The sequence below is a fragment of the Gymnodraco acuticeps genome, unplaced genomic scaffold (genome assembly GCF_902827175.1).
Source record: "Gymnodraco acuticeps unplaced genomic scaffold, fGymAcu1.1, whole genome shotgun sequence".
Lineage (NCBI taxonomy): Eukaryota > Metazoa > Chordata > Actinopteri > Perciformes > Bathydraconidae > Gymnodraco > Gymnodraco acuticeps.
This window is the reverse complement of record NW_022990295.1, coordinates 3,351,914-3,496,092: the sequence shown is the minus strand read 5'-3', so window position 1 is coordinate 3,496,092 and position 144,179 is coordinate 3,351,914. Positions and strand designations below refer to the sequence as shown.

The following is a 144,179-nucleotide window of genomic DNA, read 5'->3' as shown; positions in this document are numbered from 1 at the left end:
AGGTTTTCCACTCCGATTGTAATAGCAAGAGCAGGGGGGTAGCTATTCTCCTGCACAGAGATGTGCAGCTTGAAGAGTCAAAATCCATAAGGGACAAAAATGGTCGTTACATAATTATTCAAGGTAAACTGTTCAATAAGCCAGTAGTGACATGTCATCAGCATGTGACTGCAACTTGTTCCTGTTCGCGGACGACTCAGCCCTGCTGGTCTCTGACAGGAGCAGATTGCAGGTTGAAAAAACCCTCAGCTCCGAGCTCGGCAGAATCTGCACCTGGCTCGCCGATAATAAATTATCATTACACCTGGGTAAAACAGAGTCCATTCTCTTCGGTTCGAAACATAATCTCAGCAAATCCGACGACTTCTCAGTTGCAGTGGGCGACATTATTGTCACAAGTAAGAAGGAAATTACATACCTAGGATCTATTCTTGAGGCAAACCTCTCCTGTGACAAAATGGCATCCAATGTAATAAAAAAAGTCAATCAAAGAACTAGATTCCTATACCGGATCTCCTCTGGTAAACAAAAACACCCTGAAAACTCTGGCAGGAGCACTCATTCAAGGGTACTATGACTATGCTTGCACGTCATGGTACCATAGCACCTCCAAGGCGCTAAAAATAAAACTTCAAACATCGCAAAATAAACTGGTCAGACTACTGCTTGACCTTTCATCTAGAACCCACCTCACCTCTGCCCACTTTGACAACCTAGGATGGCTTAGAGTAGACGACAGAGTACAGCTACTTGCAATGGGCCTGGTCTACAAGATCCACTACACCTCTATGGTACCCATGTACATGTCAAAATTCTTCCCAAAGGTCAAGGAATACCATGATCATAACACCAGAGGGAGCTCCACAAATCATGTGAAACCCAGATTTGGCACAAAAAAGGGGGAATACACGTTTCGCAATTATGCCACATCAAGGTGGAACGCTCTTCCCACAACTGTAAAGGAAAGTAAACTATACTTACCTTCAAAACCTCTCTTAAAGAGCACCTTCGGGGGAGAGCATTGCAAAACTGGCCCCGGTAATGGTACAAATCTCAACCTGTCGTTCAATGGACAGCTTCCCCCCCCATCTATGTATATACTCGCATTTTAGACTCTGTTACTAACTGTATATCTGTAGACTTGGTATGTCTTAAATGTCCGGTTAGGATGTATTAGAACAAAATCTAAAATGAAAATTGTAAACAAGCAATCTGTATGTAAAAAACCACCTGTATGTAAATTGTAAATAAGCCATCTGTATGTAAAATATGTCTTATATGTCTTAAATGATATGATGAATTGGAAATGGGGGATCCTGATGTAAACAAGACGAAAGTCTTTCTCTGGTCTGCATCCCCTTAACAATTGTATGTTTTGAGCTGTACTGTACTGTACCCAATATACAAGCTGTTAATAAACTTTTCAATCAATCAATCAATGCTTGCGAATGTGTATGCCCCAAATTGGGATGACGTTGATTTCTTCAGGAATCTTTTCTCACTGTTGCCAGGGGGGGACCTAAATTGTGTCCTAGACTCTGTGCTAGATCGTTCTGGCAGTAAGGTCACCACACCTAATAAATCTGCAAGCTGCATAAATACATTCATTCAAGCCACGGAGTGATTGACCCCTGGAGATTTAAATACCCGACTTCCAAACAGTTCTCTTTTTTCTCCCCAGTACACCAAACCTACTCTAGAATTGATTGTTTTTTAATAGACCAAAAATGATTGCCCATAACTACACAGGTGGAATACAACAGTATAGTCATATCAGACCATTGCCCAGTACTTTTGAAGCTCCGTTTTCCGAAAAATACACTCCGTCAACGCGTATGGCGCCTTAATCCTAGGCTGCTTGGGGAAAAAAAACTTTGTTGACTTTATAAACACACAAATTGATTTCTTTCTCGAAACCAATGAGTCCCCAGAGATAAGTTATTTTACACTATGGGAAACCATGAAAGCATATGTAAGGGGGCAAGTGATATCTTACAACGCTGGTGAAAATAAAAGGAAATTCAAACGAGCTACAGAATTGATTGATAGGATTAAAGTGATTGACAGATTACATTCAGTATCGCCTTCGGAGAATCTTTACAAGGAGAGAATTTTGCTTCAGACAGAATTAGATTCTCTGTCCAATGGGGACGCTGTAGATCTTCACTTAAAATCACGCTTTAATTTCTACGAACATGGGGAGCGTGCCAGCAAGCTTTTGTGCCATCAACTTAAACAGTCAGCAACAGCAGGTTTTATATCTGCAATAAAAGATGAGGAAGGTAATGCCCAGTTCCAGTCTTTCTATGAGAATCTGTACACCTCGGGGGCAAGTAGCAAGGAATTAGTAGATGACTTCTTCAGTAAAATTGAAATGCCCTCCTTGGATGAATCAGACAAAACTGGACTGGAGAGAAATATAACTTTAACAGAGATTGACAACGCAATTTAAAAAAAAATGAAGCCTGGAAAAGCACCAGGCCCTGATGGTTATCCAAGTGAATTTTTTAAGAAGTTTGCCCCTAAACTACTGCCGCTATTAGTAAAGGTATTCGAGGAGGTCCTGGTTAGGAAGGCTCTTCCCCCAACTATGACGCAGGCCTCTATCTCACTATTACTCAAAAAGAATAAAGATCCGTTGTTGTGTGAATCATATCGCCCGATTAGTCTTTTATGTTGCGACTATAACATTCTAACCAAGGTCCTAGCAGGGAGGCTTGAGAAAATTATGCCTAAATTGATACATCCAGATCAGACTGGTTTCATTGTGGGTAGACAACTTTCAAGCAACCTCCGCCGTGTGTTCAATGTTATCAACCAGCCCAACAATGTCGAACCTGAACTTATTATATCCTTGGATGCACAGAAGGCGTTTGATAGGATTGAATACAATTACCTGTTCACTGCGCTCGAGAAGTTCGGCTTCGGCCCTACTTTTTGTTGGCTGATCAAGATCCTTTATACAGCGCATAAAGCTTCAATTCGAACTAATGGGATAATGTTTCATTATTTCCCACTTTTCCGTGGGACACGACAGGGTTGTCCACTGAGCCCCCAGATATTCGATATTGCTATAGAGACCCTGTCAATACTGTTAAGAGACCGCTAGTCTAACTGGAGTGCAAAGGGGGGGAGAATTGCATAAGTTGTCGCTCTATGCGGATGATCTTCTTTTTCTTTCTGATCCCCATGCCACTATACCTATTGCCTTGGAACTTATCGCCGAGTTTGACCGGGTGTCAAGCTATAAACTGAACCTGAGTAAAAGTGTTCTATTCCCCATAAATGATAAAGCACGTCAAATGTCATATCAGAATTTCCCTTTCACTGTGTGTGAGAACAGTTTTACATACCTAGGTGTCTGTGTCACTTACAAATACAAAGATCTGATGGACAATCATTTTAAAATAGTGCTTGATAAGGCTAAACTGGACATGGAGAGATGGTCGACTCTCCCCCCTGTCACTAGCTGGCAGGGTTAATTCTGTTAAAATGACGATCATGCCCAGGTTCTTATTTCTGTTTCAGGCAATCCCAATCTTCATCCCTAAATCCTTCTTTAGGGAATTAAATAAATGCACTTCGACTTTCATTTGGAATAAAACTGTTCCTCGAATTAGGAAAGAGTATTTGGAAAGGCCAAAGGGGGAGGGTGGTTTGTGCTTACCCAATTATTTGTATTATTATTGGGCTGCCAACATCCACAAGCTGATGTTTTGGGTTGATGTGACGGACGAATCCCCAGTTTGGTCTGTAATGGAGCAGCATTCAAGTAATCCAGTGTCACTTTGCTCTTTAATTTGCACTCCACTACCCTTGAGTAAAAACTACTGGACGAATAACCCAGTCATCCAAGGCTCTCTAAAGATATGGACTCAGTTTAGAATTAATTTCAAACACAAACAGGCACTTGTTGCTTCCCCAATTCTGGCAAATGTAAATTGTTCTCCATCTCTCACTGATCCATCTTTTCGGTTATGGCATGGGAGAGGGATTAGGTGTGTTAAAGATCTTTTTAAAAATGGACACTTTATTTCTTTTGAGCAGTTAAAGAAGGATTTCAATATCCCACAGTCATGTTTCTTCAGATATTTGCAGATACGTAGTTATGCCAGGACCCACTTCTCTCTAGCAGCCCCACAGAGTACCTGGATTGATGACTGTTTAAATATGGATCCCTGTGACAGGGGTCTGGTGTCTGTATTATATGACAATATTCAGAGGGTTGCCGCTCCGTCGCTTAATCACTTAATGAGGCAATGGGAGGAAGAGCTGGGAATAACTATATCAGATACTATTTGGCAGGCAGCAATTCGGTTTGTCTACTCATCCTCAATGTGCATTAGACATGGGCTGCTACAATTTAAGGTTTTGCATAGGTTACATCTATCTGCAAGTAAACTGGCCAGATTTTACCCAGGTCTAGACCCAACCTGCATCAGGTGCAGTCGGGACCCGGCCAGCCTAAGTCACATGTTTTGGCTCTGTCCAAAACTGGCCCCTTTTTGGACTGGTATATTTAAAACCTTTTCGTACATGTGTAACACGGCGGTGGATGCTAACCCATTGACGGCATTATTTGGCGTGGTCACACAGGACACACGAATAACAACTAATCAGGCTGAGGCTGTGGCATTCTCTACCCTACTTGCTAGGCGTCTGATACTCTTTAGTTAGAAGAAGGCTGCACCGCCGTCTCACAAGCGTTGGGTAGAGGAAGTAATGTCCATCTGAAACTTGAGCAGCTAAAGCACACTACCCGGGGCTCTATCGCAAAGTACTATAAGGTCTGGCAACCATTTCTGTCCTACTTTGAGAACGAATTCTCTAACATTGAAATAACGTAGCCAACGTAGCCCCCCCCCCCCCCACATTCTTTTTTATTCATTTATGTTTTCATTTTTACTTTTGGTTATTTAACCATGTCGTTTTTAATTTCATAATATATGTGTACGTTTACTTTCTATACATATTTTTAGGGATGCACGATATTGGTTTTTTGAAACCGATACCGATAACTTCCTGCTTCTCAAGACCGATACCGATAACTGATAATAATATAATATATATATATATTAAATGTACCTGGTGGTAAAAAAAAGACTAGTAGTGAGCAAATGACATGAGCATTACTACTATGAACAAAACAAAGCCAAGAACAGTTTTGATTCTTCAAAGTGACCATATTTATTTTCCCAAATAAAGTTCTTGCCTTTTTCAAAAGCCTCGTCGATAGGTAAAAGCCCTGGTGCCTTTGCAGCTGGCTTTGGATTCACCGCTAGTTTAGCAGCGCAGGCGTCTTCGTACGCTTTTAACACACCATCGTAGCGATGGCGATGTTTCAGGTGACTAAACAGGTTTGAAGTATTATACCTCGTTGCCTTTTTCCCTCCTCGTGGAACTTCTGCATTGCATTTGTTAATACAAATAGCAAGCGAACTATCTAACTTTGAATAGTCCCATACTACCGACGACATGTTGTTTACTGTCCTGGCTTCACGGCCGCGCACCATTTACGTCACAGCCAGGCATGAGTTAGGGAACGCTGGATTTGTGCAAAACTCCCCTCTTCCTAAACCACTAATACCACAGTACTGGCAAAACGGGAGGAGCCGAGTAAAAAACAAGCGCCCCTCATCCCAATCCACCCACACCGCAGTATTTTTTCTTTTTTTTTACCCAAAAAATATATTGTATATTATCGGGGCTATTAATACTTATATCGGGTTTATTGGGATGACGTCATAATTTCTAATATCGGACCGATAATTATCGTGCACCACTACATATTTTGTATCTCCTCTGAATGTCAATTGATATTTTGTATACTTTCTGTGTGTGCTGTATTTTTGAATGCTGAGTGCTGCTGTTTGTTATATGTGGAAAATCAATAAAAATATTTGAATAAATAGTGAACGTGGTGCTTTGAGCTGGACAACAGCATACTAACAATTAAAATGCTGTGTTCTGACGTTTGGCAGATATATTATTTATTTGCCTTTTTCCTCCTTGTAGCATGCTAACATTAGCTAATTAGCGTTAAGTATAGCTCTGGCTGTTCGGACTGTCATGTAGCAGATTTCATCGCCATTCATACAATAGTAATCATAGTAATAGTAAAACATTTCACTGAAAACAAAACTGTCAACTTCATGTTGGCCCTTGGCATGCATGGCCGCACAATAGGGACCTACAAAAAAGCAAACTAAGAAAAAGAGAATGTCACCCTTAAGTAGACTTCCTTCAAAGCAGGGAATGGCAACAAGAAGAGACAATGAACTCTGATATATGGGGCGAAGCCTGCGAGCTAGTTCAGGCAGTCAACTCGAGCACCATGATACATTAACACGTGATGCACCTCGTCCCTCTTACAACCAACCAAACACATTCTCCTAAACATGCCGCTCCATTTAAGCTGCCAGATCTGCTGCCTCTGCCTCGCTAATGCTGCTACTGCTGCGTTCACATTACTGCTGGTCGCCGGCCCCCCAACCACCCCAGCATCCACCTGTAGGCTCGGGGGATAGTTATCTAATCATCACAACTGAAATGTTCTATGTAAATCTTTGGAGTGATGAGGCCAGAGCCTTGACGCTAAACTCAAACGATATACTGCTTCTAATGAACATATCAAGACACACGTAAGTTGCCTGATTGAATTAACATTTCTGAGATATTAAGCCATCACTTAATATGTTGCTTAACCAGTTTACTTCTGACTTCTCCTTCAAAAGAAACATAGATCTACTGCATGCTAACAGCTATTATTTTTAACTCCAGTTGAAAAGCCTGCTAACCAAAGCTGCACTATAATATCATTATACAACAATGGATCAAATTATTGTGTACAATTAAAGGTGTCTCTCATAGTTATGGAAACACTGCTGATAATCTCCAGACTTTTATGTGCCCTCACAGTAAACTAGTGAGTATACCCTTTCAGTTGACCAATTGTTTATCATCCGTTTACAGCTGCAATTTCCATAAGTATCAGAGTTGTTGACAGCAGAGAAGACACACATTGCACATATTACATTTTAAGACAAACTTTGGAGTTAAATTATGTTTCCCTTCCTTGTAAGCCTGCCAAGACCCACTTGTGGTCAGGACTCGAGCTTATTTCACAGTGGTCATGATCTGGACTCTCATCTTTATAAAAGTAAAGCCCTGGTAACGAAAGGAGGGTTCATATCACGTTTACTAGCAAGTGCTGCAGTTAAAGCCTGATTGAAAAGAAAGGTAACTTAAGAAACAAAGTTTGCAATTTAAAAACTGCTGATTTAAAAACATTTCTGGACTCTCAGGTCTTCTGGGACAGGTCTACTTTCTGTCCCCAGAGTAGGAACTAAACATGGAGAAGCAGCGTTCAGTTATTATGCTCCAAACATCTGGAACAAACTACCAGAAACCTGCAGGTCCGCTGCAACTCTGACTACTTTTAAATCCAGGCAGAAGACTTTCCTTTGTGTCGCTGCTTTTAATTGAACTATTAATATCTTACACTGCACTGTAACTTATTCATGTATTTTATACCTGTGTTATTTTATATTAGCTTGTTTTATGTTTATTTGATCATCTTTGCTTTTTATTGATGTTTTTAAAATGCCATTTTATAATGTGTTTCTGCTGCACTATTTCTTAATGCTCTGAATGTCTTTCATTTTTGTAAAGCACTTTGAATTGACTTGTGTTGAAAGGTGCAGTATAAATAAACTTGCCTTGTCTTGATTTGTTTAAGATAGAAAGGTGTGGCCTATACTTGTCCAGTGTATAAATACATTGCTGGATTGCTTTGAAGTTATTGGGTAACATGATTGAAGCTATTGAATCTCATTAGACTTTTCAAAAAAGACTATAATCCAATGAAAAGAGGTGCGCCCTACTTGTCCAGTGTGGTTTACAATGCAATGAGTTTGAGTCATTGGGTCGTAGGCTATAAATACAAAAATGCAGTTTTTTTTAGATTCAGATAATTATTTGATTATATAAATATACATCTTTCTTATGAGACATATTTATCCAGTTTATTATTAAGATACAACCGTTAAAACCACAAGATTATAACCAGATTAGAAGTGGACTGGGGTCTATGTGAGTTTTAGGTTTTGTTTCTTAAGAAATTAAACTTTCCTCCTTGGAGCTAAAGAGTGCTCACAGATTCCTTGTCTCTCTGTAACCAACGTCAACTCAGAAGACAAAAGACACAACACTAAAGAGATGCTTAACCAGTTTAGGTCTGCCTGATTTGAGGACAAAATGTCTCCACCATTTATTTTCCTGTACACAAATAGTATATTAAAATGAAAATTAAGAGATAATTAAATGATAGTCTGAATTCATACAAAAATACCAAACTGAATATTTTAACAAATGAAAGCTTTAGCGCAAGTTCAATAAGGAAGACCTAACACGAGTCACTTACACGTCACTCTATGGCTCCCTTCCCCCGTCATTAAATACGAGGGCGTCACCCCTCAGCAGCCAATCGCTGCACATGCTAAATTCCTTAAATGCCTGCTCTTCCTCCCTGTCAGTTGTCATTGCAGATGATCACACGCAACCCGCCTCCACCCCTCTCGCCTCCCGTCTCCTTCAGGACAAAGCTAAACCTTCCTTCTTCAGACCGGTCCCACCTACTTATCACCACCACCAGTGTCTAGACCCCGGGGATTTCATCGGAGCGGTTCTTTCCCTCCTGAATGATTATCCTGCAAACCGGGGCCTAATCGCCAAACACCATTACATTCTCCTGTTGTATTATCATGGCAATCATTTCATTCATATGACGTGTAAACAATAAATATGTAATTCTTACATCACGTCTCTCCGGTTTTGAACTAATGGATGGTCTTACATTAGTGAGCTGGGTGATTGTGATATCATTTGACCTGCCCTTATTGTCATGTCCTGAAGTGATTCAACCCTTGGGCTTGGAGAGCATTGTTGAGGACTGTTGACAATGTGCTGCTGTTGTATGTTTTTGCTTCTAAATAAGTGTCTAGGCTGCCTTACCAACTGTAACAGATGGATACTTTAGAAAATGTCTTAAAAAAACTATAGGATGATCCCGTGATCCCTGTTTTTTATTTTTAGGGAGAGGTCTTATTGTGGACGTGGTCAGATTTAATATTTATTTTAAGTGTGTTGCTTATTTTAATGGGCAGGTTTTGTTATGAGATACCTATAGGAGACTTGGGTGGAACGCCTACCTGACTTATCCTGTATTTTGTTGGTGTATAATGAGAAAAGCCAATGTGATAAAACTGAGTGGCATATACATGTGAAACCACAGGTTAATGTCCCAACTATTCAGCTCCCCTCATTGATCAAATCAATGACTGGATGTGTCAGAACTTTCTTTAATCCGAAAAATACAAAACTGAGGTAATTGTTTTTGTAGACAAGTCAGAGCTGAGCTTCATTAGGTAATGTTCAAAACAACAGAAGAAGCCAGACATCTAGGTGTAGTCATGGACTCTGACTTGCATTTAAATAGTTGCATTAAAACTATTACTAAATCGGCATACTATCACCATAAGAATATATGGATTAAAAGACTAATGTCACAGCAGGATTTGTAAAACTTGTCCATGCTTTTATCTTCAGTATGACTCGACTACTGTAACGATGTCTTTACAGGTCTCACTAAAAAATCTATTAAAAAGCTGCAGCTAATTCAGAACGCTGCTGCTCGAGTCCTCACTAACACTAAGAAAGTGGATCACATCACTCCAATTTGGAGGTCTTTACACTATAAAGACCCCTGTCTGTCAAAGAATCAATTAAAAGATATGCTGCTGGTTTATAAAGCATTGAATGGTTTAGGGCCAAAATACATTTCTGATCTGCTGCTAAATTATGAACCATCCAGAACTCTCAGGTCTTCTGGGACTGGTCAACTTTCTGTCCCCAGAGTCAGAACATGGAGAAGCAGCATTCAGTTATTATGCCATTTTAAAATGTGTTTCTATTTTAATGTCTTTAATTCTTTGTAAAGCACTTTGACTTGCCTTGTGTTGAAAGGTGCAATATAAATAAACTTGCATTGCCTCATCATCTAAGTAACATCTTACAGCCCGACTTAACTGTGGCAAGAAAAAATAATGCTAATTAATTAAAAAAAGGTTAATAAACCAGTGAACTATTTTAGTCCTTTCTCCTGGACATGACAAAGAATGGAAAGATGCACAGGCGACACACTGAACAAGTATGTTTATAGAAGACCGATTTATTAAACAAAACATTTTGTATGAGATGACAAAAGTGCTGTTTAGCCAGTGAAAGTGCTGTCAATTGTACTTTCCTCATTCATTTGGCAAAGTACACATATTCATCCTGTTCCTTCATGATTTCTCAGATGAGGATTGCAGTTATCCATCCAATGGTTGCTCCGACGCCAGCCACACCTGCAGAGGCAGCTGCTGGCAGACCGGCTGCACCTACAGCAAGGATCAAAGGTTTAATATCAACTATGCAGAAACTGAGAACCATTACCATATTATCATTAGTTTAACCAAAAGATTAAAATGCAAAACATTAAAGTGATGATCTTTACCTGCTGCTTGCAAAACAGCCACTGTAGTTCCGGCTGCCACTGCTCCCCCGTTAGCCACTGCAGCAGTTGACATCATGCCGGCAGCAATGGAGCCTGCGGCGATCCCGGCGGAGGTGAACCCTACAGCGGCCAGAACAAGAGGAGCAGCGGCGATAGCTCCAGCTGCAGAGGAAACGTTGTTAATGCCAATTTGTTTGGCCACTCCAAAATGAATAGTGAGTCAGAAATAGTAATCATTCCCAAATTGGGCTCAATAAAGAGTATCTAATCTAAAGTGTGTTTACAATCGATGAAAAAGTCTTACCTGCTCCAGCACCAGCTAAAGTGAAAGTTACTGAAACACAAGATGAATATCGAAATCAACATTAACATCGGGCTTAATCAATACCTTTGCTAAAGTAACTATCATTATTATCTTTTGTAGTTAAAAATAGAATGTACGAAGTAAAAACTAAAATGAAATGTAAAGTGATACTCACACAGCCCCATGACTTGATATGTGTGGTGTATAAGAGTTGATGACCGGGTTTATATAGCCTGCCTAGCTTTCATTTCCTGAAAAATAAAACTCTGCTGTATCTAGGCTTAGGTTTCTCTTCTTGAAACCTAAGCCTTGTACAGCAGAGGGCGTCACACATTCCTTGTCGTTAATGAATCAAATAAAATGTATTCTGACAGTAGAGCACCAGGAGGAAAACAAAAGAAAGGCACTGTTGAGGAATTCTAACCCAGTTTAGGTCTGCCTGCTTTTGGGAAACACATTCACTGTTTATTTACATACCAAGAGTTTAATGCAATCAAAAAGGGAATCTAATTACATTTTATATTTAAGTCGAGGCACACCAAATACACCATTCTTTATGTGACCATCGCCTGATTTTTATTATGAACGACAATAAGCAATAACGACAATAATTCACTTTGATGTGATACTGTCCTCTCACCAGTGGAGGGCGCTGTACCAGCAGCAGCAAAGCTTCCTCAGTTGAAAATCCCGTTATGTTGTGTTTTTTGTGGAAAATACGTTGTTTATTATTACCAGAGGTGGGAAGTAACTAAGTAGGCTACATGTAATCAAGTACTGTACTGAAGTACAACTTTGAGATACTTGTACTTTATTTGAATATTTCCATTTTATGCTACTTTGTACTATACTCAACAACGATTCAGAGGTCAATTGTGTACTTTTACTCCAATACATTACATTGTAGTGCCGAGAGATAGGGAGTCGGAGGCGGTGCAATGGAGGTACAAAGCTTGCTTTAATGAGCAGCAGAAATGTAGATGTTGTTGGGTCGCAGCCCGGGACGACAAGAGAGTGAAGTCAGGAGGGCACACAACATATATAGTAAATACATAACATGTCCGTGTGGGAACAATAGCCCCAACTGTAGTTCCATGTATGAATTATGTCCCAGTGTATTAAAGGGATAGTGGAAATGGAACCTCAAATAGTTTCGTTTTAACTTATATACAAGCATAATTACGTACCAAAACAATCATACCTGATTAAAAAATATATAATAATTGCCTTACGCATGTTAGAAGCACTTTATTGCAGCTTCCCCGAAGTTTTTTAGAAACGAAATGTTCGACTCAGCCAAACCGGAAGTGACAAAAACTTAGGAAGACGATACGATAACAAACCAGGCGTCTATGCAGAATGAACGTGGAAGGGCAAATATACCAGACAAAGAAGAAGGATTGTACGAGGTATCCAGTGATGATAGCGAGTCAGAAACATCCTCTCGGCTTTCCTACGAAAATGTCGTTTTAGGAACTGAATCTGAATCCGGTTCAGTAAGCGACGATGGTGACAATATTGAGCCAGACGATGGACCATTACGTCCTTATTTGTTCGAGCCCGAGCCCGAGGTGATGGTTCACGGCATGGGCAATGGCGAGGATGACCAGGACCAGGCGCCAGATGATGCACCCCTACGCACAAATAATCTTGACTGGTAGGTCCCTAAGCATAGCTCACGCATCTTAAGATCACCTGTAGCCTTTACAAATATTAATCATTGTTAACCAGTTAAGCCCGAAGGTCCCCCCAGTGGACCCCTCCCACAGTTTTTTTTCTCTCACATGTCTCAGGGCTTCTTAACATTTATGAAACTATTAATGTTTCATACCCTTTTAAAGGTAAGAAACTCCGCTAACTGACAATAAGAACAATTGTTAGCTAGAAAAAACACAAGAGTAATACCAAGCCTTTGAATTAGCATTGAGCGAAACAATGCTAACTAATGCTAACACTTTTTTTACACACAACACACGGTAGAAATGCCCTTATTACTATCTTAACTGCACAAACAAGATATACGATTTAAAGCTGACACTCCACAGATTCCACACATGTAATGTCATCACTGTAAGACCTCGAATTCCTGGAGCTATCAGCCAGAAAAGAGAAAGTAAACAACATCCGGTTCCAAAAATATTACAATAATTACGTCTTACCTTTTTTGATTTGTGATCAAAAGTTGTGTTCAACGGAATAAAAACGCATCTCAAGGTTAATCCAATGTCGTTGTGTCACGTAGAATTATTACGATACGCCATTCTCTGCATTTGCTGTCGCACTACAGCCATACAAAACACATCTATTCACCATAATAAAGGTCGGCTATTCACATGCAAATGCTATTGAATGTCCGCCATTGTTTGTGCCCGTCTTCCTATGCTCTCGTCATCACCCGAAGATTCCCAACGATTCCCGAAGTATTTCGTTTCATTGAGAGGGCGCAGTAAAATTGAAAATAAAATGAAACTAGGCGCATGAAATAAAAAAAATAGTTTATTATGCTTATTTTTAATAAAAATACATAAGTTAAACCCCAAATTCGCGGATTTCCACTATCCCTTTAATAGGTGGTCACCACACAAGCCCCCCCAGAATTCAAACATGGCAAAAAAAAAATCCTCGCGTCCGTGGAGGAAGCACCACAGGGGCCGAGGAGGGTGGGGCCGCAGGTGAGGACCGGGCCATGGAACGGGCCACGAAAGGGGGCCGCAGGAGAGGGCAGGGGGCCTAACGAGGGCGAGGGCACCCACACCGGGGGCCGCAGTAGGTGTCGCGGAGAACCCGGCAGGAAAGAGCGCAACCCGGCCGCAGGCAGACGCACAACGGCGGTGGGCACGAAGCCCTCGGCAGGCGTCGAGGTATCCCCGGAAGAGAGGAGCAGTCCCCCCGGGAGGAAGGAGCGCAACCCGGCCGCAGGCAGACGTGCAACGGCGGCGGGCACGAGGTCCTCGGCAGGCGTCGAGGCATCCCCGGGAAGCAGGAGAGCAACCCGGCCGCAAGCAGACGTGCCGCGGCGGCGGGCATGAAGTCCTCAGCAGATGTCGAGGCATCCCCGGGAAGCAGGAGAGGCCAGACAGGGTCCCGGAGCGCGCCACCCATGGGCCGATGGAGCATGGGCGACGTCCGGAACTGTCGAGGCGAGAGGGGGTCCAGGAGTGCGCCACCCAGGCGCCGATGAACGTGAGTGGCGTCTGGATATCCCCGGAAGGCAGGAGAGGCCAGACAGGCTCCGGAGCGCGCCACCCACGGGCCGATGGCAGCATGGGCGACGTCCAAAACCGTCGAGGCGAGTCGGGGTCCAGGAGTGCACCACCCAGGCGTCGATGAAAACGTGAGTGGCGTCTGGAACCGCCGTGGAGGTGGTGAAAAATGTGAGAGTGTCCACATGAGGTCAACCGGCTGGTCGAACCTCCTCTCCGGCACCAGAAAAAAAACTCAAAAAGGATCGATAGCCGTTAGCAGCTAGCTAGCAGCCAACGGTAGCTGCTAGCCGTAGCCGTTAGCTAACGTGGTTAGCTGCTAGTCGTGGATAGCTAGCGCAGCCTGGACTTGCAGCCGCACGCCCCGGAGAAACAACCCCACGTGGAAGGAGTCTGGTTCTCTCCCCTACCCAGCAGGTCGTGCATCGTCTCCGTGTAGATGGAAGGCCCGCTGTCCTCCAGTGTCGAGACGATGCGGGAATGGCGAGTGACGTCCTCAGCCATTCCGCGGGGGGCGCACCGAGCCTCAGTCCGTGTGCCCATGGCAGGCACGGACGTCTCCAACAATCTCTGGCATAACGAGAAAAACAGCGCTTTTCGCCATGTTCGGGTCCGTCCCGGAAACTTCACGAGACGTTGTCAGGGTCACCAATGTAGTGCCGAGAGATAGGGAGTCGGAGGCGGTGCAATGGAGGTACAAAGCTTGCTTTAATGAGCAGCAGAAATGTAGATGTTGTTGGGTCGCAGCCCGGGACGACAAGAGAGTGAAGTCAGGAGGGCACACAACATATATAGTAAACACATAACATGTCCGTGTGGGAACAATAGCCCCAACTGTAGTTCCATGTATGAATTATGTCCCAGTGTATTAATAGGTGGTCACCACAACATGTCACTTGTTAGACGCTTTTATCCAAAGCGACTTACATACTCAATACTGTGGACAATTCCCACAGGAGCAGTATGGGGTGAAGTGTCTTGCCCAGGGACTAGTGTTGCACGGTGTACCGATACTTGAAAGGTACCGCGATACCCTGCCGTTAAAAACGGTACGATTCCTCCGTTTCATTAGTATCGGTACTTTAAGAATGACGGGGAAAAGTACTCCGGTGAGAAAGCGCCGTTTTAATAAGAGCCGTGTGTGTTCAGCGCTCTGCTTCCACTCTCCCTGCACTGTAGCCGTGCCTGCTCTGCAGTCCCGCCCCTCTCAAGCACGCTCTAAGTCCCTCCCCTCTCTCGTGCACGTGGCCACGCGCTAGCTGCCAGTAGGGGTGGGCGATACCACAAAATCTGGATTCGATCCGATACCAAGTATTTCAGGGCCAGTATCGCCGATACCGATATCGATACCTTTTTTAATGAAAAGCGTCTTATGTACTTTCATATAGGGGAGAGCTGCATGACATGATTTTTGAGCTGAAATCATCATAAATAGACTAAATCTGAATTCATTTTCATGAATAAAGACAGGACAGTTTTTATAGACAAATACACGTTTTACTTTTGCAAATTTAAAGTGCAAACATGAAAAATAACAATACAAAGTGGCCAAAGTAGCGAACTGTCTTCTTGCACACATCACAGTTCGCTAAGTTTTAATTGCCAGTTGTGAAATTGCTCCACACAACGCTGCTCTTTCTCTCAGCCATCATGCGCGTGTGTGTGTTGCACTCGCGAGTCGCTGGCTGCTGCTGTCCTGCCCTGCTGGCTGCTGTCAGTCAGCTTGATAATCGGCGTTCAGGCAGGGAGCCTCGAGGAGAAGAGGACAGCAGTGGAGAGAGAAGAAAAGAGCATATACTTGTGTTCGTCTGCACATAGTTTTTTGAATAAATTGACGAGTAGAGGAGACGAGAAAAAAAGTATAACAGTATCGATCCTATTGGCTCTAGTATCGATATTTTGAAACGTAACGTAATATCGGAAGTATCGATATTTTGGGATCGATCCGCCCACCCCTAGCTGCCAGAGCATGTGAGAAAACGAGAAGCATGGCTGCAAGTGGGAGTGCAACTGCCGCTGCGCCTCGGCTTGTTGACAAAAAAGACGGCAGAAGCGAAATTTGGAGGTATTTGAGCTATATCTCTGACAGTGAGGGCAAGCCTACGGACACCACGAGGCCTGTCTGTGAGACATGTTTTAGATCCCTGCAAACCAAGGGAGCCAACACATCAAACTTGGCTAAGCACCCGCCAACTGGCATCCAGAGCTGTTTAAAGAATTTAAAGACAGACAGGTTAGCGAATGTGATAGATAACATGCATGATAACATGCCCATGCCCTCAAATCTAAGTCAAACCAGTGTAATTTATTTTGTGACAAACGAGGCAATTAATGGCAATGATACATTTTTAGCTAACTTACCAATGTGGCTAACATCTGCAATATACATTTTGTCAATAATTATTTATATTACTGTACTATTAAATGTTAATAAAATATAAAAAAAATTATATTTTATAAAACAAAAAAGTTGTTTGAGATGATGCTTAATTTCATTTAATAAGAATTATTGTCATTTATTTTGTTTATTGTTCTCATTGTTTAAAAGTTTGTGTTATGGTTATGGTTCTGGTGTGAAATAAAGCACAATAATTACATTTAAGACTGTTTCCCTTTTTTTAAGAAAAGTATCGAAAAAGAATCGGAATCGCAATTCTTGACTTGGTATCGGTATCGAAACCAACATGTTGGTATCGTGACAACACTACCAGGGACACACTAGAGGCTTCTCAATACTCAAATTTCCCCTCCTCGACTCCCCTCCTTGGTTCCCCTTCTCGAGACTTAGACCCACCCACAGGAGATGCGAGCGGAGGACCGAGGAGGGGAACCGAGGAGAGAGGAGGGGAAGCAGCAGACGTTTAAAGAAATGAGAACTCCTCTCCTCTGAGCGGTCATATTAAAGCGACGTCCGTTCATTATTACGTGGCAACAGCTGCATCAGCTGTCGAGTGTTTTGTCATAGCGCTGTATCTCTGTTAGATCAGCTGAACATTGTTCCCCCACATATTTACTTTGAATTCATTGAGAGTGCGGTATAATGAGACAATAACAGGCTACAGATGCGGACACACACACACAAATATATTTATATAAATATATACAATTTAAAGTATGAGAGCACTCTCATAATAACGTAACACAATCAGAGACTGGATATATCCCCCCCCTCTCTCTGGTCGCTGAAATGGGGAATTGAAATTACGGGCCAAAAGTTGTATTTACAAGTAGGCCTATTAAAAGTAAGCAGAGGACACCAAACCAACTGAGACCCGTCTGTCCGCCGCATTTACGCACACACCTACACACTGTACCACACACACCTACACACTGTACCACACACACCTACAGCTCCTAAAGCATAAGCCGTTGTGTATTTTATTATGTGAAGCAATGGTCTTAGAAAAATATCGACTCTTTGTTTGTAGATATCTACTAAACTAAAGCAAATAAAGAGAGTAGGCCTGTTATACTGAGTGATATATATTATACACACTGCTCTGCTTTCTGCATGGACCTTACAGCTGTTCTCTCTGGAAACATCGCGACGCGATGAAAGCAGTTTCTAAAATAATATCCAGAGGATGCATGCAGAGCTGTCATTGGCTGAGATAAGTCCGGCCGTGCGTCACGCCTCCACCGTTCCCGGAAATGCATCCGTGGAGGAGCCGTGGAGGAACCATCAGTGTATCCTCGGTTATAGCTCCTCCAGAGAGCCTCCTCGACGCTCGATGCTCTGTCCTCGGTGTGCATTTAGAGAAATGAGACGTCCTTCAAAATGGCGCGCTGAAATTCATTTCCGGGTCACTACCGGAGGACCAAGGAGTCGAGCAGTCGAGGAGGGGAAATTTGAGTATTGAGAAGCCTCTAATGACATGCTGACTGCAGTAGGGTTTGAACATGTGACCCCCCCTGTTGCGAACACCAACGCTGCGCAAGTAAATTCACAAGCTACCCTGCAGTATACAAAGTGACTAGGTGCACACTTTAATGCAACAATAATTATAATCAAAAGATATAATATAAATTATTCTGAAATGGCCAATTTGCATACTGTGGTGACACGTTATTGGACATAATTTACCTTGCTTATTGTGTTGCCACACGGACCCTTTAGTGGGGAACACCTGTAGCTTTAGCTGCCATTCCTGCTAGCTCATCAGGCAGAGCAGTGCATGTGTTAACCTCTCTGAAAGTAATGGATAATAAAGATTGGAACTCCATTCTTAATACACCGCCTCCGACTCTCTTTTCACGGCACTACACTGGTGACCCTGACTTTTCCGAGAAAGTTTCCGGAAAATTAACGAACATGGCTGAGCGCGATGTTTTCATAAAGCTGCCGGAATTCTGGAAGCACGCCGCGGAGGCATGGTTCGCACACGTGGAGGCACATTTCGCCTGCCGACAGGTCCGTGACGGGGACCTAAAATACTACCATGTGGTAGCAGCGCTGGGGAGCTCCACGTCGTCCAGGTTGGTGGGATTCATCGCAGTCCCCCCACATCATGGCAAATATGAGGCAATTAAGGCCCTTCTCCTTAAGACATTTAGCTTATCTGCTAAGGAGAGGGCCCGCCAGATACTTGACATTCAAGGCCTAGGAGACAGCAAGCCATCCCAGCTAATGGAGAAAATGCTAAATCTGCTAGAGGGGGAAGATCCCCGGATTTTATTCACGGAGATTTTCCTGCGTCACTTGCCTCCCCGGGTACAGACGGCACTGGCCAACACGCCTGTCACGGAGCCCCATGCTTTGGCTGAGGAAGCGGATCGTTTTTTCCTGGCTACGCAACAGCCCGGGTCAGCGGCCCACCGGCAGTCAAGAAAGCGTGGCGGAGGCCGGACACGGCTGTGGCTATCCGGCGTGGAGACGCCGGAGAGTGCGTTTACCACGCACGTTTCGGGACAAGGGCGAAGAGATGCATCGCTCCGTGCAGCTACAAACCCCCGGGAAACGGAGGGGCCGGCGCTCAGTAGTGGCTCTGAGCGTCGGCGGCACGTGCAGGCTCCTCTTCGTCAGCGACAGCGTTTCGGGGAGCTTGTTTCTGTGTGACACGGGCGCTCAACGGAGCGTAGTTCCAGCGTCGAGTGAAGACGTCGCCCGTGGGGGGCACGGACCGCGATTGACGACGGCTAACGGCAGTCCCATTCGCACGTACGGCGTGAGGCCTATGTGTTTGTGCATCGGAGGACAGCGTTTCAGCTGGGATTTTGTGACAGCGGACATTTCTTTTCCCCTCCTCGGAGCGGATTTTTTGTGTGCTCATGGACTCTTAGTGGACGTTAAGAATAGGCGTTTGGTTGATGCCTTAACGTTTTCTTCCCTCGTGTGCACACTTGGCAGCGCAGCGTACGACGGGCTGTCAGGCTCGCTGTCAGGTGCAGACACGTTTCTCAGACTGTTGGCCGAGTTTCCAGACCTGTCGCTACCCACCTTCTCTGCGCTTACCACTAAGCATGGCGTGGAACACCACGTCACTACCGGGGGGCCTCCTGTCTACGCCAGGGCCCGGCGGTTGAACCCTTCTAAGCTGGCTGTAGCGAGGGCGGAGTTCGCAACCATGGAGCGCCTGGGCATTGTCCGCCGCTCCGACAGTCCTTGGGCTTCCCCCCTGCACGTCGTTCCCAAATCGAACGGCGGGTTCCGCCCGTGCGGGGATTACCGCCGACTCAACGACGCCACTACGCCTGACCGCTATCCGGTGCCGCACATTCAGGACTTTTCGGCGCATCTGGCCGCTACGGGGGTGTTTTCCAAGGTGGACCTGGTGCGTGGATACCACCCATCAAATGTTTAAAAAAAAATTATTCATACACATTTAGAAAAATACAATGTACAATCACAACCAATACAACACAAATTACAAAAAATACAGAAAAAACAAACGATAACAACAATCAGACAAGAGGACAAAACTATGGAAAAATAAACCCTCCCACCCCCAGATCCGGACCATCCTTGTATTATTGCTCATTCAATGCTAACAAATGGTACTTACTTTATTTTTACAGATCTGCATGGAGACGATGGCGCGATGCAGAGCGCTGTCTGTGATTGTGCACGGGAGATGTACAAATGCAGCCACGCTGCAGCATTGGCAATATTTGCCATGTGGCAGATCAGCTCCACAGATGTTGAGTGCCAGTGGAGGAAGCCTGGCACTTAAAAAGTAGTCCAGCCGGTGTCTCAACTTTACCAACAGCGAGAGCAGACATACAACCCACTGGCCAGAGACATCGCCAACTGTCAACTGGGGGGTTGTAAACGAGGCCGAAGGGGTGAAGGCTTTTGTGCAGGTGGACTGTGCAGCCATCTGCCCTGCTGGAGGTGAAGTGTCCACACAGCCAGAAGAACATGACCATCGCGGAGGCAGTCTAGTTACCATCCTTCTGTCTCCGTGAGGAGGGTGGGTCATATATTCTCAAGGAGAATCACCCATACTGGCACCAGGTCCAAGGGCAGCTGCATATCACAGACCGGAGTCTCTGCTACTTTGTTGTGTGGACCACGAAGGAGGCGATCATTATCCCCATCCCCAAAGACCCTGCATGGCATGGAAATCTCCTCCTCCTGGAAAAATTCTACACCCAGCATATGCTCCCTGTGTTGGCCAGTAGAGAGGAGGACATTTAAATAAACATACTCTTAACACCCTCGGACTCTGCGTTGTGTTTCGTATGTGTGATGGGGTGTTATGCAGGGGGGAGGAAAACAGGACACAGCAGATTGGGATTGTGGTGGAGATGCTGAGCAGTTATTTAATTGTTGCATGTAATTATTATTATACTGCGTGCTTCTTAGTTATTCCATCTTTTGCTGTAACATGGATCTGTATGTAACTCTATATTTACTTGTTATCTACCACACTTCCTTCTACATCATACACCATCATTATACATGATGGTGTATATAGGATATATATATTTGTATACATATCTGTAAATTGTATAATTTTATTTAAACGTCTTTTTGATCTCTCTGTCTATAAACACAAACTGAGTAAGATTGACAATAAAGTTGACTTTGAAAAATATATATATTCTTTATGAAAATAGTTGACTGTTGTCAAATGAATCCAAATGAAATGTTGGACTGAACTACAACTACGCCTTAAAATCTCTACGGACTGTTTTTCAGTGGGATGGCAAGTTCCTATCTTTAAACATTTATTAGTTTTTTCTCAGAACAGATTTGATTTTCTGAAGTTAATTTAACTTTGCCGACCATGTAAGGTCATTATTAAAAGGTACAATCAATTTGTTTAGGGTTGACTAAAATAATGAAAAACATTCATTTGGATAATTTACTGACAGAATAAGAAACTCAATGATGCTCTACTCACCTGTTCCCTTTTTATAAAGTGAAACAGTTGAAACGATAGATTTTAGTAAACTTAAAAACAACCTTCTCCAAAAGCTATCAAGGAATATACCGAATACTTGTTTTAGAACTTTATTACATATTTGTATATAAATAGTTTGAATGATCCATAATTGACAGAAGCTTGTGTTTACACTGACCTTACTCATATATTAATGTCTTTGTAACTTCAGTAAACCACTACCTCACTAATTTATTTCATTCATCACGGTTCAGTAAACTAAGTGATACATGAACCAGTTTAATCATTATAATAACGTAGGATTGCAACTCTTTGAAACTGTAGGTGGCTCTTAAAAGAGCCGTTGTGTTTGGGTGTGCTGGTCTCAGGTCAGTCTAAGTCCTCTCTCCACGGATGCGGCGGGCCAGCTGGATGTCCTTGGGCATGATGGTGACCCTCTTTGCTTGGTTCATCTTACTGGGGGGCAGCTACATGGATATCGGTGCAGTCCACAATCATTGTGCAGTTGAAGGCAGAATTAATTTATTATTGACTCCGAATGAAGCACAACTTCATGTCATACAATACATTTTTATTTGTAATTGTGTAAAAACATATGAGCATTGATTAGCAAGCAGGACCTGCAGGAACAGAGAATGGTGATGTATGGAGCTGGGAAGAGAGAAGAATAAAGAAAACAGATCAACTTTATTATCGGATATTAAAAATTCAATTTCAAAACAAGTTGCCGCTCCTACAGTTTTCTAGTATGTAAAGATGATTTGACATGATCTATGCAAAATATCACACTCAATACATGTGTGTCTCTGGGGGGTGCATTGTGCCTTTGATGTATATAAATAATATACCATAACCAAATACTATTACGTACAGTGGAAATCAGGTTGCCAGAGCAGGTCAGTGTGCATGTTCCTCAACGTCTCAGCAGTTACAGGTGAGGTAAAGAAAATAAAAGAGAAAAAGGTCAGTAACAACACTTAGTTTAAAGTAACAACACTTAGTTTAAAGTAACAACACTTTGAATAATTATCTCTTTTAACAATTTTCTCTCAGTAAGCACACAACGACTGTCTTTCCAACAAACAGATTGACTCACCCTCACTGTCATCACAATGAAACACGTCCAGAAGAATGTCATGCAAAGCTCCCTGCCTGCCTTCGACTCTCCCTGAACTGCTTCCTTAGCACCCGGTGGAGGGCGCAGTAGGCTACTCTTCAAATGTTTCATGAAATACTTACCATCATGACTACTCTTACTGTTTAACATTTTGGTTTACTTCATGTAATCAAATAATAACTTCATGGTAAGGCTACTAAAAATGACAAGGCTAAGTAATGTAATGCTAACTAACGTGCTCGCTACTCGTCGCTACTAGCTAGGTAGCTAACTTGACTATGTTCCATGCACAACATGTATATTACCTATGATATTACCTGATATGTCTGATCCAGCGACTCCTGGTCCTTTCATCAGACGGGAAGCGATAGAACAAGCAAGTGGTATGATCACTTTTGTGATTACAACCTGGTACAAAGCACACAGGCATCTTGTAAAAGTGAACCAACCACTTGGAGCATTATCGCCGGTGACATCACTTACGCGACCCAGAATGGGATTTGGGATTTGTAGTCTTTGTAGTCGCGTATTTTTCATAGTCTTATATATTTCAACAGTTTTACGACAAAATGTGACTTTTTTGACATGGAAATGATTGTTTAAGATTGACAAACATCATATGTGTAGTTCGTGGCACAATTCAAACGGGATCAAGATACGTTTTCTCTCTCCATTGAATTCAATGTATAATTTTTCGCTTCCGGGGTCCCATGGACCGGAAGTAGATGGGCGTGACTTCGCCTCTCTATAGAAAACTAACGGAGCTGTAAGTATCCGTGCATCTTACTCTGAGGGTGCTTCTCATGTTCTCGATCTCTAACTCACGCGAGAACAGCATAACGAGACGTGAGCTTGGACTTCAAAATAAAAGACGAAATATTGCACGCATGAAACATTACAACAATAATAATTAGTACACTTAGAAAATACACATTACAGTTAAATTATGAACATGTAAAGGCTGCACTTACACTCCCACCAAATCACACATTACTCGTGAGATTTCACACAAAAGATTGTTTGTACAAAGTAAACGCTTTACCCTTTGAAATAGACATTACCTGTAGATAACAACTTAACATGGAATCTCAGGCAACACATTAAACACCTTATTCTGGCTGGAATGAAGTCACATGTATAGACTGGTGGTAAGAGAATCTTTTTACCGGAGTAAAAGCCTCTGATTTGTAGGTTGTTCACTCTTTGAGCGCTTATAACTGTGGTTCTTGAGGTCATAGTAGATAGCTTGAGCTTGACTTGTTGTTGTTTACTTGCTTCCAAAGCCTCAGCTACTTCACTTAGCACAAATGTTGTGTCACTTTGAGAATCCAACAGAGCGTATACAAGGATTTCTTCTGCTGGTTGACATGTGGATGAAAGCCAGACTGGAATTATAGCAGCTGTTTGCGTGTTACCTTCACCAAGTATTACTCTGTTGGAAGTAGCCGCTGTGGTTCTTTCTTCTTGTTGTGTTGGTTGAGGTCTTTCTTTGTATCTTTCTTGATGTGTACGCTCTTCATGCAGACAGGTAGGATGTTGCTTCTTGCATACTTCACAGACACTCCTACTGTGGCAGCTCCTTGACTGATGGCCAGTCTCGAGACATCCAAAGCATAGCTTCTGAGCTTGAATGTACTTGATTCTGTCTGGAACAGCTTGCTCCATGAACTTCCTGCAATTATGTAAGGAATGCCATTTCTTCTTACAGAGAATACATGTTAAGACGGTGTTTTCGTCTGAACTTGTGGTCAGTGTCTTTGCTGCAAAGCTTTGTTGTCTTTGAGATTTGGTGTTTTCAGATTCACCTTGCTTCAGTGATTGCAATGATGTGACAGGGTTACAGGCAATCTTTGCTTCTCTTGTCAAAAACTTTACAAATTGTCTGAAGGAGGGAAATTGTTTACTGTCTTCTTGGACTTCAGTAACCTTCCGATTCCAGCTTGTAGTTAGCCAATCTGGTAATTTTGAAAGTATTTGCCTGTTTTCATTACAGTCATTCAAGATTTCTAATGCCTTGATATGGACCATGGCAGCCTCGCAACTACGGAGAAAGTCTGCAAAGTCTGCAAAATCTCTGAGCTCAAAGCTGTCCTTAGATCCTATCTTGGGCCACGATTGAAGCTTGTCTCTATAGGCTTTTGCTATTGTAAATGGATTCCCATATCTCTCCTCCAAAATCTCCCATGCTGCAACATAGGCAGATTTGGTTCCGAGCAGGAAATAACCATCAAGTGCTTTCTTAGCTTGTCCACTAACATATCTCCTTAAGTAGTATATATTTTCTTTGTCTTGGATGTTCTTCTGGTCAATCAGTATTTCAAATGAAAGTTTCCAGTCATTGTATTTCAATGCATCCCCACTGAATACTGAAGGTTCAGGAACTGGAATTATGTTGGCAGTTAAGGCACCAACTAGCACCTTAACAAGCTCTGCTGTACTTTCACTTGAGGAAGTAGTGACAACCTGTCGTTGAGGACTTGTGGGAGCAGGCACTGGGTTACTTACCAGATCCCTCTCTAGCACGTCTTTCCATTCTTCTTTAATGGACTCTTCTTGGTCATACACTTGCATTCTTGCTCGTGCTGCATTGAAATATTTTACTGCTTCCAAATGCTGTATTTTTCTCCGTTTGTCATCCAGAGTCTGTTGTAGAGCTACATGCTCTTCTTCTAGACGAGCTTTAATTTTAGCTTCCTCTTCCTCTCTTTCTGAACGACGTCTTAACTCTTCTGATTCTCTTTCTAAATGACGTCTTAACTCTTCTGCTTCTCTTTCTAAACAACGCCTCATGGCTGCAGTCTCTTGATCAGCTATCTTTCTTTTAGCTTCTGCTTCCAGGCGCTGAATCTCCAAATGTTCTCTTTCTTGTTCTTGTAACACTTTCAGAACAGCTTGGCTGGCAGCAGCCTCAGCAGCAGCTTCTTGTCGTTTCACAGAAGACTGGTTCGATTGCTTGGAGTTGCTTTTCGAAGAAGAAGTGTGCTTGAGTTAAAGAGATAACCTGCTTCAGGCCAATCTTTCTTTTCTCCTTCTGGAACCTTTCCATCCAGGAGACTTGAGGCTCTGATGATGACAAACTTAGAAATCTCTGCACACAGATCCATTCTTCGACGCGTGTCCTGGTCTGGAGTTGAGATTGTACGCAGATCCTCATAAACATGTCGGACATCTTCTGACAAACTTGTGACATCATGAATTATGTAATTAAGCAAATCTTCAGATAAAGACTCTTGTTTGAGATAATGGCCGCTTAGCTGTTTTCACTTGTGTTCTCCATTTCTCATAATTGTAGTTGAACTTTTGTAGGAGCGTTTTCATTTGTTCTTCTTGCATTTCTCTACCCTTTTCTGTAGGAGTTTTAGTTCTTTGACCTCTTCTTAGCTGCTGTGCTTCAGTGTTATCCACAGCTTCGTCTTGGGACTCTGCACTTTCCCTAACCTGAATTGTAGGCTCACTAGACTTAGACATTAGTAATCACTACTTTAAAGTGACTCACTTTTATAAAACAGCAAAATGCAGTTAAACTTTTTAATGAACTTTCAACACTTACTCAAATGTAAGTGTGACTTAAATGTACCCTATAAGACTTCAATAGAGGTAGAAATGCACTTAAAATAGAAACTGTGCAAAAAACAGCTTAATTGAACTTACACCTTTCAAAAATATACTCAAAAATAAGACTTCAGAATTTCAAGGAAATAACTTTCACTTATTATTCCCAAAAACACACTTTGAATTAGAAATTGGAAATAAAAACACTTATGTTCCCTTTAACTTGATGCGTTAATTAACAAGCCTTAATAAAATGACATGAGCAAATAAGTCAAAACGCTAACCACACACACTACTATAGTTGGCACTCACAGTAATAACGGTTTAGCAAACCTTTACAGAAGCCCTTTACTCAGATCACTCTTGATTTCTTACGGCCCGTCTACACTACAGGCATCGAAAAAGCTTGAAGCTGGGAGGCTTGGCGATTTCTCGCGCCCAAGGCGACCAACATCCAATCAGGAATCTCCCGCCCGCCCCCAGCATACAAAGCAAAAAAAAGCCCGGTTCTTCTAGACTATTGCCAAAATGGATGCCGGTTTTGTAGCAACGGTAGCGTTGGTTTATGCAATGTCTCGCAGGAGGCCACGTATAGTGCGTCGCTGTTGGGTACATACAATACTCAGAAAACGTCTGCAACGGGGGGAATACCACGTTCTTGTCCAAGAGCTCCGCCTGGATGGTGTACTGTTTCAGCAGTACTTCAGGATGAGCAAAGACGCGTTCGACGAGTTGCTCGGAAAAGTCGATCCACTGATTGCAAAGGCAGACACCCGTATGCGTTTGTCAATCGGACCCGCCGAGCCACTCGCCATCTGCCTACGGTACGTTTTGTGTATTTCTACTTCTTTAATATGACTCTGTATATAAAGAGAGAGAATGGATGAATGAAGTCTGTGATTTAGTTCAGATGAATGACATTAATTAAGATAGCTACACTGTAAAAAAAAAACTCGTAAAAAAACGGTCAAAGTACTGGCAGCAGCGGCTGCCAAACAAAAACCCTTAAATTAAAGTAAAATACTTTAACTGAAATAAAGTGAATAAGCCATTAATTTACGGGAATTGTCCTTAAAGATTTTACAGGAAAACACTGTAATTTTACAGATTTATACTCTCTTTTTACAGTCAATAACCTTAAATAAAAGTACATCACTCATACTTCTACAGGCAAATACTCTAATTTTATAGATGTATCCTCTCTTTTTACAGTCAATAACATTTAATAAAAGTACAGCACTAAAACTTCTACGGGCAAAAAACCTGTAAAAAAACGGTCAAATGACTGGCAGCAGCGGCTGCCAAACAAAAAACATTAAATTAAAGTAAAAATACATTAACTGAAATAAAGTGCAAAAGCAATTAGTATACAGAAATTGTCCTTAAAGATTTTAGAGGAAACTTTCCTCTCTTTTCAAAATCCATTGTCTTAAAATGTTACATTAAAATACCTTAAATAAAGTTCTGATGAGAAAAACAGTTTACATTTTTTTTATTAGATTTGTATGATCAAACACTAAAATAAATACAGAACCTAAAGTTAGAATACTGTTATCTTACAGCTTTTTTCTAACATTTTCCAATCAAACAGGTTCAACAAAATGACATCACAAAATGTTCTGTAGGAAACAATTACTCTGAAAACTTAAAATGAGTGCTGTCAAAATTATCGCGTTAACGGCGGTAATTAATTTTTTTAATTAATTGCGTTAAAATATTTAACGCATTTAACGCATGTGCAGAATGGCCCGCCCCATACGTGCCACCAGTGGCAGCGCCAGGGTATGGCTGGGGTAGGCTACACCCATACCAAGAAATGGCTTAGCCCCACCATGAAAAATGATGTTAAAGGAAGCAAAATAAAGTCTGCCAACTCGCGGAGTAAATTGCACAGACAGCAGTTAGTAAGATTGATTTCAGTAGCCACGGTTTTGAAAACTTTTGTCACGTAGTGATCGTCTTCTCAATAGAACATCTTTGATAACGGCGTGGTGTTGTTGCAGGAAGTCCCGACGGAGAATACTTTTGCTGTAGTACAGGGGTGCACATAACTGGTACGCAGGTTATGTGCGTAATCTGAAATGCGTACCGTCACTTGTGTCACAAAGCGCATTTGCTTACCGACGTACTTGTGAAGCTTTTCCAGAAGGCGGTTAGATCACCGGACGACAGAGTCGGTCTCCGTGTGCACAGACAGGGCTGCTGTTAACGTCGGTCTGTACAACGGAATTGTGCCCAAACTACGCCAACCGGCTGCGGAGGGAGACTCCCCCCCCCCTTCACTGGAGAACTGCGCTAAAACAGCTGATCACAACGTTCACACTTTGTGGTCACGAAGTACTCCACTAGCCGCCCCTGTAGGATAATGACTATTGGCTGCAAAAAACTTGAGGCCCAATCATGTTTCCTTTGTCCATTCTGCGCTACTGTAGACGTGGCAGTGCAACCTAGAGGACAAACCGATCAGAATCAGAAACGGGTTTATTGCCAGGTAGGTTCACACGTACGAGGAATTTGACTAGGTGTCGTGCACCACGACACCTGGACACACGACATACAAATAAAAAAAATTACAAAGTACACAGATAGCGAACTATATTAAGAACACTGTAATAAAAATATAGTAAGATAGAAATAAAATAAAGCAGTAACTTACATCGAAATAGAATGCAATAAATTATAGAATATAAAATATGTGCAGTAAGCAATATTTAAACATTGCATTATTTACCATCCTGTGATCTCCATTATGTAATGCATAGAGTCTGCGTTGTGGCTGAGGTAAAGTGTCAGTGGGGGGGGGGGGGCCTTGTTGAGGTGGCGAGAGGTTCTGGTCCTGATGGAGAGAGGTTCTGGTCCTGATGGAGAGAGGTGTTGGTCCTGATGGAGAGAGGTTTTGGTCCTGATGGAGAGAGGTTTTGGTCCTGATGGAGAGAGGTTTTGGTCCTGATGGAGAGAGGTTCTGGTCCTGATGGAGAGAGGTTCTGGTCCTAATGGAGAGAGGTGTTGGTCCTGATGGAGAGAGGTGTTGGTCCTGATGGAGAGAGGTTCTGGTCCTGAGGGAGAGAGGTGTTGGTCCTGATGGAGCGCAGCCTCCAGCCAGAGTGTTGTGTTGAAGGCAGAGCTGAAGTCCACAAACAGGATCCTGGCGTAGGTTCCTGCTGTGTCCAGATGCTGGAGGAGGAAGTGAAGTGATAACTATTAGTAAACCATAATGATGGATGTTATTATCAGCAGCTGCCAATAGATCCCCTACATCTTGTATGATGGACCTTTGAAGCACAAGCACGCACTATTGTGGGAACAATCAAACGCACCCTCCCAGGCACTGCGTGTTAGCGAAGTACAACTGGGATTTCGAAGAGGAAGATATGCTTGGTTAATTCTTAATAAAAAATAAAAACCAACAAATTGAGCACTTGAGTTTTCATTAGCAGCGCCTAGCTACAGCTGCGGAGCTTTGGTAAATACCGCTAACAGTTTATTTCCTTAAAATGGTACATATCGCTGAATCTATATTTTTATCTTCAGGTGATGAAATCTGCATAATGTTCCTGTACAATAAGATTCGAGCATTTTGTAATACAGTGAGGAAATTCAAGACCAGTAAATATTGATTGATTAAACAACACTAAATAAAATGTTAGTGTTTTCTTCAAACTCAAGACTCTCTGCTGCGGCTGTACCTTAAAGACAAAACAATTGTCTGATGATCTTTGTTGAACAAGGTCTGATTGTCCTGTACATGTACAATGTGGGGTATTTTTAAATACTTTACTAAACCACATTCAATATTATGTTAGACACAAGTTAGTTATTACTCACATATCAAAGTATTTTCATCTGCAAGAATAGCTGGGTGCTGCCTGGAGAGACTGATGAGAGGGACACAGGCTGGCGTTAGCAGCTTTCCACACAAAACCATCACATCTTCTCTTCCATAGTCTTCGCTGTCCACTGGTGCTCTGTCAAAAGAGTGAACATCACAGCTGTCACGTTAACCCTTTGTTACACAACATACAACCAACATGTGTCAAAAGTGACCCGAATTAGTTTTAATTGTAAATATCTTTGCAATAAATTACTTTAACCATTCAGGATCCCAGGTATTCCTCAATTAACATGTTTTGGATCAACACCAATTCTAAATTTGTATTTGTCCCTTTCTTACTTTTTGAATAAAAATCATGTTTGTATCACTACACTTCTAAGGCACAACATGGGTCAAACATTACCCGTATTCTTTTGCTATGTTATTTCATGCATGGCTGAGTGTTTCTTTACTATACATTTTCAAAAATAATTAATTTTAGCAGTGATTTGGACCAAGCATGTATGATGTAGTAATACAAAAAGTATTTTAGTTCACAGTGTGACATTAGCTAGTCATGTTAGCGTGTAATATATAGAGCAGAGCTAACTAGCAAATTAGCCGAACGTTAGCGGTTAGCTGTTTATGCTATGCTAGCTGTTGGCTACTGAACATTAACAAACTAGATTCCGCTGTAAGAAAGCTGTGAAACTTTACATTAAACTTGGCGACAACACTGTGATACCCCACTGCATGTTTATGTGTAATTCTCCCGTGTTGGAGACGAGAGGGTGGGGGGGTGGCACTGCAATAAACTGTAAACTAACGTTAGCAGCCGCATGTTAAGCCGGGTTTCCCGGGCGCAACATCTTGCAAGAAACAGCATCTCAGGGATTCTTAACATTTAACAACCTATTAATTATGCATACCAACTTAACGGGAAGAAACTCAGCTAACTAGAAGAAGAAACGTAACCTTAAATAAAAAATAAAACATTCACAAACTAAGTAAGGATTATCTAAATACATGTTTAACTCCATTACAGTTGCAGGACTCACCAGATCTCAAGTCTTCTGTTCTTTGTTGACGTCCCGATGCTCATATTTAACGTGTAGATGTAAAACGATCCCGATATGAATCCATAAACTCCTGTAGCAGACACACAGATAGCTGTAGCTCCAGCAGGAGGAGACCCGCTCAAACTGACTTGGATGTTTCAAATGTGAACGACAGGCGCGGACAGTTCTCATTGGCAGGTTTCTTCGATGATGTTTATATTAACCAATCAGGAGTGTTGTGGACTCATTCCAAACATGCCTGACTTGTCTGCCGTGTTTTGGCTGAATTCTATTTCAAGTGCCGTAGCTCTGGCTGTCGGCCAGAATCCGAAAACCATACATTATACTGTAAAACTAAGGTTTATTACTGTAAATTGACCAATGGAAAAAAAACACAGCAACAGAACACATAAATAAAACAAGGATAACTGTGACTTATTGAGTAAATAACAGTGTGTGTTTTAAACCTTGGTCCTCCCTGCAGAGATTTCTCCACTTTAGGCCATAAGGTGAACCCTGTTATCGTTTCAACCCGCTCCACAGAAGTGAAACTACACAATCTTTAGTTCATAAAAAAGAACGAGTCATGCTTATCCACCAAAAAAAATATCGTCGCTAAAATTCCTGCCAATTCTTCTAGGCACGTAATTATTGGCTGAACTAGACCCTTCGAAGCGTAATAATATCTTGGTCCAAAGTCGTGCCACGGTTCGTCACGTGATCGTGCTACACCAATTGGGTAGCTGCATATTGTCAACAGAAGTGAAAGATGGCGGCCGCCATGGTTACGCTAAACCAGACCAAATGGATTCTAAACAGTGCTGTATGCTTGTTTTATGTCATGTTTTGTCATATGTCTTAATACATCACTAAGTCCGAGGTATTTGCGTTATATACGCGGTATTTGTGAGAGGTTTTACTATCTGGGAACAGAGTTGACCATCGAATCAACATTGACTAGCAGCGTTTATCAGCCAACTCCAGCTACAAACAATTTCCCCACGGGGATTAATAAAGTATATCAAACTCATATTTATCAAACTATCATTCCTGGACTGCCATGTTCACATCGCTAGGTTCATTGGGATTATTCCATTAGACTGAGGACTTTTTGTCCGTCTGTTGTTACCCTGTACACGTTAAATGCACTCTTAAAATAAACATGACTTGATTTCTGCGTCCAAGAAGAAGGTTAACTTGTTACGTTAAGTAATTTAGATCAATAAAATGCAGTACTTCCAGGCTGAAGACTTTTCTTTTTGTTGCTGCTTTTAATTGAACTATTCATATCTTAGACTGCACTGTAACTTTTATCCATGTATTTTTTCTTTTAATGTTTCTTTTATTAGCTTTTCTTTTGAATGACTGATTTTAAATGCCATTTTCTTAATGTCTTTAATTTTTTGTAAAGCACTTTGAATTGCCTTGTGTTGAAAAGTGCTATATAAATAAACTTGCCTTGCCTTACTTATACCAATGTCCATTGATTCATTTATTTACTCATTCATCCCTCCACAAATGAAAACAACACTGATGAACCATAAAAACGAGATTTATTACAAATATAAAAGGTATGACATAGAAAACAGTAGAAGGACATGTAATGTAGTATAATTGATTGGTGTCAGGCTGGGCGGAGCGGCTGATTGGTGCTGTGATTGCCTCAGCTGGTTAAAAGAGTCCTGCTGATTATACTCTGTTCTAGTACCAAAAACAAACGTATCTATGAGTGATGTGTGAGCGCGTCGGCCAGGCACTAAAACCAAAAGAACAGAAAAGAGCTTAAGAAAGATGGAAAGAAGGCTCTTTTATTCCTATTCCTCACTGTCAGTGTCAGGGCAGTCATCGTTCTCTTCCTCTGTTTCTTTTTTATTTGCACAATTTGAGCAACGACATAAGTCTATGCAACAGAGTCCTGCAGAGAAGCATGAACATCTGCCTTTCTCACAGGCAGACTCTTTGCAGCTGCAGTGTATCACATGCAACACACTGTCAGGGGCAGGATTTCTTGTCATCCAGGTGACGTGTAAGTTCCCATCCTCTATTTCCCAACCATATCCAGCAGGTGATGGAGCATTCATTTCTCTTTTGAGACAGGACCTCATTATTGCTGCCTGGTAATTTGCCCTTTTGCAGTGCTGATGGAGGGCATCATGAGTAGGGGGAATGCTTAATTCTGGCAAGGCCGATGATGCCATACAGAAAGCCTTGTACCTAGCATCATTTACATGTTCGGCTGCTGGCTGATCATACAGGTGACATACATACCGGCAAAGAAGTGCAAATGTTGATTGCTCCAAGTCAAAGTTAGTACCTAAACTTCTGAAAGCCTTAAGGTAGTCATCTTTCTCACATGCAACAGCAAATGACTTTCTTTTGCCTTTGCCATAGAAAGCGCTTGTGGAGTCACACCCAGAGAACGTGTGAATTCCAATCAAGGCTGAACACACACTGGTTCCGAGAGCTGATGACACCATGGCAATGTCAATGATCCGTGTCCTGTTGCCAGTCCCTGTGAACACATATAAGCTGCATGGCAAATCTGCCTGCAGACTTACAGCAATGACTGCCACATCAGTGTCCGAGCTCTTGATGATGACAGCTTTGTGCTCCTGTGCAGCATGTTGGGCATGTAAAAACACCCGTGTGTCACATTCCTCATGATCACACTGCAGGTCTTCAACAACATCAACAGACTGTACACCCTCCATGACAGTTACACAGTGGCATTGATTTTGATGGGCAATGTACAAGCTGAGGTTTTTACCCACTGTTGTGAGGTCTGCATATGTCCATGCCACATAAAGGAATTCGGCCAGTGCTTCCTTATTTTTTCCGTCAGAGAGAAACTTCTTCCACTGGGTTGGAGTTTTCTGATCTGGGCTGAAGATTGTTATTAGTTGTGACCCTGCATCAGCTCTACGGGACCGTTCTAGGCTTTTGATGCTGATGGGTGGATACCGGTCAGTGACAAAATCAATGCGTGTACACTTGTGATGCAAAGCAAGTTGGAGTATGCTCTGCAGTATGGTCTCTGCAAGCTCTCCAAATGTTGCTGGTCTGGATGGCATGGCCTGCATGACTGCCATGCCATCAAAAAGAATGGCACCACCTATTGGAACTTTGTCAACCAAGCACTCTCCACCTTTGCTCTGCAATAGATCCATGAGAGCTGATTTGTTTGTTTTGGCAAGTGAACCATCAGCACTTGCTAATGGATATGACACAGTTCCCAAGGAATATGACAGAATTTCCCTCATTTCAATTTTCCTGCTCTGGCCAAGGATGAGGAGCCTGGAAAATAACTTCTTGTCAGCACGCAAAATCACTTCCTTGCCTGCTGGTCAACACTTTGGTCATCTTTCTTCTCAGCAGCTTTCTGCAATTTGCCTAAACGGAAAAAAAGGACAACTCAATGAGTTTGTTGACGTATCTCTCACACATAATTGTACCTTTCAGTTATTCAACCACAGAGAATGTGTGTGTGTGTGTGTGTGGTGTGTGGATGGGGGAGGGGGTTTGCTTACCTGCTTTTAATGTTTCAGCCTTACACAGTTGATCCCTTTGTCGCTTGCCTGCTTTGATGATCATTTTCTCCTTCATCTTGCATATAATGCACAGGGCAGGAAGGACGGGGCCAGAGCCTGCGATTGGCAGGCCTGACCTTGATCGTAGCTTCTCTGTTTGGCTTCGGTACGTGCTGCGAGACGTCGATGGGATGGGCTCGACCTCAAGGTCCTCCCTAACGTCTTGATCTCCCTCACGTGCGAGCCGTCTTTCCACCTTCGTCATGGCCTTTGTGTCGGTAAACCTTATGTAGCATGTGTGGTGGAAGCCAGCGTCCTCAGGAATATCTTCGAACTCGAAATCAAGACAGTGCTTGTGGTTTTCAGCCACCACGTTCCGAGAGTCTCCCTTCAAGCCGAGCGACCGTTGTAAGCTTGTCTTGTACGTATTCCATCTTGTATTGGTAAAACAATCAACCTTTTCGTGCTTCACAGACGTAATATGCATGTAACAATGTTTGTGTGTTGACAATTTTGACTTTGAGACTTTCTGGTGCGTTTTCCTCGTCTCCGCTACTCGATGAAACCATGGCGGCCGCCATCTTTCACTTCTGTTGACAATATGCAGCTACCCAATTGGTGTAGCACGATCACGTGATGAACCGTGGCACGACTTTGGACCAAGATATTATTACGCTTCGAAGGGAATAGTTCAGCCAATAATTACGTGCCTAGAAGAATTGGCAGGAATTTTAGCGACGAAATTTTTTTTGGTGGATAAGCATGAATCGTTCTTTTTTATGAACTAAATATTGTGTAGTTTCACTTCTGTGGAGCGGGATTTCTTTTCTAAAGGACTTTTCGAGGTTCACCTTGCGGCCTACTTTCTATGATTTTTTTTTTTAATGATATATTGTCAACTGTAGATGTTTACAATATAGTAAGTTAGGAATTTCATGAAAACATATTTATTTACTTTTGTTTCAACATTGGATATTTTGTGTTTTTGTTGGATTCAATCGAATATTGAGAAAATGATTTATGTAAAAATGTTTTACTTACATTTTACGTTTTTTTTATTTTACGCTTTTCTTACAGTTTTATGTTTACCTTAAAATTACAAAGAACATCTTAAAGTCTTATAATAGTAATACACTTTTATATTACGAGTTACATATTTAATTACAGATAAAAACATTTTATTTTACGTACATCTGCATGTATTTTCTGAAAGTGCAAAAATACTGTAAATATTATATAGTAAATTTACAGTAAAAAAAAGACGAAATAAACGTTATTTGTTGTTATTGTCAAAATACTTCAAATAATGTTTTGGGTTGTTAATTTATAGTTAATATCTGTCATTTTACAGGATTTTGCAAGTTATTTAAAAAAACATGATAATTACTATACAAATTTACAGTTATTTCCTGTAAAATTACGATCTTTTTTTACAGTGTAGGTAAACGCAGTATTGCTCCCCTGTGTGTGTGTGTGTGTGTGTGTGTGTGTGTCTGTGTCTGTGATGTGTGTGTCTGCCTGTGGTGTGTGTGTCTGTGGTGTGTGTCTGCCTGTGGTGTGTGTGTCTGTGGTATGTTGGTGTGTCTGTGGTGTGTGTGTGTCTGTGGTATGTTGGTGTGTCTGTGGTGTGTGTGTCTGTGTGTGTCTGTGGTGTGTGTGTGTCTGTGATGTGTGTGTCTGTGGTGTGTGTCTGTGTGATGTGTGTCTGTGGTGTGTGTGTCTGTGTGTGTCTGTGATGTATGTGTCTGTGGTATGTGTGTGTGATGTGTGTGTGTGTGTGTGTGTCTGTGGTGTGTGTGTGTCTGTGATGTGTGTGCCTGTGGTGTGTGTGGTGTGTGTCTGATGTGTGTGCCTGTGGTGTGTGTGTGTGTCTGATGTGTCTGTGGTGTGTGTGTGTCTGCGTGGCGTATAACTTTTTTTTTTTAAATCTTGTATATTACTTTTTTCTCAGGTACCTGGCAACCGGTGACTCGTACAGGACCATAGCATTCAGCTATCGGGTCGGGCATGCAACAGTGGCTGTCATCGTCAAGGAGGTTGCGGGTGCCATCTGGACCGCGCTGGTCGAGGAGACCATGCCGGTACCACAGACGGAGGACTGGAGAGCCATCGCTGCTGGGTTCCAGGAGCGCTGGAACTTTCCAAATTGCGTTGGTGCCATTGATGGGAAGCACGTGGTGATCCAGGCTCCGGCAAATTCTGGGTCCCTGTACTTCAACTACAAGTCCACCCACTCCTTGGTACTACTGGCTGTAGTGGATGCCCAGTACCTCTTCAGGGTAGTGGATGTCGGAGGTTTTGGAAGGAGCAGCGACGGTGGGAGCCTGCGGAATTCCGCTTTTGGAGAGGGCCTCCGAGATGGCAGTCTGCAGCTACCACCTGATACCGTCATCCCAGGAGCAGAGCGGCTGGGCCTTCTTCCCCATGTGTTTGTTGGAGATGAGGCTTTTCCGCTGCTGGACAACCTGCTTCGTCCGTTCCCTGGACGTCAGCTCACGCGTGAAAGGAGGCTGTTCAACTACCGCCTCAGCCGGGCCAGGTTGGTGGTTGAATGTGCGTTTGGCATCCTCTCATCTCAGTGGAGAATGTTCCGGCGTGTCATCACCACCAGCCCGGAGGTAACAGAGTTGTGTGAAGGCCACCTGTGTGTTGCACAACTTCCTCCGCAGGAAGACAATAGGAAGGTCATCACGCACACCTGTCGTCCCTGTCTTCGCAGAGTCGAGTGATGAAGCTCCAACCCTGCGCGATGCACCTATGATGGGCTCAAACAACGCCACACGCCGATCCATCCAACTGCGGGAGACCTTCTGCTCCTATTTGAATGAGGAGGGTGTAGTGTCATGGCAGCATAAAGTGGTGTAGGGTCACCATGGCTCCTCCAAACCAAAAGCTCTTTTAAGAGCTACCCATTTTCTTTAAAGAGCAAATATTCCAAATGAGCCATTTTAAAATCAAACATTCCTAATAAACATGTTTCTTGAATTGATATTATTATATTATGATATGACTAACAACCTTTTTCTTTCAGCCCTGTTTTTACTGATAAACCACTCATAATTTCAATAGGTTTTCACATGACCAATTACAGAAGAAAGCACATTATATATACCGACATACATGAAGCTTCTGGTATGTTGCAACTGACAAACCACATGAACAAGTGAAGACACAGTATAGCCATAACATACTTGAAATAATGTTTTATTTGGTGAATTTGAGTGAAGTGTGTGTGTGATGAGTGTAAACAAATGTAATGTGGATCAGTATGTGTGAAAAAATTATTAAATTATAAATTGTCCTGCTGGTCCACGTCAAAAATTAGCTGGTGTACCCCGAGGCGGACTCTTGCCCTCTGTGCCCTTGTCATCTGCCTCATGGTGGGCAAGAGGCTCTTGAAAATTGCAAGTCCTCGTCCTCCTCCACCACTGGTGGGGTTGGCTGGGCAATTGCTTGGTAATTGCTGACAGCAGACAGCAGACTTCGTTCAAACGGGGACATCTACCTCCCCCTCCCCCGTGTTTTGCCCCGGACCTCAGCATTCTCCTCCTGGCTGACTGCTGCTGGCTGACTGGTGGACATGCTGGCTGACTGGCGGACTGGCTGGTGGACTGGCTGGCTGACTCACTGTCTACCTGGCTCTCTTCCTCTGCCACCAGGGTGGATGGAGGCAGGGTCTGCCGGGGGACATTGCTGGACGTCTCACGGTCTATGATGAATGGGGTTAAAAACCCCATCACTGCCATGAAACGCCAGGGCTTGTACCCCCCTGCAGACCCTGCCCCGCTTCTTTTGGCCTCCTTCTCCATATTCTTTTCCTTGCGGAACCTGTCCCTCAGACTCTTCCATCTCTTCTTGCAGACATTATCTAATAAAATGAAATGAAATAATAAAGTTAATAAATAATAAAGTGAATTTCTTGAATTTACTAAATTATTCCTCCATTAATGAATGCTATTTTTATGCTACATTCCATGCTGGCTAAATATACTGTCTATGCTTGATAGCTATGAATCAAATCAAGTTTTATTTATATAGCACATTTATAAACGATTTTTGGTCGAGCCAAAGTGCTGTACATATAATAAAATTAGCCTACAGTAGAGACACTTTACAGCAAATACAACAGCACAGATTGTTCAGAATATCAGTATGAGAAAAACGACACCCTCTGCATGTATTATATGTTATATATTATGCTTATACTTGTTATATTATATATCATTTTTTATTATTAATATATATTATATGTTATGCTACATTACTAGCTGGCTAAATATACTGTCTATGCTTGATAGCTCTATATATTATGCTTATACTTATAATGTTTTTTTATTATTATATTAATATATATTATATGTTATTATGCTACATTACTAGCTGTCCATTCAATGCTAAAACGAAGTAAACTGGATATAAACTCCCCAGAAAATCTACCAGTTTCACCAACTGTCTCTGCCACCTCCCGCCATGCCTGGTTCCTCCGGTTTAGGTCCCGGTAGGTGAACAGAGTACAGTCATACAAGACTGGGACATTTGCCACGGCAATGATTAATTTGTCCTCCATTTTATGACATATGGAAAATAGTCAAGACCTGCGGGATCAGCATACACGCGGTTTGATTGGCTAGCGCTTGTACTGGCGGGAATTGCAAAAACGGGATTTGATTGGCTCACGCCAGCTTCGAGCAAGCATCGAGCCTCAAAAGTTGAACATTGTTCAACTTTTGACGCCGATAGACGCTCGCGATGCTTGCAACGCCTTGCCATGCTACCCACAATGCAGTTCGGCGAAGTTTGAAAATATCCTACGTCACCCCATTCAAATGAATGGGCGAAGCATTGAAAGCATTTTTTGACGCCTGTAGTGTAGACGGGCCGTTACGGAGCGTCCACACAGCAGCGTGCGTTGACGCTTGGAGGTGGGCGTATCTGAAGCTTGGGGATTTTTTGCGAGAAACGCGACCAACAACCAATCACATGAATCTCCCGCCCCCGACATACAAAGCAATAGCAATGTTAAAACGAAGTAAATTGGATATAAAATCCCCAAACAGGCAAAAACCTACCAGTTTCACCCACTGTCTCTGCCACCTCCCTCCATGCCTGGCTCCTCCGGTTTGTATCCCGGTAGATCAACAGAGACTGATCATACAGCACCGGGTGATTCATTACCGCTATAATGAATTTTCCATCCATTTTTTTTAATATGAGGAAATGACCTGCGTAGTCTCTCCCAGCATACACGCGGTTTGATTGGCTAGCGCTTGTACTGGCAGATTTGCATAAACGGGATTTCATTGGCTGACGCCTCCGTCGAGGCGTCAAAAGTTGAACATTGCTCAACTTTTGACGCCAGCAACGCTCCACGTCGCTTCCCAAAATGCAGTTCGGCTAAAAGTGACCCCATTCAAAGTGAATGGGCAGAAGCGTTGGAAGCTTCAACGCACGCCGCTGTGTGGACGGGCCGTTAGTGTCCAAGTTCTTTATGGCTCTGTCTTGAAGCGTTGCTCTTTTAAAAACTGCGCGCGTCGTCCACTTCTGTGTGTGCATGCGTAGTTTCTCCTCCTCCGGCGGCCATTTGAAGACAGCCTCGTGCTCAGTCCGTGATCCTCTGAAGTTGCCGCTTCGTCAATTAAGACACACTCGCGTCGATGGACAGTAGTTTTCACTGTAATAGACCTATCGCTAAGCCACGCCCCCTTTGAAAACTCGGACAAACAAAGCCGACCGTGAATGACTCTTGACAATGGCCGCGGGGGGAGTTCAAGTTAAAATAACATTAAAATAGAAGCAAGAGCTAATAAAAGCAACAGCAGATGAAAGTTAATAGTTAAAAGCAAGAGTAAAAAGGTAGCCATGTATTTCTTTATATAAAATATCTAATCTTGTTGCCTGTCGTGTGTAGTGGTGACTGTTGTGTAACCATTAGAGATGTTAAGATTCACCGATTCGCATCGGTGCACCGGCATAAACGTTCAAGATGCGAGTGCACCGGTTGAAAGAGTGCACATCGGCTACAGTTTGGGTTGAACCGGGTTGAACTCGCGATGCATCGATTGCGTAGCGTCTTTGCATCGGTAAAAAACCGATTCATTCATATAAAATCCCCTAATCTTGTCAACGCTCAGCAGAGACGATCTTTGATATTTGCTTCGCCACTACGGAGGCCGAGAGTCTCAGTTATCAACACACACGGAAGTCGAAGAGAAAGAGAAACACAGCGCACCGAAAAATACCTACAAATCAAACGTTTGGTAACACTTCGGATTGTTCAAGAAAGACGGTGTAATAGTCCTTTATGCTAGGCTATATAGTTGACCGCAGGTCATGGAGAGTAATAAGGTATCCGTAGACTTTTGTATGAGGTATCTTTATTACTTAACAGGTCTACAGCCATGATACATAGATCCGTCCTAGATGCGGGCTTGCATACACACAGTATCACTCCGCAGCCGCACCCCATCAGTAACGTCCTGATGGTATATGTGCGCGGCACAGACGGTCAACTTGAAAAATCGCTCGCAAATTGTTAACGATGCCGAGCCGATTTAAAGTACACAAGTAGTACGAGGAACTTAGCGACGCACATAAAGAGTCGACATGGGGTCTGCGGCTGAAAAGAGAAACCTCAAAGTTAGACATATGAGTTAAATCACTCAGTGGGGTGTTCTGTCAGAGAGTGGTGTTTAGTTTACAGCAGCCTGTGACGGCCAATAATAATTTAAATGTATTCCTCACTGTAAGCAGTTATGAAATACCTGTTTGTGAAAAGTTATTTGTATTATTTATTGTTCATATAGAACCCACCGCTTTCTGCTCACTGGTGAGTTAGCCTATGAATGAGTGTTAAGCACATCAGGCTGGCAGCTGTATGGGCATTGCTCTATGGTAGCTGTTATTTGCACATTGTTAATCATGAGCAATGCATCCTTACATTGTTTAACTGTGAGGTGTTATACAATTGTACTCTGGAGAGCTTTTAAAGGTAAAAAAATAAACGGCATGATGCGATGTGCAGTACCAAATATGTAAAGCACTTTTTTGTTAATGTATGATTTGCTGCATATAAGGAATAAAACAAAAATCCTCTGTCGTACCAAATTGAAGTATCATTATTTTTGCATCGTGTTGAATCGCATCGTATCGCACCGAATCGCATAATGTTGAATCAAATCGTATCGAACTGTATCGCAACAGGGGTGAATCGTATCGTATCGCATCGCCTGGTGTTTCAAATGTATCGTTAATGTATCGTATCGTGGCAACGTATCAGATGCGCATCGCATCGGCCTCAGTGATGGAGATGCACATCCCTAGTAACCATTGAAATGATAATATGATGTTGAATGTTAGCAGTGGTGGTCACTACATTAAATCTATAACTATAACTGTCCTTGTTGGTCATCATTTTCACTGTTATGCACCTGGCTGACTGTAGCGTTACCTTTTTTTTGGGTGAGGGTCTGTGTCTTTTCGGAGCAGCACACACGAGAGCCCGGATGGGATCTGATATTCCAGAGTTGGCTTCCCATCTCTGAAGTGCTTTGAGGTGAAAAGACAGTTAGCAAAAGTTAGCTAAAAACACCAGCTAACTAGCGAGGACGAAAAGTCAGACAGCAAACGTTGATGTTGATAACACTGTAGCTAGTTAGCTGGCTAACAAGTTGGCAGCTAACGTTAGCTAGCTGGGCTGGATATACGCTAGCTAGTTGGCAGTCAAAGTCAATCGTTAGCAAACTAATAGTTTGGTCTACGTTTCTAATACATACCGTCAAATATGATGTCTTTATGAATTGACCTTACCTTTGAGCAAACATAAGTGTCCTTGATAATTGTCTTCACATTCAGTTGTGTATGTGGTTGACGACACAGCATAATCCACCGCTTGCATTTGTCGAGTTTTCTTTTGGGCTTCGGAAAAGGTACGAAATATACTCCTCCATCCAGTCTTTCAGGGTACCTGGTGTCCGAAATTACAGGTACCCCACGCACAGCGTTTCACCATCAGATATTAGCTAGATAATAAACATAGAAACTGAATTCTTCACAGTGGTTTCGATCACAGACGTCTGGTTTTGGTTTGATGCGCCCCACAAACGGCTTTTCTGGTGATGTCCGAGTTTTCTGTCAGGAGGGATTTTCGCTGTGATATGATTGGACAAATTCTATTTGGGGCGTGGTTTAGCGATAGGTCTATTCCCTCGAAGCACAGGCAGACACAAGTGGCTTTCTCATTACAGGTTTATTCCTCCGAATCCACCGTGAAAACTACACAAACAAACAGTATAAATGACAAACATAGTTTCGTGTTAGACACAGAATAACATGCACAACATGTGAGATAACTAGCAAGGTAATAAACATAAAAGTAATACAAACACAACAACATACCTCGTTGGGCTGCATGCTCTGTAAACAGAGGGAAGTATTCTTCAGTTCTCTTCACAACTTATATGTATAAGAATAGAAAACTAACGGAGCTGTAAGTATCCGTGCATCTTACTCTGAGGGTGCTTCTCATGTTCTCGCTCTCTAACTCACGCGAGAACAGCATAACGAGACGTGAGCTTGGACTTCAAAATAAAAGACGAAATATTGCACGCATGAAACATTACAACAATAATAATTAGTACACTTAGAAAATACACATTACAGTTAAATTATGAACATGTAAAGGCTGCACTTACAGATGCTAATACTAATACTTTTCATCCATTGTGTATTCCTTGGATACTCTATTGAGCTTTATCTTTTCTACTGTACGATTATCTGGCTGGGGCGCTATGCGATTAGTTTTGTATCATAAAGATAAAGCAACACTTTCTCAGAATAAAGCAAAACTATGAGTTTAAAAGAAAAAAACCTGAGTCAAGCAAAATAAAATAAATGTCAAAAATAAAACTATAAGTGGCAAACAAATCATTTGTGTAATCATGTAAACAATAAGTCTTTTTTCTTTGTTTTAACATAGGTTTTTGTTTGCAGTTCTCTTTGCTTCTTTCTCAATGATCAGACTTTTGCTCTCGCTGCAGCTCTCTCTTTGCGGTCCTTCACTTTTTGTTTGAGATTCTGACACAAACGTTCCAGGTGGGCGGGACTTTCAGGGGTGCGTCCCCATTCTTTCACACACACATACGGGTTTTGGGCCGAGGGCGACACCGTACTTCCGGTATCAACAATTTCACGCGAGGTGCATACATAATATCATAGTCGATTGTCTTAATCAATATAGTCAACTCTAAAATACCACATATATGCATTGGCATGATAATATTATTGTGACAAATGGGGTATTCACCTGGTGTTTCCAGAAGATAGACGTAGATGCAGCCAAAATCGACCGAAGGCCACTTTTGAGGGTCGTAATTCCATACATTGTACATCCAACAACCCACACAGCTCTAGTTTACGCTGGTAACGACCTAGAGCACACCCCTCAAGTCCAGAGATGTAATCCGAAGACATGCAGCGATTTCTTTGGTCGTTAAATCAGAAAAAAAACCTAGTGCGCTCTGCCTGGCTACATCAGATCTGGGGGGGGGGGGGGGGGCGCTGCGCTGGCAGCTCTGGGAGGGAAAAAAACATTTTGACTGTTTGCGCTCATCCTAATTTTCGGCCTTGATGTAACAGCATTCATAATTAAGTCAAGGTAACACCCTTTTCACCCCGGTTACACTTTTAATTTGCCCTGTACGATGGGCTCTGTAAGTGATGAAAGTGGGGGGTGTTGGCTTATCAGGCGTCCGCAGCTCACAGCCAAAGTGGGTGTGGGATCGAGCGAGAGAGATAAATGCAATTTATGTAAACAAATATTTCCAAGGCACTCTTTTATAATTATTGGGATAAACAGGTTTGAAATCATTTCAATGTATACTATAGGACAGTAAACCAAAAATATCGTTTAAAACTTGAGAGATACAAAAATATGCATAAATAAACGTTAACTAGGTAAAATAAGATATGAATGAACAACAAAAATAAAATAAGTTGCATTTATTTGCTATTGGCTATGGTAGGTTATTGGTTATGTTCACATACTTATTTGATTATTAAAATGTAAACCAATCTTTTTCATATGGGTGTTTAGAGTTGTGTTTAGAGTTGTCTAGGTCAGGTCTCTAGTAATGTGTGCTCAAAGTGCACCCGATTGAAGCATTTTACTTTAAATGTTCAAACATTTCTTCCTGGGGGGGCATACCCCCGGTCCCCCCTAGAGGATGTGACGTCCACACCCCAATTCAAACATGTTCATACAATACCGAATACATTTGAAGCCTTTGATGTATATGACTTATGTCAATACGTTTCTGTTTTTGTAGTGCATTGGTCTTTTGTAGAGATTTTTCATTTATTTTTTATATATTCTATTGTGTATTCCTTGGATACTTTTATTTGTTCTACTGAACGATTTTCTGGCAGGGGGGGGCGCCAGCTAAAATCTCGCCTAGGGCAGCAAATTGGTTAGAACCGGCCCTGATGGTGTAGGAAACGGGCTCCGTGTTACAAGACGGGTCGGGAGTTTGGCGGGACCACTGCAGACTCTCTACACACACACACACACACACACACACACACACACACACACACACACACACACACACACACACACACACACACACACACACACACACACACACACACACACACACACACACACACACCGCTGCAGACTCTGCACGAAGGAGCCACGGTGCTGCAGCTCCTGATCGGAGCAGAGACACACGTTCACTAAGCGGAAAAACGATATCCTGTCACAGAGATCTGCTATTTAAAATTTTAAAGTCAGCACATATCGACCCTAAATAAAGTCTATATTAAGAACGAGAGATGTTTTGACATTATGACTTAAACAAATGACAAATGAGCGAGGGCGATGACGTCAGAGCATCGTCCTATGTGCCGGGGCTGAGCCCCGGACAGCCCCGGCCCAATTTAACCCCTGGTTAGAGGCCCTATTTTATCAGTATGTCTGGACTGCACAGCAGTTACAATGGTCAAACTACATTAGAACAGAATTGTCTCCATTTTGTCTTTAATAGTTACTAACATTAGATATTTTAATGAGATATGAACCGCAAAACAAAAAATGTCCCTGATTTTCATTTTTTAAATTAAGTCACCGAATGCAAGTAGTCGCCTTAGCTTATTTTGTTATGAGATGTGAATTACTGTTCAATTGAGTTGATGTAATAATCATTTGGTTTCTTTTACATTAAAAAAAGGTCTTATGTTTTTTTTCGGGGGAGGCCCTTTTTCCAGTTTAGAGCAATAGCCCCTCCAAATGTCTGTGCACGTCCCTGGATAGGTGTGTGGGCTGTCTTTCATTTTGACACAAAGAACAATGGGGCATATCCACCCTTATCCACAATGTAAAGTAATTCACACAGCCTCTTCCCTCTTCTCTCTGTGAGGAGCAGCAGGTTCAGCTTTCAGAACAAAGTAACAAAAAACTAAAATGGCATTCATTTTTTTAATATGTCGTGTAGTAATAGATTTATTTATTTTTCTTCTCAAGAGAGTACCAGAATGTGTATTTTATGTTAGTAGCCTATTTCAAAACTAAAACAAAAAAAAACCCTTTTTATTTACTACAAGACAAATGTGCCTTTTTATTTCATACAGTTCAATTTGGATTGAGACGGGGAAATAATCTAAACCTCACGCGTGGCGTTTCACTGTCAAGGGGAGCGTGTATGTAATTGCATTGCAAATACTGACATGAGCCCCACCACTGTATGGGTTAGCCCTACCATAGATTACCCAACAAAAATACTCTCTCGCAACTGCCGACCCGTATTGCGCATGCTCAGATCTAAGAACCAGTAGAAATGATAAAAAAGTAAAAGTCTGCTGCTTATTGTTCTACTAGGCCAAAATAGAGTCAAAGAGTATATGAGAGAGAGAGTGTGTTAATTAATATATTTGGCAGTTTGGAGTAAGTCTGTATATTTGTTTGTGTCTGTGTGTTTCATGTATAGGCTTCTCACGATAATTAATTTTGTTGGATACATTTTCCCGGAAATTATTGCGATAAACGATAATATTGTCGGCACCGTTGTATGACCATTTTAGACCACTGACATAATGATAATATATAATAATAATTCAAGTACATCCTTTCAAACTGCTAGTCACATCCTCATGTAAATGGCAATTTATCGAGTTCATTTTTATTTATCGTACGATACGTCAATTAATTGCTTATCGCGACAGGCACACAATAAAACAGTGGAAACAAACGTGTTTGACTTTCAATAGTGAATGAAACTTTGTGCCCTTTATAGTCTGTGTCCAATATTGTGTATTTGTATATATTGTATATATATCCTATATATATATAGGCTATGCTAAGGTCCCGCTGCTGACACGATAGCAGTCATTTCGTGCGCATATGTAATTAAACCCATGATATCAAAATCTCACTCCAGCCAGGTACCCAAAGTTGGCAACCCTGTACAAAGCGAGCAGTGAGTGAGCGTTCAGACACCGGCGCACACACTCAAACGGACTCGTGTGCCTGACTCTACCAACAGGCTTTCATGATTCTGCTTAGATATGCAAGTATAAGCCATGATAGCTTATTTTATTAACACGCTAATTTGATATGAAAATCAATGGAGGCTGAGTTAACTTTGTAGGAAAACCGTCCATGACTGCTCCTGAGCTGTGTTTTATTTGTTAACTTCATATTTTTCATTTCCTAAAACATTTATTTTCCTCTCATATTAACAGTGTGGATCATTGAGACAGCGTGACGTCCAGAGGTCTTATCCCGTTTTCCCAATTCCTCTGAGGGGACAGCATTAGATCCTAGGAAGGGGGGCATGAAGAAAGACCTACACCATCTTCATCCACGCTGGGCGTTGCTGTTATCACTGGCTCAGTGTCATTTCATTTGACCAAATGTCTTTACATATATATTTAATAGATGTTATTATTATTATTATCCACCTTTTTGTTTTATGTCCTTTTATTTAAAACATTGTTTGAGACTTCATCTTCTGGTTCAAATTTCAATAAATGTAATTTGTATAATCACTCTTTTGTCTTTATTCTACATGAAAATGTTAGAGATTCCATTAAAATCTGTTGATTATTCATATCTTCCTCAGGAATAGTATGTTGAATTTTTTATGCTAAATGTATATCATTTTCTCACAGGATATAGAATGAGACAACACAGTTTGTATCCATTGTGTATGAATGCTTCAGCTCTTCAGACCAACATAGTAAGATGTGAGCATGTTCCTAATTGTGTTGGTATGCAGCCTAGGTCTGGTCTGTTTAATAAAGCAAATCTGCCACTTTTATATTATAGAATTTGTTAAATTAAAGCAGTCTTTAATTGTTTGTCCTAAACATTTTGAAATGTAACATGTCTTTGAAAAAATAATAGTATACAGTTTATATCACCTTTAGCTTGAAAATACATAGATGTGTTTTTTTAATCTATAAAATAAATAGACAGACAGACACTTTATCAATCCCAAATTAGGAAATTATTTAACAGCAGCAGTGTGTTCAGGTATTAAAATATTTAAAGTTGGAATAAAGTATAAACTACACAACACAAGTCTAATGCACAGCAATCCATAAGATAAGTCCGATATGTTCATGAAACTCCCCAGGAGACACCGACACTAACGTGGCCGAGTGTACTCCGGAGTTTGCTGCATGAGTTGCACTGTATGATCTGTGTAGTGGGCTGTCATTCTGTGACTGAGTAGCCAATGGGGACGCACCCCTTAAAGTCCCGCCCACCTGGGATGTTTGTGTCAAAATCGAAAACAAAAAATGAGGGAACGTAAACGAGAAGAGCTGCAGCGAGAGCAAAAGTCTGATCATTGAGAAAGAAGAAACAAGAACTGCAAACAAAAACCTATGTTAAAACAAAGAAAAAATACTTATAGTTTACATGATTACACAAATGATTTGTTTGCAATTTATAGTTTTACTTTTGAAATGTATTTTATTTTGCTTGACTCAGTTTTTTTTTTTTTAAACTCATAGTTTTTTATTCTGAGAAAGTGTTGCTTTATCTTTATGATACAAAACTAATCCCATAGCGCGCCAACCGCCAGCTAAAATCTCACCTAGGGCAGCAAATTGTCTAGAGCCGGCCCTGCTGAGGAGTCTCAAACAGGCGTTTGTTAAATCATTTTAAGATTGGCTTTAATCAATTTGTGAAAAGTAATTCTTCCTATATGATAAATGAGAGGTAACATTCTATTTATGGTATTATTTCCACATATTTCTCTCCATTCTTCCTTCTGCCAACGGTGTCGCAGTTTCTCGTCTCTCCCGTTTTTGTGCTTAGTGCGTACGCATGGGTCAGAGTTTGCGTGGAGGACTGCACATTTTCCCATCAAATTAGTTTTTTTATAAATCGCAAACATTGCGTAGAAACTGGCGTACGCCATCTTTTGAGCGTATATCCCTTTATAAATGAGGCCCCAGACCATAGTATGTAAGCAACTATTAGATGGATGTACATTACATTTTTTACACAAACGTATGGTATGGCCTGTGAATGAGTCCTACTGACTTTGGTGATCTCATGAACCACAAGGATGACATTTTACTTCACTTTAGTGACCATTATTTATATACAATTGGCTCCCTCCTGAGACCCAGAAAGAAAAAGGTTTCAAATTTCCTTTTTTTTTAGATCACACAAGTCTTTAGGGTGGTATAAACATAATGACTAACTAAATTTCTGTTTTGTTGTGTGTCCTTTGTAGAGGACATCGGGTGTTAGTTATGCGAAGTATAGTATACAAACAACATTAGAGCACAACAACTCAATGCAACAAATATATATATTTTTAAATATTTGTATTCACATGAAAAAAGTGTAACAGTGAATTACAGCAGTTAAGGCATTTTCATTTTGAAAATGCAACAAATATTGAGCCCTCATTTGTAGTACTCCATCCTTTTTTGAAATTCAAAGCCACACCCCCACATATGTCATATGTTTGAAAAGCCCAGGATGTCCTCTGTGGAGTACACTTGGACTTAATGCTGGGGCATGTATAACCTCAAAGTAATGGACCAAAACCCAATGTGCTCCACAGAGGACAAAAATGAATGGGTGGGTCTCTGGAGGTTAAACTGGCAAACCCCGTTTAGGATCATCCACGGAATTTGTAGGCCAGCCATCCCACTGCTGCTCCAGCACCAGACATAGTTGCAGTAGTGAAAGCTGATAGTCCAGTTACACCTACAGCAAGAAAACACAAGTGACATAAATGCATGTAGCTAACCTGAAGTTAAGAGTCTTTCAACATGAACCAGTGGCACTTTTGCCATCACAGTGTATTAGTAAGATACTATTGTAACCCACCTAAATACTGTATTTTGTTGAACACTGCACTACATGCACATGATTCACCCCCCTTTTTTTAAATTGTTCAATCTCTACACATTATTAGATTAGATTAGATTCAACTTTATTGTCATTGGACAGAGTACGAAGACAACGAAATGCAGTAAGCATCTATAACCAGAAGTGCAAAACAAGCTGAGTTGTTCATGGTATAATATACATCTGGCCGATAAACTGCAGTACACTATGAACAGTATAAGGAAGTATATGCTCATTATAAACAGCAGTAGGCTATAGTATTTAAATACACTATAGATCAGGTAGCCTATAACATTGACAGTATAATACAAGACATAATTAATATGAATGTGCTACAGGCCATGAATAAATGTGAGTTTGATAAAGAAAAATGGTGTGTGTGTATGTGTGTTAATGAAATCATGCTGTTTACCTGCTGCCTGCAAAACAGCCACTGTACTTCCGGCTGCCACTGCGCCTCCATTAGCGATCGCAACCGAAGACATCATGCCGGCAGCATAGGAGCCTGCTGCGATCCCGGCTGAGGTGAACCCTATGCCGACCAGAACAACAGGAACACCTACCGCACCAACCACTGCAGAAAAACCAGCAGAGACAAGCTCAGTTTAGCACGTCACTGGGTATTAATTTTCCACATTAGAAAGTCAACAATGGTGACAGGGTACAAACATGCTCCAGCTGCTGCTCCTACTCCAATTACGACAGCCGTGACTGAAACACAATGGACAGGATCAGAATCAAACATTTAATCTGGTTTACTCAAACACATTACCTTGGTTATTTATATTATTATAGCTCTAGTAAAAGGAAACGTACAATTAAACATACTTACTCTTATTCATGTTATTCTAAACTGACGACAGTCAGTGCTGATACTGAGATCAAGGCAGTTTCCACTTCGGAAAACACAGTCAAGCCAGCCCGCACATTGTATTGCGGTGCGCGAATATCCTCTGCATTACGGTCAAGGCCTGGAAAAACTGCCTTCAAAATAAAAGCGCTTACTCGGTCAATAACAAATATACCTAAAAAACACACCAAACATATTTATATACTGGAGCTTAAATTAAGAAATATGTACTATATAATGTGATCAATAATTATTTAAAACAAACTACGTATAACCACCACATTATAACTGAGTGAATGTAAAACTTAAGGATATCGTCCATCTGTTTTTAGATAAGAATAAAACAAAAACTGTAAGACTAATATCACTCCAGGGTGATAGCAGGACACCCCAACTAGTCACTCAGAGAATATCAAGACAATCTGATGAAGAGTTTCAAAATAAAAGACCTTTGAAGTCTCATATATAAGCTAGTGTCCCGCTGTTTTTAGATAATAAGAATAAAACAAAAACTCTCCAGTATCAAAGACTAATATCACTCCAGGGTGATAGCAGGACACCCTCATCACTTCAGGGTGAAACTGTACATCAGATTGTCCTGATATTCTCTGAGTGACTAGATGGGGTGTCCTGCTATCACCCTGAAGTGGAATAAGTCTTTGATACTGGAGAGTTGTTGTTTTATTCTTATCTAAAAACAGAGGGATGATAGCTTATATGAGACTTCAGAGGTATTTTATTTTGAAACTCTACATCAGATTGTCCCGATTTTCTCTGAGTGACTAGTTGGGGTGTGCTGCTATCACCCTGGAGTGAAATAAGTCTTTGATAATTGACAGTTTTTGTTTTATTCTTATCTAAAAACAGATGGACGATAGCCCATATATGAGATTTCAAAAGTATTTTATTTTGAAACTCCTTAAGTTTTACATGCACTCAGTTATAATGTGGTAGTTATACGTAGTTTGTTTTAAATAATGATTGATCACCAGTATGAATATGTTTGGTATGTTTTTTAGGTGTATTTGTTATTGACCGAGTAAGCGCTTTTATTTTGAAGGCAGTTTTTCCAGGCCTCTACCGTAATGCATTGGATATTCGCGCACCGCAATACAATGTGCGGGCTGGCTTGACTGTCTTTTCCGAAATGGAGGCTGGTTTAACGCAGTGTGCTGACCCGGATGCTTTTCCTCAGTTTTTGGAAACGAAACCTAAATATTTGTGAAGACCAGATGTCACCAGAGAGTCCATTTGCTGTATAAAGAGAAGTTATAACCGTGGTTTACGTTTTTTTTAATTGCAAAGATACGACATGTCATTGAATAAAAGAAAATTCAACTAAATTCATTAACATTTATTTTCTTTTTTTCATCCATACCTTTTTCTTTTCTTTTTAACAATATGTATGTATTTATTTAACAAGATTCAAGTCACCCTATGTCATGCTATGTTTTGAGTATTATCATCATATTCATTGTGTTCTGAATGTCTAACTAACACATTCCAACGCTTTTCATTTCAGTGTCATTTTATTATAACATGTTGACAACCAGCTATTCTTCAATTAAATAAATAATATATTTAAATGAATGCAGCATTGACTCTTTTGAATCAAAACAGATCATATGTGAGATAAAAGTCACATATTTTGACATCATTAAAACACAGAGGTGGGAAGTAGTGGAGTACAAATACTTTGTTACTGTACTTAAGTAAATTTTTCTGGTATCAGTACTTTACTCCACTACTTATTTTTCTGACGACTTTTTACTTTTACTTCTTACATTTTTGACACAAATACCTGTCCTTTCTACTTCTTACATTTTCAAAACAGGTTTGTTACTTTAGCTTTAATCTGCGTTTGGTGGCGTGATCAGTGGCGTTTTTATATGTACAAAAGTGGTGGGGCACAAAAAACTTAGATGTCTATATATAAGCTTCTGCAGTGAGGTTCATGGCTGGTGAGGCTCTGACTCTTCAGGTTTACAAATATTATATTTTGACCTAAATCAAAATATCATATTATTTTCAAAAGCTTTTTTTGTCTGATGCTTCAATTAATTTTAAACAGACAGTTCAACAAAAGGATACCCAAAAAATGTAATTGTATCATTTAAATATTGAATTGTTCTCTCTTAGTAAGATCCCATTTTCAATAAAATTGCAGTCTTACCTTGACATGAAGATGAAGTCCATTTGCCTATCCTTCTGGACAAAAATCTCTATTACTTTTTTGTAAAAGTCCTCCTTATGTTCTTGTAGTTTCAAAAGTCTATCATAAATCTGATCTAATCAATAGATTTATGATTAGAAAATTATAAAAGTAGGGTAGACATGTGGATATGATCCGGCTGAACAAAACGTGCATTTATCTAACAGGTTTGTTTCCCACAGATCTTATTTTGAGCTATTTTCTAAGATCCTATGGAGAAATATCATTGCTTTTTTGTGGAGGGAAGCCATGCGCAGTTTATTTCCGGGTTTTAGGACGCCTCACTGCAGCTCTCTCTCCTCCTCTTCACACACCACACTTTTCGCGGCACACGTACTTACAGCCAATCAGCTCTGAATTATGTGAGATGACGTATGGTGGGGATGGCAGCACTATGCCCCTATGGTCATTATTTTTTTTGCCACACACATTAAATAGGACAATACTCTGAGCATGCGCAGTGTAGTTTTTACAGTCACCATTGACTTAAACAGGGAGAGGGAGGGGCAGGATCGGGTTTTGTCCCACATGGCTCAAAACAGCTCAATAGGCACACACTGTAGACACTAATTAGAAGAACACAGACTAAAACAGCAATGTACAGACGAATCAGATGAATAAACATGATCTTAAAATATATTTTATATATTTTTTAATTTATTTTTTGCATTTTTTTGTAATCATTACTTTTAATACTTTCTGCTGACACTAGGTGGGGCTGTGCCCCACCTGCCCCTAATGACCAGTCGCCACTGGGCGTGATCATTATTATTTAGAGTCATTGCGTGTCTATTGATTTTAACACGATCCGTGTATCCATCATTTCCTGGTCTTCTATTTGTTTGGTTTTCAAAGGCAATCCTGTCATCACTTGCTGTCTCTATCATTCTGCACACACACACACACACACACACACACACACACACACACACACACACACACACACACACACACACACACACACACACACACACACACACACACACACACACACACACACACACACACACACACACCAGAGATGGGGACTCGAGTCTGTGACTCGGACTCGAGTCGCACTTAAGTCGCACACACAAAGACTTCAGTTCAGACTTGACTTGGACTCCTGCTCAAAAGACTTCGGACTCGACTTGGACTCGTGTTTTGGGACTCGTGAACAATCATTGTGTTTTCTATTTTTGGCGTATTAAAGGTGGGGTAGGTAAGTTTGAGAAACCGGCTCGAGATCGCTAGAATTTGAAAATACACAACCGGAGAAAATCTGCCACTTCCTCACAGAGCCCCTCCTCCAACACACACGAACGCGCACATGACCAATGAGGGCACGAGAGACGTTTGTGCCCCGATTGAAGGCTGACAGGCAGGTAGGCCATCCAGTTATTTTAGCCGGGCCGGCTATCGGGGTGTTAAGAGCATTCCATCTAATATAACAAAAAGTGTATCTCGAGCCGGTTTCTCAAACTTACCTACCCCACCTTTAACATTAACATTAACATCATGGTAACACCATGGCGACCGGCGGCACACCTGCAGCTGTCCCGCTTGTAATTAGGTTCAACTATAAAAACTTCGAACAAAACGCCGGCGGCACCAACAAAAGGAGCGCACACTGCAAAGTCTGCAATATTAAAATCAAGGATTCTGGTGCAACAACTTCAAATTTCATCAGGCACTTGAAAACTCACCCGGAGAGGTCAGTCACATTAACGCATATGGACGGTTAGCAAACATGTTTAGCTCAGCATCAGCTATATAATGTTAACTTAGCTTGCTACTAGCTTTGTAACTGAATATTTGAAAAGATGAGTGAATGTTTGCTTGTCACACTTGTTTGCGTTGTGTGGCGTTGACATCCAACTCTTGACATGACATAAAAAAGGTCGGTAACGTTAATCATTACGTTCCGCTGCCACCATCTACTGGCTAACGTTAAACGTAGAAAAATACATCGTTACATACATAAATACATCAGGTTACAGGTTTATTGTTGACCACGTAACGTTAATGTTACAGGTTTATCAGGTTACCATTACACTGGGTTTGAGTGAGAGGATAGAGGAATATGTTTATTTATAGTAGACTTAAAAGATGTAATTAGAGACCCAGTGTAATTAAACAATACAGTTGCAGAGGTCAAATTTTAACATTTTTGTCCACTGGCCAAATGGCTAGCCTAGTGAATGTTGAAATGTTACCAGCCACTCAATAGATTGCCATTGTTATTTGTGGCTGGTGCGTGCAACATACAGTACCAGCCAGGGGCGGACTGGCCATTGGGAGTACCGGGAGTTTCCCCGGTGGGCCGGTGCTGTGTGTGGGCCGGAGGGCCAAAAAAAAAAAAGTTGAAATCCTACCGGCCCACATTTGTAAGTGTTCCGGCCCAGCCCAGCCCAGTGGGGTGTGGCCAGGGTTGGGTTGTAACGGAATACATGTAACGGTGTTACGTAATCAGAATACAAAAATCAAGTAACTGTATTCAGCTCGCGTTACATTTGAAAAACGAGTAATCTGATTACAGTTACTTTCGTAAACCTGAAGTGAATACATTTGGATTACTTATTGGAATTATTGGTGGAAAGATTTCCTCACAACATTTAATATTCATTACTAAAGGTACAGCCGAATCATCACAGCGCACAAAACCGCGCAGATGGACCAAAAAGGGGAGCGTTTGAAAAAAATGTGCGGGTCCGCTCAGTGAAACAATAACAACGTAACATGGAGGAACAAAAGTCTGCGTTTAAATCGTGTGTGTGTGTAGAGGTGTGTGTGGTGAAAACACATCAGCCACACCGCTCTTTAGCCTTTCTAATGATTCTGAAGGTAAACACAGGGAAGGCGGTGCGTGAAAGGCACGGCGCACTCGTCTGTTTGGCCGTCTTTTTAAAGAAATTGCGCAAGGTAAGTTGTTTTTTTCTTTTCGACATGTCAGCAGCAGCAACAATGCCTGGTAAACATGCAGTGCTAACTAAACGAGCTTGTGAGTGAGTGGGTAGTGGGTGGAGCTGTGGGCAGCGTGCAAGCAGGCGACACTTTTTTCATGAATCATAAACTCTAAATATAATTTTATTTTACACCTTTGAAAAAAAAAAACATGCCCAAAATGGAATTTATTTGGTCATCATATCAGTAGTTTAGAGAGCTCCCCCCCAAATTTCACAAACCATGTTCCCAGGGGAGCTCATGTCACCACTAGGGGAGCTATAGCCCCCCCCTGCTCCCCTCCAGTTCGCACCCTGGGCTGAGTTAACCCTCCCGCTGCCTCCTGGTGCTGCAGAGATTTCATGAAATGAAGGAGGTGTTCCTTCTATAAACCAGCTGCGGGCAGCAGATACTGAGAGTCACAGACATGAATACATAGATCAAGGCAGACTGGTGCACAGTGCACACACTCTCCTGTTTTGCCAAGCCGGTGCTTTAACAAATATAGCTCTACACCCCTGGCCGACATGTCCTTAAAATGAAGTCCGAGTTCGACATTTTAATTCATGTCCTGCCAACACTGGCAGGACAGAAGGCGACAAGCCCTTTCTAAGCCATGTCCTCACATCCCAAGCTGCATCCCCAAAAAGTTTATTATGTTGTTACAACAGGGTTCAGGGGGAGTGGCTGTACGGCTGTACCCGTAGGATAGAAAAGGGGGAAGTGATGTCTGACTCAGGTCGCGCGGCTGTGGAGAAGAACGTGTTGCCCACATTCCTTTACTGAGTTTAGGCTAGTTAGCTAGCAGGTTATTGGTTTTGGGTGCAGTCACTTTTGCCTCCACTTGCTGTTCAAATAAATGTTGAAAGAAAAAGTTAATCTGTTTACAGTTCTGTTTTATATGGGTGTTGAAGAAGAAGAAGAAGAAGAAGAAAGAAGAAGAGAAGAAGAAGAAGAGAAGAAAGAAGAAGAGAGAAGAAGAAGAAGACAGAAGAAGAGAAGAAGAAAAGAAGAAGAAGAAGAAGAAGAAGAATTGGGAGGGATGAAACCCTCTTTAATGGTCCACACATGCAGAGCACACAGCACACACAGTGAAATGTGTGCTCTGCTTTTAACCCATCCTAGCACCAGGAGTCTAGTACCAGGAGTCTAGCCCCAGGAGTCTAGCACCAGGAGTCTAGAACCAGGAGTCTAGTACCAGGAGTCTAGCCCCATGAGTCTAGTACCAGGAGTCTAGAACCAGGAGTCTAGAACCAGGAGCAGTGGGCAGTTATTGTACAGCGCCCACGGAGCAATGGGAGTGAGGGGGGGAAGGGGGTTGTCCGGTGCCTTGCTCAAGGGCACCATGGCAGGGGCAGGAGGTGAACTGGGACCTCTCCAAGTAGAAGTCCACACTCCAAATAGGTCTGGTCGGGGACTTGAACCGGCAACCCTACGGCTCACAGTCCAAGCCCCTACTGACTGCCATAGATTTAGTCCCTAATTTTGCTCTCAAAATGGACCAGATTGATGCATTTAACTTCAACATTTAAAAACAAATCTTCCCGGGGGAGCATGGTCCATGTTAAATTGTCTCACCCACATTGAGGATGCTTCCTACGCCCATGTTTTATTCCATGTGTCAAGTCAGGCAAATTGGGTCCAGATGTTATTGCATCAATGATCTGTTAACATTAAAATCACTAAATATATGCCGTAACTATTTTGCTCTAGGCAACTCAAGGGCTCAAGTAATGTGATTACTATATGAATAATGGTCCAAAATAACATTAAATGCATAGGGTTTTTTGTTAAGTAACATACTTTCGTCGCCGGCCGACCGATACATGCCGCATATTAAGTGGGCCTGTCTGTCAATTAATCCCCGGGCCACTTTTCCCCCCCAGTCCGCCCCTGGTACCAGCCACTTGCATGATTTACCAGCATTTGGCTGGTAAATGGTGTTAATGGTAGATATCTCTTTTGGAACAGGTCATGTTTTAATATCACCAGTTCAGTATATTTCAGATAATATTGCAGCAATAGTTTTTTAGTTGCAAATGGCACAGAACAAATGTTAACTTTTAAGTACTTTTAACACAGTTTCCCTGCGGGGGATTAATAAAGTATTTGTGATACTGATTTCTGATTCTGAAGTGTTTAGCTTATAAGTTGTTTGCATTTAGCTAAACTGTGATGTTTTTCCTCATATTGCATTGCAATAGCCTGTTTAAAGTGATCATATAACAAACAACTAATCAGTACTGATACTGTATGCTAATAGATATAGGAGTGATAATAATACAGTAAATGCTTTGAATGTCTTAGATATAGCTGTGCAGTATTCTTAACAGACTGGATAGCAGCAGACAATAGAAGGCTTATTACAACCAGAAGAGACATGAGACTTTTATGTTTTAGAGACTTGAGACTTGACTTGGACTCGTGACCAAAGACTTGAGACTTGATCAAGTCTCACCCCACAAAGACTTGAGACTTGACTTGGACTCGTGACCAAAGACTTGAGACTTGACTTGGACTTGCAAAAAAAGACTTGTGAACATCTCTGACACACACACACACACACACACACACACCCACACACACACACACACACACACACACACACCACACACACACACACACACACACACACACACACACACACACACACACACACACACACACACACACACACAATTTCAGTTTTTTTAAGCATTACCATACCATAATAATTGTTGTTGTTTCCAAGGAAGAGGTAGAGTCACCCTATAATCTACAATGTAGGCGTTTATTTCCTCACTTTGTTTTTCTTTGCTTGTGTTCTAAATGGTTGTTGTTCAGTGTTGAAACATTCATTATCTAACAATGACATCATTACAATTTGAAATAGAAGATCTTTAATGTTCTATTAATATAAAGTGAGATCTAGTTACCAGTAGGTTACTCTATGAAACAGCTGGTAGTTATGGGTAATAAAGTACATTTCGAAGCCCATACTTTTTTACTTTTACTTGAATAAAGAAGTTTAGTCAGTAGGCTAGGACTTCTACTTTTACCAGAGTATTTTTAAACAGGAGTATCTGTACTTCTTGAGGATGTGTGTACTTTTGCCATCTCTTTTAAAACATTGTATTTGCCTGAGAGAAGACGGCATATTTATAATGCATTTTATTGAGTCAAATAAAGGTTTTACTTAACCTTTAAGTAACTTAAGTTAACGCAGTCACACCATGGATGTATAATAAAGTCACACAGTGGGCCTGATCACATGGTAGGTTCTGCGCATGCGCGTACTGTTCCGGGCAGATTGAGAGAAGATGCCCACTGCCATCATCCCCGTGTAGTGGTTCTTATTATACATCCATGGTGTAGTGCAGGAGAGCTTCAGACCGCAGACAGCACACATACTGCTCGTTCAGCTGCATGTTAGTCTGACTCAAGAGGCTCGATGTCTGTGGCAAACGCGAAACACACTGTCCTGAATCCGGTAAGGGGATTATTGTTGTTATTATTATTATTAATATTATCTACACCAGGCAGCCCTAATGCCATCATGCACTGATCAATAGAGCCTTATGCAGACTAATATATATACACTGTGCAGCAGCTGTGTGTAAACGGCCTGCACACTGGACGTAAACTGATCGGAGATATCTGACGGCTAATGCTAACTATCACAGTGGCTCCCCTCTATTAAGCAGTATGTGCTAAATGCAGTTATCCAGCGATGTAACGCCAATTCTCCACCTCAGGTGATCCCATACACGGGGCCCATACCTGGAGGCCTGCACCCTGGGGAGATCATCATCATCCAAGGCACTGTGCCCCCAGAGGCTGACAGGTAAGGTGTAATTCAATAAGAAAAACACACAGAGAAGTGCCACCTTAATGGATATGTCTGAGATGTGTTAAATCGAAGCATGTGATTTTAAATTAATCTGGAAACATATTTTATTCAGTGGTCCTCATACTTTTTAAAACCATAGCACCAATAAGATATTTTCTTTTCATGGCACCCCAACAAACCATAAACACTGTCAAATGTAAATTGAATTCAAGTCCTAAAACAAATACAACCTTTGTATCTTCAATATTAACCTGATTCTCTATCACATCAACAAAAAAACCCACATCAATTGTGTGCAGTTTTGCATATTACACTTGGTTAAATGTTTAATGTGTGCTTGTTTTTTAGTCAGTGAAAAATAATGTAGTATAAAAGATTGTAATGAACAAATCTGGTGGCTTTTTTATTTAATTTATTGTGATAACTACAAATGATGTAAGGGTTAAGTTTAGCTGAGGACACCTGGAGGTCAGAGGTCAAGTTAGGCTATAGAAGGGCGTGTTGCTCAAAGAAACTAAAAGTCATAGTTTGGATATTTTGAAGTGGGATTTTATATGGAATGTAACTATAGTCTGTGCACAGCAGATGGCGGTCTGCACAACCCTTGTTTTGAGAAACAGACACAAGCAGATAAGAAATGTGCTGCATTACAAATGATTATCTCCTGTTGCTGTAGGGCAGGGGTGTCCAATCTAATTCAAAAAGTACAAGGGAATATGCCCCACACCATAAATGTGTGCTTTTCTTCTATGGTACTTCTTCTATTATATATATCACAGTGCTAATAATGTGTTAATAAGCCCACTTTTCAAATAAATTCAGTCAGTTAAAGTTGGAAACATTTTCTAACAGATCTTAGTTGATAAATAATAACTTATTAACATAAAAAGCTTGAAATATACCCTTCATATTTCCCCTTATTATAAGCAATCTGATCTTTTTTTTAATAAAGGAATGAGCTGGCAACAAAATAAACGAAACACTATGGAAAGCTGTGTAGGCAGTTTTTTTCTCTAAAAAGCATATTTAAGTATCAAGCATAATTTAAATACATTTGATTGATTTTTGAGGCTTGATTTAACATGTCCCTTGGCCATTTTCACCTCAATTAGACGCTTTTGGTAGCCATCTACAAGCTCCTAGCAAGCTTCTGGTTGAACCTTTGACCACTCCTCTTGACAGAATTGGTGCATTTCACTTGTTAGCAGTCGTTTTTGTTTACTGTTTTACAGAATGTCTAAGCCCCTAAAGTACATTTTTGGGTAAAAAAAGCTTGTGACAGTGGCTTTTAAACCTTACCTGCTGTTGTTGATAAGGTCCTTAACAGGTGCAGACTGCCCTACACTCTGACATGAGGTGGACTTGTAGGCCCCGGCTAATAACCCAGCCTCGCTGTGCATTCTGCAGGTTTCAGGTGGACCTGTCGAGCGGCTGCAGCACCAAGCCGCGCTCTGACGTGGCCCTACACTTCAGCCCCTGCTTCACAGGCCCGCCCTGTGTGGTGTGTAACTCCCTGCTGCGGGAGAGCTGGGGCAAAGAGGAAACGCTCCATCAGCTGCCCTACAAACGCGGAGCCCCCTTCGAGACCATCATCCTGGTGCACAAAGACGCCTTCAAGGCCAGTGAACCCACGCTAATAAGGATGGAGGCATCGATAAACCTGTGTAGTACCTAAATATTTGGGCAATTTGATTATTAGAAAAATAGGGTACTAAAATACCTGTTTTCTCCCATAGGTGGCAGTAAATGGCACTCACCTGCTGGAGTACAAGCACAAAATCCCCCTGAACAGGGTCGACACATTTTCTATTTCTGGGAATGTGAGGGTTCACGCTATTGGCTACATCCCAAACTCAGTGAGTGTATTCTGCTCTCTGTTTGCTTAATGTTGTCCTCAAAAGCTGGTCAGATGTGTGTCTTTAAAAAATACATCTGATTAATGATTTCCAAAGACTTCTAAATCGTTTCTCTTCTTTCTCACAGGCAATATTTTCCGAATCAGGTGACTTGGTGAGTTCTTCCCTCTCATGAAACCTCCATGTGCTCAGTATCTTGTGATTGCCATGAACTCTGGATGACATTTCCTAAATGATTATTTTGTTTGTGCACTGTATACTGTTCATTTTAGTATGCAGCCCTCAGACCTTTAAAGGAAAGTCCTGGTTTATTAAACTTATTTTTGAGATATGGACACCCGCCCACATTGCTACACCAAGTTCAGTGTGCTAGGAATAAATGCGAGCCCTCAGGGAGTGCGACACGTTGTACACAAATGATCCCCTTTATTTGGAAGAAGTTAAAATAAAGCGTTTTTTTGTTGTTGGTGATAATCTGACTACTTGTGTTTCTTTCCTAGATCTAAGATATTCATTTGAGTACAATTTTATTATAACAAGTAGAAAGGATGGCAAAAACTGTGAAAATAACCACAAAAGTGTAAGGAATTGGAAATATTGCCCCTTTCTCCCTAAACATAATACAGTATGATGCTCAACTGAATGTCTTTTGGTTTTGGACAGATGTTCGGACTACTAAGGCAATTGAAGAGGTCACCTGAAATGGGGGACACATATATATTCATAGTGAAAAATGCTGAGAAAATAATCTGCAGATTAATCGATAATGAGAAATAACTGCATACATTTTTTTATCAACTGTAATGTATTTTATTTCAGAGCCTCCCTTACAAAGGCAGCATCCTGAAAGGACTGAGCCCCGGGCAGCACATCACCATCAAAGGCCAGGTCAGCATGTACCCTCACAGGTAAAGTCATACAGGCAATCTGATGCATGTCTCACTAGTCACTAATATGTTCACACTACTAAGGCACATTTCAGGTACATACATACAAAATAAAGAAATAAAAAGATTTACCTTTGATCCACCGTTTCTCCCAGTTTCACAGTGAACCTCCGCAGCAGCCGGACGGAGAACATCGCTCTGCATCTGAACCCTCACATGAAGTCGGGTGCATTCATTAGGAACTCGTATCTGAGTGAGTCCTGGGGTCAGGAGGAGCGGGAGCTGCCGTACTTCCCCTTCTTGTCAGGGGAATACTTTGAGGTATGAACCAGGGTTATTATCAAAAAAAAAAGAAAGAATAAATCAGTGAAAAATATGGAAAATCTAAAACCAAATTGCCCGGTTTTAAAAATGGGATTAAATATAGGGGGACATATTTTCTTCACAGTAAAATAAAACTTTAGTTGACTACTCAATCAAAACATTTAAACATTACAGCTTTTCCTACACAAACATGTATTTCGGATGTATATTAAGCTTATGTTACAAAACTAAAAACCTAAACGCACTGATAAAATATAAATATAAAAAATGTAACAATCTAAACTATTATTACCTTGGGGGTGAACTGCCTACAACTCATACAGTTTAATTGTATTTGGCTTCTGTATTGGACGTCAGACCGGCGCCAGAACAAGTCTACAGAGAGGGCATATGATTTTCATGGGAGGGCACACAAAACCGGCATGTGCCGCGGCCAGTATCGGCGCCAGAGATTTTCTTTTGGGGGTGCTGTGGGGTAGCTTGACGTTTCATAGAGGGTGCTCAAACATGTAGGGTTTCCCATTAATGTACCGGGCGCTACAGTGGAACTTTCTACTGCAACACTCCCCACGCAAATACACAGTACACACGCATCTGTTACAATGAAGGCTCGATAATCAGCTCACGGCATATAGGTGTAAGCAGAGGCAAAGTGCTATTTTTTTTAAGTGGGGTGGACCTAACCTCCTCTAGGGGGGTCCGGGTGCATGCTCCCCGGGAAGATTATTATTATTTTAAATGTTGAAGTTAAAAGCATCAATCTAGTGCACTTTGAGAGCAACATTAAGAGATCTATGGATACATCTCTCAACACCCATATGAAACAGAACTGTAAACAGATTTACTATATTTTTTATATGGATATTTTACAAATCACTCCCCTTTTAAACTATTCTCGTTTTACTGTCATATAGTATTTCATACCTGTTTTTCATTTATTACTCTTATATTACCAGTGTTACTATCTGACATCACATACATCGTAGCATTGAAGTTCACAGTTTATTTATAATTAAACAAATTAAAATAATTTGGGGGCAGGAATGTAAAATGGGAGGGCCCTCCCACGACGCCAGGTCTGTTGGACGTTAACGTAAACAGAAGTCTATCAGTGATCATTTCTCACTATGTCTGTGTGCTCTGTAATAACGCCTGAGTGTTTGGTTTGGTCAGATTCTCATCCTCTGTCAGCCTCACCAGTTCAAGCTGGCAGTGAACGGCTCACACTTGTTTGAGTTCAGACATCGGGTGCAGGACCTGGGCAGCATCGACCAGCTGGAGATCATGGGCGACCTGGAGCTCGATGATGTGAAACTGTGGTGACTCCGACTCGGGACTCTAGAGTCTAGACTCACTCTGAAGCCAGCGTTACGGACACCATTCTGGTTATCCATGCTAAATTAGCTTAGCCACAATGACTCATACAATGTGGCTGGAAACTGCAAACCCTGGTCTGATTCAGGTCGGGAAAGTCTTGCAGCAACCACAGGTCACTGGTTTTAAGCTAGTCTAGCATTTTTAGGTGACCAAGGACCATAAAGACAGGCCCTGCCATGGAGTATTGATGGTCCATGTTTCCAGCCCTGGCTAGACGTCTGATGCATGAGAGTTAGCTGTGCTGGAGCGTCGGCCTGAGCCATGACTGTTTACAGCTACAAGTTAGGTTTGCCTTGGTTCATTTCTTATACCGTCTCTAGTGCATCTCTGCTGTGATAGTGCACTGTATATCTAAAACAGGAAATATGTGAATGTTTAAAAGCACTTGGCTTCAAATGCTAAGACAGTCAGCAAAAACAAACCATGAATAAAATGGAAGTGCTCCATTCTTCTGGAGCCAGGCCCAATACAAACGGATTTATTGCACATAATAAAAGCTTTGTAACAATTCTCATCACCTTTTTAAAAAAAAAAAACGTTAAATAGTTTTCATCAGTATTTTCTTGTTTAATTTAATAGGACATGCCTACTCAGGGCATTGTTTATTTTCTAATTCAGTCTGCTATAAAGGTTGTAATCTTCAGGACTCGTGATAGGGTCCCATGCACTGGAAATTTAAATCAATTTAACATGTCAATGGTGTAGCAGAACTCAAGCACAGAACAGTACAGGGTCCGTTATAATATAACTATTTCAATAACCAAACAAATGTCCATCGCAATCTTTATGCAAGCTGTAGAATAAAGTAGAATCTGTGTCCATCTCTCCGTCACTGCTCAACTCAGTGCTACAATGAGCAATGTTTAAAAAACTGTATATTTTATTTCCAATGTCAATGTTTTTTTGCATTGTCTGTTGTAATTGTTGTAAAATATGTATGAATAATAACCCCTATGTATCATCAATTATTTATTAATGAATAAATGTGTTACTATTACCATTTGTATCCACAAGTCTAAATGGTTTGAGTTCAAACTCCTTTTATGAATATTACTGGCCCCTAGGGAACGCAACAGGCTGTAAACACAACACTACGATTATTTTCACATTGACAGACCCTGCATCATTCGGCTGCAATCACATGCACTCACGTGACCACCGTACTTTCTTGAGCCAGGTGCACGAGATAAAGATGCAAATGCGGGAGACACTCAGACAGTGAAACCAAGCTACTTACTAATTTTAAATAAAAAAATATAGGAACTTCTATTCTTGCAGATGCATCCGATTTCAATATCTATTTGTAGAGTGTTAAGGCTTTGATATATTTGAAGGAGCTTTTCTCTCCTCTGGGTCTTTTGACAGTCTTGAGCTAAATGCTTGACTTCCTGCTCCAGCTAACATTGCTAACTTTTTCTGATAACCTTCTTATGCTAGCCAAGTAGCCAAACAAATCACTTTGACTTTAACCTGTTGCATTTAAAACTAGTTGGATGAGAGGAGACAGGAAGTTAAGTTACAGGCTGGGGAAAAAGAGCTGAAAGGGAGGTACACAGTGTTATTCAAACGGACATCCCCTTCACATAACATGTTGCCATTGGGTCAACTTTTTAAAGTTGACATGAATATTGATTATTGCTGCTTAAAGTTCCATTCGTCTGAATGTAAGGGTCTGCACTTGATGACTGACATGTCTGATAGTTATGTAAAATGTTGTTTAATGTAAAAAATAACTAGACTTTTAACTGCAGTACTTGTACTTAACCACAAGGTGGTGGAAGATAATTAAGTATTGATTAACTGACTAACTATCCAAGCACCTTCACCAACCACTGCCATTTACTGAGCTCTTGATTGAGTCCTTGTTTTAATCTTAACCTTTCTTTAAGGATGGAGACATTGAAGACTTCAGTCAGAAAAAAAGGAGACAGAAAAGTCTAAAAAAAACATTGTTTTAAAATAATAAATGTTTAGCAGTATTCATCCAACAAGCTTATGTTTTAATCTCTCTCATTGACACCTTGTGACCAGAGGCATTGGTCACAAGATTCACTTTAGAGGAATTGTTATGATCACATTCACACACATTATGCCTTCTAAACCTTAATATCAATGCATTCGCAACTGATACAAAGTTGGTGTTTTATTAATGTCCACAGAAAATATAATCATTTGTAAGATTTGTAATAACCATGGTACAGTACAACAGTCTCTTTTTGAACATAGAAAAAGCAGAATGATATGCAACATGAGGACATCAACCATTGTTGCTGAGAAAAAAGGCAAAATACACTGTCCATCAGCAACAGGCAAATAGGTTAGAGTCAGTATTACAACAAAAAAAATGTCACAAAAACGTGATGCATTGACAGATATTCATCATTTTGACCAAAAATGTCATGTACTGTTCTTTTTTTGCTCAACGTGGCTCACAGACATACGCCGCTTTGAAGAAGGAACACCCCCGTCCAGTTTCCATCTTCCCTTTTAGTAGAAAAAAGAAGCATTTTTCTGTCACAGGTCACGAGAGCCACATTAGAAAACATCTCTCCATGTTTCATCGGAGAGCTTTGGCAAGACACTGGTTTCACTTCAGTTAAATTCCACAGTTTCTAGCAGCTGAATTTAAACCACAGCCTTTCTCCGTTATCAAGTCCCGCTGAGAAGAGAAAGGAAAAATAGTGAGAGAGAGCGGGTCCAGATGTGGCACAGTAGAGTTTCATGGTTCTGAGGAGTTAGGGGGTGGAGGGGGGACGACATCCCGGTGTCAGACAGAGCTGAGCTTCACCAGTCCTCTCACAGAGTCCTCGTGCAGTGAGTCCTGGCTGGCTGGGTTGTAGAAGCCGGCCTGCATAGTGTGGCTGTGACCCATGGGGCTGCCGCAGGGAAGCATGCCAGGGGGCGAGGGCACCTCCTCGGGGGTGAGGAAGTGGTGGTGGGCCATTGGCTCCTGCAGGGTGTGGCCGTGGTTGTGTGCGTGGCTGTGTCCGTGGATTGGCAACATGTCTGAGGCCTCGTGGCAGCTGAGGCTGGGGGTGGACGTCGGAGGAGTGGGCTGGCCGAGTGGGAGCGAGGTGCACGGGCCGCCCAGGTTGAGGGAGGTGCGGCCGGGTAGAGGGCCCCCGTTTTCCGTCGAGGCCGTCAGGATGACTGGATCGCTGCTCTGCGGCTGGAGGAGAGGGGTGGCGGCGGCCTGCAAAACGAATTTGGTGCTCTGAATGCACTGATCTTGGTCACACTGAAAGGAAGCAGTGAGCAGAGCAGAGTACAGGAGGGGATGTGAAGTCAGAGAGACATGCAGGAGGTGAAAGACAGAAATAGAAAAGGAATAACAGAGCAGGCGGTGTTGGAAATTAGATGGATGAGGCAAGAAGAAATGACACACCGGAGGGACAGCAGAGGAGGGGGGAGGTGATTGGATAAGAGAGAGAGAGAGAGAAAATAAAAGTTGTAAGTAGTCTGGTTAGAATACGGAGCAATACTAAGAACCTGCAATAACTCGTGCATCTGTGCCGGTTAAAAAACAGAGGGTAAAAAACACTGGACAATGAAGTCACAGCCTCATGACCTATCGCTCTCCACTGCCTTGCTTTAGTGGAAATTGCACGTCTAAAACTGGAGCAGAGTAACTGGGTTAGGATGCGGCCAATCATCAATACCACACATTAGCCGAGGGGAGAATCGCTTCAACCCTGTAAGTCATTTATCCCTGCATGCCATACAAGCCAGACAATTAATCATTTCTTTAACGCCTCCTTTCCTCACACGCCATTCCCAAAGTCTGACTAACAAGACATGTCAAGCACAAACATCGGCCCTGGACATCTCACCTTTCTGTCTCAATCTCAGCGGCCTAAAAGAGCAGATTGCAGTTGTGATTTAAACAGAAGTTGAGCTACCTTTGACAGTAGGAGATGTTATTTTAAGTGTTATCAATCCTAGTATCAGCTGCTCTTGACTTGTCGCTTTTACAAGCTTGGCCTCCATCCCGGTTGATGATCAGGCTCATTTGAGCGAGGGTTATTGGACTGAGATGACACGGAAACCTCGCTCAAAGCCACGTTAGCACAGAGCTACATCATCAGTGTGGAAACAGCGCGTGGTCCCTTTCTTTCTACTTTCAGGCCCACTCGTGTTTGATAAACAGTCAAAGCTGGTCTGACTCAGCACTGTGCATCCCCCGCGGCAGAGACACACAGACACACACACCTCAAGGAACAATATGTACGTAGACTGCGGATGGACTAACCTTGGATAGCAGATAGCAAGTGAAGTAGCTCAGGACATGTTTTGGTATGCTTTCACACATGGTGGTGATGACACAACAAGGATAAGAGAGCTCTTTTGATCCTATACGTTAGAACTAGATTAGATGACAGAACTGTGCACAGGTTGAGATGACATGTCAAAAATATAATATGGAAGAATCACCTTTTTCCAACTTAATGTACAGGCTCTGATATCTTTATGTGTGGGAGGGGTGCCTTTGCATCTTTTTACAATTTTCTCACACAACATAATTAATAAAAATGATGATATGTTGTAGTACTTTTTTTCCAGTCAGTTTGTCCAATGTTGCAAACTTAATGAGGCGTTTGTGAAAGGATCAATTACAGTTTTATTTTATTTATGATCCCAACCTTGAAACAAATAAAGGATAACTGTCCCCAAACGGACACCATTTATGTTCCATGTTTGAACACCTCTCGAGATGGGAGATTGCGGCCGTCTGTGTTTTGCCTAACAACACATTGTGTTCTGTGACTGATGACATATTGTCCATGTGGCTGGCACTTAATTGGTGCATTTGTATTATTTCGTCTTTGGTAAACTGACAAATACCTAACGTATCAAACTCCTATGGGAACAAATAAACCAAGTTTGGTACCCGCATTCATTCAGCTGACAGCAGAGGTGAAACTGAAATTGAGGCTGTGGGTTGTCAGTCCCCAGGCAGTCACAGAGAAAGAAGAAAAGGAAGGAAGACGAGGCTAAATATAGAAATATTTACAAGGCCAAAGCAGTTTGTGTAGTATGAGTTGTGTGAGGGTGAACGCGTTACAAAAGTAACGGAGTTACAGTAATGTATTACTTTTTGCAGTAATGTAAACGCATTACTGATGACATTTGGGTAATATAATACCCGTTACAATACTCACTAACGCACGTTACAACACATTTTTAACCCGAAATTAAGTGGTGTTTTAAAAAATAAAAATGTTATTCACCAACATCGTGGGACATTACGACACCAGAGAAAATGTTTGCGGGTAGATTAGTAAGCCTGGTGTTTACGTAAGGGATCATGTGCAGCGAGGCGGTCGGCAGGTGTTATGCTATACCACATTGCCCTTCACTGGATGTATAATGAGCTGCACTAAACTACATTTTAGCATTTAAAATACCTAGCCATTCTTTTGCTGAAAGTAACTCAAAAGTAATATAAAAGTAGTGTAACTCATTACATTTCAGAGACAGTAATATTGTAATCTAACTTATTACTTTAAAAAGACAGTAATAAGTCATATGTACTGTATTACATTTTGGAAGTAACTTGCCCAACACAGTGCAGCACACATTTTCTCACAAGCTTTCAGTCAGATCTACCAATGCAGATTTAGGCAGGTTTATTTAAAATAGAAAACATTTCTGACATAATTGAAATATTACACTTGCAAAATAAACTCCTCTTTCCTAAAGCAATATTCTTGTAACTCCTAATTACCTCCTGTGACCCAAGATGCAACAGAAATGACCATTTCCTTTTAAATCAGTCGAATAATCCTTGTGTCTAAAGAATATTGTTCTATAAAAAATACATCATTTATGTTTGGTAAGGCTGGGAATCCGTATTGATATTTTCTTATAAAAAAGGGACCTACCAAAATCACCCAGAAGCATTGAAACACTCGCCCAATCACTGCATGCATTCTTCAACTTAACGCAACGTGTGATTGGCCTAATACCACCGCAGCTACAGCCCATTGAGTCTTTGGTATGTTAAAGTTAAGCGTGCTATACGCACTTCATGAACATTCACACACTTTTATTGCAGTTTGAATGATTTCACTAAATCAGCAGGCTCTCTAAAATCTACGTGATGTCACAATATAATGCCCTGAAATGAGCAGCTGGTTTTTCAAGAGCGATATTTCATAGCAATAAAGTGAGTAGCATCAATAGTCAGTCCTTATGTGTTACAAGTAGCATTTTAAAGGCTTAACAAATGGATATTACGTAAACAGCTGTATCAGGGAGCGGATAAATGGCCAGCAGCCGGCACAATAGGACAACTCTGGCTGCTCATCCGCTAGAAAAAGCAGAAGGCAGTTATTTCTGAATGTGCTAACGTAAGGGAACGTCCCTATGGTTTCCAGCCCATTACAGGTAGTCCGCACGTGGCTCAGGACCTGGAGACGGATGACAGTTGAGTATGGATGAGAACAACGAGATGACTGTGGGCACCCGTGAGAGAAGTGTTAGTAGCTGTGTGTGTATAAGCTTAAATCTAGCACGTAATGTGTGCGGCAAACCGCTGAGCTGAACAAAGGTAGACTTGTTGCTCCTCTTCAGGCACCAGAGGGAAACTGGTCAGTGAGGTCACAGCAATGTCCTCTTCACGACAATGGCTATTCTCTCTGACACCGCACGCGACAGTTTCACTGGACATGTCTGTTTACTCACTGTGGTGAGATTGTGAGTTTGTACAAAATGGTCTGATGCATTAAACACGATGTCCCTCAGATTCCTGCTCATTTTTGCAACCCAGAGCAATTGCATCACTTTCAATCAGGTTGGATGAGAATGACTATCTGTGTTTGCTTTCCCGGTCTGGATAGAGAGAGACAAAGGTGCTGCGTTTCTGATTCTGCGGCTTGTTGAGGTTTAAGTGAGGCTGTTTTTTGTAATGTAAAACATCATTTGGCCTTTAGCCTCTTTGCCTAGGCCACGTTATCAAGGCCAGGGTTGCGTTCCGATAATCCAAAAATCAGCTCCTAAATTCTAACCCTATCTCCTATTCCTTGACCTCTGAGTGAAACGTCACGGGGTTAAGGGATAGTGGATAGGAGAATTCAAAAGGACTTAGGAGAAGAGACTGCGGTGCTTAGAGAATCCGAATGCACTTTCACTATCCGACGTGTTTATGATGCGCCAGCGGACGTCATGAATGTGTGTCTGCTGCTGTGGGGTAACCATGGAAACTACAGTTTTCTATACAGCGGACTACAACATTAATGTTTAATAAGAACCACGGACTCATCTAGAGACTCTGCACCGTGCTCTGATGCTGTTGCTTTATGCTTTATGAACGTGGACAACAGAGAAACATATTCTTCATGACCAAAGTTGGAATTGAAATAAAAAAGGAAAGTGAAACGTATGCTCGTCACCCTCTCCCTCCGGTCCACATTAATACAAATGATCCCAATACGTATGACTGTATGAACTATTAAAAGATCTTAAAATCAATACAAATGTATTTATTATAAACGTTAGTCCTTAACACCTATCACTGTGTATATCACCATTCAAACATCTTTTAAAAGTTGAACAAACCCCACACAGCTCAGTGAAATGTTGACTTTATTTGATCATTTCAGTAAAAACTAACGTTCATATTTCTCTTTTTGATTATAATACTGATGAACGTTCAAAACAAAGCACTTTGGCAACTTACCACATACGTTTTAAAATGCGTAATAAGCACCGTAACTTTCATGATATCATTTCCCGGTCATAATCATTTGTGTCCGTGAACGGCCGACTGTTGTGTGACGTCAAATGCTGCGGCTGCAATGCATTGTGGGGCAGCATTTTCTCCTCTCCTTTCGGTTAGGGAGGTCCAGTGGTTCCTAAGCTAAAGAAGGTTATAAACAGGGGTGCACATAACTTTTTTGCCCTGGTTCTCAAAGGAGCACCTGGAGATGTTGCTTGGTGCTCATCCTTAAAATGAAATAAACCGTAACTTTTGAGGGGGTCTTGACTTTATTTGCCAGACACACGGCACTGAACACACATGCAGAGGTGAACACAGAACACACGTGCAGAGGTGAACACAGAACACACACACAGAGGTGAACACAGAACACACGTGCAGAGGTGAACACAAGACAACATTAGCACGACCAGTAATCCTACAAGCTGGCATCACTACCCTCCTGACTGTTCTCCTCACTGTCTTCCTCTCTGTCAGACATGGTAGCTGATGATGTAGGCCTACTTCTTCCTCTCTGGTTGAGTCTGTGATTAGCTGCTTGCATCCACAAGTCAACAGCTGGGTTTGGGTCGAAAGTCTCTGTTGTCATCTTAGACAAGTGGATGTAATCAAATAAGTATGTGAACATAACCAATAACCTACCATAGCCAATAACAAATGAATGTAACTTATTTTATTTGTGTTGTTCATTCATATCTTATTTTACCTTAACATTTATTTATTTATGCTTTTTTTTTATCTCTCCAGTTTTAAAGGATATTTTTGGTTACTGTCCTATAGTATACATTGGAATGATTTGAAACCTGTTTATCCCAATAATTATAAAGGAGTGCCTTGGAAATATGTGTTTACAAAATTGCGACCAAACCGTTTGAACTTAGACTTTACCTCACTGAGCTGTAGTATCAGCCTCTCAGTCTGACTGGAGGGGACTCTCCCTCCACATTATTGTAGAAACATCTTCTTCTTATATCCGTTAGAGCAGCTAGCACCAGATTCTAATAACAACAGCGCTGGTACCGGTGCACCCTCCCTCGCTCACTCGCATTTTGGCTGTGAGCTGCGGGCGCCAGATAAGCCAACATCCCCCATTTTCATCACTTACAGCGCCCATCGTACAGGGCAAATGAAACGTGGAACCGGGGTGAAAAGGGTGTTACATTTACTTAATTATGAATATTGTTACATCAAGGCCGAAAATTAGGATGAGCCCCAACGGTCAAAATGTTTTTTTCCCTCCCAGAACTGCCAGCGCAGCGCCTCCACAGATCTGGCGCCCTAGGCGAACATCTAGCCAGTGCTACGGGCCGGCCCTGAGTTCATATCATGGTTCATACATGTATGCAACTCGCAAATATCTTTCTCTCTCTCTCTCTCTTCTCTCTCTCATCTCTCCTCTCTCCTCTATTTTCTCTTTTCTCTTCTCCCTTCTCTCTCTCCCTCTCTCAATGTTGGTACGCAAATGCGCTTTGTTTCAAATGACCCGGTGCTCTTTTTTTGGCGGAGGTGTGCATGCGCACCAGTTATGTGCAGCCCTGGTTATAAAGGAAGTTTGAAACCTCCTTTCCTTTCATTTGGAGAATTGGAACGGCACTTATCATGGCTGCCAGTGACGTACTTCTGGGTCATTTCACTCGGTTAGGAAGGTTCCTAAGCTAAATGGACTATTGGAACGCAACCCCGCAGTCTCTTCTCCTAAGTCCTTTTGAATTCTCCTATCCACTATCCCTTAACCCCGTGACATTTCACTCAGAGATCAAGGAATAGGAGATAGGGTTAGAACTTAGGAGTTGATTTTTGGATTATCGGAACGCAACCCAGGCCTTAAACCAATAGCCAATGTTTACCAGGACGATCAGATACTTAATAAAACGAGCCGTTGTGTCCGTACTGTACTTTGAATTCCTCAAACTGACTCCTGGGCTTAGTTCACGGGCCTCAATTTGTTAGAGTTGCTTTTCTGCTGTTGGAAAATTAACAAAGACAACAGCTGGAGATCCACCAAGCAACTAAGGACTACTAAAAATGTTTCTTAGCTATTCAACTCCTCGGCACATCTGTTGCTCCTCTGTTGTATTTTCGACAAATAAAAGTAAAGGTAGCCGTCTTCTTCGATTCGGTGACCCATGTGTTTTTTCGCCAAATCAACCAGGACTGAAATCTTCAGGTTATTACTAAACTAAGATGTTAATAAGTCCGAAATCAAAGTTTCCAATCACTTTAATAAACAACTTTTCTATTCCTTAAACTTCATCCAGCAAGTGACCCGCCCACCTCTGCTCTCTAAACACAACTATGAACCTCCGACTCGTAATAACTCAGTCTTTTTACTTTTATACCGTACCTTATAGTAATATCTTAGAGATCAGAGTCAGGTCAGTGTCTTACCATGTGGCTCTGCTGAGACTGGGTGGCGCCATACATGGGGATGCCATTGGGTGGTGGTGCCAGCTGCGGCTTGCCTGATTGGATAAAGCCCCGTCTGTCAATGAGGCTAGTGAGAGAGAAACAAAGAGGGGAGAAAGGTGTGGTTAAACACAGTAGAGCACTGTCACCACTGTAACAGACTAAACAGTATGACAATGACTGACTGCAGGCTCAGGTCGACTCAGTGTTAGGTGGGAAGGTTAGGAGGAGTGCTTGTGTGTCAGTGGTACCACATGGAAAATAGCATGCAAGTGGATGTGTGTTGTACTATTGTGTGCAAGCCTCTGCAAACTCTAATAGTCCACTTACATAGACACACATAAGATGAGCACTATAGGTAATAAATCACAGAGGTCCTGCAGTGGAGCGAATAGTGTTTGTCCCGTCATTAAAGCTGCAGAACTCTGACACAGCTGGTTAGAGAAATACCTGCTGGACCCTTGCTTTGCAGATGTGTGTGTTCATGGGCCAAATGTATGTGATAATACTGGCAATTTATCAGCCGGATAAAGGTTGATGTGACACAGTGCAGTCTCTTCCTCAGCCATACACACACAGAGCCCGCTGAGGTGTTAACCAGTGCACACACACAGGGTAATCATTTAACAGGAAGTGTGTTGACAGTGAGTTCCAGTGGGACTGAGCTGGGTTCTGGTGAAAATGCTCTGCTGGAATCACAGAGACAAACTCAGGGAACCTACAGCAGCGGTTTGTGTTGCTGGTAATGAATACTGGAACATCTGCAAATGCGGCTTAGAGGAATTGAGACTCAAAACATGTGGGCTGGGTGCATTAGAAAACATGAGTCAAGGTCTCAGCAGGGAATCAAACGCAAGAGGCTTTTGTCTCTGTGCACGTTTGTGTGCACGAGAGGTGGAATTGCCTGCATACTCCGAGGCTTAGGTGAAACATTCCTTTCTTAGTGGTGGACCCAGCTGTGCAGTGGCGCCACACACACACACACACACACACACACACACACACACACACACACACACACACACACACACACACACACACACACACACACACACACACACACACACACACACACACACACACACACACACACACACACACACACACACACACACACACACACACACACACACACACACACACACACACACACACACAACTCTCCTTTGCCACCCACTGAAATCATTATTGGTGACTTATGGCCAGAGAACCGCACAGCCGGAATGTTGCCAAAAGGCTCCATCACTGCTCTTCTTATACTTCAGATATATATATATATATATATATATATATATATATATGCGTTTGTTCAAGCAGATACTGTATGCACGCTAAACTATATGTGACCTGCTCTATCGAAATCAGTCGCATTGACCCGAAGACACATTTTGAGTTGTATACACTGTTGGAAAGAGGAGATTCCTAGCTTTCTAATGATATCAGGATTGTTTTTGTACTCCAAATATTAAGCAAAAATATGTCACATTATATAATGACTGTCACCGAGTCATCATTTTGAGAAAGGCCTTCAAAGTTTCCTCTTCTCTGGAATCCATCGATCTGATTGATTATAAGCGGAGCAAATGATCAAAATACTACGGAGGGAAGATATTTTCGCTTCAAAAATGTATTTATCGTGTGATTTTGGAAATAAAAATGTCATATTCTGAAAGCCAAGACTTTGTTTATTTAAAATCAAACAAAACACCCGAACGCAAATTTAGGCAAATCCACGTTTATTTTGAAATGAGCCGTTGCGACTTCCGACTGATTTCGATAGAGCGGGTCACATATATTATGTGTTTCTCTAATTTCCCATTTGTACGTGTGCAAAGCAAAGATAAAGGCCACAAGTTCCAAAGGCCTGGAGATGTTTGTAACGTCTTGACAGGGTCACTGCGAGTGTTCTGCAAAGTGGGTACAGTGGACAGTAAAGATAAGAGCAGATAGGAGGCATCGCTGTCCAGCAGGTAAGCAGGAAGATGTGTCTAACTAGGATGATATAAAAGAAAGAGCAGTTTCTCTTGCAAGAATAAAAAAAACACAGTTTCACACATGAGTAATGAGAAATGCTGTAGTGAAAGAAGCTGGGAGGGAATGTGCGAATGTTTACTGACATTTCCAGTCACATGGACATGACAATGTAGCTGTGACAGTTGGCCTGTCTTTTTGACAAATCACATGAACAGCAGCAGTGTGAAATTGAATATATCAAGCCAACTTTGATCTTGGATTTGTTTGAAATGGGCTTGAAATCCTTTCCACTGTTGCTGTATCTTAGTGGCTATGAATAGAGAAAAAGGCTGCAGGCAGGCTCGTTTCAAAGCAGCTCGGCACATCAAAAAGGAGCCTTGACTAACAGATCTAATTTTGCCTTTGGACAAAACGCAAAATGAAAATGGGTGGCGGCGATGAGGGGTATAACAGGTGCTGTGACCTATCACACATGAAGGTAAAAAGGAATTAATGGGTTTTCTTAGAGCTGTGAATGAAAGGGCATATACGTCATCATATTGGCATCTGGGAAGGCATAGATCAACTCTTAAAAACTCATTCACACGTCTCATACCTCGGTGGCAAGGGTCCACACAGCGCTGCACAGCAGTTGGTGAATATGTTGCCATGGCTGTAGGGGTTATAGTTATCCTTCCCTCTTTTAGAAGACCATGAACCTTTTATCTGGAAGACACACAACATAGATAAATATCTCATGAGTCACTGGAAGGAATCAAATCAAGACCCTGTGTTCATAGAGATTCTGTTTGTGTATTGTGTCTAGTCTTTAAACTGTTTATGCCCATAATGGACAACTCTGTCTCTCAGTATCCTTTAGTATCTGTTTAGCAATGTTCCCCTTTGCATTCTGCTTATATAAACACAATATTTGTTAGGAAAAAGCTATGAAATGCAGCTTTAAGAATACTTTAAGAACAACAATGCTAATTCTAGGAAAAGTAATTTATACTGGACTGTAAATGGAATACATATTTCAAATGAATACCTTTAACCCAAAACCAGAAAGAAACCCGCAACAACAACAACAACATAGCAATGCTTCATGCTTCACTTGAATTGTAGGGGATGTATTTCTCTTACTCACATCTTCATTTGTGGTCTGGTTGGAGCTGATCAGGTAGGTATGGAAGCCTGAAAGGCCCACTATGGACCAGACAGAGAAGAAGCACACCACCACCTCCAGCACAGTGAAACAATTCAGTCAAGGAACGATCGTGCCACTAAATGTCAGAATGGATTAAATAAAGACTGTGGCAGACAATGTGAAAGCCCATAAACACATTCACACACATTAGACCCATATGGAGCCAACATGGACAGCTAGCATATTGACCTACAGCCTCGGGGCTGTCCCCCTCCCGCCAACAGTTCCTAGTTACCAGTTCATTTGACTGGGACTGCAGAACACTGCTCATTTTCTCTGCTCCGAATAAAGCGCACAAACTAGATGAATGCTTCTGCCTTTATGAGGAAAAAGGAAATGGCTCTTTACTACATCGTAGGATACACTCTCTCTATAAATACCCAATCACTAAAATAAATCCTAATAATTCCCTGTGGTCATATTATAAGGTCAGTATAATATAACATACTCAAAGACCAACTGTAAGTATGTAAAATGGTGCTGTAGAAATCTACTAAATCTCCTTTCTCTCCACTTTTTCTCGCTCTTAATCCTCCCCTTCTTTTTCTCTCTTCACAATCTCTTCCTCCTTAGCAAGGACAAAACATGTCATCATTCACCGAGTACAAAGGACGGTGACGATACCATCGACTGCAAGTCCGCTTTATTAAAGTCCTGTACGCAGGCTGTTATCAGCTTGGCCTCGCGCACATTTCTCTGCCAGAGGAACAGCTATCTCACTCAGCCAAAGAGAGAAGGGCAGAGAGAGAGAAAGTGGCATAGCTCTGTGCTCTCCACTTGATTTGTGGCTTAGAAGTAGTGTTGAGTATCATTTATTTTAAAATCATTTCTGATTATCAAACTTGCTTTTTAGTTCCTGTATTTAATCCTGATTCAGAATCAAAAAAGTGCAGAAAGCCCTTTGCATTCAGTCATTAACAGTCAAATAGTGTTGGTTAAAAGGAAAAGTGAATTTCCCTTTTAGCTCCGGATTGTGTGTTGGGAAGGGGTTAATACATTTGGAGTCTGGCATTAGGTGACTGCTTTCAACCTTCAGCTGTAAATCCAGGCATTACAAATCGTAGGTCAAATGATGTGAAGCCAAACTTGACTGCAATGTCAAAATAAAGCATTTGAATTGCTTGGATTTACCACAGTCCACATGACGCCGTGCTGAGACAATAAGCTGATTTGCAGGGTATTTGTAACAGCTGTAGCTTAAAACGTTTCGCACACACTTGGCACCTATCACTCGGACAGACCCGCCCTCATATCAAATCACTCTCACGACATCTCAGTGGAGGGAGAGGGGGCACGTTAGAGTCAGATGAAATCAAAGACCCACCGCGTCAATAGACAGACAGAGTGAGGATCTGCCTCGCGAGCTGTGTTACCCTGATGGAACATGACTAATCAAGTACTATAACTGCAAAAGATGGCAGGAGCGGTTCATGGGAATGCTTTGAAAAGGCACGTTATGCAAATTAATTCTGACCTACTGAATGACCTGTAAAGGCCCTCACTGGGCACTTAAGTCTAGCCACTGTGGAAAGAGAGGATATCATGGACAGACAGCAGCTAAAATCAGACAATCACACTTCACACATTCCAGCGTAAATGCCAAAAGGCCAAGTGAAAGGATATCTAGCAGGACTATCTTTGAGTGCTTTGAGAAACCCGCTTCGATGGGAGCCTGTGAAGAGAGAGAGAGACAGAGTTTACATTAGACCACTACAATGTATTTAGCCATTACACACACACACCTGCTAACACTACAGACTGTTGCAGGAATAAGTCAAAAATGCAGTCAATTAGTCAGTATGTTGTTTTATCTAAACTACAATGATAAATAACCCCTTTATTAATTTAGAAGAAAAAGACAGTCACTAGCTAGTGGCCAATGAGACTACAGAGGCTGTTGGGGACATCAAACATCACGACACCAAACACAGTAAACCTCATCTACTTAGTTGTGGTCACGTGATATAATGCGACCCACGGTGTAGTTCGTTTAGAGCGGCCCGGCAACTTTTTACTTCTGGTGTGAAGATGAAGGAGGAGGCAGGGGACAGAGCAACAATTAAGTGAAGGCCTATTATAGCATGTGGCTGTAGGATTTACCTTCACTTCAACACAACTGAACTGTCTGTAATCTTACAACAAGAACTGATTATGATATGTGCTACTTGGTCTGAGCCCCAATGGGAAAAACATATAAAAATAAACAATTGAAATTGCTGCAATGTAGTTTTAGCCAAATCTGACAGCACTAACTGAGTGAACACAGCATGGTTACAATCAAAGACGCACTAAAAGAAGATTAATCAGCAGTCCAACATTGATCCAATGACTATCATTTATGATACACAAGCGCACACACACACCAACACGATGGGGAGCCCAACAGTCCACCGCCTGCTCCCAGCTGGAAAGATGGTAACAAGCCAGAAAGCTGCAGCTTTTCACAACGCCCACTTACAACCTGCTGGCTTGTAACACACCGAGAGCAGAGCCAGGAGGAGTGTGTGTGTCTGTACCAGCACATATCCTGTACCCGTTACGCTCAGATAACTTACGCAAAATGATGTGTGTGATGACGAAGGAGAAGATGAAGATGGTGAGGAAGGAGAGCGAGAGGATGAACATGTAGAAGAAACGGTAGTTCCTCCTTCCCACGCAGTTCCCCACCCAGGGACAGTGGTGGTCAAAACGCTCTGCATGGACGGAGAGAGACACACGGACGGAGGGTAAGAAACCTTTATTTTGGATTCAAGAACACACACATGTAGTCTTTCCCTTTTTACAAAGAACTGCCAGCAGTGACATTTCTCCAGTCTGAAGACTTTGTCATGTACATGCACTCGAGTCAGAACCCTGCCAGAAACCGGTTTTATGTACAAATCTGGGTTATCCAGAAAACCTTAATACCCAATTAATAAAACCAGGTTTCTCATTAAAAAAAACAACAACATAGAAACAGGTTTACTTCAGTGCATGTAAACCATAGATGTAAACACAAACGATGAGTACGGAGCTGTGGGAAATCAGGATGTGTCCCTCTGGGTCTTGGCACAAAAATGTACACATTCTTCACATAGTTGATATAAATAGCCAGTTTGCACAAACTAATAAAAGTTACAGGGCAAACATGACTGTGTCTGGCTGAAAACTCTGCAAGGTTACGTAGGTAAAGGAGCACTTGTCTTCGGTAAGACCTACATTTAGAAATAGCAAAAATGAAGTAAAAAAGGTAAAATAAAAGTGTTGTTCAGACTGCCTTCAATAAAGATCAGGCAGACAGGGAGGGATACGTTGACCCTGATGCGCTGCCAGCCCCCTTGGTACAGACTGTGCAGCTGAACAGGCTGGTATTGTTTCGAACAGAGGAGCCTCTTCTTCTGAATGTATCCGAGTTGTTTAGGTAAATAAATGAATGTCTGGAATTTAGAAATACTTGCTGCAAAGTACCTGAAATATGTATTTGAATACAGCCTGAAGTGCATTAAGTAAATGTAATCTGAAATGCTTTCAGGTGATAATGAATGGTATTTCAATCAAAGAAACAGAGCTCCAGCACACTTATCTTTTCACTGATTGTAAAAGCGTAGAGGGCTTATTGTGAGCGCTGTTATTCAATCAGTCCACAATCCTATCTCTGACAGTGACGACTAGCTGTGCAAGGCGGTAGCTACTTAACTAATTAATTAAGACTCATTATTTGTTTAGTGAAGTGAAATGACCTGCTTTTATCTTCATGAATCAAAGCCTGGTAGAGGTGTGACTGTGAGACGCAGCCTTCAGCCCAACAGGATGAAAGGGGACAAAACTAACTCTGGTCAAATGGGATTATCACGGCCTGCAGCTATGGCGATGAATATTAAGTGACCAACCCTCCTAGGAGATGTTCTTCTGTATGTGTTTATAATAATTCATGCATTTAGTGCTCAAAGCCCTTTATATTACACATTTCATATATCAGATATGCAATACATCAATACTGTGGACAATACCCACAGAAGCAATTGAGGGGGGTCAGGGCGGGATGGAGCTGGTGATGAGCGCACTAGCCCACTACCCTGCTTATCTCCATGTGTCAATGATAGGATTTCTAAAGAATACGTCCATGATTTTCAAGAAATATAAGACTAAAACAACTCTAAAAAATGACAGACGCAGGTTTGTTGTAAGTTTCATTTTCAATCATGCTAAGAAAGACAACCAATGGATAACAGGTGTGTCAGCTGAAGGCTTATTAGCATCATCCCGTCGGTGATGGCTTCAAAGCAAAACCAAAAGCTTGCACAAGCAACTCTAAAGGTTTCATAATGATCTAATATATTCTTAATTATGGGCCAATTTTCTTTTGTTGTATTTTATTGTTTGCTTACATAGCACTATATTTCCCCAAGAGTGCCATCTTTATCTAATGTCTTTAATTAGGCAAATCAGGGGCAAAAGCAGCAGCAGACGGACCTTAAATCCCTCTAAAAATCAATCACTAAAATCCCAACCCTCTGCCCACACAACCACTAATATTTATCAACAACTGGAATTCAAAACCCTAACAGTGAGACCATGTAAGACATTAATACAGTATATACTGTGAGGAGAAACTAAGAGGAGGGCAAAGCTTAGAAGTGTGTGTCATAATTCTGCACTCTTATAAGCTTCTTCTAGCACTCCCACGGGGATAACCCTTTTAAAAAGGAAGAGCCTCCACCATATTCTTATGCTGCACTTCCACAAGGGAGGCCCTATCCATCCTGCCTGCTAACTTATGTAAGAGCTTGATAGGCCCCTGGCATGTGGCCCCTGGGGTAGACACAGAAGTAAAGGGACAAGGGACGCACTCGTACCACTTTTGCACTGCCAATGTGAGCCACATGTCCAGGTAAAGAGCAAGTTCTTTTGTTGCTACTGATTATAAAAACATGAATAGGATTTCCCTTGCTTTACAGTCTTTGGAAAGGGCCAGAAAACTTTGAGAGCTGAGTGGATAAAAGTCTTTATAAAAGAGACAATAGTCCAACTATGTGTGTCTATTTCTCCTTCTTCATTTCCCTCCCATCTGTGGTTCTCAACTTCCATAACCCAAAAAAACTATTTAAACCTCATCTCCAAGGATTTTGGATTCATTTTATCCCACCGTTCAGTATCCATGATCGGTCTGAAAAAGTCTAAAAAGACAGTTGCTGTAATTATACCGGCTTATACGTGTCACTCGTTTATTTTACTCTGTTTTAATGCAGGATGTCTTGAGTTTGAGTACGATTTAAATTAAACAGTGAGCTCTACCAGTTTCATCTTGGAATCTAACAACCCACCGCAAATGTGCACAACAACTCTTTGTTTGAAAATGACTGCCCTCCCATCTTTTTGTTCAGCTGCCAGTCTGTCTTCCTTCCTGCCAGCGTGCCTCTGCCGCCTCAGATTACCACCTCTGCATCTTGTTTCCTGTGTTTACTACTTCCTCATCATCTTATTCTCCCTGGCTTTCTGTCAGCCCCACTTCTGACAGGGGAACAGACATTCAGAGAAGGAGAACAAAACCCCTGATGAGAAAGATACAGACCTGTGTGTTTTCATACATTGCCTAGCTATGCTCTTCACGTTGTCTCCAGAGATGGGGCATGTGGTTGTGAAGAGCCGCAAACTCAGCTATTATGTAGCCGTTTTCTTTCTGTTGTTGTCTTTGTAACTATTCCCTCCCTCTCCTCAGTGTGGATGTGGATGCCTCCAAGCATGTGTACTGTATATTCCCGGTGGATTTGCATCATAAACTAACCATTTGTCTTGCCTTGTGTTCTCATCTCAGTTTTTGTTAAATCGGGTTAACCACGATATTTCCGACTTGTCTGAATTGTGTGGATTTTAAATGTATGTTTATGTGCAGGTTTGGGGGGGGGGGGGGTGAAGCAGCAGTGTATCTGTTCATCAGATCTATACGGACCCATGTTTAATACACATCAATAGGAGGTGTTTTCATTAACTGGATATAACTATGGCTTGGTGATTGTCTGCTTCTTGGCTGGTGTATGCCTGGGTTGGAATCAATGATTTAGGCAAACACCAGTCTTTCTTTACTTTTCCCCCTTTCTCTAACTAACAGTGCTGCTATTGGCCGTGGAAGAAGAAGTAGGCTACTCAAAACTTGTTTTTCTAAGTAGAGCTATCGACTTCTAATAATAAAATGTGTAATACTATATGCAAAGACCTGCAATTACATCTTCATTTAAGGGGAAGAGTGAAAGAATGACATTAGCAATAATAAGACACCATGTTCTTTAGTTACAAAGTACGTTCCTCTGAAGAAGCAGATCCCTGTAGTAAAGCCTAGTTTAGTATATTGTAATAATAGTCTGCACTTGTTCTAGTAAGTTCTCTAAACAAATGCCGTACAAATGCAGTGACGGAAAGGGTGCCAAGCATCTCAGCCAAGCATGCAAGCTCGCAGCCAGTGAATATCACTTTCACTCACCCACACAGTTGTCACAGAGGCTGCAGTGGGAGGCACGTGGTGGTCTGAAGATTTTGCAGGTGAAGCAATACTTCAGCTTGACTGTCTGGCCGTTGATTACCACCTCCTTCGTCCTGGGAGGAGGCCTGTAGCCCGTACTGCCATTAGCCACATCTTGGGAAGAGCAAAGAGGGAGAAAAACAAGAGAATCTTAGGAATAAAACAAATTACTGTACAGTGTCTCACTCTAGCCACATACTTCAGTATAGTACTCTGCATGTGACATTGATGATGCCGGTGTGTTATGAATATGCCAAGGCCATGTTGACTGTTGGCGTTAAAGACTTAATGCAATAAATATAGTAGGATAGGTGTCAGTATGAAATCCAACATGGACATCACACGAAGAAAATAACCAATCTTAGAAAATAAAGTAAAAATGACTGTAATTTAGGGTTACGTTTGAAAAACCTACTGGAAATAATTAAATGCTGAATGACTGAAAATGGATTTAAACCATAAACAATGTTATAGTTCATTCACTGCTCAGCTACACCTTCATTTCATACTGCATGGATAATGCAGCCCAAACAGTGAAGAGCAGCACACTAAAAGGCCACGAGCTACTAATGGCTAGCAATTTACATTTGTAATGTAATGCAGTCTCACTAGAATAAATGTCTGCCTACAAAACTCTAAAAAACAACAATCTAAAAAGAATTCCATGCTTGAATCACTATTTATTTAGTATAATCAAATGGTATTTGTAAAATCAGCCACTTGAGGAACGATAAAAAGGTGCAGATAAATAAAGGTCTTTATGGATTTTACTGTCGAGGTGCAGTGTGTTCAAGTTGTCTGCTTTCATTTGTCTCGAGACTCATGAATCTCAACCAGGCTTTGGTGAAACAAAATATTTACTGATCTGCATAGGGCTGTGCGATTATGGCAAAAATCATAATCACGATTATTTGGGTCAATAATTGATATCACGATTATTTTGACGATTATTCATTGACCATTTATTGAACTTTAAAACAAATAATATTTTACCAATAAACAAGATCAACAAATATGTTGGAGCGCTCTTCCAAAACCATACTAAACATATATTATTAATATGATAAATAAAAATAAATTAGACCAAAATAAATGAAATCAAACATGTTGCAGTGCACTGTCACAACCTACTGAAAACTCCTTAACATATAGCCAACATTTTGGTAAAACATATTCAACATATTCCACTCAGTTAAACGTTGAAGGCTGGCCAACCGTCATGGTCCAGAAGTAACAGGAAATAAATGTTGAACTACAATTTAAGACCAAATAAAAATGTTTAGGCCACCATGGCAAATGCTGGTAGGGCTGCTCGTGTCATCTCTTAAAGATTTTTTGCAAGAAACACCAGCCTGTTTACATGGTCTGGTTTCAGAGATGAGCGCAGGCAGGTGACGATATTGCCACCTGTACTGAAGACCCTTAGCCACGCCCCGACACATGGGGTGACGCCGGCCAATCACAAAGCTTTGATGCGTTCAAGTGCATTATTCTGGCACAGGAAGATTATGTTACAGGACATTAACGATAAAACAGAATATTGTTGTTCTATTTTTAGACACATCTCGCGATCGACTGGTTGGGCACCCCTGGGCTAGACCAGGCATTTGTCATATAGTGCAGGCAGCGCAGACCTGCTGAAATAATACCGAGACGGCATCGCGTAACGCTTGTCCAACGTGTTGACAAGTTGCTTAAAGCCCTGGTTGCTAACAGTGCTAACTGGGCACATATCTTTAGCGATGTGGAATGTAATGGCGAAGTACTTGCAAATAGTGGAAATAGCTTTACGCTTCTTTTTAACGAGTTGCTGCTCTTGTTCTGACATCTTCGCTCGCGCTGAACACTCACAACACATGTCACTCCCACGTGGCCGAGTGGGCTTTTAGGGAGGGGCGAAAGCGCACCCAGCAAAATAATCGTATTTTGTCAATTATGCTGTTTTCATAATCGTCGCAAACCATAATCGTAATCGCGATTAAAATACGATTAATTGCACAGCCCTAGATCTGCAATTATCTTTAGCTCTGATAAAAGCCACATGTCATGATAACAGTAGCACTGACAACCCACACGGCTCATTATATTTAATTGGCCCCACCATTGTAGCTCTTTTGTATGAGCAATACGAATACAGTGTCAAACGTGCTAACCGGAACCAACCCTTTGTGCCGCAGATAAAACACTACCTCTTCTTTTCTGAATCACAGTCAGCTGCTACAGAGACTTGTAGTTCAGGTAGTCTAGAATTCAACATGCAGTTAACACCACAATCCTCAGACTGTCATACAAAAAGAGAAAATGGTGGTTAAGTCCTCTGAATGGCTCTTGGTGGAGTAAGACAGCAGTGATGACAGGCTTAACGTTAAGGATGAGAGCAATGATAGTGATTCAGAAAAAAGGTAGAAGCTGCATCCTATTATTGCTCAGCCTGCTTTGAGCACTCTCACGCACCCTGACAGTAGGACAAAGTGTGTGTAGGAAGATCATTTACACAGAAGCCTGTAGCATTGCTAACAGAGTGGTATATGTTTGATAGTGGGGAGGGGGGTGTATAGGGCCTGAGAGGCTTGTGTGGGTGTTTGACATTTCTAAAGGGGAGCAGAGGAAATGCAGTTCTGCTGTATTGGATTTGTCTCTAATGTGGTCCATGCCTACAGAGCACTCTCCCTTCTTCTCTCCGGCAGTGGCTCAGTCAGTAGGGGCTTGGACTGTGAGCCGTAGGGTCGCCGATTCAAGTCCCTGAACAGACCTAAATATGGAGTGTGGATTGCTACTTGAGAGGGTTCCCAGTTCACCTCCTGGGCCCTGCCGTGGTGCCCTTGAGCAAGGCACCGGACAACCCCCACTCCCATTGCTCCCTGGGCGCTGTACAATAGCTGCACACTGCTCCTAGTACTAGACTCCTGGTACTAGGATGGGTTAAATGCAGAGGCCAAATTGCACTGTGTGACCATTAAAGAGGGGTTTCATCCCTCCAATTCTATTCTATAAACTCTCTGTATCCTCTCTGCAGGCTCCACTGAGGGAGACAACACATGAGGTGTACACATTTCAAAGCAGATTCCAACTAACAAAGTGTTAAAATACTAGGAAAAAGTTCCATTGTTTTTGGAATATCAGCTGAAATAAAGAGCCATAACATTGAACTGTAGGTTCCTTCTCAAGCAATATAGAATTAAAAAGTATTCCAACAAATATGTTAAATTAACAGTAATTGGAAGCTATATTATCCATTTGAGAGTAAAATCTACAGGAAGTCAAAAATAATTGCTGCAAAAACAAAATGCCATTGCTAGTTACATCTATATCAAATTCAGTTGGACTAATGTTACATGACCAGCCATCAACTTATAGTTAATCCTTAAATTCTTGACTCTAAATACCAGTATGTCCACACAAAATCCTGTTAATCAACTGTGGTCAAACCTTAAGTACAACTCAGCCAGTCCTTCAACATTCAGTACACTGGTTCAAGATGCCTGCACTAAAGTAGTGTGTGAGTGGGGGGTGTCAAAGTAGCTTTACTGCTGAACAAAACCATTTGTTCACTGCAATCCAAAGCTTAGCCTTACATCAGTGTCTAGTGGGAGATCTCTCAGAGAGATAGACCTAGCCAAAGAGCTTCAAGCTTCAAGAAAATAAGGCCAGGAAGTAAACTAGGAGGTGATGTAATGGATACAGACTAGGGATGGGAATTTGAAAGCAAATGTATATTCGACCCCCAAAAAAACGGTTAATCGATTAACCGAAATGTTTGCAGAATGCAGCTATTCAATACTCATTGTTTAAGAATATGAGCACGTCTACATGCTCAGGGGAGAGGCAGGTGCGGAGGTGATTCACAATCAGGCCAGCTATAGAGAAGACCCTCTCAGCTTGAAAGGAGGTTGCGAGTACAGCAAGGTATTCCTTCGCCAGGACACTGAGTTTTCTGTACCGTCTTTCATTGTTCTCTCATGTGTCGCGAGCGTTGACGGGGGGAAGCATGCTCGTGAACTGTTACGGCCCGTCCACACAGCGGCGTGCGTTGAAAGCTTCACCATTCACTTTGAATGGGGTGACGTCACTTTTCGCCTAACTGCATTGTGGGAAGCGACGCGGAGCTTTGCTGGCGTGGCTCGCTGCAAAAGTTGAGCAATGTTCAACTTTTGAAGCCTCGGCAGAAGCGTCAGCCAATCGAATCATATGCCAGTACAAGCTCTAGCCAATCAAACCGCTGCTTGTGTGTCAGGGGCGGGAGATTCATGTGATTGGTTGTTGGTCGAGTTTCAGACACGCCCGCCGGCAAGCTTCAACGCACGCCGCTGTGTGGACGGGCCGTTAGCGCCGGAACCTCGCACCGTAACGCGACCGTAACGCGACCGTAACGCGACGCAGACTGAACCGGTGGAAATTAGAGGTTAGATGAGGTTTGAGTCTTCGTGATCTGCGTGTAGGGAGGGGCAGCAGCCATATCATTAGCTAGAACTAGCTAGATCTGATGGATTTGGACATAAACGCGAGTGAAGTATAACCGGACGCGAGAGAGATCAGCACCTGCAGCTCTGCCCGCTGTGAGGGACCGGTGAACGGAGCAAAACACACCGTTAGACCGAACACACTTAGCTATGGCACTGTCGTATACATTGAATTATTCCATTTGATAATATGTAATCAACTTAGGCACCCCTCCCAAAATAAAAGATAAAAAGAAATTACAATAAAAAAATATATATTCATAACTCCTATTCGAATACCTGAATAATTTTGAATATTCGATTAATCATTCCCACCCCTAATACAGACACACTCGGTACTAAGGCTGTCACAAGAAGGGATTCTTCTGTGCTAGGTCGCTGCCAGCCAACGTTAGGTTAGGGACGCACCCCATTTTATCCCTGATAATTGTGCACTGCAAACAGCAAATCGGTGTTGAAATCAATTAAAGCTTGTTAACCTCAGCTGATATGGTCCATAGAGATGCATCATGGTGTGTTAAAGCTCTATACTGTAAACATTATAATTGGGTAAAGGTATTTGTGCAATATATATATGCCGTTAATAACTGTGCAATATATACCCGGCTGCTAAATCCTCAGGACAGGATGTGTATTTTGTAAATTGTGTAACTATTTAAAATTATAATTTTGTTATCTTTAATACTTTTTTATGCATGCTTCTTAGATAACATTAAGCTGTCTTTGGCTCTTTTCTGCTGTAACAATGTACATTTCCCCTCTGTGGGACTAATAAAAGGTATTCTGATTCATGTAAATGGGATTTATTGTTGTCGTTTCTTTTAACCATGGTATCGATCGAGAATAATGACCTTTTACTGCTATTGACTAATACTTTTCTGGTATCAGGACACCCTACTCAATACCCACTAACACCCTCATGCAAAAAGCTATACAAGGATTAAATGTCAGCTAACCTGTTTATTTCTGTTACACGTTCAGAAATAAATACTAAAAAATAAAATAACTGATATCCTGCTTGTATATGGAGGAGTGAAACTGCACATTCATAGATCGTAGAAAATATGATGATAGGTGACATACAGAATAACTGACCTCCACCCACCTGCTAAGTATGGGCTCAGAACAGTCTCATAATACACACATGCACACAGAAGGATTCAAACTTGTATTTCCGGATCCATACTTGTGTTTTTCAATGCACACACACAAATGTATTCCGTTTCATATACATGTAAATAAAATCCAAATACAGAAAAAAGTTTTACATATGTATTTTTGATCCTCACTTATTAGTTTCCCGTTTAAATCCTCTGAACCTGCAAACACAAACAGCTTTCTGTGCACGGATCGCTTTGCATTCGTGTGTGGGTTTTTTGAGACTCCCCTGACGGTCAGCCGATTCGTACTTGTAATTTTTTCTATCTATAGCCAATCAGATGTCTCCTTCATTCTAAGCCAATCACATGAGCGAGGGTAAGAGTTTCATATACGCATTTTGCGCAGTCCGGTCAGCTCGCTAAACAGAGGGCGGAGCATCAGGTGATTATGCAGAGCAGCGTGTCTCCATCAGACTCAACAGCTGATCTGATCTCTCTCTTGCGTCCGGTTATACTTCACTCGCGTTTATGTCCATATCGATCAGATCCAGCTCTCCTGATCGGCCTTTATAGAGAGCACCGATCAAACTATTAAGAGTGAATATCGGCCGATAATGACCGGCGGGGCTCCCCCCCGTTAACAGGTCACTGTCGAGCACTGGCTTCGTAGTGCACTGATCGATTAGCTAACCTGTAGCTGCTCCCTCCACACTCACAACAACTTCATACAGACATAAATAAAGCAGCTGTATTCGCCACACAGGAAACACACATTTAAAACGGTTTTGCCTGCCGTTTTTGTGTACACAAGCATTCATCAATGGTTTGGAAAGTGGCGCGGTGCCTTAATAATATAAAGGTTTGTATTTGCGTGCATTTCCTGTTGGGAAAGTGGCGCTGTACTGAGAGTGGAGGTGTCCTGACATTAGCGCCTGCAGGCAGGCTCCATGGAGCTGTCAGCTCCAGACTGCGCAAAATGCGTACATGAAGCGCTACGTCATGAACGCAAGAACTCTACCCTCGTGGGGGCGCACTCATGTGATTGGCTTAGAATTGAGGAGACATCTGATTGGCGATACATAGAAAAAATTACAAGTACGAATCGGCTGACCGTCAGGGGAGTCTCAAAAAACCCACACACGAATGCAAAGCGATCCGTGCACAGAAAGCTGTTTGTGTTTGCAGGTGCAGAGGTTTTAAATGGAAAACAAATATGTGTGGATCAAAAATACACATGTAAAACTTTTTTCTGTATTTGGATTTTATTTACATGTATATGAAACGGAACACATTTGTGTGTGCATTGAAAAACACAAGTGTGGATCCGGAAATACAAGTGTGAATCCTTCTGTGTGCATGTGTGTATTATGAGACTGTTCTGAGCCCATAGCTAAGATGTAGGACTAAAACCAGAGAGACACAAGCTAGTTCTGTTCAGACGAGCAACAATTTCAATACAGCTGACTAGACAAAAACAGTTTGAACACAATATGAGAAAGTCTAGTAAAATTTAAAAACGTATCTACTCAAATATCATACAGGATTTTAAATAGAAAGACCATCTTTTTCTAAACACCAAAAGAGTGTGGTTCAGCATCAAACAGTATCTGATGCTGGTGTTAGAGAGAGGGTTTCACAAACACTGAGATGGAACATATGGCCTTGTGAAGTCTCTTGAAAGCCACGCTAGAAAGTTAAAGGTGAGTTTTCTAAACCTAACCATTCTCAACATGATGGGCGACAAAATGTGTTTAATCTGGTAACCAAACCAGTTGTATACTTTTGTTTGCATATGGAATTTGCATATTAATGAAAACCCAAAAGCCAAGTCAAAAGCAGAGCAAGAAAAACCCCCTGCAATCATTTTATCAAAAATGTAAGATTTACACATGGCTTTTACAGTAGTGCTTTTTATTCACATGAATAAATAACAGAAAAATAATGTCCAAAACGTGCTCCAAAAAATAACGGCTTTTATTTCAGGGTGTTTTGCCGAGTGTGAATGCTGGGTTAACTGCTGCAATTAAATGGTCAATATATCACTACCTGTCGGCTCCATTTCTTTCACCTGTGCTTCTTATCTCGTAGTCTTGCTTAGTGTGGTTCTAATCTCTAAAGTGAGAGTAATATTTTAATTGTATGTAAGCCATGAAGGACAACCTTTAAACCACTCCAAATTGTATTCATGTCACTCTACTTCTAAGGATTATCTGATGGTGAAATGGATGCTAATCACTGGTCAACTTGATAAGCATCTTTTTCAAGGGATTAGTTAGTCTAACACAAGAGTATAATTCAAAATTGTATATATAAATACATCGTTCCACAATAGGTTATATCTCTTCACTGACAAATGTATGTGGATGGTAATTGTAATTTTCAGTGCATTGCCCTGCTAGTGTATAGAGTAAGGCATGAGGGGATGTGGTAAAGAACTGTGTGGGAAAAGTGGTTACAGCTCAAAATAACCACTAGTTTGTCTGCTATTGTTTTATTTATATGTAAAGTAAATCAGATCAGTTTTCTATAAATGCACCATGCTGTGTTTTGAGCAGGTAATTGACTTCATCAAGCGATAGAAAACATCCTTAACTGGATTGTATTAACTTTCAACAAGTGTTGCTTGTAGTGGATTTATCTGAACAGAACACTTTGGCTCTGGAAATACACTGAAGAGGAGTTTCCTATCTGACCTTGCTCTGAAACAACAAGCCAAGAAAAGTAACACCTGGCACGCAGTGGAGTGAATCCTTTTCAAGTTAAAGCTATTCAAACACGACTCATCGAGAAGCGTCACTCACGGAAAAAGGCTGAATGGTCAGTCTTGAACATATACTTCCGAAGATTTTTTTTAAATATACGTTTGTTGGAAGCCATTTGAATAGTGCCAGTGATTTTTCAGAGGAACATAAGATTTCTGATTGGTTTCTCTGAAAACCTGGTATTTGGAGCATCATTTAGAATTAGGGCTTCAACAAACGACTAATTTGATAATCGATTAATGAAACGATTAATCGACTATTCGGACTATTATGCCTTGCACAATTTCTCAAACGCTCTTATTTAGCCATCAACTTTAGCTTGTTTAGGCATGTGGAAACTAACAATGAAGACAATAAATATGAATACTTGATTCAAAAATACATATATTATTAAATTAACTAAACAAATTGTGAACAAAATTAACATTGCTTTTTATTTAAATTAAATAAACAATATTTCACATCAAAAGAAACAACAATATTTTAACAAATCGTATTAAATAATCTGAGGACAGAATTGTAAACAGAATAGCTGAAACTTTAACAAAATAAATAACTCAGTTACCTCTAATATTAACCCATGTTTGTATATTTATTAATTTTGTTAACTGTGTGTGTTGCTGACGTGGAAAAGTTATTCGTGGATGGGGCTACAGAGCTACTAGAAAGACAGTCGAACCCGGTGCATTTCTCCGTCTGAATGTGGAGCACTTTTGCTAAATGTTTAGACAAATTGCTCCGCCCTTACATGCTAAACACCATTGGCAACGAGCATTGTCCACCTCAAGACGGGTAACATTTAACCACACCTTGGAGCGCTTCTCTCCGCCATCCCCGCCGTGTGTCCGCCGTGTGTTGCTGCATGTAGCAGCCGCGTGTGTATAAACTGCCCCGCCCCCTCGCACACAGACGGGGGAGAGAGATCTCTCGTCTGGATTGGAAAGGTCGAAAATACACCATAGACGCATTTGTTTGTCTTTTTGCATATTAGAAACGAGTTGGCGACACTAAGACTGCGATATAATGTTTTTGTAGCAATAATACATATGACATATTTTTTAAATGTCTCCAGTACCGATCAAAAGACCGATAACGTTGGAGCTTAACGGCGCGTAAAACACATGTGATGACGTCACCAACGAATCGACGACTGAATTAGTTGGCAACTAATTTGGTCATCGATTTTAATCGATTAAGTCGATTAGTTGTTGCACCCCTATTTAGAATGTGGCCAGAACACAAAACGGCAGCATTAGTGTGGGCCGACCAAACATTTCTACGACTACTGGGGCTGTTTCTGTGAGCTTTGCCAATAACCTCAACACAGTGTTATGTACCCAACAGCCACCACTGACCTTGAGGGCAGATAAAAAGACCAAAACACAAAACAAGTGAAATTAACACATAGCTGAACTGCACACTTTGGCAGCTGTAAGGACATATTACTCACACAAAGCTTATCCAGACATTATTCATAAAATATATAACACGACACCATTTTCTTTCATGCTCCTTTGTTTGAAAAAACATGAGGGCACATGAAATTAAAATGCTCAACATCTCTCCGCTGTACGCAATCTTTGGTACCCCCACTTCAGATTTTGTCACTGCGAGCTGAACTGACAAAGGCCTTGGCAAAGACCATGAGGGATGGGTTCAATAGTCTGGATCAGTGAGGTGGGTCTGTCTGAGTGAAGGATGACAGGTGAGGGCATGGTCAGGTATTGGACGAGCCCAGAATATGTCAGCAGAGAGCACAGAAGCACAAAACAGCTGCTGCAAAGGCAAATAGACAAAGATAATTCAAAGAAAATGATGACTAAAAGGCATTACTGGTCATGTGGTAGTCTTTACTGTGACCGTATCTGATCCTGTGTACAGTGTTAGCTTTCCTGCACAGTGTCATTGAAGTGCATTAAACTAAAAGGTGTTTGTTTGGGATTAAGAAAGATGGCTTAATGCAGGCATAATGGCTAGGGCAAGAGAGTGAATAATCAGCATATTGGGTCAACCCAGGCCAATGTAATTACTCCACAACATGTTTGTTTTCATCGTCTCCAATAAAATAGATCTAGAGTGACTATTCCTGTACATCCAGCAGCTCTGTCAACCACTCTATTTGCCTCCATCTTTTTCCTGTCCATGTCACTGTAAGCCTGGGGAAAACCTAAGAGTGAGGGAATACTGATAGGAAAGATAAGAAAGAGACTCATTTTGCTCAAGGCACCCTAAAGAGTGGGAAATGACTCTTTACAGCACACATGATTGGTAGGTGTAGGAGAGCCTTCACGTTGTATAAGGTGTGGATAATAGGGATGTTAAGATTCACCGATTCGCATCGGTGGACCGGCATAAACGTTCAAGATGCGAGTGCACCGGTTGAAAGATTGTAGCGTCTTTGCATCAGTAAAAAAACTATTAATTCATATCAAATCCTCTCATCCTGTCAGCACTCAGACGATCTTTGATCTTTGCTTCGCACTACGGAGGCCGAGAGTCTCAGTTATCAACACACATGGAAGTCGAGGAGAACGAGAAACACAGCGCACCGAAAAATACCTACAAATCAAACGTTTGGCAACACTTCAGATTTTTCAAGAAAGACGGTCAACTTGAAAAATCGCTCGCAAATTGTAAACGATGCCGTGACGCTTTAAAGTACACAAGTAGTACGAGGAACTTAGCGACGCACATTAAGAGGCGACATGGGGTCTGCGGCTGAAAAGAGAAACCTGAAAGTTAGACATGAGTTCAATCACTCAGTGAGGTGTTCTGTCAGAGAGAGTGGTGTTTAGTTTACCTGTGACGGCCAATAATAGTTTGAATGTCTTCCTTACTGTAAGCAGTTATGAAATACCTGTTTGTGAAAGGTTATTAGTATTTTTTATTGTTCATATAGAACCCACTGCTTTCTGCTCACTGGTGAGTTAGCCTATGAATGAGTGTTAAGCACATCAGGCTGGCAGTTGTATGGGCATTGCACTATGGTAGCTGTTATTTGCACATTGTTAATCATGGGCAATGCATCCTTAAATTGTTTAACTGTGAGGTGTTATACAATTGTACTCTGGAGAGCTTTTTAAGGTAAACAAGGTCAAAAAGAAACAGCATGATGAGATGCGCAGTACTAGTAGAGAGAACCAAATATGTAAAGCACTTTTTTGTTAATGTATGATTTGCTTAATATAAGGAATAAAACAAAAATCCTCTGTCGTACCATATTGAAGTATCATTATTTTGCATCGTATCGCCCCGTATCACATAATGTTGAATCAAATCGTATCAAACTGTATCGCAACAGGGGGGAATCGTATCGTATCACCTGATGTTTCAAATGTATCGTTAATGTATCGTATCGTGGCAACGTATCGAGATGCGCATCGCATCGTCCTCAGTGATGGAGATGCACATCCCTAGTGGATAAACATACGACTATGTTACACAACTCAGTCCTGGATGTTTGGGGGGGTGGCAAGCAGATGTTAAATGATGAAAGCTTCACTTCAGTAAGGAAGCCCAAGATAAAAAGTGATCCATTAATGAACACAAGCCACACCTGGCACATTTACTTTGTTGAAATGAAAGCAACATTATGTACATTTGATACATTACAAAAAAAAATGGTGCCTTGTCTGTGCCTGTGCTCACACTGAGTCACTTTGGATCAGGGGAATGCTGGCAGCAGGGCTCGAGCTTAAGGACGTCCCGTCGCCGAAAAAAATAGTGTCGGGGAGGATAACAAATAATTTTGGGACGAGAGTTAAAATAAAAATACCCTGCTAACTCTACTACAAACGGCGATTAAAATGAAACCGACTGCACGTTTTATGTAGCACACAGTTATTAAACCTCCTTGTCAACATAAACACACACGCACAAAACATTTAGCAACCCGCGAGAAATACACACATGTAGCTACAGCTGTGCCGCTGGCTGTCAGCTAGCCGCCCAGCTGGCTGTGCCCGCGAATTCCTGGCCCGCAAATTTGCGGGTCTAACTATGTACTGAGTGTGTGTATTTCGCGGGTTGAGTGATGTATGATGGCATCCCGTGGAGGAATTCTGAAATGTTTTACCGTTAATCACAAAAACGCACAGCAGAACCAGACCCTGGAGCGCCGGCATCTTTATTTACTTACTCCTCTTCATCCCCTATGGGTAATAAGGCTGAGATGAGAACCCTCCATCATATTTAGTCCTTAGCAATATGCTGCGCCTCTCCCCATGTAGGGATGGGTACCGAGCCCCGGAATTATTAAAGACAGTGGTAACGTTAAGCTCCGACGTTATCGGACTTTTGATCGGTACTGGAGACATTTAAAAAATATATATCTTATGTATTATTGCTACATACACATTATATCGCAGTTTTAGTTTCGCCAACTCCGTTTCTAATACGCAATAAGACTACAACATGCGTCTATGATGTATTTTCGAGCTTTCCAATCCAGATGAGATCTCTCTCTCCCGTCTGTGTGCGAGGGGGCGGGGCCGTTTGTAAAGGTCTCCTGACTGTGTTACAGACTGTCATCCTGGTTAGTGGTTACTCTGGGTTCTGTCTTCAGGACACAGTGTTGGATTTTTTTGTTAATTGGATGGGACTTGATTGGATTCAATATTAGAGTAATTTCTCATTTGTGTGTTTATTTAAATATATTTGGCCTTTGTTTATGTGATTGAATGATTTACTCATAAAAAGGTTGATGAATTATCATCTAATGATTTGTATGATGTTTTATTTATTTTAAAGGTCACTTTGAATGATTTTAACTAATGATAATGTAGAAAAACTAACATTTTAAATTCGGGACGGTCCACATTAAATTCGGGACGGCTTAGATTGTATTTCGGGACGGGGAGGATGGTGAAAAAAGTTAGTCGAGAGCCCTGACTGGCAGGTGTTGGCGACGGCGTCTGTCGTGCCAGAACCAGAGCCAGTTGAGAGGGAAACAGACCCAGGTTCAGCGGCCTCTTCAGTCTAGTAAGTAAATCCACTGGCTTGCCATCGCTTCTGCTTTTGCACTTGCTTGATGTTTGGCTAGTTTTAATTATTCAATAGTAATGTCCGCTAAACTATTCCAGCCTTGCAGACATGCCACCTTTGTCAGTCAAAATAAGAGGATAAGCTGAGGTCCATATACAATCTATTCACAAATGTAAAAGTTGAGATGTCAAGTGGCTTAGTTTAGAGCCTCTTTCAACTGACTGCACACCTATTTCCTAATCAGCCAATTGAATAACAATGAAGTGACCTAGGGGAGACTGAGGGGAGACATGGGAGAAAGAGGGTCACGGCAGCGATTTCAGTACCAGCGTGATTTATGACTGGACTGTCATTCAAAGCAAGGTATTAATTCATTATTTATAGGGCTAACTTCTCAGCACTATGTCAAACAGACATGCGGTATATCGTCTTAGCAAGGGCAAAAGGGGCTGTCAGTCGAGTTAAAGGGACTGCACCTCTGATACTCACCAGCACTGTGCAAAACCACATATTTGCATTCTGGCTGTTATATATAAGTGTTTTAAATGTCTAGGTTTGGAGGCCAACAGGATGTAAGAATCAATACAATCGAGTGGACTGCACCATCTTTGACCATAAATTCATCTTTTTTATGTTTAGTGGCATTTTACAGAACAATGGTCAGCATTTAGGTTATACAAACGCCAAGGAAATAAGAAGCCACCCAATACGTCTTGTGATGTTGAAGACATCAACTCCTAATAACAGTAAACGTTTATGTATTCATGATTCAATCTCACATTTGCCTCCAGGCACAGAAAGCTACAACAAACCAACAAGGTGCTAAACTCCGACAAGCATGTTTGCAGCGTCCTATGGCCACAGGGAGAGGAAGCTGAAGCTAACGTGATTAGGATAGACCTCATTTTAATGGCTTGTGCTCGTCTCTCTGGTGATGGCTGTGTTTTAGAGTTTGGCATCTCAATTAAGATTCTGGCAAGCACACTGACAAAAGCAGTCCCAACAAAAGATTTCACAACAAACTATAAAACACATCATTAAAACAGGATGCAACTCAAATGATGATGCAGGTTTAATGATTTGCTTTGCCAATTAAAGGATAAGGTATAGGAACACTTTCAAGGTGGGGTAGGTAATTTCGGCGAAACCAGCTCGAGTGCGCGTGCATTTGAAAATACACAACCGGAGAAAATCTGCCACTTCCTTACAGAGCCCCTCCTCCAACACACACGAACGCGCACATGACCAATGAGGGCACGAGATACGTTTGTGCCCCGATGGAAGGCTGACAGGCAGGTAGGCCATCCAGTTACTTTACCCGGGCCGGCTAAAATGATTGGTCGTGCTTTTTACAGTATTACGGCTTCCACAGATGACATTTTTTTATGGATTTTTTGTCAAAGCACTTAAGATATTCATTGCTATCGGGATGTTAAGAGCATTCCATGGAATATAACAAAAAGTGTATCTCGAGCCGGTTTCTGAAACTTACCTACCCCACCTTCAATAACAAAAAGACAAATAAATGTGTGAGATTTGCCAATACCTGGTTAAACCTTAATATGTTTGCTATGCAACTTGGTATGAAAAATCACATTTAATTTCCCCATATTGCTCTAATAACAGCATCGCCACTAGGACTTTTGGGTGCATTCACACCTAATAGTCTGTTTTCTGGTGAGCACCAGGCGACAGTTTGTTACATTGTTTCATTTTTCAGAAGGTTCGGTTTGCATTCACACGGGCAAAACTCAAACGGACTATAAACTTTAAACACAAGTCATGTGCACGGAAATGCTGTTCAACCATTGGTCTGACATTAAGGGGGTAAAAACGCAAATCCCGGCAATTTCTACCGGAGCCTCCGCCATGGAGCATCGGCACTTTCGGCAGGTTATTCTCATGCGGCTGTTAATCTGGAGATCAACAGACACTAGCGGCCCGCGCATATGATTATATAATCAGACAACGTCCGTTAAAAAACATTATAACACATAATGAGAGACGTTCTGCAGTAAGGAGGGGCGTTTCACCGACGACAGGTGTTCTTACTTTTATGTAGCTGACGGAGAATTTTTACTTTACATGACACTGTTCAACACTTAATTCTGCTTCACTCTTTAACTAAACAACCGCGGATGTCTTGAAAAACTCTTTCGCTAAAGATTTTGAAGATATCCGCGTTCTTGTGACACGTAAATACTGCGCTTCCTATGTTTTGGTGCGGACTGCGTTCACACCAGCAATGAACCGCTCCAGAGTTCGCAAGCAAGCGTTCCGAGACCACCTATTTTAGCGGACCAGAGTCCGGTTGTTTAGTTCACTTCAGAGGTCTCGGACTGTGTTCACACCGACCCAAATGAACCGCACCAAGCGGCTAAACGCACCAGGGTTCGATTCAACCGGACTATAGAAGGCAGGTGTGAACGCACCCTAAAGAGTCTAAAAAGTGTATAATCCAAACACAATGCGTATATCTGATGGCAATAGCAACAGCGTGTCTGGCTTTTAAAGCTTCCACAAGCAGCCAATCACACACTACACCATTTTTAGAGTTGAAGTAGCCAGGGTACACTACCAGGGTAGGGTGCCAAAACAAAGCAGTGGGTCCCACTCCCAGCCCCAAGGAAAAAAAACGACTACCATTCTGCACATACCTGGGTAAATCCTGTGCTATACTTCGCCTACAGAAGCTTCAGGTTTGGGGAACATACACAAAAATATATACAGAAAAAATCAAGCACAAGTCCCCACCTTCAACCACTCCATATTGACAGCTCCTTCAGTCAGGAAATGCCTAAATGTCATTGCATCCTCTGATGTGCACATTCTTCCTGCAGCAGCTTGAGCTCTAAGCCTCCAAAATCTCTTCCCTCTGCTGGCCTCAGGGCTGGCTGGCAGCTTTGGAAAAACCAAGTGGCTGCCTTGACATTCACCAGCCATCTTGGACCATATTAGGTGGGAGGAAGGAAACAGGCAGCTCGGACCATCTCTCTCTCCGATTAATGCTTCAGAGAGCATTTTGGATTTGGCGTGTGCGGTAGCTGAATTGATGCCAGCCTGTCTAATCCTGACATATTGGGCATCAAAACGCAGTACACTGAAGAGAAATCAACCCTTGTCTCCATCTCAAGCAGAGATAAACAACAAGCTGCGCTAGCTTTCCTGAACCCACACTCTTTTCCCCAGCCCTTTTCAGGTGCAAACAGCATTTCTGCAGCATTAGGATTGGCAAGCTACTGAGAAAGATACATACAATACTATGTTCTATATGATGCAAACATGCCATCTTTGATATTGTTTACAGTAGGCTGTGCTTGAGATCACCCACTCTAACCTCATTTCCACAGAGATTTGGCAGACTAGAGCTATCCGTTTAAAATGATGACAGTAGCTATCAGCGTTTATTCCTAAAGTGAAGGGAGCACGAGAGACCTTGATGTACAGATATCATGTCCCTTGATGTTTAGTCAACAGATCAATAGGAGCAGTGTTGAACTTGAGCCTTGTAGTATTTGAAAACATCATCATGTATTTATGAGGCTAATGGTGAAATGCAAAACATCTTACATTATGCTGTGTAAAGCGCACATATTTTCTATATAGTATGTCCATTTTATTTATATGTATAGTAAGTCTTTATATTTTAAACGCACACTTTATCTTTAATTTTATCAGCACCACGTCACTATTATTTATTTATATGTACAATTTTAGCAAGTTTTTATATTGTCCTGTTCCTGTAAGCCAGTACAACGAAATGTTGTTGTAATAGTACACTCTGTGTCTTGTTGAAATGACAATAAAGTATGTCTATGTGTTTGTTAGTCTACTGGTGGCTCAAGTATTTAAGGAACCTGAAGAGCCTTCACCTCAGCCTCAAACTTGTTATAATTCAAAGAGCAACACAAATACAGAGAAAACATATGCAGACGAGGCATAGAAAATAAAGAAAGACTGAAGTGGTAAAGAGCCATTCCATTATTGCAGCACTGACATGTGAAAAAGCTACTGATGCTCACTAAGTCTGTCAGCTGCTCCCTTATTGCCAGTGTCTCCAACGTTACATAACAACTAATAGGTTGAACAATCTGAAGTGAAAAGGAAGGTTTCAGTCGAATGAGAAAGAAAATGCGGGAGTGAATCCTGACAGTTACACTACTTTAAAAAGACTGACAGAAAGAAAAAGAGCAATAAGCGACTTTAGGAATAAAACATGTCTATATACTTTTCAAAATGCAGTAACAATTACCAGTAGCCTAATTCTGATATTCCTAAGGACACAAACCACCTGAAGTATTAATGTTTGTGTGTGTATAAAACGACCACGCCATTACAAGCTCTTTCAAATGGAAAATAATGGGAACTGTAATGGCACCGACAATAAAGCAGTCTATTAGTCTACTGGCAGCCATGGGATGGCTTTGGATGTTTCAGGGAAAGGCAACAAATACTTTAGGGCATCGCAACTAAAGGCCATTCTCCAATTGAATTGTTTCTATCTGTATTTCCGTCTGAATGCATGGGTTAGTGGGTCCCTGGATTCCATTGCAAAGCTGTGTCGAGGCCCTGCAAACACACATGGCCGCCATTAAACTAGGGAGACAAATGTTACAATAAAGAACCAACTAATTCCCCTTAGTAAAATCTGATCTAGTATTTCACCACCTGTGAACACACAGATTTAGCTTCAGGCAACCAACAACAACAACAACAACAACAAGACAACAGTGTGTGTGTGTGTGTGTGTGTGTGTGTGTGTGTGTGTGTGTGTGTGTGTGTGTGTGGTGTGTGTGGTGTGTGTGTGTGTGTGTGTGTGTGTTGTGTGTGTGTGTGTGTGTGTGTGTGTGTGTGTGTGTGTGTGTGTGTGAACAATAGATCCTGGTCGAGAAACAGCCGATTGCTGTGCATGGAAACGCAGAGCACCGAAGCCAATTGGGAGGAAGTGATGGCAGAGAGGGTGGCAGAGTGTGGTATTTAGGTCAACATTGTTTATGTCTCCAGCTCTTAATTTGTTTATCCTCTGAAAAAAAGATGCTTGCCAATATAGCATGGTACGTTTGCACAGTGCCGTTTCGGCCCACTGCTCTGAGCTCTCTGTACTTTACCTTCCCTCCAAAAGCTTTTAAGTCTCCTAATGAGATTAATTAAGACAGTCCGGAGTTTGTTTAATGAGGCCCTGATGGCCTGAAGCACGGAAAGGAACATCACAGAGAAATAGAAGCTTCACTTTCCAAAATAAAGAACAACACTTTAAAGGAGGGTTTATAAAGAGGGTTTAAAAAGTTAAGCCTTTGAGTAAATTGATGATAATCCATTAAGCTACAGGGCAGCAGGGCACTTCTGAAGACTGATGAATCAAGTTACTAAACTGACATCATTTCCAGGGCCAGTTCCAGTTGAATGTGCCCTTCATTGTCTCCTTACCTCCTCTGGAAGAGGCTTTGTGTAGCGTACTATACTCTCACCAGAGTATTGCACTTGTAGCATAATCTATTATGGCTGCTAGTTGCTTGTATGCAGTGACCTCATACACATTTTGAACAGGTACATTTGTCTTCACTGCTTTCATATCGTGGTCCTGAACCTTTGCTATGATTAATTCAGTAGCAAGCACTTCAATTCAATAGCTCCAAATTTAAAATTCAAAAAGACTTCACAACTAAATTATAATACTTTAGAGACTACTCTGATGCTGAAGGCAACACATCTCCATTCTCTTCTCTCCATGTGTGTTTAGAGTAAAAAGAAAAAAAGTCTTGAATGTCCATCGGAGAACTTCTAATTCGTAATGGTTCACTAGTTACACAATCGCATTGGTAATAAATCAATCAGCTGAACGGAGGCTGCATCCAGATACTGGGTTTCTTGCATTGAGGCTTTTCACTTAAAATAGATTATTGAATTATCTTTTTATGACATAATTAATTTAAAGAGTAAGGCAGCTATGAATCCTATGAACAGAGTCAATCCTGAGGTCAGCTGACTCAGTGCTGTGATGCTGGTAATTCAGTTACACCATATCAAGCGGTTTCTAATGTACCAACACTTTTAGATCACAAATTAGATTCCGAAGTGATCCGGACAAAACCTACGAGTCAGGAAACACATCATGTGGACCCTTGAAGAAGTTGGGGGGTATAACCTAAATGCAGGGTTCTAGTCAAATCAGTGAAGATGTATTCCCATTCTCTGGATACACAGACAAACTCCATACATGAGCCTGATGCTCTGGCTGTCTTTATTGTAGGTGTAAAGGCAAACACAAACTCCTGTAGATTTGTATAACAGGAACATGCTGATGCAAAGAACTCAAACATCCACAATGGGTTTTCAGGCCCATGTTTTTTAAATATATATATATTTAAAAAAAATACATATATGTATAAAATATTTAAATGTAGAGTCTTACCTATTTGCCTCTCCAAGTCAGCTGCTTCGTCTGGGGTGGCCCTGGGCAGCACCCCTGGGTCACTGAAGCTGGTTCTGAGAAGTGTCCCCAACACAAACATAAACAGCACACCTCCTATGACTGGGATGACTGGGGTCAGCTCCAGCGCCAGGAACGGACAACTGGAAGCACAGGAAGAAGAGCAGAGGGAAAGAAAATGAGCAAATAGTTGTCATTAGACACAGGGTTCTGTCTGCACAGTAATGCTTAGCCAAGTCACACAATCCTGAAATAGCAGGGTCTCAGGAAGATTACTGGACCAAAATTAGCTGATGGTCCCAGTGGCAAGAATATCTGCTCTTCTTAACATCATATGTGTTCACAATGAGCCTGTACAAAACAGTGACCTGAACTCTACACGCCTTGAAGTTCAGGAAGTGTTAAAACCAGCGACTTGTTGCTTAATTCACGGCAAGTGGATATACAGACGGGCACACGCATAAGTCCCCCGTGTTGTAATCTGCTCTATTGAGAAAATTTAGTTTAGGCTAATCCCATTAAATGTCCAACGATGTAGGTGGTTATTACAGTAATCACATTCAGTCCCACAGAGGCGGGGCACAGGCTGCCGCAGCCCATTTCATTTGTTAGTCTCCGCCTGGTCTATTGGATCGGGCCTTTGGTCAGCAAGGAGGAGCCATTCCACACAAGAGAAGCTAAATGAACATGCGGCCGGTTACCACATGTTCTCAGGGACGGTGTGAAGGAATGCTAAATCGTACTGCGAGTTGAGCCAAGGTACACAACAGTGTTTACATAAAGGCTCTTGTTCATACACTAAATTCTTGAAATATTGAGCACATGCAGAACACAACTCTAAGTATAAATTGTTTCTGAAAAAAAAACACCTTTTCATGGCAGATAGGTGGATAGGAAAGAAAGTTGGAGCTGGTTGGTGGGATCGGTATAAACGCCAGTGGCGGCCGGCCCATAGGGGCGCCGCCCCCCCTCTTCCCACATGTTTGATTTTCATTAAACATTTTAATTAAAAATATATTTTAAAAAAAATTAATTTTTTTTATTTTCAATTTTAATGAACAAGGTCAATATTATATAGTTGGTTGGTATCAGTAAAATGTATAATCTAAAATAAAATCTCGTTTAAAATTGTGTTATGATGTCTAATGTTACTGATAAGTCACATGTTTCCTGCCTAGCCACAGCGTGTATCATTACCCTCTCTCGTCTGGGCGCTAAGAAAGGAGCCCTCACTCAGCCCCGGCGGCATCCAACACATTGCTGAATGTTGCTATCTGTAAACTATGCCGCCGAAACATAATTTCAGCCAATCAGCGTAGTCAGATCTGATGCTCAAAGGGGGGCAATTTCAGCGCCCGATGCAGTCTGTGAGTTGGTTATGGCTAGAAAGGATCCGTCTTGTGTAAAACTCTCGTGAGAGTTTGCGAGTCACGTGGCTGAATGTTTACGTTTGACAGGCAGCCTTTCAGTTACGATCGTTAACATCAGTGGGCCACAGCAAATGATGGTGAGAAGCTAAACTATCTATTAATTATGTCAATTACAGGGAGTGTGATTGTAACTGTGTGTGACTAGCTGGATGCAAACAGGTAAACGCTGTCTTGTTTCCCATGCTTGCTCTTCAAACAGCCGGGGACAGATAGTATGTGCCCGTGATAAATAAACACACACACACACACACACACACATTATTGTATATAGTTGAGTTTTGACAGCATCCATCAAACTAGAATTTTTGCCTCAATGGTCTGTTTTCTAATATTTCTGTGTTTCTGAACCACATCTGTGTCTGCATATAATGTTCGTATTTAGTCTACTGATTTTAAATGGGAATTAAATCATTTTAGTGTTCCCAAATAACCGGTGTTCTACAGTTTGTGTGGGCCTACTGTACTGTTGCACAGTTTACTGTAGAAACTATGTCCAGGTCAAGGTATTTGGAGGTTTTGGAAGATTCATAGCGAACCACACTGAAGATTATGGAGGTATTGATCAGTCTTCTCATATCTCTAACATCACCAGTAGTAATCATTTAAGGGGTCATTTCTCAAAATGTTCCCCGTGTGGTTTATTCACCATTACAATAGCCCCACCTAAAATAATTTCCACCAGCCGCCACTGATAAACGCCATTCACTAAGTGCATAAGTCTGCACTGCATGATTGACTGCCATTTCAAATCAATGCGGGGAAAAGGATGATACATATCATAAACAAACTGATGACTCTCAAAGTGACACCGATAGCTATAATAAGCGACTGCGGTGCACCATTGTGGTTACAGGGGTTTTTCCAATATATTAGGCATGGCGGCCTAAAGTGACTTAAATAAGTTCCCGTTCCTTGCCAGCAACCTGCTTATTAAACTGAAAGGGGTTAGTCCAGAAATTAGAAACAAAACTGTGTCAGGTTCACTAAAGGTAGGCTGACCTTTATGTCAGTTGTTCGACCCCATTTTCTAAATAATGTTACTGTCGTGTCACATTTAAACTTTGTACAACCCCTTCTAAAAATGTATCAAGCAGTATGAGTTTTACACCATTTACCACATCATTTCACTATCGCACTATCTAACCCGCCTCAGATGGCAACACCTTGGGAGGGCAGTTACATCCGCTGATCTATGCCAACAGCAGTTATTCCGATAAACCAAGCCAGACTATATTTAGGCTAGCCATGTTGGATTCCATCAATGATAAGGACAAGGTTGTAAAACGCACCTAGAGCATGTGCTCAGATTTGCTGATCTCTGCTAATTGGTGTTTCAGCATCATATGCTCACGCTGCCTGCCGCTACCTGAACTGCTGGAGAGGATAAAGGACAAGGTCAGCCAACATACGAGATCTAAGCAAAGACCACCAGAAGCTTCTCACTTCATAAACATGATGGGCTGGCATTACACTATATTGTTAGGTGATTTCAAGATACAGCCAGCTCTAGGATAAGTAAGACAGTTCACCTTTTTAATAAAAAATTAACAAATGGAGTCAGACGTATAGAGTACTTGTGCCGTTGAGGAGTGTTTAAGCTCTGATAAACAAACCCCCTAGAACTCATGCTATTATCCCATCTAAGTGGACTCTGGCCAGTCCTGCTGCTTCTCACATCTGGAGTGAGACTGAGCTAAGCAAACAGCGCTGGGTAGTCTGGGACATCAGCAGGGAGCTGCAGGCAGGACAAGACTGTGCGACACAAACATTTCTCCAGTCAAAAGCTGGCCTGGAGGTTTACAAGGTCATTGTGCTGGACACCGACTGTGTCAATGTACAATATAAACAACTAATGTCAGACACTTGCTAACAGGGCAACCATTTTACAGCCCTCTGTGATTTAGTGATTCTCAGTCTTCTGACCGAGGCTGGGAGGAGACACATTATCCAGAACTGTGTCCTGATTTTAAATCTGATACAGGGTACATTTAAATCTCTGTCTGAGGCCGTGCTACAGACCATCCTTCTGCTTATAATCTTACAAATCTGGCTGTCATTGTTGAGATAAAAAGCAGCTCTGCGGCTCCTGCAGATCACTATACTTTGACTGCAAACACTGTATGTCCAATTTGCACGTATTCCTTTGCTTCCAAGTCTATACCTCACGGCCGACATGATAATCAGGTAAGGATATATGTCTTACTATAACTCTTCATATCACTGTTGCAACTGAAATGTTTCAGGTAATGTATGTTAGACAAACAACACACATAAGGCTTTAGTGTTTCATAACAGATTTGTTCAAAACTGCTCAAAAAGCTAAATGAGCAACAAGCGGTGGCCGTAAACCCGGCAAAGAGCGAGTCAAACCAAAATAACAAACTGTACCTTCTTGCTTTACTTCAAAAGGAGAAACATATGTTTTCCGAACGACCACTTTACTTCGGCTGTCAGAAAGTGAACAAATAACTAGAGAATGGCAGCAGATTTCTGACCATGTAGGAGGTAGTGCTGAGAGGACAACTCTTAAGAAATGCTGAAAAGAGATGACGACTACGGGCTTGCAGGGAAATAACTCAGTTCTTTGTTTCCTGTCTGAGCTGTTAAGTGCATGACAAATAAATCCTCATCATTATATAGTAAACATCCTACACTGCTGCCAGTTGAACACACAATCCACATTGAAGTCCAGGACATTTTATGACAATGATGGACTGTTGGAGTTTCTGATTGTCAAAATATCTGAATATCATACATACATTTGAATTGAACCAATCAAAGTTTAGAGCATAAGGGTTTAGTATGCTGCCTGGCGCTGTCTTTCTGCATCTGCCACACAATATCTATTCATCCGTCCTTTCAATCTGTCCTCTATTTTGTCTGATTGGTCACACATCACAAAAATGAATTCACCAATTAGAGATGCTGATGGTAAATCACTGCCGTTGTAAAATGCTTGTGGCAATGGCAGGACTTGAGTGAGGGTGCTGCATTTGTAACAATTAATCCAATGCCAAGATTTCAAGAATTTCTAAGAAACCAATGAGGACATCAAACCCCCCACATTTATATACCCAAATAATGCAAAGGGTTATTTAGAGCTACATATCCGTGGAAGAGCGTGAATGAGCTGCATGTTCCCGCTTTCTGGAGGGAAAACTAGAACGTGAAGATTTGTGCTCTCTTCCGTGAAAACATTGTATTTCAAAACGTGTCATCTGGCAAGTGGTGATGGAGATGACAGAGAGTAGCAAAAAAACGCTGCTTCCGTCCTCAAAGCCTCGTGTCAATGTGTCGGACCTCAGGAACATAATGGAAAGGCAGTCATGTGTGACAGATTAAACACTGAAGCTATTAAAGAGGGACGACAGAGGAAAACCTCTTCTAGATATGAATCAATAGAGATGAATGGACACACTGCAGGTGTAGGGAATATCATGCCTTGTTTAAGATCCCACTAAAGACAGGAATCGATTTGGATCATTCACCGAACATGAATGGTGGTGACAACAAGCAATCCCAGCATCCCTTTTTTCTTTTAGGAGACGAGCGGATATGGACAAGGAACCGGACAGTACCAAAGGTAAGTCGTTATTTTCCTTTTAGTGACTAAATCGTATGTTTAACTGGGGCTCTAGGGGCTTTGTTGCTATGGAGACGAACGGTATCTAATGTCAGACATGATACATTTCGAAAAAGGGAATGTGGTTGCCTTGGAAACAGCTACATGACTGCTGCTGAAGCCTCCAAGAAGAGAAATTAAGACTATGAACAAGATCGACACAGCATGCTGTCAGTGTTTATAATCATTTGAAATGTCTCAAACTATTTGGTTGGAGAGGGTGGAGGCTGAATTCGAATCGTAGGATTAAACTCCGAAATGGTGGCATCGTCATGCAGAAGGTATCAGAGTTGAGGACTGGTGCAGGAGTTTTACTGAGGTCTATTGGTCATAGGTTAACAGTTCTTTGTTTTCAGGAAAGTAACTGTGGGCTACAACATGGGTTAGGAATGATATAAAGCAAGTGTAAACACATTTATAAGGCAATACTAAATCCCTGGAGCTAATTGTGAACCAAATTAGCCTTGTTAGTAAATAAAGCTGAAGATGTGAACTATGATAGTCGGTTTGGAAAAAGTCAATTTTCGGAACATTGACTGTAACGGTACGTCCACACAGCAGCTTTAAACAAATCTTCCAACGCTTCTCTGTCCATTGACTTTGAATGGGGATGACGTCACTTTGCCTCGCTTTTCGCCGAACTGCATTGTGGGGGAGCGAAGCGAAGATTTCCAGGATTTTCAGGATTCAAAAGTTGAGCAATGTTCTACTTTTGAAGCTGAGCTGGAAGCGTCAGCCAATCAAATCCCGTTTATGCAAATCTGACAGTAGAAGCGCTAGCTAATCAAACCGCGTGTAAGCAGGGAGAGCCAGACCGCAGTTCATTTCCTCATATTCCAAACGAGAAATTACGGTAGCAAATCACCCGGTTCTTTACGACCAGAACTATTAACGGGATACAAACCGGAGGAACCAGGCATGGAGGGAGGTGGCAGAGACAGTGGGTGAAACTGGTAGGTTTTCGCCTGTTTGGGGAGTTTATATATATATATATAATTGCTCGCATAAAATCCCCGGGGTTTTTTGCTTTGTATGTCGGGGGCGGGAGATTCATGTGATTGGTTGTTGGTCGCAAAAAATCCCCAAGCTTTCACGCCCAGCTCCAAGATTTTTGAAAAGCTGCTGTGTGGACGTACCGTAAGCCAAGGTCTTTGAGAGCTTACTTCATAATTAATCAATAAAAAATACCCAATTAAAAGCAGAAACACAAAGTAAGCAGATCAAATGATATAATGCACTACTACTTGGTGTTGAGTCCCATGGTTCCCATAGTTTTCAGTGTAAAATATGAATAAGAGATTTTCATTATTAAAAAAATACAGCTTGTTTTAAACATATATTATATACAAACTCATTTAGTCATTAAAATAAGGATATATTGTCTCCATTAGGATTTAATACAATTGCTTCAAAGGCTCATTAAATTGGCCAGGTCATCATGTACCCTTCAAAAAACATATTTAGTTTTCCGTTCATTCATTTTTAATGATGTCGGATGCAGATAAGAGCCTGTACTTATGTTAACACACTAGTACTTTAATGTATCTTTCAGCATGACTCTTAATGTAAGCATGAATATTTAATAATAATGCACCAGGGTTCCTTGTACAATTTACAGCATTAATTTTATTATAATCTCTTTCACGTCCAATCTAAAATGGTGTTGTAACTGAAATATCCATAGTCAAATTGGGACTTGTGAATCAGATTCAAATTGATTAAGGAAATGCGTGACGATGCCCAGCACAGCTAAGCTGAAAGTACATTTTTAACATAATATGTGATGTTTAAAAAGTAAGATCCAGGCATAATCCAATAAAAACAATATATCAAATAAATTGTTATACGTGAACATGGAGTCTCTGCTCTAAAGACTAAGAGCCATTTGCCATTTTACTTAAACCAAAGGTTAAAGATTCAACAAATACAGGTGGGCATCCCCTCAGCCAATGTCCATTCAAATGTTGTTTCACTCGGAGCAGGAAGCATTTAAATGATCAAACAGGAAATGGAGGAGGCGTGGCAAAGTCAATCAATGTTCAGCATGGACATATTTAAATAAGGCCAATATGCGTAAACCAACAAATATGACGGAGACATGTTTTATGACACAAATGTCAATCAAAGATAAAAGCTGCTAGTCCTGGCCCCCTGCTTAATGATGGTACAGTTAGCTTTCCCTTTGTGTGGAACATACTCAGCATATCTACAGATTACAAAAGGTAAACCTCAAATGGTCTTCCGAGATGTCCCTACTCATTAGCCTCACAAAGGGTGCACTAATCTCAACAATAATCCAATCCAGATTATGGTTATCACATTTTCCACTAAACCCTCTTATGATGCCAAGCAGTTTTTCAAAACTCAGCTGGGAGTTAAGCTCGGGGACTTTCATCTCCGCTTGATGCTGCCATGAAGCCCGCTGCGCTGTGTACTGTCCTTTCAGAGTCACCTGGGATAAACTGCAGCCTCCCTTTCACTTTGTTCCTCAGCCATACAGCGTGGAAGGAAATCAATATGCTGCGATTGATTTGCAGAAAACGGTCTGTCACACATAGATCAACCATCCTCCAACATACACAGCATCTGGGCCCGCAATTCTCCTCGGTACTTGTTTGAGAAGAGATATGGATTACCGAGAGATATAACTCAACAGTGCTGCAGCAGCATTCAAATACGTGAACGTGTTTAAAAAGTGCTTAACATTGAGATAAAAATGCATTTGAAGCACTTGGCTTTGTGGCCTTTCTCTCTAAAGCCTCATTACTCATCTTGGCTGCATGGATACAAGGCTTTGTCAGCTTTGCCTTTTATTACATTTTGATTGCTTTGGATGGCAAGCAAGGGCAGAACATGAACCTCCGCTCAGCTGTAGGGCAAGTCATTTGTCAATGAAACAACTGAACATGACATGCTTTTGCAAACGGTTACACATTTTGCCCAGACGACTTCATGCAATAAAGATTTCCAACCACCTTTCAAACAGCTGTCACTAGTGCATTTGAGAACCCTCTTCCAACATGTGCCATACACTCAGTTAGTCCCAGCACAGGGGGTGGATGAGCGAGCACAGGACAGCTGTGTGACAGACCAGAGGCTGCTGGGTCGAGTGAAGGCTCGGAGCTAGTCAGGGAGAGGAATCACACGACTAAAAGCAAAGCAGCTGGGCATGATTTCTGGTTTCAATGAGCCTAGGTGACAGATCTGCCATTTCATTCTACAGCAAAACAGACAGCGGCAATAACGTCTGTAGCTAAATGTCCTGGGAGGAATACATTTGCATCCAAAACATATTTGCTTCAAAATGACCTAGATCTGGCTGGCTGATTTATGTGATTAAAGAGTCAAGTATGGTTAGTCATTGTTATGGTGAAAAAGGAGTATATTAAACAAAAAATCAGAGCATTTCGTGTTTTTATGTTGTGGTTTCTTTGACTCAATGAAGTGTATCGAGTGGGACTAAATCAGGAATGGCACACTACTCTAAATTCTTATTTGACAGCTCGATTTGAGAGGAATGCTTTTCTTGTCTTGGGTAACCGCGTCTACCATGGGTGTGACTGTTAAAATGATGTGGACAAAGACTCTTTCGCAATAGTTCGCCTTGTGACTCTCCAAAAGCTGACTTATGTTGCCCCAGCATGTAGAAAACACATTTACAATTCTTCCGTGGAACTGTGCAGAACTAAAATTGGACAACAAAGAAAGAGTCACCACTTCAAAGGTTTCACCACATTAAATATGTAATAAGAGGACAGCAGAAATATGGCATGCTTTCTCGCGGGTGTTGACTTATACTATGAGTGAAGCAGAAATACAAAGGTAATACAAAAAGAGGGGTTTCTTTCCATTTAATAGAAATGACTAAAGACGACCGCTAAATAAATGAAACCTTTGCCTTACAGCATTTTGTGGAATGATCATCATGGTAGTTGTTGAACTGGCACAAATACACGTTTACCTTTATTTAGAAAGGTATGTTATTGTGTCGATTTAAACGAGCTGGTGAAATTGAGATCCTCAGTTTTTGTTAATGTTTAAATGTCTTTTAGTTGATCTTAATCATGTATTCAGGAGGTTTTTATAGAATGCACACATTCAGGTATTATCTCTGTCCTTTCAGGATAATGACTAGGACAAAAGCAGATGGGAATTAGTCAGGTGCAAAAACGGAGTGAGCAGAGAGCACCCAACACATTCAGCCATTAAAGAGGCTTGACTTATAAAACAAGTACATATTCATCAAAGCAGTAGGTACAGAGTACTGGACTAGAAATATCCATGTTAAGTAGGTCTGTCCCGAATACCATTTTTCAGGCTCCGGATATTCGAAAAATACGAATAACGAAATTGAAACCCGAATAGTACTCCAACGAACGAATATTCGGGTACAGCGCTAACGTTAAGTGGATGCTAGTTTGCAAAGTGGGAACCTGTCAGTCTTCTTTAAGAGTTAAAGTATTTGATGGCTATTATGACGGGATCTCTGCAGCAGCCAGTCTGCCAGTTTTCCTGAAATGAGTCAGGCTTTCTTCTAATCAATCCTCCAACAGCCAGAACAAGTGGGTTTCACAGCTTCTAATACATCTGTTTTAATTAAAGTATTTTTTGTAGTTGCTTTTAAAAGCTTTAGGATTGAACTGAAAACCTTTTTTTGTGGAAAGATATGAGTATTTTAAAAACCTTGATGCGAGTAAAATGTTTTTATACAATTAGTTACCAGCAGATGTTTTATTTTTGAAAATAAACGTGGATGGATGCTGAGCAATGTTGTTGTGATCTGTGCAGAGGAAGACTTTAACCCTGAATTCAGCCTTTCAGGCACCACACACTCCAAGGCAGCTTTACAAAAGGACATAAATAAGATGTGGCTAAACATGCAGATTTAAGATGTAATTTACACTGAGACAGTGTATGTGCTGCCCTGATCTCCTGACAAGACTTTAATGTTTGTGTTTTCTAATCAAATGATATGAGCAACAGGTCTTCAGGGTAACAATGACGCTTAAAAGTACTTTTCCTGTTGTGTGACAGACAGTCAAGTCAAATGTGACAAAGAAAATAAGCAAACCTTGACATTTAAGAGGCTGTTCAAGTTATAATTTCTCTCTGCTCAAATGTTCGGTTCTTGAAATCACATCAAACAACACAGCATATCAGAAGACCACACTGTTCAAACATCTGGCTGAACTTTCACAAGACATAAGGGAGACCAGGCAACATGTGCAACAACAGCACGCATGGACGTCTGCGGGGATCCAGCATCAGAATAATAAACAGGGCCAAGTCTGCCGGCCACTAACAGAGTTTATTGTGCATGTCTGAGCACCCCTCAGACAGACCAAGAAAACAATCTCAAGGAGACATGGAGATGTAGAAACGACATCTCTGTGCCCGTCTCCATCCCTGAATACTGGCCATCTGTTGACTCCTGCTGCACAGATCAGAGCGCCACCTCTAAAACCGCTATGGACCAGAGTTCATCACACCACAGCCTAATTGGAAATACCATAATAAGATGCAAAGGCAATACAACAGAGAGTACACAAACAGAGTGAGGAGCTGTACTCTACTACGCTGACAACTGGAGGGTAAGAAAAACACATCTAATCGAAATGCATTACAGTTAATGGCAACAGAAGCTAATGTGCAGGTCTGCTGACTATCGCCCTGTCTGATAAATGTCTCCTTTCAGCTGATGGGAGTATAGAGGAGTGGGTGGGGGGGAGAGGAGAGCCAGGAGGACTCGGTCAGCCTCAGGGCACGGACAGTTGAACAGGGAGGACAGGGCTAAGCTGAAAAGTGGCTTTGTGTCCCCTGTAGTCTCAATAAACAGTGCAGTGGGCCCAGCTCTGTTGACGGGACACAGTGTCGGATAGTCATCTGGGAGGGAGGAGGTATCATCAGGAAGCATCTGGCATCCTCCGTGTGGGTGCTGGGGAACATCCAGGTTCAAATAGACACTGCAGTACGTTTCCCACTATTACAATATGTCAACTGTTCAAAAGATTTAGCCTGAGATGCACTCTGTCCTGCTGTCTGCCCTTTGGTCATGGGTTATGTCTGTATCTGTGCTGAGGTGACGATGTATTGAAAGATGAAGTGGTCCAGAGGTCACTGCTGATAGACATGTAGCAGTGTGTCTGTGGAGAATGTCACACAAACATAAGGAATCTCTAAGTGTGCTTTTGACAGACTAACAATCCAAAGGACATTTAATTCACAAGGAAAAAAAGCAGAAGTTCCTCATATCGGAGGATCTGAAACCAAAGAATGCTGATTATCAACATTATTGGAATTCTTTTTCCGTCATTGAATGGATTCATTGCCAGATCTTGTTTTAGCAATAACTAATCAAGCTTGAGAAATAAAAAATCAAATCATCACGAGTGACTTAAAATGTGTGGTTATCCTCGGAGAGAAGTAAAAAATAGACTTATTTAAAAAGAATACAGGAACTAACATGTAAGGAACCGACTCCAAATGTACATTTTGAATCCTTCATTTATTCAATGGGATTATATTGAAGGTTGTTTTTTGCCAGTATGTTTTGATGTTCATATGGATGATTACTCGGATGACATTGCAAGTCTTTAGTCAGGATGATTGTGATATGAAATGTACATATCACCTCCTCCCCTCCCTGATGAGGGCACTGTGTTTTTGCACACAAACATCACAATAAGGAATGCTTTTGTTTACAAAAGTGCTTCAGTGCGTACTATTTGATTTACTCCAGGATCATTAAGTATTGGCTATCTTTACAGTCCAGATACTGAACAGCAGCCATCAACCACAGCACATATTTTGCCTGTTAAGCTTTCCCTGGCTCTGAAGCACTTTAGCCTGATAGAGACTGTCGATTGAGCAACAAATCTCATGATGGAGCAGGATTCTTATCCAGTATAGAGATAAGATGGGGTTTCTTAAGATGATTGATGACACAGAGTGATTACTCGGGATTAATGAGCAGAGACAACACTCTCTCTCTCTCTCTCTCTCATTGTGCGGCTCATGTCAGTCTCTACACGCGGCACCTCACAGTGGGCCAATCTGGGACATCCTGAGTGAGGTGGAGATAAAGGGCATGAAGAGACAGTGTGGTGAAGAACATTCTGTCAGTTGATTACAGGAAGTTTTACCAGTGAGGAAAAGACAGAGGGCTCCTCTGGGGATGGCTGGGCTGTGATTAACGGAGTGCAAACGGCACACATCGACACTGTGTGTTTACTCCATATGTCACAGGTGACTGATTTGATATCGATGAGAAACAAAAAGTGTAGAGTGACCCTCTTCTAAATTACCATGTTGTCACTATAAAGATCAAATCACCCAACAATATACTTTCATTCCTGGACATCTGAATTATCTTCAGTAAAGCAGCCCAGCAACTTCTCAAAATCTGGCTCGGAGACAAAGTTAATGCTGCCAACGGTAGTCGTAAGACAAGACTTTCTACTAACCAGACTAACTGCACGGCCAGCATGCCAAGACAACAATGATATGTTAGGGATGGGATCAAAAAATCTAATGATGAATGAATCATGATTCTTATCTTATCAGATGCTGAATTGATATACAACTTCCAAAAAGTATTTGGTAGACAGTAACCCTAACGCCAAGTCAAAGTTGTGTCAAGCATTATTTGATAATTTGTTCAGATCTAACCCAAAATACCAGTAACAGTGCTATGTTGTGTACAATGATTTCTTTGAAATTTTTGCATGAATAAATCTTACTTTTTGTCTTAGGTTTGCTTTTTTGCGTTAACATTATATCAATAAGTTGTACTTATTTAAAAATAACAACTCTATACTTCTACACACCAAACAGTCTTTATATGAGAACAGCTGAATGGAGTACATCTTTAAAAAAGCACTCCTTGGAGTTGAATCATGAATCGATTTCAGATACGATATATGTGATATTTACAAAGATTTGTCCATTTCCATATTCACATATCCAGTTAATATAGAACAGAAGAACAACAGAGAAAAACGCAATGTAAGGGCAGGTGTAAAGTGTAGGATATTAAAAAAGGAAATCCACACCACAGACTAGTACCCATCAGCAACAGCCCCTGGCTACTTTATATATGAATTCTTAAAACAGAGATGTCTCTGCCAAATCCCCAACCAATTTGTTCTGGCATCTCCCTGAGCCCTGGGGAGAACATGGGAAATAAACCCGCTCCAGAGTGATGTGAATGACATAACTGACCCAAACTTTTTCCTCTGACAGCTGAGCCTGTGAAATGAAATCCCTAATCCACAATGTCAATGTGCACATGTAAATAGCAGATGAGAGCACAGGATGTCTGAACATATTCTTCAACAATACTTACTCAAAAGTGAAGAAGAGTCCACAAGTCACTAGAATGAGTACAAGGGTGAGGTAGAACACCCCTGTCTGCTTGGCCATCATAAGCCTCCCATTGCAGTAAAACTTATTCCGACCTGGGAAAGACTCCCACTTCCTCCTCTTTGGGGTCCTTTTCTTGTATGGGGTCTCCATTGGCGTGGAGTTGCGAGTGCTTATTTGGCTATACTCGCACTCTCTCATGGACTCAGACACCCCGAGATGCATCAATTGCTGATTCAAATCTCCACAGCTGAATAAATCCTGGGGCAGATGTGCCTCTGTGGAGAAAATAAACCAGTTCAGTGTACATGCTAAGGTCACAAATTATCAGACAGAGGCCTGGGGTGAATGGGGGTGGATAAAGTGACAATTCCCACTTCCTGTTTTTAATCATAACTTGCCAACATCTATGGCAGTGTGTGGCTGACACCAAATCTGATTTTTAAGACCCATTTAACCTCAAGTGATGTGTAGAAGTGTTTAAAGTACTCAGATCCTTTGCTTAAGTAAAAGTAATATGGTCTTAAAATACTACATTACAAGTAAAAGTCCTGATTCAAAATGTCAAGTATAAGCACCAACATTTACTAAAAAATAACTCGTTTTGTAGAATGGAACTTATTATGGTTGTTATTTTTATCTTGTTTGTTTTTTTACATGCAAGTTAATTTCAGTGTTGTGGTTGGTCAATGTGGACCACTGTGAAGATCAGTAGTACAGTACTGCATTATACCATATCAGCATATCATGTGTTTTTTTTATGTATAAAGTAAGCAGTAACTAACTGTAAGTGTTACTCATACACTGTTACTGTTTAAGTACGACGCTTGAGAAAATGTACTCAGTTACTTTTCACCACCGATGTCAAGCTACACACAGTCGGTACAGCAAGTTTAGCTAATGTAACGTTAGCTTACTTAGCAATAACTTCACATGCCGCTCCCTCATAACTTAGCTTAAAGCGCCCTGTTAGCAGGCAACATGTTAGCATTTCATAGCAAATCAATCTAAAGTATTGCTATGCTAACACAGCTAGCAAGTTAATGAAATGACAGGTTAGTTAATGCTGGCACCAACTTTACAATTAAAAGCTAGCTTGTTGGCCAAACACTCCGCCGACATAACTAAACCCCCTCACTTGTTTAACTCGACTCTCCCACCTTAAGAGGGGCTAAAATAAAATGTTTAATGTGCTTTTCCACATGACACTACACACCGCGGCTTCACATCGTCTCTCTGCCCGCTGAAGCCTCAGCTGAACCGCTGCTCACCGAAGGAAAGTACCGCTGGTCGTCGTGCTGGGTGTTGTCACGTAGCTACTCCTTTCGTTATCCAGGTTTGTTGCGAGGCGAGCACAAGATGAAGAACGACATCTTTAGAAGTTTAAGGATAAAGAAGGAGTCAACGATTGAGAGCTTAGTTTTTGTTTTTTTTAAAAGGGAAAATCCAGAGAAAGACGGCTCGGCTGGGTGCTCTCAGACGAGCTCCAGCATCCTGAGCGAGTCTTTGCGCACAGCACGAAGCGACCTCACAGCCATATGTCCCGGTGTCTCACAGCGACACACGGCCAAAAATCTCCGGAAATATTCACCATTCAGCTGCGTTTTCGGAGGGAAAGTTAAAGCATTGCCCAAGAAGCGTGGAGGCAGGCCAGTCAGTCGTTCACATTGTGTCGCTCTCCCCACAGTGCTGCCTCCCTCGCACACAACAAACACCAACATGGAGCAGCGCCTCGCAGCCTGCTCCTCCCCCTTCAAGCGAGACTGTGCTCACTGCTGAGGAGGTGCAGGGACGACGGGCTCATAAAGGGGTTCCCAAACCCTGGTCCAGGACCTCCAGGCGTCCGTGAGGGGGTCCCTACTAGCAGGGGCGTGTCCAGGGAGAGGTCAGGGGGGACCTCAGGGTGAACTGTAGACAGAGCACCAGTGTGATGTACAGCACTTATTCAAGTTAACAGAGCTTTTTTATGCTTTTTAAAAGTGTAGGACTGCTTGTTTTGTTAGCTGACATTTCAGGCTGACATGCTTCCTCTTAAACAAGAGTTAATATATTCTTTATTTCATCACTGTCAATACATCTTGTGAAAAGACAACACAGATAGATCATTGAAATAGACAGTTGACTGGAAATGGCTAGATGCACACCGGGGAGGCCGTGGTCTCAGTGCCCCAATTCCTAGGCCACAAGGTCGCCTGCCTTAGTACACCTGTTTGAGTAACCTCGAACCTACAATGCCCAGCTGTCAGAGCTGTGAAAATAAAGAGATTATATACCCCAGTGGCAAACTAAGGTACTGTACTGCAGCCCTAAAAGGATTCTCCCATGGACAACTATTATAGCTGTAAAAATGTTGACAGCACACCTGAAACTGCAAACACGGTTTTTTAATATTCCTTGTGTTATGGTAGGTTATTTTATTAGTGCGGAACTGCTCTTGAAAAGGGTGTCCCCAAACACATAAAGTTGGGTCATGATTATAATACGAGGATTAGTCAGAGCTGTGAAAATAAATATAACATTTTTACAGTAAATAAATAATGTGTTTGCTACAATTATCTCTAACCACCCCCCAGATGAAAACAACAACATATATTTGAATGCAGTGTTATTTCAGACTGGAATATGAATATGAGATTTGGTAAAGGTTGGATGCCCCTTTATTGACCTGTGTATTGTTTCCTAGAACAGGAAGCACACCCTTCCCATGATTTAACATTATTCAGGGAGACAATAAAATGACTGTATACTTACAGAACAAATATTACCATTGACCGTAAATCCTTCAATAAATGTGGGCACGGTTATTCATATTAACCTTGTTTCTACTCAAAACAGATGGGTAATGATGTCCCCACATCTACACCTCCCTGATGATGCAATTTCCTGTTCAGCCTGCATTACTACAAGTGATTTCATCAGCAATCCACCGACGCACGCACGCACGCACACACACGTACCTCCTCATGTTAGCTCTGAAGTTACCCGAGCAGTTTGGCTCATTCCCTCCCACAGTTAACAATTAATATAAGCTCTTCCACTTTCATTACCGTGTAAAGTGAGAGAGCTTAACTGTTAAACATTTCATTGTACTTTTATTGCTGCAAATGCATTGGTTGTAAGAAAGTACGATCACATGAAGGGCTGTGTAGGCCAAAATTCAAACTCACCTCACACACACACTATTGAAATCCTCTCATATTCACTACTGAACACCTCACAAACACACAACTGAAAATTAACCGCACACACACACACACTATTGAAATACTTTCACATTCACTCGTGAACACCTCGCATACACAACTGAAAATTAAACCTCACACATGCAACTATAAATTAACCTCACGCACACACTCCTGAAAAACATTTTACTGAAAGGTTCTCAGTAGGGAATGTGCATGTATTTCACCTATGTGTGTGAGGGGGATTCTTGCTGTAACGGAAGTCATTGTAATGAAACGGAAGTACCAAACTGCTAGTGGTCTCTCTGCTAGCTCCGTTAGCCCCGTTAGCTTCATTAGCCCCAGGCTGCTACAAGGGCTCAGGCTCAGCTGATACAGAGAACACAACTTGAACTCGGACGTGTTTGTTGTGTTGATGCCTGGTGGAGTATTCTTCATTGAAATATCTTATGGCTCTGCGGTTCAAACTGACCGTCCATGAATGCAGTTTCTTCGGTAAATGAAATTCAAGCACTTACTGGCGAGACGAAGCTACATCTGTGCTAACGATGCTATTGTTAAGTATACAAGTTAAAACATAATAGAGAAGTGTAAAACATTAAGAAGGATTATACTGTAGAACAAAAGCAACCTGATCTCACCAGAATGCGTGACTCCACCACGACTCCTTAATACGGGATTAGTTTTGTATCATAAAGATAAAGCAACACTTTCTCAGAATAAAGCAAAACTATGAGTTTAAAAGAAAAAAAAACTGAGTCAAGCAAAATAAAAATAAATTCAAAAATAAAACTATAAGTTGCAAACAAATCATTTGTGTAATCATGTAAACTATAAGTCTCTTTTCTTTGTTTTAACATAGGTTTTTGTTTGCAGTTCTTGTTTCTTGTTTCTCAATGATCAGACTTTTGCTCTCGCTGCAGCTCTTCTCATTTGCGCTCCCTCATTTTTTGTTTTCGATTTTGACAAAAACATCCCAGGTGGGCGGGACTTTCAGGGGTGCGTATGTGATGACTTCCAAAGAGAAAAGCAAGAACACTCGGAATAAAGTTTTTATTTATTTTATTTTTTTTTCCGATATCATATCACATTAACATCATATCCCAACATGCATTGCGGCTAAAACATCCAATCAACGAGCTTCAAGCTGAGGATCTTGGGTTATCTGTTCAGTGGGTTTGTGGTGTGTATCGCTCAAAATGTCCCTTATAGGCCTATGTCTGTTTCCGGTGACTTTATTTACGGCTAAAAAGCATGCTAAAAAGCCCAAGATTATAGAATTAAACGAATAAATAAAAACAAGGATAATTGTGTGTTATTGTTGAGTAAATAACAGTGTGTTATTTAGAAAAGAATAACAAATTAGAAGGAAAAAAAGATTTCAGTATTTTGAGGCTCTAAGCCCCATTTATTTTCCTCACAGACGGGAAAAAAAGTCAGACATTATACGATTTTAAAATAAAAACAAATAAATAAAAAGATAAAACACTGGCATGTAATTTACGTTAGAATACATAGAATGGTTTTGAATAATAGATGAGAGTAAAATCTACGTCACTTTACAGCCCCGCCCACTTTTGGGGAAACCAACGCTGTCGTTTGAACGGCGATCAAGCCTGAAGCCACAGAGATATTCTGTTACTGTCCTTTCTTCTTAGAGGAAGTACAGAAATACGTAACTCTGCACATAAATGTAGTTGATTTTGTCTTTTTAATTGTTTAAAGTAAAGTATATACTGGTAGTTAAGAGTTTGAATAGTCTGGTTGCGGAGGAGGCACACAGGTAAGAGCACTAACTAGCTACTATCACATGTAACTAAGCTTGCCTTGAATTTATTAAAAGTATAATTAAGTAACAGCAAAAAATCAATAATTAAAATCATGCAAACATTTGAATCTATGCTGGATCCACTGTTGAATTTACCACACATTATATATTTTAGAAACCTGAACGCATTTTTAGATTTGTATGCAAGTATTATCCAAAAAACTCAATAACTTAGATTATTATTGAAAGTTTTGCTGAATAGTTTCACTTACCTTAAGCAACGTAAAACGTGCAGACCGGGAGCAACAGGAGTAGGTTAGCCTTATTTGGATCAGGCTGGAGTACATCGGTTACTCCTATATTTACTTACTGTTAACTAACTAATGCTAACATAACTATTGGCTAGAAGTACACAGCTTAGTCAACCATATTTAAGTGGCCATTGTCCTCTCAGCCTGAAATATCAATCTGTCACGGAGGTGATCTCTGGGCTCATAGATCTCGGCCTCCGTTACGGGTTGTTTAGGTTTTTGTTGTTGAAAAGTGTTCCCTTTCCCCATGTCTGTCATTGATTGTGTGCACCTGGTGCCCTGTGTTGTCTCCTCCCCCCTCATCTGTGTCCTGTTGGGTTGATTGGGTTGGGCATTTAGGCTCTGGGGTTTTGCTGTTTGGGAGGTAGTGTGTGTGGGATCCTGGCGGCTGCAGGCTGTGCCCACGTGAACAGCAGCAGCAGGATTGAGGCTGTGTGTAATGTGTTCATGCTGCAATAAATGCCCACACCGGGTTATATTTGGGACGTGCTGCCTCTGCCTCCTTGCTTGGTCTGGGCCGCTCAATTGTCAGCTTCACAATTGGTGTCAGAAGTGGGATTGACCAAGTGAGGAGGTGAGAGTGATGGAGGAACTGCGGGAGATGATGAGGTCACTCCTGCAGCTTCAGGCAGCCGGTAAGCAGCAGTTCGCACAGGAAGAGGAACGGAGACTCCGGAGGCAAGACGGCAGATTGGCTGGAGGCTCGACGGGCGCTGACTCTGCCGCTGAGGCATCAGAGATCCTGGCGGAGAACCGGAGATTGGTGCAAGAGCAGAAAGAGGAGCAGCTCCGGTTACAGAGGGAAGAAGAGAGGAAGGCAGAAGCATCGAGAACGGTTGGAAAGATGGCGGCGCACACTCAGAAGAATAACAAGCCAAGGAAACCTGGAGGAAAGGAGTCGTCGCAGCCTTTGATCATTGCCAAAACTCCGGAGTTCGTCCGGGATATGATGGGTTCCGGCGCCGGTGCGGGCAGAGGGGAGTTCCACGTTTGCCGGCGCCTCCGACGCGGGGAGTACCAAGGGCGGGACTTTCTGGACAGGATGTCGGAGAAAGTGAATGAGGACATCGAGTGTCTCGATGAAGTGGAGCTGAGCAAATGGGTGGCCGGTGATGGAGCAGCGGGGCGCGGGAGGAAGCGGAAAATACTGAGGCGCAAGATGCGGATGGCAAAGATAGCCGAGAAGGTCTGTCAGGAGAGAGAGCGCATCAGAGAGCAGAACCAGCAGGAGCGCATGGAGAGGAAGAATCAGATCCCGAAGAGAAAGAAAGGGAAGCTTCCTTCTGACTACACGCCCCCCCCCTGAGGAAACCAAGCTGCACAAGGGGAAGCAGAAACCTTGTAGGGAAGCCAAGATTTCCAAGACACTGTGCTTCCAGGGGAGAGGGGTAAGGAAATGTCACGGAGGTGATCTCTGGGCTCATAGATCTCGGCCTCCGTTACGGGTTGTTTAGGTTTTTGTTGTTGAAAATTGTTCCCTTTCCCCATGTCTGTCGTTGATTGTGTGCACCTGGTGCCCTGTGTTGTCTCCTCCCCCCTCACCTGTGTCCTGTTGGGTTGGGCATTTAGGCTCTGGGGTTTTGCTGTTTGGGAGGTAGTGTGTGTGAGATCCTGGCGGCTGCAGGCTGTGCCCATGTGAACAGCAGCAGCAGGATTGAGGCTGTGTGTATTGTGTTCATGCTGCAATAAATGCCCACACCGGGTTATATTTGGGACGTGCTGCCTCTGCCTCCTTGCTTGGTCTGGGCCGCTCAATTGTCAGCTTCACACAATCAATAAATGGTAAAACAAAAAAGGAAAGGTTCTGGCTCAATTTCGGTTTAGTTAGCTTGTTAGCTTATTGCCGCTGTGTATGTTGCTAGCGGGTTGCTAGGCCACCTCACGAGCTGCACCAGGTGATATCAGTGTTTCTCAAACGTTTTCATACCAAGGACCACTTAACCAATACAAAAACACTCGCGGCCCACCTAACTCCACAAATATCCAAAAACACATCGTTTTTCTAGAACAGATTACAAATCGCCTGAAAATGGTACAAACAGGTGGCAACCTGTGTGAAACTTAAGCTCGCTCCATTGCGGAGATATTCCCGCGAGAGTGCGTAAAACTTAAAGGTAGGGTAGGTCATTTTGGAGAAACCAGCTCGAGTGCGCTAGAATTTGAAAAAATCTGCCACTTCCTTACAGAGCCCCTCCTCCAAAACACGAGCGTGTGTGTGTTGAGGACACGAGATACGTTTGTGCACAGATGGAAGGCTGACAGGCAGGTAGGCCATCCAGTTATTTTAGCCGGGCCGGCTAAAATGATTGGTCGTGCTTTTTACAGATGACATTTTTTGATGGATTTTTTGTCAAAGCACTTAAGATATTCATTGCTATCAGGATGTTAAGAGCATTCCATGGAATATAACAAAAAGTGTATCTCGAGCCGGTTTCTCAAACTTAGCTCCCACCTTTAAATTTATTTATTTATTTCAAATGTGAAATGTTACCAATATATTCACGGACCACTATGGGGCGCTCACGGACCACCAGTGGTCCGCGGACCACACTTTGAGAAGCACTGAAAGGTAGCAGCCTTGACAGGCCACTAGATGTTGCTGTTGCGCAGCAAATTGTTGTTTTTTTGTCCATTGTGGGACACCATGGCCCTTTCTCATTTCATCAAATCCCCCTCCTCGACTCCTTGGTCCTCCGGTAGTGACCCGGAAATTAATTTTAGCGCGCCATGTTGAAGGACATCTCATTTCTCTAAATGCACTTCGAGGACCGAGCATCGAGCATCGAGGAGGCTCTCTGGAGGAGCTCTAACCGAGGATACACTGATGGGTCCTCCACGGCTCCTTCGCGAATGCATTTCCGGGAACAGAGATGTTTCAAAGAGTCGTGACGCACGGCCGGACTTATCTCAGCCAATGACAGCTCTGCATCCCCTGGATATTATTTTAGAAACTGCTCTCATCGCAACGCGATGTTTCCAGAGAGAACAGCTGTGAGGTCCGTGCAGAAAGCAGAGCAGTGTGTAAAATATATATGTATCACTCAGTATAACAGGCCTACTCTCTTTATTTGCTTTAGTTTAGTAGATATCTACAAACAAAGAGTCGATATTTTTCTAAAACCATTTAGTGCTTCACATAATAAAATACACAATGGCTAGTGTGTGTGTGTGTGTGTGTGTGTGTGTGTGTGTGTGTGTGTGTGTGTGTGTGTGTGTGTGGTGTGTGTGTGTGTGTGTGTGTGTGTGTGGTGTGTGTGTGTGTGTGTGTGGTGTGTGTGTGTGTGTGTGGCGGACAGACAAGTCTCAGTTGGTTTGGTGTCCTCTGCTTACTTTACTTACTTGTAAATAAAACTTTTGGCCCGTAATTTATTTCCCTAATTGTAGCGACCAGAGAGGGGGGGGATATATCCAGTCTCTGATAGTGTTACGTTATTATGAGAGTGCTCTGTTTGATTCTGAAATTGTATATATACATTGTAGTGCCAGGAAAAGGGAGTAGGAGGCGGTGTATTAAGAACAGAGTTCCAATCTTTATTAGCCATTAATAACAGAGAGGTTATCGCATGAACTGGTCAGACTACTGCTTGACCTTTCATCTAGAACCCACCTCACCTCTGCCCACTTTGACAACCTAGGATGGCTTAGAGTAGACGACAGAGTACAGCTACTTGCAATGGGCCTGGTCTACAAGATCCACTACACCTCTATGGTACCCATGTACATGTCAAAATTCTTCCCAAAGGTCAAGGAATACCATGATCATAACACCAGAGGGAGCTCCACAAATCATGTGAAACCCAGATTTGGCACAAAAAAGGGGGAATACACGTTTCGCAATTATGCCACATCAAGGTGGAACGCTCTTCCCACAACTGTAAAGGAAAGTAAAACTATACTTAGCTTCAAAACCTCTCTCAAAGAGCACCTTCGGGGGAGAGCATTGCAAAACTGGCCCCGGTAATGGTACAAATCTCAACCTGTCGTTCAATGGACAGCTTCCCCCCCCCCCCCCCCCCCATCTATGTATATACTCGCATTTTAGACTCTGTTACTAACTGTATATCTGTAGACTTGGTATGTCTTAAATGTCTGGTTAGGATGTATTAGAACGAAATCTAAAATGAAAATTGTAAATAAGCAATCTGTATGTAAAAAACCACCTGTATGTAAATTGTAAATAAGCCATCTGTATGTCAAATATGTCTTATATACCTATGTACCTTATGTACCTTGCTTATCTTTCTTACAGTGCAGACGCTTTTCGGCTTGCTCTTGCCTCTGCTTACTTTTTATGCTGATTTTCCTATTCTTATTCTCTGAAAACTTCGAGCAGCGGCTCCTGGACATTAACTTATCACTGGGACAGTTCATCTTCGTAAATAGACGGAGGGTTTCAGCCATATTTCAACATTTTTACGACGACGTCAGTCTTACAATAGCGTGGCCTAGCAACAGCTAAAGCCTGGTAGGCTACTGCTATTTAGCTAGTTGGTAGCAAAATGCCTCCGTTCTCTACAGATGACTTCCAGAAACGTATACAGAAGATGGCTGTGTTGGAAATGAAAATGCAACGGTTGGAAGTTAACGTGGAAATGAATGGACTATGTCGTGGGAATGACACGACTTTACCAGTGTTGCAAAATAATGGAGAAGGGTATGCTAGCTCACAGCTAGTTAGCAGCTACAAGGATTCCAAGGAACAGGAGGGCTGTGTACCGGGTAATAAATCTACAAGTGGTAGTCCTCCCTGGAACTCTCTGGGTGCAAAGCCTAAGAGTAAATAATTTCCATGGGATTTGGGAGGACGGATAACAGGCAGAGCCCAGAGCTCCGAAATCTGTGATGCGACCGGCTGGCCTGCATTGTTATCACTCAGGAAGAGCGCCTCTTCAACCCCTATTCATACTAGGAAACAGCAGTGGACAGCTGCTAAAGGGAGAATTACAAACAATCCTCCTAAACCACCAAGTGTGCCAATCCAGAACAGATACGCTCCGCTGACCGAGAACCGGAGATCTGATGACCTGGATAACCTGTCCTCTTCACGCAGCAGGGTAAGGACCAATAGCTACTCTAAAAGTAAAAGGCTAGAGGGAAAGCTAACGACTGGGCCTGAAACTCTAATTGTGGGTGACTCTGCTGTAAGAGATGTAAAAGGTCTGTGTAATAAGAACAACACCAAAGTACTCTGTTTTCCCAAGGATGTGGTCTCTGACTTGACTGAGAAGATCCTGCATATTGGGGCTGAACATCCGACTGTGAAGAATGTGGTACTGCACATTGGAACAAATGATGTTGTGAAACAACAGTCAGAAGTGCTGAAAGAAGACTTTAAATGTTTGTTGGAAACTGCCAGCTCTCTAAATGCAGAGGTGTTCATCAGTGGCCCTCTACCGCCAGTCAGAAGAGGAGTGGAGAGATTCAGCAGATTGTTTGCACTGAACACCTGGCTTTCAACGGCCTGTACTGACCATTCTGTTCATTTTATTGACAATTTTAACTTTTTCTAGGATCGCAGACATCTTTTCAAGGCAAATGGAGTTTGCCTGAACAAGTCAGGAGTGAAATTGTTTATCTCTAACATATTCAACTGCCTGCGTCATCAATCTGTTCCCTCTGCCAAGGACAAGCGGCAAGAGGAATCAAAACAGGAGAAAGACACAACACATCACGCAGAAAACCCTGAAGAATTATCACTGGCACCCGCCTGAGGAATGTTCTGATTATGGGAGACCTATGAGACAAATGGAGGAGTCTCCACTGCCCGTCACCCCCCCCCCCCCCCTGTCAACGCCTTTGAGGATACTCCGTTCACCCTTTCACCCTCGCCCACCCTCCTGGAGATCGATGAACACACAAAGGAGATACAGAGGGTTGGCACCGATTCCTTCCTGGAGTTCAAAGACCAAACGAAGGCGATACGCAGGGCTGGCACCATGTCCTTTACCCCCCGCTCCTCAACGACGCCCACCAAAATCACCGCGGAGACGCGCACCATCTCCCCCGTCCTCATCACCGCGCCTACGTCAACCACCTCCCCCCCCCTGGCAGCATGTCCTCTACCCCCGCACCATCTCGCCCGTCTCCATCACCGTGCCTACGTCGACCACCTCCCCTCCCTTCGAGGGGGCATCTGCAGTCTCCGAAGCCTGATAAGGATGTGTGTGTACAAAACACAACAAACTCTTACTGATATGTGATGGGTCCAGGCTCAAGGGCGTATGGCACTCTCAACTCTTTCCAGGACATGTCGGGGCCCTGCCTGCCAGTAGCTTTGCCGATATCTGTGTTGATAGGTAATAGATTAAGAGCGGTGAATCATAGAAACAGGAAGCGCTCAAACGTTTGTGTGAGTGTATCTAATTTAGCAGTGATTCCATGTCAGCCACAGCTTGTTACAAAAAACATGACTGATAGTGTGTTTAACAAACTTAAACTAGCTTTATTAAATGTCAGGTCTTTGGCAGGAAAAACATTTTTAATCAATGATTTTATCACTGAGCACAATCTCGATTTTATGTTTTTAACAGAAACTTGGATTGAACAAAATAACAGTGCAGCTGTTTTTATCGAATCAACCCCTCCCAACTTTAGTTTTATGAGTCAGGAAAGAATGCATAAGAAAGGGGGTGGAGTTGCTATTCTGTTCAATGATTCCATTCAATGCAGGAAGACATCTTATGGAAACTTTGATTCTTTTGAATATGTGGCCCTTCGGCTGAAATGCTCCTCTCGAGCTCTGTTCCTAAATATCTATAGACCACCCAAATACTGTGCAAGCTTTTTTGATGACTTTACTGAACTGCTGTCTATAGTGTGTATTGACTTTGACCGTCTAGTCATTGTTGGTGATTTTAACATCCATGTTGACAACCCCCAGGACAGAGGGGCTAAAGAACTGTTTTGTGTTCTTGATAGCTATGGACTGACTCAGCATGTGACGGAGCCCACGCACAATAAGGGGCACACTCTGGACTTAATTATCTCAAAGGGTGTGAATATCTCTAAGGTTGTGGTGACTGACGTTGCACTCTCTGACCATTCCTGTGTTTTCTTTGAGAGCTCTATTTCTGTTCACAAAAATGTTCAAAAAGAGGTAACCACAAAGCGATATTTAACTGAAAATACTAGGGAAATGTTTACTCAGAATTTCTCTTCCACACTTGCCCCTGCCAACATCTCAGTAAATGAGCTAGTAGATCATTTTAATTCAAAAATTAAAAATGTTATAGATGCCATTGCTCCAACTAGGTTAAAGGAAGTGTCTGTCAAGAAAATATCTCCATGGAGAAAGGCCATGACCGTGAAAACAGAAAAAAGAGAATGTCGAAAAGCTGAACGCAGGTGGCGAAAAACAAATCTCCAGGTTCACTTTGAAATCTATAAAGAGACTTGGCCTTTATAATTTGGAATTGAAAAACGCACAACAATCGTTCTTCTCTGACATCATTACCAAAAACAAAAACAACGCACGTGCCTTGTTTGCTACCGTCGACAGACTAACTAACCCCCCAGTGTCAGTAGCCTCTGAATTTCTATCCACCAGGGCGTGCAATGATTTTGCCTCCTTTTTCACTGACAAAATTCAGAAAATCAGACAAGCAGTCAGTGCCTCTGCATCAGGAACAGCAAATGTGTTGTCCCTATCTCCACTTAACATCAATTCAGACATCATGACACAATTCCATCAGATTAATGATAAAAACCTAGAGGACATTATTCAACTTCTGAAATCCTCCTCTTGCTGCCTTGATATTATTCCAACAGGATTTTTCAAAGATGTTTTGCCTTGCATGGCCTCAGATCTACTTCATATAGTAAACAAATCTCTTCACTCAGGTATTTTTCCACAGGCCCTGAAAACTGCAGTCATTAAACCGCTCTTAAAAAAGAATAATCTAGATGCTTCAGTAATGAACAATTACAGGCCCATATCAAACCTGCCATTTCTAGGTAAAATCATTGAAAAAGTTGTTTTTCAACAGTTGAGTAATTTCTTGCATTTAAATAACTGTTTTGATGTGTTCCAGTCAGGCTTTCGTCCAAACCACAGCACTGAGACTGCTCTTGTAAAGGTCTTTAATGACATCCACTTAAACACAGACAGTGGCAGAACTTCAGTGTTAGTATTATTAGATCTCAGTGCTGCGTTTGACACTGTTGACCACAGCATATTACTAGACCGACTGGAAAACTGGGTGGGACTTTCGGAAACAGTTCTGAATTGGTTTGAATCCTACTTAAAGGACAGAAACAACTTTGTTTCTATAGGTAAATACACATCTGAGTTGACAAATATGACATGTGGGGTTCCTCAAGGCTCCATCTTGGGGCCTCTTCTCTTTAACATCTACATGCTACCACTGGCTCAGATAATGAAGAACAACAAAATAAGTTACCATAGCTATGCAGATGACACACAAATTTACGTGACAATTTCACCAGGAGACTATGCTCCAATTCAAACACTGAGTAAGTGCATTGAACAAATCAATGACTGGATGTGTCAGAACTTTCTCCAATTAAACAAAGATAAAACTGAGGTAATGGTTTTTGGAGCCAAGTCAGAACGTATAAAAGTTAGCACTGAGCTTCAGTGTGCAATGTTCAAAACAACAGATAAAGCCAGAAATCTAGGTGTAGTCATGGACTCTGACCTGAGTTTCAACAGTCACATTAAAACTGTTACTAAATCAGCCTACTATCACCTAAAGAATATATCTAGGATTAAAAGACTAATGTCACAGCAGGATTTGGAAAAACTTGTCCATGCTTTTATCTTCAGTAGACTCGACTACTGCAATGGTGTCTTCACAGGTCTCACTAAAAAATCTATTAGAAAGCTGCAGCTAATTCAGAACGCTGCTGCTCGAGTCCTCACTAACACTAAGAAAGTGGATCACATCACTCCTGTTCTTAAGTCTTTACACTGGCTTCCTGTGTGTCAAAGAATAGATTTCAAAATACTGCTGCTGGTTTATAAAGCACTGAATGGTTTAGGCCCAAAATACATTTCTGACCTCCTGCTAAATTATGAACCATCCAGATCTCTCAGGTCTTCAGGGACTGGTCAGCTTTCTGTCCCCAGAGTCAGAACTAAACATGGTAAAGCAGCGTTCAGTTATTATGCTCCAAATATCTGGAACAAACTCCCAGAAACCTGCAGGTCCGCTACAACTCTGACTACTTTTAAATCCAGGCTGAAGACTTTTCTTTTTGTCGCTGCTTTTAATTGAACTATTCATATCTTAGACTGCACTGTAACTTTTATCCATGTACTTTTTTTCTTTTAATGTTTAATTGACTGCCATGTATTTTTTTCTTTTAATGTTTATTTTATTAGCTTTTCTTTTTAATGACTGATTTTAAATGCCATTTTCTTAATCTCTTTCATTTTTTGTAAAGCACTTTGAATTGCCTTGTGTTGAAAAGTGCTATATAAATAAACTTGCCTTGCCTTGCCTTATATGTCTTAAATGACATGATGAATTGGAAATGGGGGACCCTGATGTAAACAAGACGAAAGTCTTTCTCTGGTCTGCATCCCCTTAACAATTGTATGTTTTGAGCTGTACTGTACTGTACCCAATATACAAGCTGTTAATAAACTTTTCAATCAATCAATCAATCAATCAATGAACTGCTCTGCTTGACGAGCTAGCAGGAATGGAAGCTAACGCTACAGGTGTTCCCACTAAAGGGTCCGTGTGGCAACACAATACGAGAGGTGAATTATGTCCAATAACGTGTCACCACAACATATTGTAACGTTCCCCAAGATGAGTCGGAGACAGGCTTGTAGTTCTTAGGCTTTAATAACTAGTAGTTGAAGACAGATGATAACAGGTCAAGTATACTTCGTGGGTTCTACCGCACACTAACTTATTTCCTAAACCAACCACAAGATATAGCACTGTCTACGTCACAACTCCCCGCCCTCCCCCGTCCGCTCCACCAACCACAGGCCCGCACCTCAGACACCATCACGGTGCAGCTCTATGATTGGCAGAGAGACGGGGGATACCTAAGTGACACCCTGAGTAGCCTATCAGGATCGCTACACTACCCCCCCACTACAAAGTTCCTCGCCCACGAGGAACATATAAAACACAGTACAAAACACTCCCCCCACCCTCTCCAGCTCACTGCAGGGACTACCCCACTGGCTGTCCCCAACCAAACCAGTAGCCTTTGAAAACACAGAAAACCCACCACAATCCCAGCCCTCTATAGTGTCTACCCCCCCCCACTACAAAATTCCTCGCCTACGAGGAACAACTAAACACAGCCCCACACTACACCTACACACTGAACTTTGACTAGGAAGAGCTGGGTGGACTACCATCCCTTCCAGTGAGACCAGGGCGCATTCTTCCCCTCTATTGGAACTGGGGGGTCTCACTATAACCTTACTACCATACAAAGTCTCTGAAACGACCCGGGGGTCGTGTCTGCCTTCTCGGCAGGGGGGCTGGGGTTGCCGGATCTGGCCCAGGCGCCGAAAGACTGGGGGGACTCTCAGTCCTTGATGGGGGACTGCTGCTCTGTCCGCCGGGGGGTCTGCGGAGGGATGTCGATGGGACGTCTGTGTGTCCCGAGGTTCCTTCGGTCTGTGGGGAAGCGACGCCTCTGTACGGAGCCAGCCTGTCTCTGTGGAGCACCACTTTTCTCCCCTTTGGTGGCAGCTGCACCCTGTAGACCACTTCCCCCACCCTCTCCAGTACTCGGCAAGGACCCACCCACTGACTGTCCAACTTTGGGCACCGGCCTTTCGTTCGTTGTGGGCTGTAGACCCAAACCAGTTCCTCGGCCCGGAAATGCTGCCCTCTGGTCCTGATGTCGTAGTTCCACTTCTGTCTCACCGCAGCACTTTTCTGCTGCTCGCGGGCAAAGGCATGAGCGGACTCAAGCCGGTCCTGCAGCCTCCTTGCGTACTCAGGACCAGGAGGCGTGTCCAGGGAATCTGGTGGCCGACCAAACGCCAACACCGCAGGGGTTCGAAGCTCTCTCCCCAGCATGAGGAGGGCCGGCGAACAGGCTGATGACTCCTGGACTGCAGACCGACATGCCATGAGCACCAGGGGCAGATGCTCGTCCCAGTCGCGCTGATGCCGCGACGTGAGGATGGCCAGCTGCTGTCCCATGGTGCGATTAAATCTCTCTACTAGTCCGTCGCTCCGTGGTCGCAGGGGGGAGGTGCGTGTTTTGTGAATGCCCAGTTGAGAGCACATGGAGGCGAACACCCGGGACTCGAAATTCCTCCCCTGGTCACTGTGCAGGGTCTCCGGTACTCCAAACCGGCTGAACATGCCGGACACCAAGGCATCCGCGACTGTCTCTGCTTCTTGGTCAGGGAGCGCATACGCCTCTGTCCACTTTGTGAAGTAGTCTATGGCCGTGAGAACGTAGCGGTTACCCCTGTTTGACAACGGTAATGGCCCCACCACATCAACCGCTACTCTCTCCATCGGGTCCCCGACGGGAGATTGTTGCAGCAGAGCATGGGAACGCCCCGGGGGGCCCTTCCGTGCCGTACACGGATCACAGCGGCGACAGAAGTCTTCGACATCCCTCCTGCACTGTCCCCAGTAGCAGCCCTGACGAAGGCGGCGGAGGGTCTTAGTGACTCCAAAGTGACCAGAGCCTGCCGTGCCATGCATGGCCTTGAGTACGACCTCTTGCAGGACCCTAGGAACCACCACTTGCTACCTCTTCTCCCCCGTTGCTGGCTCCTTCCACGCCCGCTGCAGTACGCCCTGACACAGACGTAGAGACTCAAACTGAGACCACAGCCCCTTTGTTGCTTTGGAGAGCGCTGCCACTTCCTCCCACGGTGGCCGCTGCTGCGACTCAACCCACTGCAGTACAGGCTGAAGAACGGCGTCCAGCTCTTGCTGTTGCTTCCACTCTGACGCATCCATTGTCTGAAGCTCCCTGCAGATAGCCTCCTCCACTTGCTGCGCTGCCGCACAGACGATGTCCTCCTCCAGCAGCTCCTTTTCGCGAGTCTCTCTCTTCTCGCAGTAGTGGCATCCGCCGCCGGCACACGGCCGCCGGGAGAGGGCGTCTGCATTGGTGTGGCGCACCCCAGCCCGGTGCTCTACCCTGAAGTCGAACGATTGGAGCTCTTCTAGCCACCTGGCGACCTGCCCTTCTGGCTCTTTGAACGTCATGAGCCACTGTAATGCAGAGTGATCCGTCCTCACCGTGAACGCTTGCCCGCACAGGTAGTACTTAAAATGCTTGATGGACAGCACCACTGCCAAAAGTTCTCTGCGGGTAACGCAGTATCGTCGCTCCGCTTTGTTGAACGCCCGGCTGAAGTATGCCACCACCCGCTCCCCCTCTGGTGTAGTCTGGGATAGCACTCCGCCTACCCCAACGCCGCTAGCGTCGGTGTCCAGGGTGAACGGCAGCCGGGGGTTGGCTGGGACGAGAACCGGGGCTTCGCTCAGGGCACGCCAAAGGCCGTCAAACGCTGCTTGACATTGTTCAGACCACAGGAACTCCCTGTCCTTCTGCAGCAGCTGGAACAGGGCTGCGGCAATGCAGGCAAAACCCTGTACAAACTTCCTGTAGTACGAGGCCAGGCCCAGGAAACTCTTCAGCTGTTTCTGGTTGCGAGGATTTGGCCAGCCTGTGACCGCCTGCACTTTCTCGTGCAGGGTGCCGATGCCCTCCCCCCCCACTTTGTGGCCCAGGAAGGTGACCTCTCTCTGTAGGAAATGGCACTTATCTGGATGTAGCTTCAACCCAGCGGCTCTGAGCCTCTCCAGCACCACTTTTAGCGATCCTAGGGCCGCCTCAAACGAGCTGCCATGCACCAGGATCTCGTCCAGGTAAACCAAACACTGTTGGCGGGGAATCCCAGACAGCACCCTGTCCATCAACCGCACGAAGGTGGCCGGGGCATTACACAGCCCAAAACTGAGGACCTTGAACTGCCATAGTCCTCGGCCGGTGCAGAAAGCCGTTTTTGGTCTGGCCTCCGGGGCAAGAGGGACTTGGTAATACCCGCTGCGGAGGTCCAAGGAAGAGAACCACGACGACCCTGCGACCAGGTCCAGGGACTCATCGATGCGGGGAAGGGGGTATGAATCCTTCTTGGTGACCCCGTTCACCGGTCTGTAGTCTGAGCACAGCCGCCAGCCCCCTGTCTTTTTCGGGACCATGACTACCGGTGATCGATACGACAGACATCATCGAGCCCTCAGACAGCCGGGCTGTCTGAGGGCTCGATGATGTCTGCCTGCAGCATGCTCTGCACTGCCTCGTCGCAAGCCTGCTGACGAGCCAGGGGGAGTCGCCGCGGGCGACACCTGATGGGCCACGAGTCCCCCGTATCGATCTCGTGTTCCACCAGATGCGTTCGGCCCACCTCCTCCTCCTTCATGGCGAAACTGCTCTGGAACTCTAGCAGGAGCTGCCCCAATTGCTCCTGCTGCTCGGGATTCAGGCTGCCACAGTTCTTCCTCCACACCTCCAATACTGCAGACCGAGCCTCTTCTACCTCCGTCTGGGGTACTTGGGGGGGGGGCTGTGCTCGGATGGCGCAGCCCGGGGGTGACAGGTGGGGAATTGTCCTGAGTGGGCGTCACCGTGGGTACAGGAAGGGAGGAAGGGTTTGCTTCCGTGTCTAGGGTACTCACGGTCAGGGTTTCCGCTAGGATTTTTTCTCGCCGGTCAAATGTCCGGGCAGAATTTATTTTACCGGACAAATTTGAAACTTACCGGTCATATTTCAATAATAATAGTAAGAGTTGTGTAGCAGAGTTTCCGTTAGCAGGTAATTACCGGACTATGAGCAGATATGCTTCAGTTTAAAACTCAGTTCACGGGGCTCATTTTTATATTGCTTCAGTCTATAATCGTAACAGATCGAACAATTCAGATCCATTTTTCAATAAATGATTCCACAAACAACAAACAACATAATTATTACATTCAAACAAACTACTTGTAGTAGCCTAGATAACGTACATTATTCAAAAGTTTACATTAACTTTGAATAATAACACGGGAGAAACGGATCATCTCTTTTCCCCTCTCCCTCCCTCTCTCCTGACAGCCCGTCAGTTTCTCATGCAGCTCGCTAAACAGTGGGCGGGGCTTCAGGTGATTATGCAGAGCTGCGTGTCTCGGTCTGACTCAGCAGCTGATCTGATCTCTCTCTCGCGTGTCCGGTTATACTTCACTCGCGTTTATGTCCATATCGATCAGATCCAGCTCTCCTGATCGTTCTTTATATAGAGCACCGATCAAACTATTAAGAGTGAATATCGGCCGATAATGACCGGTGGCCGATCTATCGGAGCCTTCCTAATTATTACCAGACATTTTGACCGGCAGGTTTTGAATTTACCGGTTTTTAATAAATTTTACCAGCTAAAAACCGGTAATTACCGGCTAACGGAAACCCTGCTCACGGTGGGTGTCGGGGGTCTCCCCGCAGGCTCAGCAGGGTTGTGGACACGGGTCATAGTAATTACAGGCCCCCCCCCGAAACTCACTGTGCCGGCTTGAAGATCCAGGAGGCAGCCCGTCGCCTTCAGAAAGTCCAAACCCAGAATGCACGGGTCCTGTACATCCGCTATCCACACGGGGTGCCGCACTTCCACTCCCCCCACCGACAGAGACAGCACTCCTCTTCCTTTCATAGCCGCCAACTCTCCGGTGACTGTGCGCAGACGCACCGCTGTCGGCTCGAACATAGTCCCACTGGGCAACACCTCTGCTCTCACCAGGGTTACTGTAGAGCCTGTGTCCACCAGTGCATCGCAGGGCACCCCCTCCACCTCGACAGGAACATAGCAGGAGTCCCCACCAGCACGGCCCACCGCGACGACAGGCTCCACTCCGGTGTTGTCATCTTTTTCAGGAGGGCGTAGAGTCTGGCTCCCCCTGCTGTGCTGTCGGACTCCCTCCGTGGATGTCTGAGTCGGTGGCAATAAAGCTGTGGTTTGTTTGGGGAGTCTTCGGGCTTGGTTCCACATATCCTCCTCAATGCGGGCCCCCCGTCGTTTCCCTGGTGTTCGCCGAGCCTTGGTGCAGTCTCTGGCAAAATGTCCTGGCTGACCACACTCCCAGCAGACTCTGGCGTCTGGTCTGTGTGTTGGCTGCAGAGAAACAGCCCTTATCATCTCTGTCAGCTCGGTAACCCATGCAGGCTTCTCCTCCTCCCTGCAGCTCCTCACCGCCGGCGCCGCCGGCACTCCGCCGCTCCTAGCAGCTCCACTCCACACGTTCTCCCTCTCCACAGCCATCTCCAAGGCCGCCTGTAAGGACTGTGGATGCTGCAGCTGTACCTCGACCCTCAAGTCCGCAGGCCGGAGGGCCCTGATGAACTGATCACGTGCCAGCTCACTCTGTACTCCGGGTGGCATGTGTGCATACGCCCGCCGCGTCAGGCTCTCCACGTTGTTAGCCAACGCACGCAGCGTCTCTCCAAACTCTCTACAGCGGTTACTCAACTCGTTCCGGAGCAGCTCTGGTGGGAAACACTGTCCAAACCGCCTCTTCAAAGCCCCCGCTAACGCTTCATAGTTGAGTCGGTCCACAGGGCTAAGTAGTAGCAGACATGAAAGAGCCTCTTCTGTGAGGCACAAAGCTAGCTGTAGTGCTTTAGTCTCTACTGACCACCCCCCGGCATGAGCAAGCAGTTCAAATTGGGCATGGAAAGCCTCCCAGTCTGCCTTACCCGAGAATTTGGGTGTTTTCACTGACCCGGCGGCGGCTGCTGCGGGTTGATGGGCGCCGCCATTGTTGTTTACCTCCAGCTTGGAAATGGCGCGAACTGCCACAGAAGACGGAGACATTCCCGCGTCTCTAGCCATCCTCACCGCCGACTCTCTCAGGCGCTCTCTCACCTCCCGTGCACTCATGAACTCCTCTCTCATGTCCTTCAACCACCCGCATGCTCCATCTTCCTCTTCATCACTACTGTGTTCCTGCTTCACTCCCATCTTGCTGAACTTATCCATCCCCGCTAGCTTACCGGCTAGCTCCATGACGCAGTTACGACTCTCGTCCGGATAGACGTCCCTTGTTCGAAAAGTTCACTTCTGACACCAATGTAACGTTCCCCAAGATGAGTCGGAGACAGGCTTGTAGTTATTAGGCTTTAATAACTAGTAGTTGAAGACAGATGATAACAGGTCAAGTATACTTTGTGGGTTCTACCGCACACTCTTATTTCCTAAACCAACCACAAGATATAGCACTGTCTACGTCACAACTCCCCGCCCTCCCCCGTCCGCTCCACCAACCACAGGCCCGCACCTCAGCCACCATCACGGTGCAGCTCTATGATTGGCAGAGAGACGGGGGATACCTAAGTGACACCCTGTGTAGCCTATCAGGATCGCTACAATATATATATATGTGTGTGTCAGTGGCGGTTCTAGAACATTTTACATGGGGGGGCAAAGGGGAGGCAAGAGGTCATGCCAGGGTGGCATAGGAGGGCGGACAGTACGTGGTATTTTATACTGTATATAACCTATTTATTGTTAAGTCATGCCCTAACAAGTGTTCTTAATGCACAAGAGAAACAAGGTGTTCAGACAAACAATCAGGTGCCCTTTGAGTCCCCCAAGCTTACCTCAACCATTTTAAATGAAAGGAAACTACAAAATGTATTTTAAAGCAATGAATTAATGGAACAGGTTTTTTTGCATTACAATGTAAAATTAAATATATATTTTGTTTTAGATAGACACAAAAATTGGTTGTCTTAGACAGACATATTTGCATGTCCTCACTAAGCATTATTACTAGGGCTGTCAAGTTAACGCGTTAATAACGCGTTAACGCAAAAAAAAATTAACGCCACTAATTATTTTAACGCGATTAACGCATGTGTATTTTTTTTCCTCGGCCGCCCCGTAGTTTCAGAGCGCATCGAGTTTAAAATACCATCTACAAGCTGATGTTGACAGCCCCGCTCCTGCCGCCCGCTTGTGGCAGACCACACTTCCACGCTCACCGGCAGGCACCGACTGGCTGTTGGGAGGACCGGGAGGGTGTGTGTATGTGTGGCCCGAGCGAGCGAGAGAGAGACCTTACGTGCATTGTTGTTGTTAGCATCTGGTGCTAGCTAGCTGCGCTAATGGATAGAAGGAGCTGTTTAAATGAAAACAGAGGAGCGACATTTCGCCACAACTGCGCCGAGCACTTGACTTTATGCAGGAAGCCAGACAGTGGGACATTGTACGAGAAGTCAGCACACTCAGCACGGATAGTGCAACATGATTGCAGCGTCCAGGCAGCTCCCGTTCGAGCATATGCCTTGAGTTGCACATAGCTCCAACGATCCATCTCACACACACACACACACACACACACACACACACACACACACACACACACACACACACACACACACACACCATTTTTATTGTATTAGGTTCCAGGTTGAATTGAGGCGAATATTTGTAATGTTCAGAAGTTGTTGTGTTTAATATTCATGAGAATATTTGTCATTGTTCAAATGATAATAAACATTAGCATGTATTAAAAACTTGAAAAATATTCCTCTAAGGTACATTTAGAACAGATAAAAAATGTGCGATTAATTTGCGATTAATCGCGATTAACTATTTTAATCGACTGACAGCCCTAATTATTACATATTAATTTAATATTAAACAAATCAAAATGGCCAATTATCCCAAAATGTTGCTGCTAATATAATCATATGCTTGTCAACTTTAACTGATCAAAAATCAATTCTGAATAAATACTTATACTTATTATCTATGAAATTGCAATATTGTCCCTCAGTTTGTTTCAACCCCGTCACGCCATATCATTTACCCTCCTATTAAAATAATGGATCAGTCCATGTGTGATCTGCATTGAGGGAATTACATCACAAAAGTGTCAGTTTCTTCTCTTACCTATATTTCAGTTTTTGTATTTTCAGATTAAGATTGACAAGCTCAACATTTCAACTCTGTTGTATGAATTAATAATAGTAAATAATTGTTTATTACAAAAATAAACAATAGTTTTGCAAAATATTACAATGTTGTAATGTCCTTGACTTCCATGTGGTGCCATATCTTAGCTAAACAAGGTCTCATGCCTACTTTTTGTCAAAAACTTCAACCATGTTACATTTTTTCAAGGAAATTCCTAGTAATTATTTATATTTTGTGCCTGAGGTGGGAAAATGTAAGTAGTCTACTACCAGATGTTATGACCAAACATTTTGGTTTCATTTTTCAAAGATATAAAGACCCAAAAGGCACCCGATTCAGAGAATACTCAGAATTCTGCATACTGTAAGTACTTAATTATAATTAAGTACACAAATGACATCACCCATCTCTTCAGAGAGCTACAGGTGACCTGTGCAGCAACACATTTCAATCAATATTTGTCAATACTAAGAGCTGCTAGATTGTGCTGCTGTAATGGAATATGTAAGGAGAATAAGAACACACCATGTGGTCCAGCTGGAGTTTCATCTGCCTCCTGATCCCTGCCTCTGGCCCTCTTTCTGATACTTCATCTTTATACCTCACATACATTTATTCTTCTTCACTAATGTCTTCATCTCCTCCTCCTGCTCTGACCCTCCTGGTCTCTTAATCTCCTCCTCTTCCTCCTGCTCTGACCCTCCTGGTCTCTTCATCTCCTCCTCTTCCTCCTGCTCTGACCCTCCTGGTCTCTTCATCTCTCTTTTCCTTTTCCTCTTTCTGTTCGTCCTGATCACTTCTCATATGTATTTTTGTTGTTGTTGAATCACTCCTATACTCTGGCCTGCAAGAGTCTACTTGTGAAAAGCACTGGTACACATGCTTGTATAACTTTACACGTTAGGGCCATGTAGCCTAGCTAATATGTAGCATACCATAAATATAACATCAGAAAGTATTGATCAAGCGCACACAGGCAGCTGTGTTTGGATCCAGTTTTTACGGTAAAGGATGTATCCTGGTTTCATTGATCTGGCCTCATGGCTGTGATGTGTAGTTTACGTGGATTTAATAGTAGGCTACCGCGTAGTTTAGCAAAGTGATCGATCTCCCAGCTAACGCTGTCTGCGTAGTATTTTGTAACGTACCGCCCGAAACAGCGCCCGTCTGTTAAACGCTATCGATTCAAACTAAAGCGTTTTATTAATATTTAGTTTCAAGCTCTCGTCCTTAGTAAAAACAAAACTAGTGGAAAGGGAAATGCTCCAAGGGGAAGCTGATCCATAGGTGCTGGGACAGCTCGCTCCCTCTCTGCAGCGGTGTGAGCCGCAGGCTGTGTGAACGCCGCTCCGCAGTTTAATGCAGGGCCGTAGCTGCGTTTTTAACGGGCCTAAAATGATATTTAAAATGATTCACTTTTAACTAATGTAATGCTTGTTTTGTTGCTTGAGAAGCTTGTGGAAATAGTGTAGGTTTGTTTTAGTACAGTTTTAGGGAAACAAAAGTTAGGGGGGCAGCTGGGGGGGCAAGGCTCTACAGTGGGGGGGCAGCTGCCCCCCTTGCCCCCCGTAGATCCGCCCCTGGTGTGTGTGTATGTGTGTGTCCGCATCTGTAGCCCGTTATTGTCTCATTATAACGCACTGTGAATTAATTAAAAGTAAATATAAGTCGTCATGAACACATCTGTCTATCACATGGATGTATAATAAGTCCATCAGACAGAGGCTGCTGTGCCTCCTGTCATCATTAATGGACGTTTCTTTAAAATGACCGCTCAGAGGAGAGGAGTTCTCATTTCTCTAACTGCCTGCTGCTTCCCCTCCTCGCTCCCCTCCTCGGCTCCTCCGCTCTCATCTCCTGTGGGAGGGACTAAGTCTCGAGGATAGGAGTCGAGGAGGGGAGTTAGAGAAATGAGAAAGGGCCCATATTTCTCCTGTTGTTCTGGGCGCGGCCGCCATCTTGGCTCTAATGTTTACATTCACTCCATGAAAGGTAAGCGGTGTTAATTGTGGCAAATCATTTTACACATTATAACGTTAAAAACGTCCAAACATTCAATTTATTTGACTAATGGGTTAGTTTAAATGTTTATTTACCCGTTTGTGTATGTTTGGGAGTGAGATGTTATTGAGTCATTCCTAGCATTCAGTGCCATTTCAGCTAGGTTAATCAAAAATAAATAACATAATTTTCCATGTTTTTTTTAATTTAATCTGAATGATGGCTTGTTAAAGTATAATACAAATATTTTGGTCAAGCTCAGGATATTATGTTTAAAACATTTCTTTTTTAACATCAGTTAATGTGTGTCCACCCTGTTAATGTGAAACATAGTAACAGGGTGGACATTGTATGCTAAACTTGGCTATTGCTACATGTGTGATGCTAATCAAGCTAGCACTTGGTGACAACAAAAACATATATTTGATAGATATATTCACTAAAATGAGCATAACAGGGTGCATGTTATGCTTTACCGCAACAGTTAAGTTCTTTAAAAACGTTAAAAAAAACGTTGAAGGAAGAATGCATACACTCAGCTTCTTGAAGATGATTTTCCCACTCAAAATGTATCCTCCTTCTTGAGTCATACGAATAGTAAAGGGGCGTGTCCAGAGGGATTCAAATCAGAGTAAAAGGGGGGACATTCAAACAGGGGACACACACTCTTTAAACAATACAAATGAATTAATAAAAAATAATTACATTTGGTGAGGAATATTAGCAAAAGGGTTATACAACAGTGACAAAAATGTAGAATTTGTTTGATTTCTTTTTTTATATCAGAAGTTGAGCAAACATGATTGGGGACACAGCAATTCGGCCTACTTGTGATAAAATCAGAGTAATTATTTAGAATTTTGAATATCCTGGGTAAATAACATTGTTGTTTTATGGTAGAGGGGTGTTAAGTGTAAGTATTAATATGTCTGCATGTAACTGCACTATAACTGTTCCACAGTAAGAGGGCGCTATAGGCGTAAGGAGGCGCAGCTTAGTAGCTGACGTCAGGTATCAGATATAAGGGATTGTTCCCCCCCCTTCTCTCTCTCTCTCTCTCTCTCTCTCTCTCTCTCTCTCCCTCTCTCTCTCTCATGGAGAGCAGGTCAAGTGGTGCAATGCACATATGAAAATAAACCACGCCAGTTAAGGCTAAAGAAGACCTCGTCGTCATGACCAGTTTATTGCTATACATGTGACTCTGGCAACAGGTTATGGGCCCAGATCACGGAAGAGCGAAATAACGATAGCTAGTTAGCTGAAAAGTTTAGGCTAGTTTAGCGGCGGGAAAACCGCGGGACGCTAAAGCTAAGCTAACGGCAGCTAAGCTAAGCTACAATCAAAAGATGGCGACCAGAGGCAGAAGCAAGTGGCCCACGTTTGACGGAAGGGCAGAAGAATACGAGCTCTGGGAAGAGCGGATGTTGTGCTGTATGCAAGGGCGCCGGAAGCGGGGGGGCCAGGGGGCCATTGGCCCCCCCACTTTACGGCCCTGCCCCACATTTTCGCAGCAGCGGATGCCGCGGAACCCTGTACACATCCCGTTTCAATAATTCCTCTCTACTCTAAAGTCGCATCTAAAAAGAACGCCATCTGATCTAGCTGTGTATATTTTGTTATTGTTGATTGTTATATTCAATCTCATTAGCTACAGGCATTTTTGAAGCTTGTAAAGGGAAGAACACAGCTCGCCTCTCACTCGCCACTCTGCTCTTCTACAGCGCCGCTTCCCCTCCCTCCGCTGACATTATGAATGTAAGGCATAGTAATCATAGATAACACCGCAGGGTCCGTTACAGTTTGTTTTCATCTGATTTCAAATAAACAAAGTCTTGGCTTTCAGAATATTAAACTTGTTTCGGCAAATTCAGATGATAAATACAGCTTTGAAGCTTTTAACGGCATAATTACAAGCGGAGAACGGAGTAGCCTACTTTGACGTCACAGCAAGCATAACAACAGCCGGTGT

At 42.4% G+C, this 144,179-nt stretch overlaps 8 protein-coding genes and 1 long non-coding RNA gene across 13 annotated transcripts; 3 read left to right on the top strand and 6 right to left on the bottom strand.

Annotated features, from left to right (window-relative positions):
- Positions 1-10,208: 10,208 nt before the first annotated feature.
- Positions 10,209-11,157, bottom strand: LOC117550078 (interferon alpha-inducible protein 27-like protein 2A). Its single transcript, XM_034222375.1, has 4 exons — positions 11,035-11,157; positions 10,860-10,889; positions 10,556-10,717; positions 10,209-10,439 (listed from the first exon to the last, which is right to left on the bottom strand). Exons 1-4 carry the CDS (start codon positions 11,042-11,044, stop codon positions 10,354-10,356), a joined length of 288 nt encoding a protein of 95 aa, XP_034078266.1. The 5' UTR covers positions 11,045-11,157; the 3' UTR covers positions 10,209-10,353.
- A 1,272-nt stretch (positions 11,158-12,429) lies between these two features.
- LOC117550160 (protein ANTAGONIST OF LIKE HETEROCHROMATIN PROTEIN 1-like) lies at positions 12,430-37,377 on the top strand. 2 transcript variants are annotated; one of them, XM_034222509.1, is made up of 2 exons: positions 12,430-12,516; positions 36,425-37,377. In XM_034222509.1, the coding sequence occupies exons 1-2, from the start codon at positions 12,434-12,436 to the stop codon at positions 37,200-37,202; spliced, it is 861 nt and encodes a 286-aa protein (XP_034078400.1). In that variant the 5' UTR covers positions 12,430-12,433; the 3' UTR covers positions 37,203-37,377. The 2 variants fall into 2 exon arrangements, with proteins under 2 accessions (XP_034078400.1, XP_034078399.1); XM_034222508.1 differs by lacking the exon at positions 12,430-12,516 and adding an exon at positions 26,601-26,901.
- LOC117550161 lies at positions 29,020-31,377 on the bottom strand. The gene is made up of 3 exons (XR_004569577.1): positions 30,947-31,377; positions 29,903-30,042; positions 29,020-29,251 (listed from the first exon to the last, which is right to left on the bottom strand). It is a non-coding gene; the product is annotated as an uncharacterized LOC117550161 (long non-coding RNA).
- On the bottom strand, positions 32,698-34,575 carry LOC117550159. The gene is made up of 2 exons (XM_034222507.1): positions 34,474-34,575; positions 32,698-34,336 (listed from the first exon to the last, which is right to left on the bottom strand). The coding sequence occupies exon 2, from the start codon at positions 34,204-34,206 to the stop codon at positions 32,761-32,763; it is 1,446 nt and encodes a 481-aa protein (XP_034078398.1). The 5' UTR covers positions 34,207-34,336; positions 34,474-34,575; the 3' UTR covers positions 32,698-32,760.
- Positions 37,378-37,626: 249 nt separating the features above from the next.
- LOC117549841 lies at positions 37,627-39,111 on the bottom strand. Its single transcript, XM_034221941.1, has 2 exons — positions 38,906-39,111; positions 37,627-38,417 (listed from the first exon to the last, which is right to left on the bottom strand). The coding sequence occupies exons 1-2, from the start codon at positions 39,038-39,040 to the stop codon at positions 37,788-37,790; spliced, it is 765 nt and encodes a 254-aa protein (XP_034077832.1). The 5' UTR covers positions 39,041-39,111; the 3' UTR covers positions 37,627-37,787.
- A 10,183-nt stretch (positions 39,112-49,294) lies between these two features.
- LOC117549867 (interferon alpha-inducible protein 27-like protein 2A) lies at positions 49,295-50,819 on the bottom strand. The gene is made up of 4 exons (XM_034221971.1): positions 50,676-50,819; positions 50,513-50,554; positions 50,256-50,417; positions 49,295-49,699 (listed from the first exon to the last, which is right to left on the bottom strand). The coding sequence occupies exons 1-4, from the start codon at positions 50,683-50,685 to the stop codon at positions 49,611-49,613; spliced, it is 303 nt and encodes a 100-aa protein (XP_034077862.1). The 5' UTR covers positions 50,686-50,819; the 3' UTR covers positions 49,295-49,610.
- Positions 50,820-59,104: 8,285 nt separating this feature from the next.
- LOC117550205 (galectin-8-like) lies at positions 59,105-65,097 on the top strand. Its single transcript, XM_034222578.1, has 8 exons — positions 59,105-59,296; positions 59,562-59,650; positions 61,064-61,274; positions 61,393-61,512; positions 61,640-61,666; positions 62,332-62,420; positions 62,555-62,720; positions 63,897-65,097. Exons 1-8 carry the CDS (start codon positions 59,258-59,260, stop codon positions 64,044-64,046), a joined length of 891 nt encoding a protein of 296 aa, XP_034078469.1. The 5' UTR covers positions 59,105-59,257; the 3' UTR covers positions 64,047-65,097.
- A 939-nt stretch (positions 65,098-66,036) lies between these two features.
- Positions 66,037-118,818, bottom strand: zdhhc14 (zinc finger DHHC-type palmitoyltransferase 14). 4 transcript variants are annotated; one of them, XM_034222574.1, is made up of 10 exons: positions 118,244-118,817; positions 117,011-117,305; positions 103,597-103,757; positions 83,841-83,993; positions 79,939-80,076; positions 79,007-79,055; positions 77,324-77,426; positions 76,793-76,902; positions 74,206-74,311; positions 66,037-67,338 (listed from the first exon to the last, which is right to left on the bottom strand). In XM_034222574.1, exons 2-10 carry the CDS (start codon positions 117,250-117,252, stop codon positions 66,868-66,870), a joined length of 1,533 nt encoding a protein of 510 aa, XP_034078465.1. In that variant the 5' UTR covers positions 117,253-117,305; positions 118,244-118,817; the 3' UTR covers positions 66,037-66,867. The 4 variants fall into 4 exon arrangements, with proteins under 4 accessions (XP_034078465.1, XP_034078466.1, XP_034078467.1 ...); XM_034222575.1 differs by having other exon boundaries at positions 66,868-67,338; positions 118,299-118,817; XM_034222576.1 differs by having other exon boundaries at positions 66,868-67,293; positions 118,244-118,816.
- A 4,314-nt stretch (positions 118,819-123,132) lies between these two features.
- On the top strand, positions 123,133-123,594 carry LOC117549839 (PRKR-interacting protein 1 homolog). The gene has a single exon (XM_034221935.1). It carries the CDS (start codon positions 123,133-123,135, stop codon positions 123,592-123,594), a length of 462 nt encoding a protein of 153 aa, XP_034077826.1.
- The last annotated feature ends 20,585 nt before the right edge of the window (positions 123,595-144,179 follow it).

Bases quoted from the DNA above. Each gene is read 5' to 3' on its own strand.
- LOC117550078 (XM_034222375.1), bottom strand. The intron at 10,718-10,859 runs GTAAGACTTTTT...TTTCCTCTGCAG, and splicing joins TTTAGCTGGTGCTGGAGCAG to CTGGAGCTATCGCCGCTGCT. The intron at 10,440-10,555 runs GTAAAGATCATC...TCCTTGCTGTAG, and splicing joins GGCTGTTTTGCAAGCAGCAG to GTGCAGCCGGTCTGCCAGCA.
- LOC117550160 (XM_034222508.1), top strand. From the start codon at position 26,606: ATGGATGCCGGTTTTGTAGCAACGGTAGCGTTGGTTTATGCAATGTCT. The intron at 26,902-36,424 runs GTACGTTTTGTG...CTTTTTTCTCAG, and splicing joins CCACTCGCCATCTGCCTACG to GTACCTGGCAACCGGTGACT.
- LOC117550159 (XM_034222507.1), bottom strand. From the start codon at position 34,206: ATGAGGGAAATTCTGTCATATTCCTTGGGAACTGTGTCATATCCATTA.
- LOC117549841 (XM_034221941.1), bottom strand. From the start codon at position 39,040: ATGGAGGACAAATTAATCATTGCCGTGGCAAATGTCCCAGTCTTGTAT. The intron at 38,418-38,905 runs TTTTCTGGGGAG...AGCATTCATTAA, and splicing joins CAGTTGGTGAAACTGGTAGA to TGGAGGAATAATTTAGTAAA.
- LOC117549867 (XM_034221971.1), bottom strand. The intron at 50,418-50,512 runs GTTTGTACCCTG...GTTTTTCTGCAG, and splicing joins AGGAGCAGCAGCTGGAGCAT to TGGTTGGTGCGGTAGGTGTT. The intron at 49,700-50,255 runs GTAAACAGCATG...TTCTTGCTGTAG, and splicing joins GGCTGTTTTGCAGGCAGCAG to GTGTAACTGGACTATCAGCT.
- LOC117550205 (XM_034222578.1), top strand. From the start codon at position 59,258: ATGTCTGTGGCAAACGCGAAACACACTGTCCTGAATCCG. The intron at 61,513-61,639 runs GTGAGTGTATTC...TCTTTCTCACAG, and splicing joins TTGGCTACATCCCAAACTCA to GCAATATTTTCCGAATCAGG. The intron at 61,667-62,331 runs GTGAGTTCTTCC...ATTTTATTTCAG, and splicing joins TTTCCGAATCAGGTGACTTG to AGCCTCCCTTACAAAGGCAG.
- zdhhc14 (XM_034222574.1), bottom strand. From the start codon at position 117,252: ATGCATCTCGGGGTGTCTGAGTCCATGAGAGAGTGCGAGTATAGCCAA. The intron at 76,903-77,323 runs GTGAGTAAGAGA...TGTGTCTTCCAG, and splicing joins ACCAGACCACAAATGAAGAT to ATAAAAGGTTCATGGTCTTC. The intron at 74,312-76,792 runs GTATGAGACGTG...CTCTCTCACTAG, and splicing joins TGTGGACCCTTGCCACCGAG to CCTCATTGACAGACGGGGCT.
- LOC117549839 (XM_034221935.1), top strand. From the start codon at position 123,133: ATGGCGGCGCACACTCAGAAGAATAACAAGCCAAGGAAACCTGGAGGA.